The sequence below is a fragment of the Capra hircus genome, chromosome 13, assembly GCF_001704415.2.
Source record: "Capra hircus breed San Clemente chromosome 13, ASM170441v1, whole genome shotgun sequence".
NCBI lineage: Eukaryota > Metazoa > Chordata > Mammalia > Artiodactyla > Bovidae > Capra > Capra hircus.
In genome coordinates, this window is record NC_030820.1 from 12,009,564 (window position 1) to 12,136,791 (window position 127,228).

Here is a 127,228-nt window from a genome sequence, read left to right on the forward strand (position 1 = left end):
TTAAGGAGAGCTTTCTATTTCTTGGCAATGGCAAAACACCGCCATCTGGGGCTTGTCTATGTCACTGAAAAGAGGATTCCTCCTGTCGTAACTGGAGCATGGTGAGGGCAGCTTGGAATCTGCATGTGGGCTCAGATCTTACTTAAATCACCAGTTTTATCGGAGTAGCAAGTCTCCAGGCAACAAAACTCACTAAATGCGTTTGCTCAAAACCAGAAACAACATTGGCTTGGGCTGAGAGGGGTCCTCCTGCTGGTGACTCAGCAGACCAAGGGGCATCTGTGAAGACAGGTCACCCCGCGGCCACTTCCACCGCGGCTGTCACTGGCTGCACTTAGTTGCTCAGTCCTGTCCGACTCTTTGTGACATCATGGACTGCAGGGCGTGAGACTCCTCTGTCCGTGGGATTCTCCAGGCCAGAATACTGGAGTGGGTTGCCATGCCCTCCTCCAGGGGATCTTCCCGACCCAGGGATCAAACCCAGGTCTCCCGCATTGCCTGTGGGTTCTTTACCATCTGAGCCACCAGGGACAGGCACCCCCTTCTCAGGCTGTTTTTGAGGAGCCTCCATACTGTTGTCCGTAGAGGCTATACCATCCTGCATTCCCACTGTGTGTGAGGGTTCCAAATCCCCACACCCCTGCCAACACTTGCTTTTTGTGGTGGTGGTGGTGGTGGTTTTGATAATAGCCATTCCAATAGGTGTGAGATAGTCTCTCGCTGTGGTTCTGTTTAAGATACTTTGTTAATGTGGACCCTTTTCTGAAGTCTTTAGTGAATTTGTTGCCATCCTGCTTCTGCTGTATGTTTCGGTTTTTTGGCTGTGAGGCACATGTGATCTTATAGCTCCCTGACCAGGGAACAAACCTGCACCCCCTGTATCAGAAAGCAAAGTCTTAACCACGGGACTGCCAGGAAGTCCCTTGCTTTGCAGCCACGTATGATGGACATATTTTTGTTCTTTTGACATGGTGGCTTATTCCTGTGGCTTCACGATATGTTTTGATAACCTGCAAATCCAGTTCAGAAGAAATAGATTGTGAACATTCCCATTTTTCACAAGTTTTTGAGATAAAATCCAGTATCTTGATACCAAAAGGGCCCAGTCAGTAACTGTTATCGGCAGTAAATATTCTCCTACTTGTCTGAAAGTCTGAGCCCCCTGTCACCCCACTGCTCACTTCAGGGTCTTCGATGCTGAGATCCCACAAATAAAGAGTTTTGCTTTTCAGTCGCCATGTCGCCTTTTATTAATTGAGGAAGGTTTATAAAGCTTAAAGGAAATCAACTCTGAATAGTCAATGGAAGGCCTGATGCTGAAGCTGAAGCTCCAGTACTTTGACCATCTGATGAGAAGAGCCAGCCCTTTGGAAAAGACCCTGATGCTGGGAAAAGCTGAAGGCAAGAGGAGAACGGGGCGACAGAAAATGAGATGGTTGGATGGCATCACCGACTCAATGGACACAAGTTTGAGCAAGCTCTGGGAGGTGGTGAAGGACAGAAAAGCCTGGCGTGCTGCAGTCCATGGGGTTGCAAAGAGTCAGTCTTGACTTAGCAACTGAACAACAAGAATAAAGCTTGGCAGAGTGCTGCTGGTAATTCATAAAGTCCATCCACTCATTGCACTAAAGAATTTATTTGTGCAAAATAAGTCTTCCTTCCTTGGTTTAGCACGATCTCAATTGCTTTTTAAGGATTGTTGGTGAAACTGGAGAGAAAGTGCCAGTGCCAGATTCCATTTCACTTAAGCAAAGAAAATCAGATTAAAATAATGAATGACACTCCAGGAACTGTGAGGCTTCCTGGGGCAGTGAGTGACTGTCCACAGGGCCTTAGCCTGAGACCCCCTCTGTGACATAAATAGGGATGCATTTCATCGCAGCTAAGCGTCAGGAAATATGCTTTTAATTATCACTTAAGATGTAACCTGTCAGAGGTCTTAGTATCACTTGTTTTTAATGAGAATTGATTTTCAGATTGCATTACCCCGAAAGCCAAGGATAATGGAAACCCCTGGTTCTTTCCTGAGACCTTTAGTCACCACATGTTCCTCCGTCGATCTCGCCGGCATCGCCAGCCCCTAGACATCTGATCTGCCCACATGGGGCCCGGGCAGAGGGGCCAGCTTGTTAGCCTTAAAGTGATTCTGATGAATGAGATTCTACAAAGCTGAGCCTGGCTCACGCGTTTTGCTGCAAAATGAGTGAGCCCCAGGGAAAACTAAAGAGGGGTTGAATTTTTCACTGTGGTCCACAGGCTGGCCTCGTGGATGCAAGATGCTGGGCAGAAATCATGTATTGATGGGGAAACCGTTCATCTGAGTGAGGCCTACCTCTGCGTAGACCTTCCCACTGGTATCCTAACCTTTTCTGAAATGGCTGAGCAATCCCTGAAAGGCACACCAGGAGTGGATGTGCAGAAAGGCAGCAAGAGGAAGGAAGAGATACCTGGTTATCTGGTTCCCAAACTTAAGTCATGCTCATACCATATACCACCATCCTGTTTTTCTTGCCATAAACTGGTACTGTCTTTAAAATGATTTACTTAATATTTTCCCTTAAGTTGACTCAGAAAAATTTATGGACTTACTTTGCGAAGAACATCAATATTGAAAACAGATTAGTCTTCTGCGTTTGTCAACAGAACTTTTTCAGTTATAGAAGGATATTATTGCCTGCTGTTGGTTTTCCTTGTGATGGTTGCCTGTGATTTCTTTGTTAACATGGATATCTGAGAGGTGTTAATGGCAGAGTAATGTGATCTAGTTTCTTCTCTTTTTCATTGCCAGAATCAAAAAGATTGGAAGAGAATTGGATGGGGAATAACTTTCTCACCCTTCAACACTGCATTATTGCTTTATGTGTATAAGACCTAAAAGAACGGTGGCATGTGTCCGTCTGGGAAATGATGGTAGAATGCATTCATGATTATGTGCAGATCAGATTGGAAGATGATGTGGAGGGAAACTGGAGGCAGGGGGAAAGAAAGGAGCCAAGAAAAAGCAAAAGCATGCAGGCCCTGGCTTCTTTCCACTAGTAGAGAAACACAGTGATGAAAAGGAAAATGATCAGATTTAAAGTCAGTCTTACCCACAGTCCCTCTGTGTTCTTTCACGCAATCCATGTGTATTAATCACCTCCCGTGTACCAGTCACTGTGCCGTGTACTCCAGAACCATGAGAACAAAACCCGATGTCATGCAGGACTCAGTTTCGCAGGAAACAGACAGGTGTGTGCAGAGCTGTGGCAGCTACTAGGAAGCCACCTGCCTCAGATTCTGGGGACCTGCGACAGCAATGGCGAGAAGGAGGTCCCTGGTGTGTCACCCTGTTGTAGTATTCTAACATCGAGGGCAACAGAAAGTAATCCCAGCCAAACCAGCGCATTTGGGAAAATAGAACACAATGTCACGGCGGTTTGGGCCTCCTGACTTTCTGGGTCAGTGGGAAGGTGTTGTTCCTGCTGCACTATGGTCTGCTGACTGTAGAAGGGGGAGTATCGGTGCTGGACACCAGGTGCCAGTGGCCATTACATTTCCAAAGCTCAGAAGCAGTGGTGGCTCAGGCATCTGCAGAGACGTGGATGGACTTAGACACTGTCATGAAGAATGAAGGAAGTCAGGAAGACAGAAACAAATTTGTATATCAACGCACATATATGGAAACTAAAAAAATGGTATAGATGAACCTATCTGCAAAGCAGAAATAGAGACACAGAGACCAAACGAATGGACAACAACAGGGGAGGGTGGGACGAACTGGGAGACTGGGACTGACACATACTGGATGTCGTTCAGTTGCTCAGTCGTGTCTGACTCTTCGCGACCCCATGAACCGCAGCATGCCAGGCCTCCCTGTCCATCACCAACTCCCGGAGTCCACCCAAACTCATGTCCATTGACTCGGTGATGCCATCCAGCCATCTCATCCTCTGTCATCCCCTTCTCTTCCTGCCTTCAATCTTTCCCAGCATCAGGGTCTTGTCCAGTGAGTCAGCTCTTTGCATCAGGTGACCAAAGTATTGGAGCTTCAGCTTCAGCATCAGTCCTTCCAATGAACACCCAGGACTGATCTCCTTTAGGATGGACTGGTTGGATCTCCTTGCAGTCCAAGGGACTCTCAAGAGTCTTCTCCAGCACCACAGTTCAAAAGCATCAATTATTCAGCCTTCAGTCTTTTGACAAAATGTGGTCCACTGGAGAAGGGATTGGCAAACTATTTCAGTATTCTTGCCTTGGGAACGCCATGAACAGTATGAAAAGGCAAAAGGATATGCCACTATAGACACTATGTATAAAACAGGTAACTAATGAGAACATACGGTGTAGTGCAGGGAACTCTGCTCGACACTTTGTGGCGATCTCCATGGGAAGGACACCCAAAAGAGAGGGCAGATATAGGGAATATACGTACACATATATCAATAGCTAATTCACTTCACTGAGCAGCAGAAACTAACACAATATTGTAAAGCAACTGTACTCCAGTTTAAAAAAGAAAAAGTCGAACTTGCTGCTGCTGCTGCTAAGTCGCTTCAGTCGTGTCCGACTCTGTGCGACCCCATAGACAGCAGCCCACCAGGCTCCCCCATCCCTGGGATTCTCCAGGCAAGAACACCGGAGTGGGTTGCCATTTCCTTCTCCAGTGCATGAAAGTGAAAAGTGAAAGGGAAGTCGCTCAGTCGTGTCTGACTCTTCGTGACCCCATGGACTGCAGCTCACCAGGCTCCTCCATCCATGGGATTTTCCAGGCAAGAGTACTGGAGTGGGGTGCCATCGCCTTAGGACTCACCAAAAGTTTCGCTGAACAGCCTGCCCGGTGTGATTCCTGCAGATGTCCCCTGGGTGGGTATTAGTGGCTCCCGTTGGGCTCATCCTGTCCTTCAGGTGACTCTTTCTGAGCCAGGCTTGCTGACCGTGGTGTTTGAGCAGGTGGCCACCAGCCTGGTTCTACTCTTCCTGGGTTGGACCAAGGTAAGAATTCGGGGGACATTCCTGGCAGTCCTGTGGGGTGCTGTTCACAGGAGTGGCGAGGTCAGGGGCCAGGGTCAGGTTTTGGTCTGGCCGACTCTAGGCTCTTCAAGCACTGATGACAGTTATCCAACCTGCCTCTCACACCTGAGCCATTTCTCTGGTCCTCCAGGGGAACAGAACCTGGCCCTCTGCTTGCATCTTAAAGTAGCTTTGGCCAAACACTTATTGGGCAGAAAATAAACCTCAGCAGAGTCCCCTTGAGGCTGGGAGGATTTTACAGATTCATGACTTAGCTCTGTGATCTCCACTGCCTTGAAAAATTGAGAGTTGATTTCAATCAACTGTCCCCACAGTATCCCTCCTCCCTTTGCCCTATATAATTGTGTTTATGTGCTCACTCATGTTCGACTCTTTGCGACCCCATGAACTGTAGCCTGCCGGGCTCCCTTGTCCATGGGGATTCTCCAGGCAAGAACACTGGAGTGGGTTGCCATGCCCTCCTCCAGGGGATCTTCCCAACCCAGGAATCAAACCGGGGTCTCCTGCATTCCAGGCTGACTCTTTACCATCTGAGCTACCAGGGAAGCCCGTATAATTGTCAACCATATGCTAATAATTGTTTTCCTTCATGTTTCTTAATATTGAGGAGAAGCACAAGTGGGTCTCCAGTGTTCAGGAGCTGCCCAAGCTAAGTTCACAGCTCTGCGGGAAAAGCCAGGTCAGCTTGATGCTCATTTCCTGGCTCTTGACCAAGGCTTGCTTAGAGTTCTGACCACTTCATAAGGTACATTCCGCCCCCAGGTGACTCAGTGCTCCAGTCCAATGCAAGAGACGAAGAAGATGTGGGTTTGATCCCTGGGTTGGGAAGATCCCTGGAGTAGGAAATGGCAACCCACTCCAACATTCTTGCCTGGGAAGTTCCATGGACAAAGGAGACTGGCGGGCTACAGTCCATGGGGTTGTAAAGAGTCAGATATGACTGAGCATGTACGCATCCCTCTTAACAAACAGGGTCAAACCTTAATAGTGTTGCCAGCTTGTAGAACTCTTAAAACATTAATTGCATCCAAGGTTAAGGAAATCTAGTGGACCCTGTGTCCAAGACCTGCCTCAAGGTTTTCTAGCTTTGGTGCACAAGACAGGAACCCAAGCTTCCTCATTCTTTCCTGAAGACTTTCTTCCCATGGTTAATTGCCTAGAATGTTGTCTGGTTACCTTTTCCATGAATGGCATGGATCTAGGAACGTAGAGACTAAGTAATAACAAAATACAATGGACTGAATTCTGTCTGCACAGATTTCCAATGCTGAAGCCCTCACCTCCAGCCTTTGAAGTAAAGAAGGATTTAATGTCATGAGGCTGGAGACTTGATTTAATTGGATTAATGCCCTAGAGAGCTCTCTCTCGCTCTCTCTCCTTCATATGAAGACATAGCAAGGAGGCGGCAGTCTGCAAGCTAGGAAGTGGGTGTTCACTAGGGTCCAAATCGGCCAGCACCTCCATCTGGGAGTCCCAGCCTCCAGAACTCAGAGAAATAAGTGCCTGCTGGTTAAGCCCCTTAGTCTACTGTAGTTTGTAATGATGGCCAGAGCTGACAAAGACACCATACAACAAAATCAGGAAGTCTCAGGGCTGCATATGAGAAATAAGCAGGGGTTTCATGGAGGCATTACAACTATAAGAACAGAGGCTTCCCTGGTGGCTCAGGGGTAAAGAATCCCACTCCAATATTCTTACCTGGGAAATCTCATGGACAGGGGAGCCTGGCAGGCTACAGTCCATGGGGGTCTCAAAAGAATCAGACACGACTCAGCGACTAAATCACCACCACCATAAGAACAAAACCGAGATAGGGGCTCAGTGTCGTTGCTTACACGATAGAAAGGGTGAGGTCAGGGGCAAGTTCAGCGTGGGTGGCAGGGGTCCTATCCATTCCACTCTTGTCAATTACAGCGTCAGACGGGATTGGTTTCAGCCGCCGATTAGGAGACAAAGGGTCAGCTCAGGCCTGTTACCGCAGTCTTGTGCTCTCCCGCTGGCAGGAGCCGCCTCTTGAACAATGTGTGGGGATAAAGTGTCTGCCCTACAATTCAGGGCAGGAGTGCAGTCTTCACGCGCATCCTTAGAGAGGCACCTTCGAACTCTCTGCCATATAGTCCAGGACACTGCACACTTTTCACTCCCAGCAGAGCAGAAAGACAGAGACATGATGAGATTTCCCGCACACCCTGCCAAACCCGAGAGTCTCACGGCAACCAGGCAGGCTCATGGCATCAGAAGCCAAGTAAACACTTAGGAGAGAGCTGGCCACTCCTTACGTGTGTGTTAGTCGCTCAGTCGTGCCCAACTCTTTGCGACCCCATGAACTGTAGCCCACCAGGCTCCTCTGTCCATGGGATTCTCCAGGCAAGAATACTGGAGTGGATTGCCATTCCCTTCACCAGAGGATCTTCCCGACCTAGAGACTGAACTCTGGTCTCCTGAATTGCAGGCAGATTTTTTACCGTTTGAGCTATAGAGAAGTCCTAACCATCCTAAGGCCACTTCTTGGGTAAACCCAAGTCTTTGTTGTCTTATTTAGAAAAAGTAGTTCAGAACCGGTATTCTAACTTTGTTGTCATTGTTCAGTTGCTAAGTCGTGTCTGACTCTTTGCAACCCCATGAACTGCGGCATGCCAGGCTCCCATGTCCTTCCCTATCTCCCAGAGTTTGCTCAGATTCATGTTTATTGAGACAGTGATGATATTCTAACCATCTCATCCTCTGTCGTCCCCTTGTCCTCCCACCCGCAATCTTTCCCAGCATCAGGGTCTTTTCCGATGAGTTGGGGCTTTGCATCAGGTGGCCAAAATATTGGAGCTTCAGCATCATAATTTCAACGGGGGTTGCTTTGTAGAAAAATCCAGTTGCTTGGCTATTTATTGGATATGTAACTATCTTTTTTGAATATTTAGTATATGCCACCTACAGCCCCAGATTCTCTCTGTGCATCAGCTCCTTGACTCTTCCTAACCACTGGGAGGCATTCACTAAGATCTCCATTTTACACAGGAGGAAACTTTAGAGGATCTTTGTGGATCTTCCTGAGGCCATGTGGTCAGTTACAGCCCTGAAGGATCAGGTCTTTTGGTGCTCGCTGATTGCTCTTCTCAAATTATCACCTCGTCTTTCTTGAGGGTCAGAGAGACATTCATAGGAGAGGGACAGGATCCCTCCCACACTTTGTCACAACCAAAAAAATCCAATAATACAGGACTATGGAGACCCAATCCTTTTTCTCAATTTTGGCTAAAGAGCCCAAATCTTACTTTAGAGAATACACTTTCTGTTTTTTACTGATGGCTTACCTAAACTGTCAGAAGAAGTGGTGTTTCATTCCTTCTAGATAAACTCCTGGGGAAAAATCTCTTTTGAAAGCATTTTCCCCTTAAAGGACCCCAAAAAGATTTTTAGAATCAAAAAGAAATGGATCCTTTGTGGTCTTATTTTCCAAGGTGTTCTCTCTCTCTCTCTCTCTTTTTTTTTAACAGTGAATGTGTATTATTTTGCAATCAGATAATAGCTGTGCTTTGTTTGTGATTGAAAATGGAGGACTTCCAGCCCGAAGGCCAACGGGAGCACAGAGGGGCATTTTGCACCATGTCCTCTCAAATCTCTCTCCCATCCCACTCCTCCTCTTGGAGAACTTGTTTCATGGAATGTTCCTTTCAACGCTCTTCCAGTGAGGAGGTTAACGCAATGTCTCCCAAAGAACAAAGCACTTTTACACGCATTCTCTATTGCCAGCTACCCACAAGTGAAGCAAAGTCCTTCTCAACAGTTGGCAGCTTTAATAAAAGACTAGAAAGCTGAGTATATTTGCATTTATTTTATTTTGTGTATAGGCCATATCATGCAGCATGTAGGATCTTAGTTCCTTGACTAGGAATCAAACCTGTGCCCTCTGCATTGGAAGCTCGGAGCCTTAACCACTGGACCACCAGGGATGTTCCTTGCAATAATTTTAGAAGTAATTTTGGAGTGTTCTACTACTCACCTCACAAACCCACCTCAACCTAGTACCTTCCTCTTTCTTTGAAAAAAAAAATTATGTAAAATTGTTGAAGCAATGGTATGAACAGTGGTCCATTTTGATTACTTTGAATTACAATAAATTCTGGTCATTTTAAAAAGGTTTCTGTCTTTAGGATTTATCTTCTTGCCGTGAGAGAGGCCAGTAGGTGTCCTGGGTGTGTAGATGGGAAAAGGAGGTGATGGACACAGCACCGGCCTTGCGTCAACACAGTCCATCCTGCGATCAGTCACATGATCCCTGGAGTGTGTGAACCTGAGCGTGTCTTCAGATAAGAAATTAAATATCTGTGTGTATATATTGAATTTATATATATGCTGTATGGCTAATGTATAAACACTTTTGTGACATGAAGAAACATGGGAGCAGATATAAAGGATACATGTGGTGAATAGCAGGAGGAGAAGAAGGAAGGAAAAAAGGAGGGAAGAGAGAGGAATCAGTTAACCCTATCCCACCCTACAGAGAAGCTAGGTATTACTTTTGATAATTAAAACTAACATATTTTGGGCTCTGTATTCCATTTGTGCTTTTTCTCTTGCTTCCTTCTTCTGAAGAATCTTTTTGTTGGTACCCAACTCTCTTGTTGGTACCCAAGGCCCCTGTCCAGAGGGACCTGGGCTACCCTTTCACCTGCAGATATTCGCCAGTGATTGGCCGAGCTAAACGCCAAGTCACAGATATCTAGGAGCCTGTGGACCCCTGGGCCTCACCCCATCCCCAGCCGGCTGCGCCGCTGACCAGGATCCAGTACATCCTGGCGCCCATGGGACTTTCCACAGTCGTGGCCTGGCCTTGATGTCCAGCCGGCCTCCCCTCTTCGCTTTGGAGCCCCACGGGGTTTTGTTCTTCAGGTTGGAAAGTAAACCACTCAAGGCTGTTTTTTTTTTTTTTTAAATTGTGGTAAAGTACAGAGAACATAACATTTACCATTAATTTGTATGTTATCCTTTTAAAGTAGTTAGAGTCTCTCAGCCAACGTTACTGAAAAGTTTTACATCTGTGTCCACAAATGTTTTGTCTACAGGTCTCTCATTGGGCAATTTGTCAGGTTTTTCTATCAACGTTGCGCTCACTTTTTTTTTTTTTAATTGCAGCAAAAACCACGCAGCTCTTTGGGTGACGATATATTCGTGAGGGGTCAGCGGTTGTAACAAGTGTCCCGCGCTGGTGGGGGTGCTGATCGTGGGGGAGGCGATGGTACAGGCGGTAGCAAGTCTGTGGGGAATCCCTGAACCTTCTCTCCACTTGGCTGTGAACCTAAAATTGCTCTAAGCCTAGCCTATTAAAAAACACACGACATGCAATTGGCCACCTTAATCACCCTTAAGTGCGTAGTTCCGAGGCGTTGAATGCATGTACGTTGTTGTGGTGCCTATCTCCAGGGCTTTCTGTACGCATTAGGACACTCTGGACGATTAAACAGCAGTCTCCTTCCCCTCTTCCTCTTTCCCAGACCCTGGTAACCACCAAGCTACTTTCTCTTCATATGATTTTATTTTCATATAGGTGAACTCTATAGTATTTGTCTTCTGGCTGTTTTATTTCACTCGGCCTAGGTGGCTCAGAGGTTAAATCATCTGCCTCCAGTGCGGGAGACCTGGGTTCGATCCCTGGGTTGGGAAGATCCCCTGGAGAAGGAAATGGTAATCCACTCCAGTACCCTTGCCTGGAGAATCCCATCGACAGAGGAGCCTGGCGGGCTACAGTTCATGGGGTCACAAAGAGTCGGACACGACTGAGCCACTTCACTTTCACTTTCACTAAGGCCCTCAAGGTTCATCCGAGTTGCAGCCAGTGTTGGGATGTCCCTTTCAAAGGCTGAATCTTATTCTAGGAAACGGGCGGGCCACATTTTGCTCATCCATTTATCCATCAATGAACACTCGGGTGGCTTCCAGCTCTGGCTAATTGTAAATAATGCTTTAGAGTACTAATATCTCTTCAAGTCTCTGTTTTGATCCCTTTTTAGCACAAATTTTACTTTTCAGCAAATTTCAATATGATACAATGTTATCAACTATAGTCACCATTTTACACACTGGATCCTCAGACTTTATTCATCTTATAGCTGAAAATCTGTACCTTTACCAAACTTTCCCAGTTCCCTGCCTCCAGCCCCCAGCCACCCCTGCCCTGGCAACCACTTTTCTACTTTCTGTTTCTATGAAAACTTTTTTTTTCAATTCCACATGTAAATGATCCCATGCAGTATTTGTCTTTCTTTGCCTGGCTCATTTCACTTAGCTCTCCAGGTTTGACCATGTTGTTGTTGCAAATACAAGATTTCCTTCTTGTTCAGGGCAGAAGACTAATACTGTGTGTGTGTGTGTGTGAGAGAGAGAGAGAGAGAGAGAGAGAGAGAACCATATTTTCCTTATCCACTCACCTCTACAAACCCAGAAGTGGGATCTCTGGATAACTTGGTAGTTCTTCTACATTTGCCCATTTTTAAATGTATAATTCAGTGGTATTAGGTACAGTCACCTTGTTGCGCATAGATACTGAAGATTTGGGGATCAAGCACACAAGTACCCGTTTTACCCAGCAGGGAGGCCGCCCCATCTCCACGCTTAGAAAGAGAACCCTGGGATGTTTCTTAGGCGGGCTTCTCACTGGCCTCCCTTCCAGCCTCTGGTCACCCACTGTGGTTCCAGCGCAGCCCTTCTGGACTCTGGCCCTCTGCTCTCCCTCCGTCTTCAGTGAGCCCCTGCTGGGAGCCCAGCCGGGTCCCTCCTGGCCATGCACTCTCCCCCAACCCCCATCCGCCCCGCAGACCCCATTTGTCACCAGGCCAACGCTGAGCAGCCTGGCCTGAGCACAGTCAGCCTGTCGCTGTCCCTCTGGAAATCCAGAAAGCCCCTCCCTGGACCCCCAGCAGCCCACCTCGCCCACCCCTCCCCGCCCTCTGCTCTCCGTGTGATGCTGAAGTTTCCGGGCCAGGCGGGGAGCAGGCGGGGGTGGGGAAAGTGCCCGGGGTTTATCAGGGTTCATCTGACTGTCTCACAGCAGGCGCCGCGCTGCCAGCATCCGCGCGACTTGGGTTTCAACCGTTTGCTCCACTGGACACCTCGCCGCCCCCTCGCCTCCGCGCATAATAAGCCTCATTCTTTCCACAGCAGCGGCCCCCGGGACCTCCCGCGCGGGGACCCCGGCTCTGCGGGACCTGCTCGCGGCTCTTCTCGCCTTTCTGCAGTCCGTTCATCGGAAACCTGAGCCGTCGGGCCGAGGGGAGCCCAGCCTGGCTCCTGCCGGGGGTGAGAACGCCGCCGGGCCTCTCAGACTCTGTGGCCAAGGGCGGGTTGGCGGGTCTCAGCTTCCACCGTGACCCCAGAAGCAAGAAAGAACAGGCTTCCCTCTCTTGACCTTGCAGAGAGGGCTTGGGAACCTTTAGTCTAAATGTGAAAGTCCCACGGAGAAAAGGGGTTGCAGAGCTGGTGGGAAAACACAACAATTCTAAGTATTTTTCTTTGTTTTTGTTTTTTTCCCTTTGATATTTTTATTTATTCAATTTATTTTTAGTCAGTTATGACATTGTAATGGATCCTTGGACAGCAAGGGGATCAAACCAGTCCATCCTAAAGGAAATCAACTCTGAATATTCACTGGAAGGACTGATGCTGAAGCTGAAGCTCCAATAGTTGGGCCACCTGATGCGAAGATCCAACTCATTGGAAAAGGCCCTGATGCTGTGAAAGATTGAAGGCAAGAGGAGAAGGGGGCAACAGAGGATGAGATGGTTGGATGGCATCAGTGACTCAGCGGACATGAGTCTGAGCAAGCTCTGGGAGGTAGTGAAGGACAGGGAAGCTTGGCGTGCTGCAGTTCATGGGGTGGCAAGGAGTTGGGGATGACTTAGCGGCTGAACAACTTAACATTGTAGGTGAAAGAGAATACAACAAAAGGGTCTGCAAGTACAATCTGACATTCAAAATCCTTGATATCCATTACTTATCAGTCGCTTCAAAGCCCCCAGCAGCAGGGGTTTGTCATCCTGGCGCATCTTGGCTCAGTATCAGCTCCGACTAATAAACAGTAACTGCTGTTAACCAGAACAATGGAAGAGTTTTCATAATATAAAAACTGGATTCTGTGATTCAAAACTTGTATTATTTCCTTTGAGCATCAGTAGTTATATTTGGTACTTTTTTTTTTCTCTAGAATTAGGCACTGCTCCCTCAAAGGGACCGGCAGTTGGGAGCAGACCAGGGTAGGGTAGGGAGGGTCATTTAAGGACCTGTCCTGGATGAATCAGGGTGAAATCAGAGCACCAGGCACTCAGGCTTGACTGGAGTTTAACACTTGAACATGACTGCAAGTGGTCTTCTGCTTTGAAGAGCTTTAGTAAAACGTTAACCTAGAAGTGCGCTTTTTTTTTTTGGAGAGGGGGAGGGAAACAGATTTCATATTTTAGCTTTCCTATTTGATCACGTGCTCAGAAGTGCCCTTGACTCCAAAGATGTTAAACATGAAGATGCTGGTTTTTAATTGCATGTATGTTAGATAGCTTTCTATGTGAATATACATGACATAATACATTGCTCATTTTATTAAAACAGCTATAAACTGAGGTATTAATTAATATGCCCTTGGTGGCTGTTTTCTTTTTTTAGGTCTTTCCCCCCCCCCACCCCGATGTGGACCATTTTAAAAGTCTTTATTGAATTTCTTACAATATTGCTTGTTTCATGTTTTGGTTTTTTGGCTTCGAGGCATGTGGGATCTTAGCTTCCTGATCAGGGATTGAACCCTTACCCCCTGCACTGAAAGGCAAAGTCTCAAGCCACTGGAAGTCCTCTGATGGTCGTCGTCGTCGTCGTCTGCTGCTGCTGCTGCTGCTGCTGCTGCTGCTGCCACTAAGTCGCTTCAGTCGTGTCTGACTCTGTGTGACCCCAGAGACAGCAGCCCGGCAGGCTCCCCCATCCCTGGGATTCTCCAGGCAAGAACACTGGGGTGGCTTGCCATTTCCTTCTCCAGTGCATGAAAGTGAAAAGTGAAAGTGAAGTCGCTCAGTCGTGTCCGACTCTTCGTGTAGTAGTATCTAAAGAAAAGATAGCCATTTCTTAGTATCTATGTGTTTATTGTTATTAGAAAGCGGTAACATCCTGTACATGCAACTTCGAATTTCTGTGAATACATGAAATAAATTCATAAAAGTAAAATGAAAAAAAAATCCAGCTGTTGTGACCTGTCAAGATGCCTTTGGTTCTCTAATGAGTGGCAAGTTGCAGCCATACTTCTCCAGCCTTTCCCCACTGACTCGTCCTCCGGACTGTAGGACGGAGGTGCCTGGAGCAGAAACAGCTGTGGGTGGCGATGAGCACGGGCAAGCGGATCAAGCAGTGGTGATAGGACCTAAAGGCCCTCATGGGTCTCAGGCCGTGGGGTGGGGTGGGTGGGGGCAGGCAAAGGGCAGGGAAGCAAGAGGGGGCGGGGTGGAAAGAGAAGCCAGCGCTTGCCAGCAGGATCTGCGGAGAGCTGCATCCGATTGTGCATGGCCCACGTGATCCGCCCGATGAAGGATGTGCACGTGAGGCTGGGCAGGGACCTGGAGACTTCCTTCCCAGGTCTTTGACCTCCGGGCCAGGGGAATACTCCAGCAGAGCAGCTCCCACAGTCCACTCCTCCAGCCCACAGACCCTGATCTGAGTCTGTGTCGGCTCTTTGGTTTCTTCCTCTCTGCCTGTCAGCCTCCCTTAGCGCCTCCGTGGGCACGCTGCTGAGTGTCTGACAGAGAAAAGGGAGGCTCCCGTGCTTCCACCGCCTCAGCCTGCGTCTCTGTCGGCCAGGTGCGGCCAGAGGCTCGATAATCACGTCAAGGGCCGCATTGTCTGCGCCTCTCCCAAGGAAGACAAGTGACATTTAACAGCCACCGGATGTACACTTGAGTCCTGTCTCCATTTCTGTGAATTTAAGCGCCTGGGGGGTGGGTGGGATCCCCTTCTCCAGAGGGCTCTCCCTGCCCCAACTCCCCAGCAGTGTGTCTGTGTCCTTCCCACAGAGGGCAGTTTGTTTCAGGGAACTACTTGACTGTGAGATGTTTTCTAAGATGTCATTTCTAAAGAACAGAGAGAAAGATGAACTTGGAGCAACCCTGTATCTCCGGCCCATAGAATTCCTGGCCCACTTCAAGCCCAGACTGGGGGCAAAAAGCAGTCCAACATTCCATGAAAGGGACACTGGCTTTTAGAGAGAAAAAGCAATCTCGAAACCAGTGCATTCAGAGACATGTAAAAGAACCCCCCTTCCCCAGCCTTACTTCTTGCCCTGTGATGCTCAGCCGATACACACAGGTGGGATCCTGCCCCTGTGGTCCAGCATCCTGGCCATCTGTGGAAGCTGCTCCTGATGGGTCCAGAGCATCTCAGGATCATGAGAAGAGCAGAGTTCCTGCATCCAGGCTAAGCCCAGATATTAGCTCTGTGATGAGGGCTGGTCAGGTCATCTCCCTGAAATTTTAGTTCCTTTACACAGTTTACTTCCTTGCCTTTATAATGTTTTTATTATGAATGTTATTGTATAAAATACTCCTAGACGTTTCCCCCTTCTTTCCTCACCTGTTCTGTACAACCCAGATGAAATACCAGCACCTCTTCTACCCAGGGATCTTCTTTTTAAAACCCCTTCCCACCCACATTTTTTCCCTGAATCTTTTAAGGTGTTTGTAACTAATTACATACAAAGTTATCTCTAGGGCAGGCTAGGGAAGGCCCTCTATCCCCTCCATATGGTTAGTGCCCACTTCCATGAGTCCAGTGAATGAATAAGTGAATGGACTTGCTTTGAAGCATTTTCTCTTCTGGGAAATTTGCAGGAACAATTTAAAGTGTTATTGTCTTTCAATAATATACACAATTTTATCCTATATTTTCATCACAAGGTCTTAAAGTCTTATTCAGTTTTCTAGGCCAGGCCAATGACGAGATCAAAAGGATAAATAGTTATTTCCAACTTAGGAAGAACTTAGGAGAAAGTTTAGTTTCTAGGATATTCCTAGAATCCAGCCTTTTTCAAAAGCAAATACACTTCAGGTTGGAGCTAAGCCTTCAGACATACTGTTTCTGCTTTCCCCTGGAAAGTTTGTTTCTTTATAGCATTCCATAACAGGTAGACGGGTTGTGTTATCTTCAGGAGGAAGGGTCCTAGCGCCTGAGAAGACTTTGGGCAGGAAATGTCCCAGATGGAGCAGTGTGTGTCTACCATACAGACATTTATCCACACTCAAGTTATCTGCAATGCTGTATTTTCTACATCGCCCCATACATTTCAAACAAAGTATTCATTTCAAAAAACCACACACATTTAGGATGCATTTCGTACTTGCGCTACAATGAAGTGACTTAATTGATGCATTGATAAACTTAGGACCTGCGATTTTCATCTTTTCATAAGTAGACATTCCCAGCGAGCAATCAGGACATGGAGTCTTCACTTACACAAACACAGCTGTTGTTTTGAAAAAATAATATGATTAACAGAGAATTTTCAGAAAGAACTCTGTGTCAATAAAAATAAATGTTGAATTGGTCTAGGAAATGTACCAAACACACAAACACACACACACAAACACACACACGCACACATGCACACACATAGACATTTCCACCTTTATTTGCAACAATCAAAATTTTAAAATATTGTGCCAAAACTTCTTCCTTTCCTCCCAAATCTCAAATCTCTCTAATATATATACACTTTGAATATGGCTTCCCTGATGGCCCAGTTGATAAAGAATCTGCCTGCAATGCAGGAGATGTGGGTTCGATCCCTGGGTTGGGAAGCTCCCTTGGAGGAGGAAATGGCAACCCACTCCAGTATTCTTGCCTGGGAAATCCCATGGACAGAGGGGCCTGGTGGGCTACAGTCCATCAGGTTGAAAACAGTTAAATACGACTTAGTGACTCAACGACCAACCATTTTAAACATGGAAAGTTTGTTTTTACTCCTGAGTTTGAGCTGATGCCAGAATAACAGAAGGGAAGTGTTCTCAAGTCCATGTCGAGTCAGATGCTGAGACCAAGAAGTGAGACTGTGGAGGGGGGAGCGGAGACTATAAAGGACCAGTATGGGGACTTGCCTGGTGGTCCTGGGGTTAGGACTCCGCACGTCCACTGCAGGGCCACCGGTCAGGGAAAGCCACATGGCTTGGCCAAAAAAGAAGAAAAAAAAAATTTTAAAGTACAAGTACGACCTTGGGGAACGTCCACAGGTTGTAGGAGGAAAGACAAGTAGCAAATGAGACTAGGAAGAAATTCTAATCAGCTAAGAGAAACAATGGGATCCAACATTTTAAAAAAGAGGACGAGGTTGGCATGGTCACGCGGTGGAGGCTGGAGACACCCATCACAGGAACTGGACATCAGAAGCAGTAGCGTGACATGTATGTAAGACAAGGTGTAATGAATGTGGTGAAGACAGAAGCTAAATTTGATGACTTAAGCAACAGGCTAGGAGGTGAAAAAACGGGGGTTCAGGACTTCCTGGTGGTCCAGTGGTTAAGACCTCGTCTTCCAGCACAGCGGGTACAGGTCGGATACTTGGTCGGAGGGCTAAGATCCCACACGCCTCGGGGCCAAAAAACCAAAACACAAAACAGAAGTAATATTGTAATAAATTAAGTAAAGACTTTAAAAATGATCCCTGTAAAAAAAAAAAATCTTAATAAAAGAGAGTTTAAACACCGACCACTAGCACAAGCTTGACAGTGAAATAAAAGACCAGCAGGAAGCCCCGTGGAGCCTGGCCAGCGACGAGCACTGGAGGAGACTTCTGGAAGGGTATCCAAGAGGGAAGAACCTCTGGGGGTAAGAGTCTAGAGATTCTAGAAAGACAAGGAATCATTGAGACAAGTGCGCGGAGAGCGAGAAGAATGGAGCCCAGAAGAAGGAGATGGAGACGGAGACGTGATGAGACACAGTAAGAACGGAGGCAGCTCCCGCGCCAGTGTCCTTGGTGTAAAAGGAGGCGAATTTCTGTGGAGAGCTGAGGAGTGAGGTAGTCTAGAAAGTTGAAGCAGAACACAGGCGCCATGGAGGCCGATGCACTTCAAGGAAAACAGATTAAGTTTTGCTAAAGGCCAGCAGGAACCCGGCTGGTTGAAGGGACCTACGGCAGAACTCTGTGATTTCCCGATGCATCCATACCTGGGGGCACAAGTGAAGGATGCGGGGCTGGAGACAGACCCAGCCAGGGCGCAGGGAGAGAGGAGTCTGCAGGCCCGCCCAGCATCAACCACCGTGGGGTCTCAGTGACCCCCGAATCTACCGGGCACTGGTCGAAACTGACTGAAACTGAACGGAGCACGAAGATGACTTCAAGTCATAAGCTGTCCCCAGCTGCTTAACATTACAGAAAAGATATTTCCTGTGGGAGCCTCTGAATATACACTTGTTCCTTGCAGCTAAATACACTCCATCTTTGGAATGTCTTCCCCACCTCCTTCCTCCCTTCACAGCTAGGCCTCTGCAGAGTTCTCTGGTAGGATTTCCATGCCATCAGAAAATAAAGATCATGGGATCTGAGCACGTTACCTTGTTCAGCCCCTTCATTAGAGACAAAGCCGAAGCCAAAGCCGGGAGAGGTTGATTTCATCCCCTTGAGACACGGAGTTGGCCGGTTTTCTGTTTAGCACAGCCTCCCAGTGATGCCTCATTCCTTCTGCACGTCTGCTCTGGTTCTGGTTCAGAGTCCAGCATCTAAGCAGGATCTGGCAGGACCGCAGGAACTGGAGGCAGAAATGCCAGAACCACCATCGACAAATGCTCTGAGCCAGTGGGAGAAGTCCTGAGCAAGGGGATGGGCAGTTTGGGCAGGCGAATGACCCAAGAAGAAGGCGATAGAAGGGTTGGGATGCCCGCACCCCTGGAAGGTAAGGGACTGGCGCTTAAGGCACTTTTCTATGAATCTGACTGCTTTATAAAAGGTCAGAGATGGCTAATGTATATTGGCTGTTCCATATAGCAATTTGCCATTTCCACATGATTCTTCCAGTGTCAAGTCACTTGCTCGATGTACATATACTTCTATGGAATTCAGAAATGTCTACAAACAGTGTAGTTAGAATCAACAAGTTTTATTCTCTCTCGTCATTTCCCCTCAAAACAAATACACCAGGGTGTTGTTTGTTTTCAGATGTTATGCTTTTACAAATTTTTTGTGGAGGGAAAATGCTTCTTGAAGGTGAACTAGCTCGTGCCCTACTTGTTATTTTAAACTGAACAGAATAAATATTTAAAGTCACAATTCTAAGTGTTTGCTGAGCTGTGTTATTCTTTTTTTTGCTGTTTACTTTAGTTGGATCATGCATGAATGGTTCCAAGAGTCCTGTGGATTTAGTAATAACATTGTTTGTATACATTGGGGGAAGCTTGAAGGGAAGAAAAGGAATTCGCATCTTTAAAGAGTCAGCGGCTCAGTCGGCTCAGGTTGCTCTATCAAGAATACCATAGGGGCTTCCCTAGTGGTGGAAGATCCTCCTGCCGATACAGATGACACGGGTCTGATCCCTGATCTGGGGAGATCCCACATGCCTCGGAGCAACTAAGCCTGTGCACCACAACTTCTGAGCCTGGGCTCTAGAGCTCTCAAGCTGCAGCTTCTGAAGCCCACACGCATCAGACCCTGTGCTCCGCAACAAGGGAAACCACCACGGTGAGAAGCCTGCACACCACCGTGAAGGGAGACCCCGCTTGCCACAACTAGAGAAAGCCTGCTCGCAGCAACGAGGAACATGCATAGCCAAAACAAACAAATAAATCTTAAAAAAAAAATGCCATAGACAATGTGGCTTCTACAACTGATGTTTATTTCTCCCAATTTTGGAGGCTGGGAAATCCAAGATCAAGGTGCCAGCTGACTTGGTGTCTGATGAGAGCCCAATTCTCAATTTTAGAAGGTGTTCCTTCTAGTGCTCACAGGGTGGAGAATAGAAAAATCATCTCATGTCTCTTCTTAGAAGGGCACTAATCCCATCACAAAGGGCTTCCCTGGTGGCTCTGGTGAAAAATCTGTCTGCAATGCAAGAGACTCAGGTTCGATCCCTGGGTGAGGAAGATCCCCTGGAGAAGGAAATGGCAACCCACTCCAGTATCCTTGGCTGCAGAATCCCATGGACAGGGGAGCCTGGTGGGCTACAGTCTATGGGATCACAAGAGTCGGGCTCGACTGAGTGACTAAACCACCAACCACCAATCGCATCACAAGGGCCCCATCCTCACACTCTCATCCCTTCCCCAGGGTCCTACCTCCTAGTGCCATCACCTTAGGGGTTTGATTTAGGCTTCAGCACATGAATTTGGAGGGACACAGACTTTCTGCCCATAGCATTCAGCACAGCCAAGATATAAATGTAAAGAAAATGAAACCTGTCCCTAGTCCACCTGCAGGGACACATGATTCAACTAAAGATCTAATGTTTCATCTGATAGAAACAGAGGTGATCTCTCCCTTTCCAGAGACCAGCACCACGCTCCCCAGGGTGACGGAGGTTCAGGAAGGGTTGTCCTCCCAACACATATGCCCTGCATCCTAAACCAGTAAACCAGCAAAAAGGCAAACAGAAGATAAAGCATCTAATATGAGGACAGAACTTCAGTCCATTTTATTCAGGGAATGTGAAACTACATCTGGAGACCCTTAAAGAGAACACATGGAGATGCCTCTCTTTTTCAGACGAGGGAGGGGATTAGGAACCCAGGGGTGGAGACTTTCTAGAGCCCAGCCTAGCAACAGTTAGGACCTGTTGACATTAGTGATGTCGTAACTTGAGGTGTAAACCCTCATTATTGCAACGGACTTCTCAAGCTCATTGAACTGCTCATTGAGTATCCCTGACCCCACCTTATTTTTAAATACTCAAGGAAAATAAATGATTGTCCAGATGACAACATTGTGTCAAAGCTAATGAATGGATTCTGGAGACTCAGCCTGGCCCTGCTCTAGGTCTCGTACGATGTAGGGGAAATCGCCCACCTGCCCCTGCCTCCATGTACCCACCAGAACAGAATCCCTCCTTGCTATTGCATTTACAATAAGTCCTCTACATACAGACCTTCAAGTTGTGAGCTTGTGTGCTTTTAAAGATTTATACGTGCTTCTGTATGCCAGCTGTACTACTGTGCTTTTCAAGGTACTATACTATAAGATTAAAAATGTCTCATTTCTTAAAAAATTATTTTTAAAATTAATTTTATTGGAGTATAGTTTCTTTATTTTTTGTGTTTGTTTTTTATGCATTATTTGCATGAAAAGCATTATAAATCTATTACAGTACAGTCCCATACAGCCGACTGTGTTTGTTGGGTACCTGGGCTAACTTTGTTGGAGTCACCTGGGCTGATGAACAAACTGGACTTACAAATGCGCTCTCAGAATGGAACTCGTTCGTGTACAGGGGACTTACGTTTATTTGAAAAGATCTTGCTCTTTACCACCCACGTGACCAACAGAAAATATGACATTTTTTCAATCAAGTTTTTAAAAAAAAAAAAACCTGAAGTATGACTTTGGTGTGGAGTTTGGGGCCCACAAATCTCATAGTCTCTGGCTGAAACAGAAAATGTCCTGGTACATACTTTTGCAAAAAAAAAAAAAAAAAATACAATGGAAGAGAAGGAGAAAGAAAAGTGGGATGTGTCTAAAGTAAAAACGTTAAAATGAAAGTTCAACCTAATACTTTTACAAAATGGATTTTTTTCCCCCCTGAATAGGAGAGTAAGGGAAGTAGCTAGTCCCGTAGGAATAGCTTCTCGTCTTGTCTGCAGCTGGGGCCACGCCTGGAACACACAGCCTGGAACACAACCCCACGGCCGCAGGGTCGTCTGCCCAGCTGGGGCCGAGGTCTACGGAACAGGAAGGACCCTGCAGAGCCCGCCCAGGCCCCTGCCGGCCCGCCTCCCGCTCCTCCTCTCCCTCTGAAATATGGAATCAGCTGTCAGCGGCCTGGACTGGTGCGCTCACACCACGGGCACAATAGGCAGCTGTGTTGAGTCAAAAATAACATAGCTGCCAGCTCTGGTCTGGTGGGTTCCCAGAGTGGAGCGGCACGGAGACTCTGAGACAGAACCGACCACCGCCCCCAGCCCCCAGCCCCTGGCTCAGTCCCGGCACTACCTTCACCTCCTGCAGTCGCCTGGTCCACAGAAACACTGGCAGGTCAATTTGCTGCTCCCATTCAGGAGGGCCAAGATGATAAGCAATTTTCTCAACTCTGATTTCTCTCCTAGTGCTCCGGCTTCCACATGGCATGGAAGTTCTAGAGTCACTCCGTCCTGGACGGAACCTCCATGAAACCAGCACAAAAGCCTTTATTCTATTCAGTCTGCCCTTAAAATATTCCATTTCTCTGACCCAAGTCTTTCCTCCCCCACTGTTGGCTGTTCTGGCCCTCTGTGTCCACGTGCGCTCCGACTGCTGTGAGGGTCAGACTTACAGGACAACCTCTGTGGTCCAGAGAAGACCAAGCGGAGCACAAGCTGGGGGCAAGAAAAGAGGTCCCGAGGCCACTGCCCGCCTCCCATCACCTTGATGACGCAGCAGGCTTCACAGCTCCCGCAAGGAGGGTGACGTCACTGACTTCTGATATCACCCCCGACCCCTGACTGTAACCCGTCCTGACGGAATCAGATCTGTCCCCAGCCTCTCGCTCATACTGACTTCCGGCCTCTGGGTCTGGGATGTGGGCCCCATTGTCCATGCTTCCTGCTGAGAGTTTGATCCCTGTAGGTCGGCTCTGTGCTGATCCAATCCCTCCCCATCACAGTTCTGCAAGAGCCTGCCTCATCACGTCCTGGGGACCTCGAGTGAACCAGGCTGGAAGCAGGACCAGGCTGGAAGAGCCAAATGGAAGATTCATCGTACAGCTGGACGGCACTCCAGCTCCGAGACAGGCCAGTGAAATACTCCCACGTGGGCCGCCCTGCGTATTATCAGCTTTCCGGAATAAATAGAATCTCACCAGCAAAAGACAAGGGGTTTACAGAGCCTGTTAGAAGAATGTTGGTATCTGGAATGCAGCGTTTCTATTTTGAACTGATTTTTAAAAAAAATGAAAACAAATTTTCAAGGGCGAGACATCACGGCAGAAGAAAATCCTCTGCTAAAGCCAGGCCGAGTGGTTTACAATGATCCAGTCTGCATGCTGTGTGCAATACCAGGGGGTGGGGGTGGGGGGCTGAGGCCAGGGAAAGGCTCCCCTGAGGCAGAGGTTGGCTGCATGTCTGGAGGACAGAGCCAGGCTAGGAAGAGAGATCCCTAAGCATTAGTATGAGGCGCAGAGCAGAGTGCCCGAACTTGGCCATTTCCACAAAGAAAACAGACCCGACCTTCCTTCATCAGTCACCTTAAGGTCGGCGGTGAGATGGACAGGCCAGCTGGGACAAGACAGAGACTTTCTTTTAGCTGTGACTGGCCCCGTGGTGCCACCATCTTTTGCTGCTGGAGATGAGGGAGGGGGAGGAGAGGGGGAAAAATCGCCTCCTCCCTTCAAGGTCCTGATCCCACTCTCTTTTCAAGCAGACGGCAGACCTCCCTGCCACTAGGGCTGAGGTCAGGGCGGTGGCTACCAGACTGAACCAGCCAAGAACCAGACCACGCGGTCCCCTGCCATGCACTCTTGCATGCGGCTGCTGCTGTCAGAGTCCCCGGGAGGGGCCCGGGCCGAAGGCGGTCTCGGAGTCAAAAGGATGGGCCGCCAGGTAGCCCTGGTACTCCCCGTCGAGCAGGCCGGCAGCGTTGTTCCGGGCAAACCAGCAGTCCACCTGCTCCTCCCCGTTGTAGATCCTCCTCTGCTTCCAGACCACCGGGACCTGGCGACCTTTAACCTCAAGGACGGCCTCAGACCTCTCTCCTGCCTCGGGAACCGGAGGATGCGCAGGGCGCTTGCTGAGCCCTGTGAGTCTGGCCTCCTGGTTCAGGAATTGACCTGAGAGGGCACAAAAGACATCAGGTCTAGGTCAAGCGCAAGCAATGCAGTTGAACAACGTCTAACTTCGATTCGGGTGCTGGTGACCCACATATGCCCAGGTGGGACCCACAGGAAGGGGAGTATGACATCATTGTCAAGGTGATGCCTGCGATCCTGGGCTGGACGCCCCCAGAGGCACCTGTATCAGTGTCTGGAGGGGTGTAGGGAGGGGAGACCTACAGCCTCCACTTCTGGAAGCCAACACAGGAAAGATGCTCTGCCTGCAAACAGAGATTCCCCAGGGGGTATCCCTGGTGGTCCAGCAGCTCCGAGTTCCCAATGCAGGGAGCCTGGGTTCGATCCCTGGTCAGGGAACTAGATCCCAAATGCTGCCATTAAGACCTGGTGCAGCTAAGTAAATATTTAAATAAAAAAACCAGGCGCTTCCCTGGTGGCTCAGTGGTAAGGAATCTGCCTGCCAATGCAGGAGACATTGGTTTAATCCCGGATCCAGGAAGATCCCGCATACCTCAGACCAAGTAAGCCCGTGCTCCACAACCACTGAGCCTGTGCTCTAAAGCCCGGGAGCCGCATCTCCTGCAGCCCACTCGCCCTGCCGCCTGTGCTCGGCCACAAGGGAGACCATTGCGATCAGAAGCCTGAGCAACTAAAGAGGAGCCCAAGCAGCAACGAAGACCCAATGCAGCCAAAAATGAACATTCAGAAGTTACAAAATAAAAACACAGATACCCAGTCTCCTACTGAGGCAGGAGGACGAGATGGGGGTGGATAAACAGAGGAGGGTCCAGCCTTCCCTGTCCTTCTCCCGCCCGGGGACCTCGTCCGTGCATGCACTCAGTGGGTGTGGGAAGCAGCGTCAGAATTCTCCAGGTCAAGCCAGGACATCACAAAGGCCGAGGGACCCGAGCTCTGCGTCCACGAGAGGAGCTCGCACTTGTCAGGCAGGCTGCACTGAGACTTCCAGCGCGAGGGCCAGGAAATCCTGCTTTCTAAACCCAGCCCTGGCAGTGGCTCCCTCCTTACTTGCGGTCAAAGGGCCCACATGCAATGGCACGCGGAGGGAAGCCAGGCAGAGCGGGCCCACTGGGTGCCGAGCTGCGGGCTGCCCTGTGTTTGCATGGTCTCCCTGAGAGTAAAGGGCCAGAGAGGGATGGAGAGAAGGATGTCCCACTTCTTTGCTCCCTCTCCCTGAAGGGGAGCGAAAATTAGTAACGTTCATTCCCACTCGAGAAAGCAGTCATGAAGCAAGAGATACACTTTTCACACTGATTTGAAAAGATACGTGCACCCCAAAGTTCACAGCAGTACCATTTGCAACTGCCAAGATAGAGAAGCGACTTGAGTATCCGTCACCTGATGAATGGATAAAGAAGATGTGGTGTGTACACAATGGAATACGACTCAGCCGTGAAAAAGAACAAAATTTTGCCATTTGTAGCAACTCTGTCCATGGAATTCTCCAGGCGAGACTACTGGAGTGGGAAGCCACTGCCTTCTCCAGGGGATCTTCCCAATCCAGGGACTGAACCCAGGTCTCCTACATTGCAGGCAGATTCTTTACCGTCTGAGCCACCAGGCAAGTCACAAAAAAATTGTTAGAAAGAAAAAAAGAGAGAGAAAGAAATAGACTTTTCATAAGCTACATAATGGAGAAGGCAATGGCACCGCACTCCAGTGCTCTTGCCTGGAAAATCCCATGGATGCAGGAATCTGGTGGGCTGCAGTCCATGGGGTCACTAAGAGTCGGACACGACTGAGCGACTTCACTTTCACTTTTCACTCTCATGCACTGGAGAAGGAAATGGCAACCCACTCCAGTGTTCTTGCCTGGAGAATCCCAGGGATGGGGGAGCCTGGTGGGCTGCCGCCTACGGGGTCGCACAGAGTCGGACACGACTGAAGAGACTTAGCAGCAAGCTACGTAAAGACCACATTCCTGGACTTCCCCAGTGCTCCAGCAGTTAAACATCCCCCTGCCAACGCAGGCAACACGGGTTTGATCCGTGGTCTGGGAAGATCCCACATGCCTCGGTGCAACCAAGTCCATGCACCACAACCACTGAAGCCCACGCGCCCAGGGCCTGTGCTCCACAACGAGGGAAGTCCGCACAGTGAGAAGCCTGAGCGTCGCCGCAACTAGAGAAAAGCCCACAGACCCAGCAGAGCCAAAACAAAAATGTGGAAAGGAGACCACACTTCTGGGGAACTTCTCAGCCATGCAAGGCACGGGCAGCATCAGGTTCACCGTGGGAAACTGAACTCTGTGCTGTGACGGGCATGGGAATCAGCCACCTACCTAGCAGGCCGTGGCAGTTGCCAGAGAGGCCCTGGCCGTCGGCGATGTAGAAGCCCAGGTGGTTGCGCTGGTAAGGGGCTGGCTTTTTGTAGAGGTGGAGGAGGACGACAAAGGCCACGGTGCCCCGGATGGTGACGGTGACGTTGGCATTGGCGGACACGGACACCTCCAGACCCCGGCGCCCCACGACCACACTCTGGTTGCAGGGGAGGACCAGCCTGTCCCCACCATCCACGATGACCCTGCTGGGGGTGATCTCCAGGTAAGATCTCTCCGGCTTGTTGACGAGGATGGTGATGGTACGGAAGTACGTGCGCTGTTTCTTGTGGCCGTTTGGAGGAGCAGGGGCCCCAATCAACTCTCCGTTCACCGTCACACCTCAAAGGCGAAGGGGAAGAGAGCAGAGGTTAGACAAACTGCCCCCACTGCCACATGAAGGATCTCATTAGAATTTCTGTCTGCCCTTGTGTTTCTGGAACCGAGAACGTCTGCTCTCACGCAGGGACCACTCTGCGTAGTGAACAAATGAATGACTGTGTGAAGGCGTACGTGATGTGTGACCAGTGTCCTGGGTAGAAGCAGCTGATGTAGGTTTCCGGAAAAGATACACACGACTATATATAAAACAGATAATCAACAGGACCTACTGTAGAGCACAGGGACTCTGCTCAATAATCTGTAATGACCCATATGGGAAAAGGAGCCCAAAGTAGGCTGGGCACCAAAGAATCGATGCTTTTGAACTGTGGTGCTGGAGAAGACTCTTGAGAGTCCCTTGGACTGCAAGGAGATCCAACCAGTAGTCAGAAAGCAAATCAACCCTGAATATTCATTGGAGGGACTGCTGCTAAAGCTGAAGCTCCGATACTTTGGCCACCTGATGGGAAGAGCCGACTCATTGGAAAAGGCCCTGATGCTGGGAAAGATTGAGGGCAGAAGGAGAAGGGGATGACAGAGGACGAGATGGTTGGATAGCATCACGGACTCAATGAACATGAGTTTGAGCAAGATCCGGGAATAATGAAGGACAGGGAAGCCTGGCGTGCTGCACTCCATGGGGTTGCAAGGAGTCAGACAAGACTTAGCAGCTGAACAACAACATATGGGAAAAGCATCAAAAAAAAAGAGTGGATATATGAATATGTAGAACTGATTCATTTTGCTGTACACTTGAAACTAAAACAGCATTGTAAATCAACTATACTCTGATAAAAATTTAAAAGTGAAAAAAAAGTTAAAAAATAGAAAATAAAAGGGGGTTGACATATTTGTCTGCTTTTGTTCTAAAAACTCTCATGTGGCCCTGACACAGTATTTCTGATCCACTAGTTTCCACTACTCCTGATTTGAAGACCCCGGGACACCATGAGCAGTGGGGTAAAATGCAAAGACTCGGTTCAGTTCAGTTCACTCAGCCATGTCCGACTCTTTGCGACTGTATGGACTGCAGCACGCCAGGCCTCCCTGTCCATCACCAACTCCCAGAGTTTACTCACACTCATGTTCATTGAGTCGGTGATTCCCTCCAACCATCTCATCCTCTCTTGTCCCCTTCTCCTCCTGCCCTCAATCTTTCTTTCCCAGCATCAGGGTCTTTTCACATGACTCAATTCTTCCCATCAGGTAGCCAAAGTATTGGAGTTTCAGCTTCAGCATCAGTCCTTCCAATGAATATTCAGGACTCATTTCCTTTAGAATGGACTGGTTTGATCTCCTTGCCATCCAAGGGACTCTCAAGAGTCTTCTCCAACAACACAGTTGAAAAGCATCAATTCTTCGCTGCTCAGCTTTCTTTATAGTCCAACTCTTGCATCCATACATAACTACTGGAAAAACCATAGCTTTGACTAGACGGACCTTTGTTGGCAAAATAATGTCTCTGCTTTTTAATATATTGTCTTGGTTGGTTGTAGCTTTTCTTCCAAGGAGCAAGTATCTTTTAATTTCATGGCTGCAGTCACCATCTGCAATGATTTGGAAGCCCCCAAAAACAAAGTTTGTCACTGTTTCCACTGTTTCCCCATCTATTTGCCATAAAGCGATGGGACCAGATGCCATGATACCATGAGGAGTGGGGTAAAATGCAACGATTAGGACTTATTTATTTCTAGTCCGCAAATGCAAGATCTTCTACTTTCCAGGCAGAACTCACCAGAGCCTGCATGATCAGAGACCAGCCTCAGGATGTGCCCGGGTTCTCCGTCGATGTTGAAACAGACGGTGAGATTGCTCAAGGGGAAATCCACAACAAAGTGGGGGTCTCCATCCGCTGCCAGGCCAGGGCAAGAACGGGAGAGAAAAAGAAAGAAGAGACGTTTATTGGGCACCTTCCTGTGTAAGCACTCTTTTCCTATTTTCTCTTGTGTTGTTGACTTAATCCTGTCAACGGCAGGTCCTCCGTGTCCACACAAGGAAGATGCCTGGGAGATGAAGCGATGCAGGGGCTACACAGGTAGCTTGTGGAAAGTAAATATCTGAATGCAGGTCCCTAAATTCAAATCCAATGCTCCTGTGACAACACTGCAGTCAGCTGAGCTGCAGAGGTAAGCGGGGCTTCACCCTACACCCCCACGACAACTGAGCCCACATTCTTCAGTTCCCTCTGTGGCTGCTCCTAACCCCTTCTGTCACGCTTAGGCCAGCCTAGTTAAGTGATATGGATGAGAACTTCCTGCCCTGTCTCTGGAGAGCCCCGGCCCTAGAGACATTCCCGGCGCCAGTCGGACACAGCCCTCGCGTGAGTGGCAATGACTGAGCCCAGTTTAGAGCTGGTGACAAGTGAAGGACACAGAGTCAGCAGGAGGCCAGCCAGCAGCGACCATGGCAGCTCATCCTCTGGGTCCCACTGACTGTCCTGCTCTCAAAATTCTGTCCACAGATAAGACCCCAAAGCGTGGCTGACCCCCGCTCCTCGCCTGTTCCCCTCGTCTTCACCTCTGCTAAAGACGGATGGCCTTGCCTCTCACCGTACAGACAAAATATTTCCCGAGAGCCTACACCAGCTCTCTTTTCCCACAAGACTGGAAGGTTCGTTTCTCTCTATACACCAAGCACAGCATGTTTCCGAATCCCCCTCTGCTTCGTGTGTACACGCATATGCGTGCACAGGACTGATTTTCCTGTCTATGCACACGTTGCACCATTTGTATACGGTGAGGGGTGGTGGACCAGGAGTTCAGTGTTTTCAAGCTGTGAGCCAGTTAAGGGTCTTGGAGGAACTGCTGAGAAACCCCTTCTGTCCCCAGCCTGACTCAGAGGGGCCTCTGGAAGAATCTGGTTGATCTCATTGTAAACTGCCTCAAGCATCCAGTGAAGGACAATGTAATTAAGATATACAAGGTACTGGTCTTTTGTAGATGAGAAAATGACAACCACTGAAGATGAAAGTGCGTATTTTTGGCGCTCTGTGGGCACACATATAACTGCGTGGCAGTTCTCGGAGAGCGTCTTGTGCTCACTCCACATCATTTGTACTCAATCTACCAAATTCCTTTACAAGGGAAGATGCTGCTTGCTCCAAAAAAAGAGAGGAGCGGTCTGGAAGTCATTACTCCGCTCAGTATCCAAGAGGAAAGTTTTCTTGCATTCCATAATGCGTGTGTGCTCAAAGGAATGACACCCTACCCACTGGGGACGATGTGTTTCCTCTACCCAGAGCTAATCTCCAGAATGTCCCTGGCTACGTGAACCCGCATGCCCAGCACATCATCAGCAAGGCAGTAAGGACGGCTTACAAAGGCAGATGTGTACATCTGAGGAATAAAACGCAAGGCTTGGGTCATTATTCCATCTAGATTTTTATTATAATCCCAGGAAGCTGGCCAAGAGAAATTTTATGGTATCGTTATCTGTTCTTCCCTTCTAAAGCCAAGGATTACGAAAATAATAGAATAGTAATGTTTACAAAGTGTGCACTGTGGCAGATAACTGTAACACCAGAAGCCGGAAGCGAGCATGCTTCAGATCTCTAAAGACAAATGTCTTTTCAAGTCAATCATGGTGAACATGTGCCTCTGTCCAATCGATCCTTCTACCAGGGCTCCTGCTAGGGTCCTAAGGGCTCTGTTGTCTGTGGAGTTTAGGTGATGGTATAATGACAGTCGGGGTTTTGAGAACTGCCCCCACGCTGCAGACTTGAGCTAAATAAATGTAGGTCCTCACATCTTGTTCTATGAGCTGATCTAACCGGCTTCAGGGAATTTCTGGTCATCTTAGTCCTAAATATCTCAACTCTCAATCACACACAAGCATATTTCTTTCCTTTACCTGATGTTTTGGAGATTTTAATCCTTGGGTTGTATGGTTTCTTGACCGCAGGTCCTAGAGAGGAGAAAGAAGAGACTCACCATTGTTATTTATTAAAGAGGAGGAAGTGAGAGGTATAGAGAGTTGAGATGAGTCAAATACAGCTTTCAGATACATTTGTGACAATTTAAAAACATTTGTTTTACAGGAGGAGCTTGGCTTCCCAACACAAAATGAAGGTGTAACATAGGAGGGGTAACTATTTTATTCCTTATAAATTAAATAATATTCTTGGCTGTGATTTCTGTGTATATGATAGGAAAAAATACAGAAAATATTCTATAGTTGTGGGGGAGAGGGAAAGCAGAATTGTTTAATGGGAACAGAGTTTTAGATTTGCAAGATGAAAAAGTTCTGGAGATCTGTTTCACAATGATGTGAATATACTTGACACTACGGAGCTGTACACTTAAAAATGGTTACAATGCAGAGGACAGAATGGTGGGTACCAAGAGGGAGCGGGTCGGGGGAGGGATGGAGTGGGAGGCTGGGGTCAGCAGATATAAGCATTTACAAATAAAATGGATAAACAACAAGGCCCTAACATATAGCACAGAGAACTATATTCAATATCCTATGATAAACCATAACGGAAAAGACTAAAAATAAACAATGTGCAACTGAACTGAACTGAACTGATATATGTATGACCGAATCACTTTGCTGTTCAGCAGAAAGCAACAACATATTGTAAATCAACTATGCTTCAATTTTAAAAAAAGAATGGAAAAATGGTTATGCTGGTAAATTTTATTTAACTTTTTTTTTTTTATAAAATAGCACTTTACAACAACCAAAAGGATACAAAAATGTAAAAGAAAAAGATATCATGGCAATCCAAGTCTAGAGCCGTGAGTGTAAACACAATTCACAAAGCAGCGGCAAAAATAAATATTAAAAAATAACCCAAAAGTAAATTACTTCCTGTCAATAAAATAAAGTTAATATATTGTTTCAAGCTGTCTGCATTAACAAGCTTATGCTCCTCTCACGCTTGTGCTTCATTGATCTCTGCACCCAGAAAATGAAGATCATAGGATCTGAATGTTTTTAAGTGCCCCCTTCCCTAACTGAGCCCTCATAAGCAGGACATGGACAGAATCAGGTCAACCACAGGGGAGAAGTGGCAGCTCAACCTGGATGCCTGCTTTGGGAGCCTTAAACTGTCACAGACCCTCAAAAAATCTTAAAATTAAAAAATCATCGGAGCTTTAAACAAAACGAGGAAATTGTCCTGAGTACTAACTGATGCTTCAGGAAAATTTTATATCTAATGAGCCTTTGCTCAATCAGTTGGTTATTCCTCATCTGTCTTCTTGGCCCTATGAGTCCTGTGTCATTTATGAGTTTGCTATCTCCTGAAGCTGCAGAAATTTGAGTTACTAACATCAAATCAAGATGTTACGCAGAAAAGCCATTTTCCCTGGATGTGGCACAGATCTTGTAGCCTGAACTCATAGCACCACGCAACTGACTTATTCTTCATCCTTTTCACCAGAATGAATATTTTCCTAGTTTGCCAAGACAAGCTCCACTCTTTCTAAAAACTCGATGTAGCATTTTTCACCTCTACTTTAGGGTCTGGACTTTTCGCTAAATTTCTAGTTCTGCACTCCTCATGGGAGAGGGTATCTAACATGTGCAGAACCCTCATTCTGTACTTAAGATGCTGCACATTAATCCTTGCAACAGCCCTTCAGGAAAGACACCACTATCTGCATTTTACAGGTGAGAGAACAGAAGCTCAGAGAGGTTCAGAAGCCTGTCCCAGGCCACAGCTGGCGAGGAGATGCCACGAGCTGAAACAGTCTGGATCCTAAGGTTGTGCTCTCTCCACCAGGCCCAGGTGATTCTCAGAGTTTAGATCTGAGGATCGCGCGAGGCCTGGGTTCATGTCAGTTCCCTCACCTTAGGACATGTGAACCTGGCAGGAAGCTAATAAAAACATCACATATGAAAAAAGTGCTGTTTTCCACAAGCAGATATTACTGAGAATATAACCCTTTGCTTTGGTTGAATTACTTTTCCTGCCTTTTTCCCATTCTTTTTTTTTTTTTTTTTTGGCTGCACCTCGAGGCATGTGGGAATCTTAGTTTCCTGACCAGGGATTGAATCTGTGCTCTTCGCATTGGAAAGCAGATTTTTAATCACTGGAGCACCAAGGAAGTCCCTCTCATTCTTGTTTCTACTAATTTCCCCTGAAAAATAGCATGGGGACAGATAATAAAAAATTTCTGTTTCAACTCTGAATTCTCTTATACAGAACTTAATTTATTCTATATAATTCAAATAATATCTATAATAAAATAAAATTTCATTTATTTCATTGTAAACAAAATCATTAAAAATACAACTTTAATAAAAACATGAGCAGTAAAATTCATAAAATATACAAGACATGGGCTATGATAAACCTAGACAGCATATTAAAAAGCAGACATCACTTTGTTGAAAAAGGTCTGTATAATCAAAGCTATGGTTTTTCCAGTAGTCATGTATAGATGAGAGAGTTGGACCATAAAGAAGGCTGAGCGCCAAAGAATTGATGCTTTCAATTGTGGTGTTGGAGAAGACTCTTGAGAGTCCCCTGGACAGCAAAGAGATCAAACCAGTCAATCCTAAAGGAAATCAACCCTGAACATTCATTGGAAGGACTGATGCTGAAGCTCCAATACTTTGGCCACCTGATGCGAAGAGCTGACTCATTGGAAAAGACCCTGATGCTGGGAAAGATTGAGGGCAGGAGGAGAAGGGGGTGACAGAGGATGAGATGGTTGGATGGCATCACCGACTCAATGAACATGAGTTTGAGCAAACTCTGGGAGATAGTGAAGGACAGGGAAGCCTGGCACGGTGCAGTCTACGGGCTCACAAAGAGCTGGGCACAACTGAGTGACTGAACAATAAAATACAATATATAGTAAAATTTCATTTTATTTTACCTATAAAATTTTATCATATAAATTTTATTTTTATTTATATAAAATCAAGCATATGCATCAAATGACATAACTGAAGTGTTTAAAAATATAGAAAAGTGGGCTTCCCTGGTGGTCCACTGGATAAAAATTAGACTTGAAATGCAGGGGAAACCGCTTTGAGCCCTGACTTGGAAGGATCCCACAAGCCGTGCAGCAACTAAGTTCGTGTGCCAAACTACTGAGCCTGTGCTCCAGAGCCCAGGAGCCGCAACAACTGAGCCCACGTGCAGCAAGTACTAAAGCCTGTGTGCCCCAGAGCCTGCGCTCCACAAGAGAAACCACTGCGAACAAGCCTGCACGCCTCGGCTAGAGAGGAGCCCCCCCCCCCCAACTGGAGAAAACCCACGTGCAGCAATGAAGACCCAGCACAGCCAGAAAAATAAAATGAATAAATCTTTAAAAAATATATAGAAAGGCACTTATAAATGAACATTTGTTTACTTGTCTGTTCATTCCTGTGGCTCGTGGTAGGCACTCAATATTGATGATTTATCAATAGACTGACTTTACTTTCTTGAACTTCTCTATAGCGATCCACGGTTTATAATAACAATACAAACACAAGCTAACCCACTGTTAGCTAGGAGCTGCAGGAATAGAACATTGTTTATAAAAATTATGATACAAGAAAATAAGAGATGACCTTGGCCTGAAAAAGCAGCCAGAAAGGGCTGTGTGGGTCCCCACACTGAACCACGTATACGCTCACCTGGCTGCAGGTGTGTGCCTCGCAGGCTCTGCATCACCGTTTCGGGTCCAGTGGCCACGGATGCGCTGGACATGCCGTAGGCGGCCTCTGGGGTCTCTGTCCGCGGTGCTGACTTCAGCGTCATGGATGTGAAAGGGATGAGGAAGCGGTGGTTCACGGCCAGCGCCTGGGCCTCCTGCCTTAGCCGCTCCCTTTCCGGCTCCTCGAAGCTCTGCAGCCAGGCACTCAGCAGCTCCTTCAGGGTCAGGTAGCTCCAGAGACGTTCCAGGTGGTTGGGCTCCTCCTGGCCACGCCCCCTGGGCCTGGGGCTCTGCGGGACGTCGATCCCCACCTTCCGGGGCTCCACGGGCACGTCCTTCTTGAGCACCACAAACTTCTTACTGTTGCTGGCCGTGACCTCCACGTGCAGCCGGTCCATTGCCCTGTCCACCAGCTTCCCTGCGATTACGATCTCCGAGCCGTTGAAGTAGTTGGGGAACAGGGTCCTGGTGGCACGCTCCACCAAGCCGGGAGGATAATCCACACGGATGTCGGAGAGGAGCGGGGTCCTGATCTCATCGTAGAACCTGGGGAGGAGGAATGGAGGGGAGAATCAGGGCCTGCCCGGGCGGCAAGCAGGACAGGGCTTAGAGGAAACCATGGGCTGCTGGGGAGGCAGTTCTGATCTTAGAAGCAGCCAAGTCCAACATTCCACCCAGAATATCTCAGGCAGGAGGCCGTGCAGCAGAGGCTTGAATACCACTGGTGATGGGGAACTCACTGCCCCACAAGCTCCCTCGTCTCTTGTCCACTGATCTGAGGAGAACCAGGGAGCTCCTGGCAGTAAATCACCATTTTCCTTCCTGCAAGCTCCCCCCGCTGGTCTCACTTTTGCTTCCGGAGTAACACAGTGTGAATGAGGGTAATCCACCTTCAGTATTTCGATGCTGGAAGACACCGACCTTCAGACGGGTATAGACACTGCTGCATATTCCGTGAATATGCATACTCCTTCTTACCTAGCCTAATTAATCTTAACAAGTCTTCACAGAATATAATTTCAAGAATCCCTAACAGTCCTGCCAATACTTCACGTGGTTTTTCTCGTTAAATTCTATCATCCGGCCAGAATCCTCCTGTCACAGGTGAGAAGGCTGAGGCATAGAGGGTCTTAAGGCCTAAAGTCATAAGGCAGGGCCAGAATGTGAACCCAGATCAGCCTGATTTTAAGACGCATAGATCAGATTTGGGCTCCAGCCTCATGTCCAGGCCTGCTGAGCCTGCCCTCCCCACCCCAAGGACACAGGCAGACTTGGGGTCCAGCCTCACATCCAGGCCTCCCGCTGAGCCCGCCCCTGCCCTCCCCTCGCCCTGAGGACACAGGCAGACCACAGACCCGATGAGCTGGGCTCGGGCGTCGTGCTCTTCGTGGACTCGCCGCGTGAGCCCGCAGTTCTCCAGGGACAGCTTCTCCAGCAGCTTGAAGTCCACGTCGGCTCCGATGCCCACGGTGAAGATGCAGATCCGGCCCCGGGTGGCCTCCCGGGTGTTGTTGAGGATCTTAAGGGTGTGGGTCTCCCCGACGGTGGGCTTCCCGTCCGTCAGGAAGACCACGAGGGACACGCTACGGTCCTCGATGTCGTTGTGGGCCACATAGTCGTTGAGCAGCTGGATGCCCCTCTGCAGGGCCCCGTTGATGTCCGTGCCTGCGGGACACAGAACACGATGCTGGAGGCTCACTGCCTCCCTCACCTGGACACATCTTCACACCCCTCCCATGCACCTGCAGGAGTGACAGGTGGGGAGAGCAGCCCCCTGCACTCTCTCCAGGTCACACAGGCAGCCTAGAAACTCCGCAGATGCATAGGAATGGTGCAGAGTTATATAACCTCGTCCTGAAGGTGTCTGATGGGTGTCCCAGGTGGCTCAGTGGGTAAAGAATCCACCTGCACACTCTTTACAATAACCGGGACATGGAAGCAACCTAGATGTCCATCAGCAGACAAATGGATAAGAAAGCTGTGGTACATATACACCACGGAATATTACTCGGCCATTAAAAAGAATGCATTTGAATCAGTTCTAATGAGATGGATGAAACTGGAGCCTATTATACAGAGTGAAGTAAGAAAGAAAAACAGCAATACAGTATATTAACGCATATATATGGAATTTAGAAAGATGGTAACGATGACCCTATACATGAAACAGCAAAAGAGACACAGATGTAAAGAACAGACTTTTGGACTCTGTGGGAGAAGGCGAGGGTGGGATGATTTGAGAGAGTGGCACTGAAGCATGTATATTATAATATGTGAAACAGATCACCAGTCCAGGTTCGAGGCATGAGACAGGGTGCTCAGGGCTGGTGCACTGAGATGACCCTGAGGGGTGGGACAGGGAGGGAGGTGGGAGGGGGGTTCAGGATGGGGAACTCATGTATACCCATGGCTGATTCATGTCGGTGTATGGCAAAACCACTACAATATTGTAGAGTAATTAGCCTCCAATTAAAAAAAAAAAAAGAATGCAGGAGACATGGGTTCGATCCCTGAGTCAGGAAGATCCCCTGAAGGAGGAAATGGCAGCCCACTCCAGTATTCTTGCCTGGAGAATTCCATGGACAGAGGAGACTGGTGGGCTACAGTCCACGGGATCACAGAGTGCACACGAGGGCCTCTGATGGGGGCCTCAGCTTAGGTGTCTCCATTCCCTTAGCATGACCAATCTGCACCTCTTTTGGAGAATCGCTTTGAAAGGGCAGGAGGCTGTTGGGTGCAGGGACTTGGAGAAAGAAGCACCCCGGAGGGAAGCAGGGAGCACCGAGCGTGGAGGTGGGAATGTGGAGACCTTCGCGGGGATGCCCCGTGTGGCCTGGGGCTGGAGGACGAGGATTAGAGAGCTCACTCTTTTTTTTTTTTTTATTGCTGGTATCGCCTTTCCGGCTTCCTGCCTCTTCAGGGTCTCCCTTGTTCATAAGGACCCCACCAAGCGAAGGCTGTCCAGTTTACACCTCCCACCACCCCTGCCATTTCTAATTCAGACACGCTTGTCACTAGCAGCTCTGATTAAAGTCAGGGGACACTGTCTGCCGTGGATGCTGGACAGGTATTATGCTTGGGGTAGGGTGAGATGGGTGGCGGGTGGAAGTTAAATCTACCAGCCAATACGAGGCTTCTAGATTCTAAGAGTTTCATTCTGACAGCTGACGTGAACATCCATTTCCTTTTTCTGACCCCAGTGGTTATTTTTTTAAGTGCCCTTCTTGACAAACCAAATATTTCACTCATTTTAAGTACACAGTTAATGATTTTTAGTAAATGTATAAAGCTGTGTACCCATTACCACCATCCTGCCACCTGACTGGCGTGCTTTTTAATCTCCCTGCAAAATCTACTGTATTTGATTGAACCAGAAAATTTCCCCCGTTGCTTCACATCCTGCAGAATTTCTGGCTGAAAATATAGATGTCTGTGGCTGTGCAAACACATCACTAATTCGTTCTAAGATGCACACATGGTCCACACGGAAGGGGAACTTACAGCTGAGACAGCACGCAGCACTTCCCTGGGTTCACCCGCTTGCCTCTCTGAAAGCCTCACCTAGCTTCATTGCCTCTGAAGGTGTGGACATGGACCAGAAGGCAGGTGTTTATTTCCTCTTTGATCCAGAACTTAAGCGATGATGCCAAATCTCTCATTGCACTTTAAAGCCAGGGACAGCCCCAGGCAAAGGATGTGCTTAGCTTTTCTCACGCCAGGCACAGCAGGGCTTGGCATCGAATCTCTGTTAAGTTGAGGCATCTCCTGCACACTTAACAATGGGGGTGGGCAGCGGGGGCTGGGACTTCCCCGGTGGTCCAGAGGCTAAGTCTCCAGGCCCCCAAGGCAGGAGGCCCGCTTTAATCTCTGGTCAGCGATTTAGATCCCACATGCCAACACTAAGAGTTGGCATACCACAACTAAACAATGCCTCGTGATGTAAGTGAGTCCTGGTGCAGCCAAATAAAAACAAAAAATGAAAAAACAACGGGAGAGTTCCCAAGGAGAGTTGAGAGAGTCCCAACCATTCCACTGAGAGCTCCCCCAGGGATATTAAAGGACCACAGTGCACCAGCAAGAGGGTCTGTTTGGGTAAAAATGGCCGTGTGTGTGTGTGCTTAGTCGCTCAGTCGTGTTCAACTCTTTGCAAAACCTGCCAGTCTGTCCATGGGGATTCTCAGGCAAGAATGCTGGAGTGGGTTGCCATGCCCTCCCCGGGGTGGGGAGGGGGTCTTCCCAACCCAGGGACCGAACCCAGGTCTCCCACATTGCAGGCGGATCCTTTACCAGCTGAGCCACCAGGGAAGCCCCCACACGGCCATCTCGGACAGCTAGAGAAGACTTCCTGTGTGCGGCCACTGTTCTAAGCACTTTAAATATCTTAACTCATCCTAAAAAAAGTCCATTATATCCTCATTCTACAGATGAAGATAAGGAGGTAGAGTTAAATGCCTCATAGCTGGTGGGGTGGATTCAAATCCAGGCAGTCTGGCTTCAGAATCCATGCTCATCTCCTGATGAGGAGAGATTAATTTTCTGTTCCTCTGCAGAGGTTGGGTCAATGAACAGCTGAGACCAAAAAAAATAAAAATAAAAAAGGAAACCAGTGTGGTTTCTAAGGTTTAGATTCCAAAAGGGCATAACACGCATTATCTGTTTTCTAAAGCTTTATCCTGCTCCCCTCTACACACACATAGCATTCTAATAGTAAGAAGCATCTGAATAAACTCATTTTAATGCATATTCTTTAAGTAGATACTGTATGTCAGGAGCTATGCCAAGTTGTTGCTCAGTCACTAAGTCGTGTCCAACTCTTTGCAATCCCATGGACTGCAGCACACCAGGCTTCCCTGTCCTTCACCATCTCCTGAAGTTTGCTCAAACTCATGTCCTTTGAGTCAGTGATGCCATCCACCATATGATCCTATTGTTCCCTTCTCCTCCCACCTTCAATCTTTCCCAGCATCAGGGTCTTTTCCATTGATTTGGCTCCAGGAACTACAGGCTAGACAAAGATGAAGGGAAGTCTCTTTCCTCAGAGACTTCCCAACTTCCTTCCGAGGATGATCACTAAAATATTAACTCTAAACTTTCATTTCTCGCTTCAAACAGTAAAACAATTCCTAGATCACACTGTTGTGGAAACTGTTAGGAAATCCCATTGTATCCATAAATCAAAATTCCATTCACACAAGATCAAGTTCCAAAGTTCATCTGGGAAACCAGAGCTGTGCCTTGGACGGAAAATAACCAACATATGAGTGATGAGAAACTCAGATGGAAGAGGATGGACAGAACTGGGTGTTTTATGTCTCCAGATCGCAAAAGCAGAATCACCTGAATCCCCCAGGAGACAGTGTCTCTCCGGGCCTTTAGGAAGGATGGTGAAGGTCCAGTAAACATGCCAATACTGAGCTTCCACCAGGCGCCCACTGTCCTCAGGACAAGTTGACAGCGGGAGTAAGATCTGGGTCCAGGGTTGACGGCATTGACAGCCAGCACAGCTGTTAACACACTGTCCTGGGTCTCAGATCATCTCAGAGCTCTTTCTGGCCTTTCCCCTCATCTGCGTCCTTACCTAGGGACTACCCCCAGATGAGGGTGCCAAGGCTCCATCACCTTTCCACCTAGAGCATCTCCCAGGCCACCTGTAGTCCAGGAGGACCAACAGCTCAGGGGGGAGGCTCCATCCGCTGCCTTAAGGTTCTCACACTCAAACACACAAAACACTGAATCAGCCATTTGGCTTTCACTCCTGGCCCTGAAAACCGATTTACAAAAAGAGCTGCATTGTTTGGGATCTGTGAGATAAACCAGGAAAGGCTCCAAAACCTATCAGGTATTTCCCCTGTAACTTATTTGACCATCTTAGTTCAGTGCCCAGAAAAGGAGAAGCAAGCTCCTGGGGAAAGTGCCCACCTGTTATCTCCTTTCCTGTGAGCAGCGTCAACTTTCAAATCCCTGTACCGCGTCTCAGCAAACAGGCAAAGCAGGACGTACTCACCTCCGCTCGGCGACATGTGGTGGATGTAGACTTTGCCATCTCTGATGCTGTTGGGGGTAACTGACACCAAATGGTCCTTCCACACTTTGATCCGGTTGGAAAACCCAACGATATTGAAATGGTCCTGGGGTCGCAGGTCATGCAGAATTGTGAAAAGGGCATCCTTGGTCTAGGCAAACACAAAAGCAAGGCCAGTCATGTCCCACTGCATGAGTCTACACATGCCCTGGCTTGGAAACTGCACGCTGGGGACAGTCCCAGGGTTATAATAGAGTGCCCACTCTGTAAAGGGACTTGGATAAATGTCAATATCACCTAGCCAGGGGGGGAAAAAAAAAAAAAAACGGCTCAGTGGGAAAGAATTTGCCTGCAATGCAGGAGACTTGAGTTTGATCCCTGGATTAGGAAGATCCCCTGGAAGAAGAAACGGCAACCCACTCCAGTATTCTTGCTTTGAGAATCCCATGGACAGAGGAGCCTGGCGGACTACGATTCACTGGGTCACAAATGAGTCGGACAAGACTGGGCAGCTAAACAACAACATGCTACAACTTCATATAAGACACGAATGTTTTTCGTATACGAAATGTTCCGTCTGCTCTGATCCACATACATCAAGCCTCAAGTCTCTAGAACTTCATGACTGCTGTTCTCGAGAACTGGAGTGTCCTTCCCAGCTGCCTTATGCCCCTGTTTCATCTGACAAGCCCTTAGTCATTCTTCAAAACCCAGCCAATGTGCTATATTCTGTATTTGAAACATTTTCTAGCTCCTCTAAAGAGAGCGGACCTTCTCTCCTCTGGGCTAGCACTGCCCTCAACGTACTTATAGAGTAACGTGCATCACTCGTCACGACTGCAGTCTGCTCTCTGTCTCTTTCCCTTCCTCCAGTGAAGGCAGGTTCCATCTTTTTTTTTTTTTTTTTTTTGGCTGTACTGGGTCTTCGTTGTGGCGCTTGGGCTTTCTCTAGTTGAGGAGCAAGGACCTGGTTGCCCTGAAGCACGTGGGATCCCAGTTCCCTGAACAGGGACTGAACATGTGCCCCTTGCATTGGCAGGTGGACTCTTATCCACTGGACCACCAGGGACGTCCCTCTGTCTATTTTGTTATCTCCCAGAGCAGAGAACTCCTGACACGCACTAGAGAGAAGTTCAGAGGATGAAAGAACATGAGGATGATTCGTGAATTACAGAGGAAGGGTACGAATCAGAACTACCACTGGGTTTTAAGAGAGAATGAAGCAGCGTGGGCTGGAGTGACGTGAGAAGGCATTTCAGAGAACAGAGGGGATCTGAGGATGAGGCCGGAAGGACCTGGGTAACTTGAAATACAAGGGAGGACATCCTGGAAAGAAGCCAAGAAGGTCATATGTTACCACACGTAACACAGATTGCTAGTGGGAATTTGCTGTATCCAACACAGGGAACCCAAAGCCGGTCCCCTGGGACAACTGAGAAGGGTGATGGGGTGGGAGGTGGGCTCAAGAGGGAGGGGACGTGCTTCCGGCCGATCCATGTGGATGCACAGCAGAAACCATCACAACATTGCAATCACCGTCCGATTAAAAACAAAATAAAATTTAAATAAATATTTTAAAACCATTACCATTACTTTGCCAACAAAGGTCCATCTAGTCAAGGCTATGGCTTTTCCAGTAGTCATGTATGGATGTGAGAGTTGGACTGTGAAGAAGGCCGAGCGCCGAAGAATTGATGCTTTTGAACTGTGGTGTTGGAGAAGACTCTTGAGAGTCCCTTGGACTGCAAGGAGATCCAACCAGTCCATCCTAACGGAAATCAGTCCTGGGTGTTCTTTGGAAGGACTGATGCTGAAGCTGAAACTCCAGTACTTGGGCCACCTCATGCAAAGAGTTGACTCATTGGAAAAGACCCTGATGCTGGGAGGGACTGGGGGCAGGAGGAGAAGGGGATGACAGAGGATGAGATGGCTGGATGGCATCACCGACTCGATGGACGTGAGTCTGAGTGAACTCCAGGAGTTGGTGATGGACAGGGAGGCCTGCCGTGCTGCGATTCATGGGGTCGCAGAGAGTCGGACACGACTGAGCGACTGAACTGAACTGAGCACTGTACACCTTAAACTTACAGCGCTGTGTATCAACTGTACCTCAGTACAACTCGGGGGACATCAAGGGACAAAAAAAACCAGCCCCCTTCTCTGAGATGCTCTTTCACGTGACACACACACATCTTTTCTGGCACTCATGACACGGCAGTGTTGTTATTTCTCCCAGCCCTTCCCCTTGCCAGGACCTCTGCGTCTGCCGTTCCCTGTGATGATGCTCTGTCCCACAGTCGGCATGCCTGCTGCCCCCTCCTCGTCCTTCGGTTCTGGGTTCACTCACTCCTCTGCCCTTTCAAGCCGGTACCCTGGCCCCTGCCTTCCCAGCGCTGATAGAGAGAATGCGATGACATATTTGTGCATTTACTGGACGGTCCAACTCAGCCCCGTGTCTCCGAGTGTAGGAGCTTTTTCTGTTCCGTCACTCTTGGGTCATACCCAGCTGGGCCTGCCCGCATGGCAGATTCTTGAAACAGGCTTGCAGAAAAAAGTGAGTGCTGGGAATACTGTCCATCTGTGACACCAGACTCCTCAAAACAGCTGTCCCCTTGTTTCCTCCCTGCCCTCCCAACACAACAGTTGGCACATTGTGGGCTGTCAGTAAATAGCTGCTGAATGAGCAATTGAGAGAAAAAGAGGGAGAGAGAGAGAGGGAGAATTCTACTAAGTGAATACGAAGGGAGGAGAGACACAGCCCCCACCCTTGAGAAGCTAAGACAGAACATTGAGAAGGGTGATATGCACGAAACACGGCTGAATGACGGACAGCATTAAAGCAAGAATGAACAGATCAGATAGCGACAATGAACAGATGCGGGTGGAGGGCCCTGAGCGCGCTGCTGACGGAACTCCGGGAAGCTGGCCCCACCTTGACCCCTCACCCTTCCACCCGCTCAGAGCCAGCACGACCCCAGCGAGAGCAAAGACGGGCTCAGCATCGCTCCCCATCCGACAGGCTGGACCTCTGGGAAGCCTGAAGGTCCACAGCTGGGCGGTGACAGACAGGACCGGCAAGCCGAGGCAGTCCCGGGGACAGCACAGTCGGGGGCCCGCTGCTAAGGCAGCCACTTGGACATGTTCCCGCTGCTGGGGCTCAGAGCTGGCAGGGCCCCCCAGGGTTCAGGCTGGGGCATGGGGAATCTCCTCAGAAGGCTGCTGTTTGTTTAGCGGCTGTCATCCCTAGGGATCCTTAAATAGCGAGCTCAAGCCCTCGAGAGGGGCTGGCCTGGCTTCTTGGCTGCTGTTTCCCCCCCCTCGTAAAGGATTCTCTGCTTTAGGAGCAGTCCTTCAAGTCTCTCCACCCTCCTCCCCTGAGCTCAGCAATGAAGGGCTTCTGATGACCGTGTAAGGCCACAGCTCTGACTTGTCCTCAGGAGCACTGGGGCAGGCAGGCAGGCCCACGGGCTCCCGGGAGTTCCACTTCCAGTTGCCTCGGGACCTTTGCACTGGTCTCCAGGTCCTTATTCCAAGGGGCGGGGGCGGACACTGCCTGGAGCCACCGCCGCCCATTAACCCTTCCTGAGCTCGGACCCGCGCGGTCTGGGGAGCTCTGCGTTCTGCAGAAGGCTGAAAAGGCAGGAGGAAGGTGTTTGCCAAGACAGAAGAGAGAATGTGAGGTGGCTTCAGCTGGTGTTTCTGCACCCTGCGTTTATATGCTACAGACAGACAGAAACCTAGGCAGGCTTTTCCCAAGAGTACACCCTAAAGACCAAGGTAAGCACATTCTAGAAAGATCAGAGGAAGCCCAGAAAGATAAGAATGGATGGTGCAAGCTGGTTCAAAGGCCTGAGCTACCCTGGAGGCACTGACTGGTCATATCCACTCCTTGGTGACCCCAAAGGGCACTTGGCAAACACCAGCCTCTACATGTCACCAGAAGGGCTCCTTACGATGTTCCAAGTTGTGTCTGAACTGAAGGAAGGTACGAAAGGTACACAAATACAATGGAGAGAGGAAAAGGAAATACTTCTCATTATTCAGATAGTAAAGAAGCACCCTGGCCTGCAGGAAGCATTCAGACAAGATTCCCTTTAATCCGAGCCTTGTAGAAACAAAGAGAATAGGGATGACTGGCTCCTTGAAACAGTTCCGTAGTGAGGAATCCTTCTGCTTGTAGGTACCTCCCTTGGGTTAAAAGGAGGGGGGAAAAGTATTTCCTCTGAAAACAATGTCTTAGAAGTTAATTCCAGCTCTGCCTCTGGTTTATTATTAAGTAAGCCTTTTCATCTCTGTCCACTTAAGTTCTTTCAGAAGCAAGGAGAATGTAAATAAACAAAGAGGAGCTCTTGGTTTCAGATTCTCTGTTCATCCAACTTGGCTGGTGATGGTCCCTCTTGGTCTAGCGGGTCTTCAGGGAAGGGAACTGTGCACCCTTTCCTGGTGGTGTCTGTCAGGGAAGGGGCAGGGCTGGGCCCCGGGAGGTGCAGCCCCTTTTACATGCTTACTGTCCCCTTGTTAGGGCTGCTCCCGGGGCGGGGAGTTTCTGAGAACTGCTCTGTCTGGCGGGCTTAGAGCCCCTGTGTTAAGCCAGCCTACAGACAAGATGGACCTTCCTTTCCCTTCCCTACAAAACTGAGCCCGAGCAGCTGCAGGCTCTTGGCTCAGCCCTCGAGGGGGTGAGTGTTCCAACTACACACGCTTTGAACCACTCACTCTGAGACGTTCCCCAAGGAGAGAAGACCCTTAGGGTGACCCATCAGTGGAACCCATGGAAAACCCAGCTGCCCACCCACTCCATCGGGGTCCCTGCTGCCTCTCCTCAAATCTTTCTGTGTCCCCGCCGAACCACCCGCACCAGCAACCAAGTCTGACACAAAAGGTTTTTGTACCCCAGTCCCTGGGTCGTTACGAGCCCATGACATCATAGAGGAAGTCCAAGGTCAAGGGTCTTAGACACCAGACATGCCAAACTTTCAGCAGAACGGCCCTGCTGTGCTCCAAAGCAGTCCTCGCGCTCACCCCATTCTAAAATGTTTGCTGAGGAGCTGACATTTTCCCTTTCCACACATTGCTTCTGGATGAACCCAAGAGAAAATCCTCTGTGAGTCCTCTCATCAAAAGCAAAAGAAAGCTAAGAACTTCTAAAAGTCCAGCTCGAGCCAAGACAGAATTGTGCCCAACAGAGAAGTACCCTAGAACGCCCTCAGTTTCTGAGAGGTAATACGGGGATGTGGAATACACCCATCGGCAACTGGACACAAGCGGGCCTTCTCCCTTCTCAGGCGGGTGGAGACAAGGGGCCCGGGCGCGGACCACAAAGAGGTGTGTGACTGGCCTCCCGTGCGGTGCAGTCCCTCTTGCGGCCAGCAGGGGGAGCGCTCTACCCCCAGGACTGCCAATGGAGTCCCGCTACGGGAAGGACAGACAGAAAGAGTCTGCGATCCCATCAAAGTTTGCAACGTCAGGCCCTCCTTGCAACCTCAAACTACCCATCTAAGCCGTCACTGAGAAGGATGGAGATGTCCAGCACCTCGGCCTCTCTCTGCGCCCTCCACAGACATTCACCCACGTCACCCTGCAGGCACCGTTGCGGCTAAAACCAGAGCAGCCATTCTGAGCGGGCCCTGGGCGCCGATGATGCTTCAGTGGGAGCATTCCAAGACCGTGGCATTTCAAGGGCACAAACATGGATTCCATAAAAGGCAACACAACTGTGCTTGGACACGCTACAGGTTTGAAGTTTTTTGAAATCATATCCAGACTGACCCACCAAGTAATTTTTTTTTTTAATTCCATCTTTACCAGCAAGGCAATAAATTGAGTGAGAAAGACCATTTCTCCATAATGTATTCATGTCTATATCATTGTTTTCCAGAAAAATCTAGCAACAGATTGGTTTCAAAGAACCTCAAACATTAAAAAATATCACCCTACCGATGACAAAGTAAGCACAGTTCAAGAGGTTATACAGACTCATAAAGAAAAACATGGATTGCACAAAGCCTGGTGCCCACTGTCGCCTGTGTCATGAATGACTCCCAAAGTGAACCACATTATATAATTTATTCAAAAATAAAAAATGAAACCTGTAATACAAGAAACATAAAACATCAAAAGGTGTCTATGTTCAATACAAGGAGCTGGTTGCAAAAAACAAAAACTATTTTTCTACTGGCCAAAGGGTTCTTTTTAGAGAAACAGCAGAAATTCAGAAGCTTTCTTTACATCATTGGAAAATTGGGGCTAGAAGTCATCAGATCTTCCAATATTTTAAAACAGTTTGCATGCACCCTTATAGAAGAAAGTGAAGACGAACTTAAGAGCCTCTTGATGAAAGTGAAAGAGGAGAGTGAAAAAGCTGACTTAAAACTCAGCATTCAAAACATAAAGATCATGGCATCCCGTCCCATCACTTTGTGGCAATTGGATGGGGAAACAATGGAAACAGTAACAGATTTGGGGGGGTGGGGCTCCAAAATCACTGTAGATTGTGACTGCAGCCATGAAATTAAAAGACACTTGCTTCATGAAAAAAAAAAAGCTATGACCAACCTAGACAGCATATTAAAAAGTAGAGACATTACTTTGCCGACAAAGGTCCATCCAGTCAAAGCTATGGTTTTTCCAGTAGTCATGTATGGATGTCAGAGTTGGACTATAAAGAAAGCTGAGCGCCAAAGAATTGATGCTTTTGAACTGTGGTGTTGGAGACGACTCTTGAGAGTCCCTTGGATGGCAAGATCAAACAAGTCCATCCTAAAGGAAATCAGTCCTGAATATTCATTGGAAGGACTGATGCTGAAGCTGAAACTTCAATACTTTGGCCACCTGATGCGATGAACTGATTCCTTAGAAAAGACCCTGATGCTGGGAAAGACTGAAGACAGGAGGAGAAGGGGAGGACAGAGGATGAGATGATTGGATTGTTGGATGTCCACCGACTCTATGGACATGAGTTTGAGCAGGCTCCAGGAGTTGGTGATGGACAGGGAGGCCTGGTGTGCTGCAGTCCATGGGGTTGCAAAGAGTCGGACACGACTGAGCAACTGAACTGAACTGAACTGTGCGTGTGTGTGTGCTAAGTTGCTTCAATTGTGTCCAGCTCTTTGTGATCCCACGGACTGTAACCTACCAGGCTCCTCTGTCCATGGGATTCTTCAGGCAAGAATACTGGAGTGGGTTGCCATGCCCTTCTCTGGGGGATCTTCCCGACCCAGGGATCGAACCTGTGTTTCTTACATCTTCTGCATTTGCAGGAGGGTTCTTTACCACTACTGCCAGCTGGTAAGCCCTAAAACAGTTTGCTGCTGCTGCTGCTGCTAAGTCACTTCAGTCGTGTCCGACTGTGTGACCCCAGAGACGGCAGCCCACCAGGCTCCCCCATCCCTGGGATTCTCCAGGAAAGAACAATGGAGTGGGTTGCCATTTCCTTCTCCAGTGCATGAAAGTGAAAAGTGAAAGTGAAGTCGCTCAGTTGTGTCCGACTCCTAGCGACACCATGGACTGCAGCCTCCCAGGCTCCTCCATCCATGGGATTTTCCAGGCAAGAGTACTGGAGTGGGGTGCCACTGCCTTCTCCCCTTAAACAGTTTAGTAAATACTAAACAGTAACTTGAAATTTCACCTAGAAGGAAATAGAAAGTAATAGTATTTATTAGGTCTCTACACTGTTCAAACTGTCACAAAGAGCATTATTTTTGAAATTAAACAAAATCATAGGGCTCCTGTATTTTAAAATACATTATTATAAGCTATTATAATTTTATTTATTGTTTGAATTCTAATTTCAAATGCTCCTTCAATGCAGTACTGTGCTAGATTATTACTCTAGTTCTGATCACCCAATCTGTGCAAAACTAATATTAACTGGGTGCTGCTTCATAGCGAGAGAAAAGCACTGCTCTAGTACAAATTCAGATCTAAATGCCAGCATTGGGACTTTCCTGGCAGTGCAGTGGTTAAGACTGCACTTCCACTGCCAGGGACTCAGGTTCTATCCCTGGTCGGGGAACTAGGATCCCACATGCTGTGTGGAGAGTCCAAAATAAATAAATAAAATACTGTAGATTTCAGTGGCACACACACAAAAATGCAAGTAATACTTTAGGACTGGTTCCAAAAGAGAATAATTTCTAACTAAATTTTGGCTAAATAAAAAAGTCTGAATATATTTAGACATTAGAGCATCTTTTGCAATATAAACATAAGTATATTTTATTAGTCTTTGTGTTTGGATTAATGTTAATTCTAACTAGAGAAGCAAAGTCTCTCTCATATGAAGGCTCTGGTTATTGTTACAATCTATCACCAAATGTTTTGACTTTGCTCTGACAAATGTACCAAGTATTTATCTAATAATGTCATGGTACATGTTTGTAAAAAGTTCTTTGCCAACAATGTTTCTTTGATTCTTTATCATGTATTAAGGACATCTATTTCTCTTGCTTGCACACACAGCTCTTCAGCATGGGAGGATCACACAGGAAAATAGAGGGGCTTCCTTGGCGGTCTGGAGGTTAGGGGTCCACCTCTAACCTCCTTATTATAAAAATATTAAAAATATATTCTCCTGCTTTCACTGCAGGAGACATAGGTTCGTTCCCTACTAAGATCCCGCATGCCGAGGGATGGCCAAAACAAGAATGTTCTCGGTCTCCCTTCTTGCCCCATCCACTGAATTAATTTCTGAAAGACTCAATCACTCTCCCCTCCCCTAGGAAGCCCTGGTTGCCCCTGCTCCACCCTGAAAAATCTGACCAGCACCCGTTTCTCTGTGACCGGATCCTACATTCACTTCTATGACAGGGAGCACCTTGCTTACAGTTTCCTCCATGACTTGTTCTTTTTCTCTGGACCGCTTGGGAAAAAAGGTTCTGTCTTGCTTATCTTTGTATCCCCACACCTTGTACCTCTCCCACAGTGCATAATCAATGTGACGTTCAATTTTGGAGAATTGGAAGTCCGGAGTCAAAGCCCAGATGCCAGCCTGGGCGAGCATGGGGTCCTAAGCAAGAGAGCGAGGTGGCTGTGACGTCAGGCCCGGGCAGCTCTTAGGAACTACACCCCCTTTGCAGCTTCCAGCAGCCACCAAACAGCTGCAGTCCAACAATAACACTCGCAGGCACTCTGATAACCGCTTCCACATTTCTCATCTCAGTCAATCCTCTTTGACCGACAGAGGTTATCTCCTTTTGACTTGTAGCCTAAACTTCTAGCCCTTTACAGAGAAAGGTGGCTGATGGCAATGCCCACTGGAGAAACTTAAGGGCAAGGTCAGGACACCTGGAAGGGCAAGTAAGGCTCTTGGTTATGGGAGGCCCATGCTTCCAGACGCCTTCTGCCAGGCCTGCACTCTGAACAGACAATGCAAGAGAACTCAAAGCTCTGTGTTGTTCATTTTCTCCTCCCACGATCACCACACAGTGCCTTCATTTAGAGATCCGCAAAACTCACTTTTATTTTCACCTGCGCTGGTTCGCTGCTGTGTGTGGGCTTTCTCCAGCTGCAGCCAGAGGGGGCTGCTCTCTGGTTGAGGTGCACGGGCTGCTTGCTGCTGTGGTTTCTCCTGTTGCAGGGCTCAGGCTCTAGAGCTTGGCTCAACAGTTGTGGCTCATGGGCTCAGCTGCTCCACAACATGTGGGTTCCTCCCCGACCAGGGATCGAACCCGTGTCCCCTGCATTGGCAGGCAGATTCTTTACCACCGAGCCACCAGGGAAATTCCCCTCAAAAGTTTTTAAACATGACCTCATTTGGCTCAGTCTTCACTGTTTCAACATTTTTTTAAAATGTGCTCAGTTGTGTCCGACTCTTTGTGACCCACGGACTATAGCCCGCCAGGCTCCTCTATCCATGGGGATTCTCCAAGCCAGAATACTGGAGTGGATAGCTGTTCCCCTCTCCAGGGGATCCTCCCAACCCAGGGATCAAACCCAGGTCTCCTGCATTGCTGGCGGATTCTTTACCAGCTGAGCCACGAGGGAAGCCCAAGAATACGGGAGTGGGTAGCCTATCCCTTCTCCAAGGGATCTTCCCAACCCAGGAATCGAACCAGGGTCTCCTACATTGCAGGTGGATTCTTTACCAGCTACCAGGGAAGCCCTTTTTAAAAACGGGTACCTCCAAAGTATTTAAAATTTTCTTTATGATTTTGTTGAAGAGCAAAAAAATTTTTTGAAACAAAATGTCCAAGTTTTCATGAGTGGCCCAGGGTAAAAATATTTTGCCCTTTGTCCATCATTTCTTTTCTCATTTTTCTGAGTTTGAGCCAAGACACCAGATTCCCCTGCTGCCTTCTGTCCATGGCCCCAAGGCCCAGACTTTTGTTTTGCAATGTATTTCTAAGATGCATGCTTGCTAGAGGTATGGTTTGGACAAGGGCAGCTCAGGGGATGAGAATAAATAGTATTTATCAACTGAAACAGTATTTCTAGCCAGCACCAATTAGCCGTCACTATAGGCCAGGAGCCCACCAGCCATGGCCTGGCGGCCAAATCCAGGCTGCTCCCTGCTTTTAATAAGTGTTGTTTTATGGGAACAGGACACACCCATGTCTCTGCACGTTGCAGCAGCCGCCTTTGTGCTACAACAGCAGGGTTGAGTCATCACGACAGAGACCTTCCAGGCTGCAAAGCTTAACATATTCACTGACCTGTCATTTTTTAGAAAATGTTTGCTGACCCCTGTCCTGGAAAACTGCAAAGAGGGAAGCTGGACACTGTGTTATGAACTGAAGCTATGCTTTCAGAGGCAGGAGGATCCAAACCTTATATCGTCCATTTTTCATCTGCAAGACAGCCACACAGTGCCTGCTCCTGAGGCTCTACAAGTTTCTTAGACGAGATCTCCTTTGGCATGTGTGCTTGCCTCCCTCCTTTTCTGCAGCCCTGCCTGCATTTGTGCAGGGAGTTCTCTCTCCCAACCATGTCACCAGCGGTGTGCAGCATTTAAGAGATCTCCTCACTTGGCTTAAGAACAGGTACTATAGCGACTTCCCTGGTGGTCCAGTGGCTACGACTCTGTGCTCCCAATGCAGAGGGCTCGAGTTTGATCCCTGGTCAGGGAACTAGACCCCACAGGCCACAACTAAGAGTTCACACGCTGCAACTAAAGATCCCATGTGCCACAGCTAAGATTCAGCACAGCCAAATCAACAAATAAAAGGAACAGGTACAATAAAGAAAATAAACAATAAGGACAGGGAACTACACTGGATATTTCATAATACCCTTAAAGGCAAAAGAATCTGAGGAAAGATATACATGTGTATATGTGCATTTGTGCACGCACGTGTGCTCAGTAACTCAGTCGTGTCCAGCTCTTTGCAACCCCATGGGTTGTAGTTCACCAGGCTCCTCTGTCCATGGGATTCTCCAGGCAAGAATACTGGAGTGGGTTGCCATTCCCTTCTCCAGTGTACGTGTGGAGGTGTGTGTATAACTGAACTACTTTGCTGTACATTTGAAACTAACACAACGTTGCAAATGAACTATAATTTATAAAAAGAAGACAGGAAGAGGACAGGTAAAGCTTAAAAGCTTGAGAGCTGGTCTGAGGTTATATCTGATAATGCAGTGAAGAGCTTCAGAGTGGGGTGGACTGAGCTCGACTCCAAACTTTTCTACTTGAAACTTGATGTATTTCAGTGCACTATTATCACCTTTCTGCCCCTCACCATCTCATCTGTGAAGCAGGGATAACCATGACTATTCCGCTGGCTGGCAGCTGAAATGAACAGATGTTTGCAAAACGCTTAGAGTGCGGGGTATGCGCTGGTCACTCAGGGGCTAAAGCTACCATGCCTTTAAAAGTTACATTTCATAATTTATGGGCTCGTGGGTTTTTCGGCAAAAATCATTACCAGGTACAGTGCTAGGAGCTGGAAATGTGTACTTTAATGATCAAAACCAAGTTGGTTCCCAAATTCATGGAGCTCATGGACTACTTGCCTGTAAGGTTACACATCCAGTTCAGTTCAGTTCAGTCGCTCAGTCGCAAATAGCACTTGGAAGCCCAATCTTGCACAGGGAAGTAGAAAGTGAGGTTTTCGAGGGTGAAGTAAGCCCACGAAGGAAGTACAAATGAAATTCAGATGCTGGTTCTCTAATCCACTAGCTCACATTTGCCCTCATTTTAGTTTGAGAATTACAGATAAGAAACACTGCGCTTGAACTGGGAGATTGGGGTTGGTAGATGCAAGCTATTACATTTAGAATGGATAAACAACAAGGTCCTACTGTATAGCACAGGGAACTATAGTCAATATCCTGTGATAAACCATGATGAAAAGAATATAAGAAAGGTCTGCATGTGTGTAACCGAGTTGCTTTGCCGTAGAGCAGAGACTGGCACAACACTGTAAATCACCTATGCTTCAGTATAAAAGGAATCCCTATGCTTGTTCTTTAGCCTCTAAAACTGTTGACTAAATTAAGCAGAAAAAGGATGCCAAGCTTCCAAAGCCACACTGGAGTTGAGGATTGGCACTGAATGGCACCGGTTACAGGAACAAACCCGGGAAGAGGGCCGCAGAAAGTTGCATCACTGAAGACATCTGGAAACTGATATATTAGCCACTGCTTGGCCACCAAGGCGGGTCCCTTAGCCAACAGCAAATGCTAGGGCAAAAGTGATAGAAATTATACTGAATGTCCCAAGTGCTCAGTCGTGTCTGACTCTTTGAAACCCTATGGACTGTAGCCCGCCAGGCTCCTCTGTCCGTGGGATTTCCCAGGCAAGAATACTGGAGTGGGTTGCCATTTCCTACCCCAGGGGATCTTCCCAATCCAATGATTGAACCTGCACTCTTGTGTCTCCTGCATTACAGGTGGATTCTTTACCTGCTGAGCCATCGGAGAAATTATAGAGATTAGGGGAAAGAGAAAATAATGTCTAGACCCTGTCAATGGAAACTGTATTTAATAGACATCTATTAGCTGGGGGAAATTTCAATAACCTCAGATATGCAGATGACACCCCCCCTCAATGGCAGAAAACAAAGAGGAAATAAAGTGCCTCTTGATAAAAGTGAAAGAGGAGAGTGAAAAAGTTGGCTTAAAACTCAACATTCAAAAAACTAAGATCATGGCATCCAGTCCATCACTTCATGGCAAATAGATGGGGAAACAATGGAAACAGTGACAGATTTTATTTTCTTGGGCTGACGGTGACTGAAGCCATGAAATTAAAAGACGCTTGTTCCTTGGAAGAAAACCTATGACAAACCTGGGCAGCGTATTAAAAAGCAGAGACATCACTTAAAGGTCCATCTAGTCAAAGCTATGGTTTTCCAGTAGTCATGTATGGATATGAGAGTTGGACCATAAAGAAGGCTGAGCGCCAAAGAATTGATGCTTTCAAATTGTGGTGTTGGAGAAGACTCTTGAGAGTCCCTTGGACGGCAAGGAGATCAAACCAGTCAATCCTAAAGGAAATCAACCCTGAATATTCATTGGAAAGACTGACGCTGAAGGTGAAGTTTCAATACTTTGGCCACCTGATGCAAAGAACTGAGTCGTTGGAAAAGACCCTGATGCTGGGAAAGATTGAAGGCGGGAAGAGAAGGGGACAACAGAGGATGAGATGGTTGGATGGCATTACCGAGTCAACGGATAGGAGTTTGAGCAAGCTCTGGGAGCTGGTGATGGACAGGGAGGCCTGGCGTGCCATGGGGTCACAAAGAGTCAGAAGTGACTGAGAGGCTGAACAGCAAGAAGCCTTCACACTCCAAAGGACACATATGTTTGCCCCCTGCTCACCATGTTTTTGTTTCTCTTCAGATCCCCTGTCTCACTAAGTTTTACAAACTCAAGCTGGGAGGCAGAAACCCTGCCTGACTCAGCAGAAGAGAAAGTGGAGAGAACACAGAGCCGAGTCCGGCATTGATGACTGTAGCGTAGGCTGAAGCTGCCCCCAGGCTGGTGAAGTCCTGGCTTCCAGGCTCACATTCCTACCAGGATCAGGACAGAACCAGAAGATGCCAAAAGCCCACAGCTTTGGTTGCTCCCGGGTACTGACAGACCCTTGGGTAAGGACACATTTTCAGGGGACTTCCCAGATAGTCCAGTGGTAAAGAATCTGCCTTCCAATGTAGGGGATGCTGGTTCAACCCCTGCTCGGGGAACTAAGATCCCACATGCCATGGGGCAAGCAAGGCCCTGTGTCACAGCTAAGATCTGATGCAACCAAATACATTTTTTTAATTGAAAAAAAAAAACCACATTTTCAACTCAAATGATCCTTACAATTCCTTATAGATCAATTGTTCAAGTACTTACTCAGTAGCAACTATGTGCCTGAGATTCTGATAACTACAGTGAAACATCTCAGGCCCATCCCGAAAGGAGCCAAGAACATTTGGATAAGAACGCAAGAAAGACACTTCGTGGTCTTCACAGCATTCAAGGGACCCATTCCAAATGTCTGGTGTTGCCAAGCCCGTAGACACATCACCAAAGCCTTTTGCTTGGGGCAAATTTTCCTCTTCACCAGGGAACGTGATACTGTGTACAGACTCCACTGAGAGCCAGCTAAGCTGCTCACTCAGGGCTGTGGCCTTAGAGAAGCTGAGAGCTGCTTAAAGACTCGGTGGTTTTCAAAACCACTTAAGGTAGCCACAGGCTTTAGAAATTTCCTGGAGGCTTCTGATGTGTTTGGCTGGTCTAAGGCGGTTCTCCTTGGAAAGAGGCCATGCGGTGGTTTAAAAGCCAGCAAGACTGCAGGCCAGATGCTCAGCGCCTAGCAAGGAATGGAGTTTCCTACCCAGGAATGAAGCCCCACTGCAGTGTTCTTGCCTGGAAAATGCCATGGACAGAGGAGCCTGGTAGGCTACAGTCCACGGGGTGGCAAAGAGTCAGACACGACTTAGTGACTAAACAACACCGAATCCAAGAACGAAGGGAGAGGGGAGGATAACAAATAGGGTGACATCTATCCTTCCTCTGCTCTTGGCAAGGAAATCCCTCCTCCTGAGATGCAGCCTTTGCCATGGAGTCTTGAAACGTCAAGGCACTGACCTTGTAGGCACCTGCACGCCTATCACTGCACACGAGGAGGCTGCCTCATCACTGTGTTACTCGCCCTGAGACCCCATAGTATCTTGGTTTGATTCATGGCCTTCAGGGTCAGACCTGGCTTGAAAGCCTGGCCCTGCCATGTACTAGCTGTTATCTGCTCCTGCAAAGCGCCAGTCTCTCCATCAGTAAAATGGGGATGACAGCTAAATTATTATAAAGATTAAATATCCCTTAATTCAACAATCCATGTAATACCCTTAGCGAAACGCCTCAGCATGCTGAAGATGCTCTAGGGACCTCCCTGGTGGTTCAGTGGAGGAGCATCTGCCCGCCAGTGCAGGGGACACAGCTGTGGTCCCTGCTCCAGGAAGACAGCCCAGGCTGCAGAGCAACGGAGCCCACGGGCCACAGCTGCTGAGCCTGTGCTCTCCAACAAGAGGAGCCGCTGCAATGAGAAGCCCGCACACCACAGCAAAACGCAGCCTCCATCACCGCAACTAGAGAAAGCCTGAGCGCAGCAACGAAGACCCAGCACAGGCAAGAAGAACAGGAGACGAAGGAGTCGGCGGGCTGATACAAGAACGCAATGCTGAAGAACAACGAGAATCTGGCTTACAGGGTATCCTCCTCTAATACCAGTTAGAAATTGTACTTACCTATCCTTCAAAAAAAAAAAAAAAAAAAAGGCTAAAGCAAATCCTTGCATCAGATTTTGGAATGCAGCTTTCACTATTTTGGGGTAGGGCAAAATCAGACATCATGGAAAAAAGATCAGTATGTTATACTGGGAATTCCTCGGTGGTCCAGTGGTTAAGACTCTGGGCTTCCAATTCAGGGGGCCCAGGTTCAATCTGCGGCTGGAGAACTAAGGTCTGAACAACCATGCAGCACATTGAAACAAAGAACATATATATACATACATGACACGTTAAAAAACGTGTGCACTAAATATTTACATATGAATGGCCAAAGTAACTACAAAGTGATAACTGAGAGAAAATATTTGCAATGGTTTACGAGCTAAGATCAAGTTCAATTCTATGCGGAGGGGCCACTTAAAGGGGAAAACAGGGGACACGGGGTCTCTAGGAGGTATGAGATGCTATTTTACTCATTAGACCACATGCTTATTGTTAATTGATAAAAACGGATTATGAATTAAGAAAGAAAATCTAAGAGGCCTAATTTTTTGTTGAACATTGAGATATTTGTTGGTATGGCAACCTGCAGTTCTTTCTGTTTTCCATTCTGTAAGTTGGAAATAGAAATGCAAATTTGTGACATTTCCGATACCAGAGTAAGACAAGGAATAGCCTTTTCCTGTGGTTTGTGAAAAAAAATGTAGATGGCTACATTTGGGTGATAACTTAATTTTTCAGCATAGATTACGTGTCCCCGTAATGTACCCCATCCCTAGAATGCCAAGGTTCTTCCTAAGCACTGTGAGAATATGAGTCCTGAACTGTGCTGTGCTATACTTAGTCACTCAGTCGTATCCAACTCTGTGACCCCATGGACTGTAGCCCACCAGGCTCCTCTGTCCATCGGGATTCTCCAGGTGAGAACACTGGGGTGGGTTGTCATGCCCCCCTCCAGGGGATCTTCCCAACCCAGGGATCGAACCCAGGTCTTCCACATTGCAGGTGAATTCTTTTACTGTCTGAGCCACCAGGAAAGCCCAAGAATACTGGAATGGGTAGCCTATTCCTGGATCTTCCCAACCCAGGAATAGAACCGGGGTCTCCTGCATTGCAGGAGGATTCTTTACCAGCTAAGCTACCAGGGAGTCCTGAATTATTGAGATACAAGTCTTTGGTTCTAACCACAGGCCAAGGGGCTGCCAATGACTTTATTCTGTTATTCTCAATGGACACCATCACTGAACAGAATTATTCCATCCACAATGGTGCTCTTCAGTGGCCTCCTCATTGTATTCTTATCTCACTCACATTATCCCCCAGTTCCCCTTATTTCAAGGTGTTTCTGCAGCCCTCTGCTCTCCTAAAACCCCCATGCTGAAATGACAGTTCATGTCAGTGGCTTCCCTGAATCTGTTCAGGAATGTTCCCCACAGGCAGGAACAGATGAATGGTAAAGCGGACATCTCACATCAGTTGAATCCTGTTCACTGAGAATATCACTATCCTCAACAAACGTGAAAGAGGAAAAAGTAGCCCGGACTCACCTGGCGGAGTTTGGTTCCCACCATGGAAGCACTGCTGTCAAGCACAAACACCACGTTCTTAGGTAAAGGCGGAAGGTCTTTGGGGGCAAAATAGTGCACAAAATAGCCGTCTAGAACCTGGTGGAGGGAAGAGAAAGTAAAATTGATAGTGCCTAGATTAGGCAGCAAAACAAACCAAAATGGAGATTCCATGGAACGTCTAAAAGTCACAGACAGCATGAAACGGTCTCGGGCCAGATGCCGCATCCAGAGCAGAAGCATCCGTGGTCCTGACCCTCCAGCTACTTGCTAACTTAATTGGGATAAGGGCAAAAGCATTCCTTAAAAATATATCGATTACACTGACTCCACTTAAATCATTCATCTCCTCTCGACCCTTGTCCCTTGAGAATCCTGCTTCCTGCATCATCTGTTTCTTTTCCTAAGCATCTTTCATGTTCCGACATAAAGACTGCCTACATGCTGGATGCACATTAATACATTTTGATAATCCTACCCTGTCTCTGGAGAAATATGACCTACAGGAAATTGAGTCATGGGCCAGTTTCTCTAAATTTAAAAGATGAACTAAGTTCTAATTTCATCTAAAGCACCTCAGGGAAAATTAGGTTATAGGTTTCATTTGCCTCTAGATTACTGAAGCAGGAAATAGATATCCCCAGCCTCTAGCAAGGGAACATCACTGGTGGTCTCAGAGACACATTGGGGTTAAAACAGATTTCCTAAGAATCGGGAGTTCTCACTCTCTCAGGTGAGTACTGAAATCCCTGATTCTGGGTCTAACTAAAAGTGTCATGCAACTGATGAGAAACAGCAACAACAAACCCGTTACCTGGATGTCCCCAATGCTCTGTTCCCTATTGACATCATATCTAACGATGAAATCTCCCAAAATGCCATTCTGGGCGATCTTGGCTTGCTGGACCACACTAGGCTTAAAAACAACTTTGGCAAAAGTTTCATTTTGGTTGATGACAGTAGAAGGAGGTGGCCCAGAATCATCTGTAGGCAAGATAGAAACATAACAAATGACTGAACATATAACTCTTTCTGAAAAGAAACAAGATCTATTTTGCATGGACACAGAAAGTTAGCCTTTATTTTATTTCAGGTTTGCATTTCAGATGAACTCCCAAAACTCTGTACTGGTAATAAATCTCAGTGCATGAGATATGTTAGCTTGCATTTCATCTCTATGTCTTCTTCTAAATCCTTTCTTGCAAGAATTTTAAAAACACACAAAAGGAGAGAAAATAGTAAAGTGAACTCTCATGGAACCATCATCTGACCCAACAATTGTCAACATTTCACCAGTCTTATTTTATCTGTTTTTATGGATCCTCTCACCATTTGTTTTTAATCCTTTGAATGTGCCACATGGCATGTGGGATCTTAGTTTCCTGACCAGGGATGGAACCTGTACCCTCTGTATTGGGAACACAGAGTCTTAAGTCAGTGGACTACCAGGAAAATCTCCCTCTCACCATTTTTGTTTTTGCTAGAATTTTAAAACAAATCTGAGGCATCATATTTCATCTATAAATGCTTCTTTGTGCGTGAGTGCATTTGTGAAGTGCATAAATATTTCAGCCGTGTCCGACTCTTTGCGACCCAATGGACTGTAGCCCACCAGGCTCCTCTGTCCATGGGATTCTCCAGGCAAGAATACTGGAGTGGGCTGCCATTTCCTCCTCCAGGGGATCTTCCTGACCCAGGGACTGAACCCGCACCTCTTAAGTCTCCTGCATTGGCAGATGGGTTCTTTACCACGAGGGCCACCTGGGAAGCCCAAAATATTTTTTATGTATCTCTACAAGAACTTTTTTCAGCGTAACCACAAAACTGGCATGACAAGTAACAAAATCAATGCTTTGTGCTTTAATATCATCAAATACTCAGCTTGTATTTAAAGTTTCCTGATTCTCTGGAAAATGTCCTAGAATGGCAGCTTTTTTTGACTCAGGATCATAACAAAGTCCCCACATCACCTTTGACTGACATTTCTGAAATCTCTCTTAATCCACAAATGCCCCCTCTCTCTACCCTTTTACTAATGCTACATATACATCTTGTGAAACGCTGGTTCTCTCTTCCATGGAGTTTCTCACATTCCGTATGTCATGATGGTTTTCCTGTCCTGTCTTTTGGTCGCCTGCTCTCCTGGTCCCCAACTACGGCTTGAACGTAGCGTCACAGGGAGCAGAAAACGTACCAATGCCCAGGCCAAGCGCTCATTTAACTGTTCTGGGACACAGCTGGGGGGTTTCGGGTCTTCTCAATTCCCGCCGTGATCTAATGCTCAGTCAAGCTTGAGGCTCCCAGCTCAGGCCCCTGCACCTCCTTGTGTTCGGTGGGCAGAGCTAGAGGCGGGTTAGATTCAGGTTCAGTGCTGTGGACAAGAGTATGTCCTAGTGATGCTGAGTCCTTACTTCCTTATCCCATCAGGTAGTACGCGACATCTAGTTGTCTGCTTCTAGTTTCAGTAAGAAGGCAATGCACCCCACTCCAGTACTCTTGCCTGGAAAATCCCATGGACGAAGGAGCCTGGTGGGCTGCAGTCCATGGGGTCGCTGAGGGTCGGACACGACTGGGCGACTTCACTTTCACTTTTCACTCTCACGCATTGGAGAAGGAAATGGCAACCCACTGCAGTGTTCTTGCCTGGAGAATCCCAGGGACAGGGGAGCCTGGTGGGCTGCCGTGTGTAGGGTCACACAGGGTTGGACACGACTGAAGCAACTTAGCAGCAGCAGTTTCAATAAGAGCGCTGGGCGGTTCTGATCACCCAGGAGGAAGTTCCTCATCAGTCTCTCCCTTAGCAGATTTATCAGTCACTGATGATGTTTGTTCACTGTTTCATCAGAGTCGCAGAAGGGCGGTTTCTGAGGCTCTCACTCCTTCCACACGCAGCTCTTCCATAAGGAGCGTGTCTCCTCCGTCAGTCATTTGGTTCTCGTAATGTGCTGCTTGTCCAGAAGGTTTATGACTCTAAAAAAACATCACCCAAAGCCTTCCCCAGCACGAAACTTAGGATGTAAATTAAAATTCCAGAAAGAGGAAGAGATAAATGATTTTTTTCTGTGATTTAAGTAAAATGAGTGAGATGATATATTAAGCAAAGAACAATCTCGTTTACTCTAACTTTCATGTCCTTCAGTAAGACACACTATGGAGAATTATTTCACAGACTACCCACCTCTGTAAATCCAATCAATACTGTGTCTATATGTTGAGCAACTAGCTTTTTGAAATTTGCATGCATTATGAAGAACAGGAAAACGAGGAATTCCTAAACATCAGTATGTGGAGACTTTTAATCCAGATAGTGAATCAAAGGCTGGCTTGAAATTGCTGCAAAGCATCAGATTCTCTTTTTAAATCTATTCAAGTTGATACCATGGAGTAAGCTGACCAACAATTTTCCATCCTTAATTAGCAAAACAAAAAAGGAAATGAAGCATCATTTGCCCATAGTAATTTGTGTCTAAGAATAAACTTCCTTCTGCTAAGGGCTTATTAGACAAAAGTCAAAGGAACTTTAAACATTTCCCTCACCAAAAGAGACAATTAATTTTAAGAGACCATTTAGGTGTAACCTTACCAGGAACCACAAGGCAGAACTGACTCTTCTATTATTTATACTTACCAAGGGCAGGAATTTCAGGACTGATAGACAGGTAGCAATCAGGGAAGTCTGTTCTTGCAGAAAGTCAGTTGTAGGTAAGAGAATACCTCCAACAGACCTGCTCGTGTGAAAAAGGTGCTGGGAAAATCTCCAGGGGACCATGCAGAGTGCCAGCCTGTGTCCTCTAGAGTCGTCTCTCACTGATGATTACTGCTCAAGCACTAAGAGTGAGAGGTATGAAAATACCCTAGCTGAGGACTTGAGATCACAGGTGAGTCACAAGGACCTGCGCTTGAAACTGGATCCACCTGTTATCTATGAGATTTGGGGCAGGCTACTGAGCCCTAGTTATCTCATCTGTAAAATGGATTAGTGGTCTACCAAACACACTCTTGGGAGAAGGCAATGGCACCTCACTCCAGTGCTCTTGCCTGGAAAATCCCATGGATGGAGGAGCCTAGTGGGCTGCAGTCCATGGGGTCGCTAAGAGTCAGACACGACGGAGCGACGTCACTTTCACTTTTCACTTTCATGCATTGGAGAAGGAAATGGCAGCCCACTTGAGCGTTCTTGCCTGGAGAATCTCAGGGACGGGGGAGCCTTGTGGGCTGCCGTCTATGGGGTCGCACAGAGTCGGACACGACTGAAGCAACTTGGCAGGCAGCAAACACACTCTTGACATGGTTGTGATGTGATGTACTTAGCACCATTCTGATTCATAGGGAGCAATCATGCTTGCTAATGTTATCATCAACCAGAAACAGGTACAAAATAGAAGTGCCTGTGAATTAGACGTGAAACAATACATCGTGTCAAACTTGGGACACTCTGTGCGAGGAAGAGGAAAGAACTGCTACTGGCAACATGGTTGAATCAGAGTCATTCTGAGTGAAAACATAAGATACAGAAGAAAGTAGTCACTATTTCCATTTACACGAAGCTCCGGAGCAGGGAAACTCACAGCAATCGAAAGAGCGTACTGGGGCCCCTCTCCGCGTGTGTGAGCCTCGCCAACCCCTCCCGCAGGAGACTGTCGCAGCCGGCCAGCCCCTGCTTCTTGGTGACCCAAAGGCTGTGATCAAGAATGCTGCTATGTCAGAGGAGATGCGACAGGACTCAGTGGGGTGTGCTACTCAGGCACTGGGTGATATAACATGCAGAAGGGCATCGCGGCCCGTGTTAAGAAGGAGTGTGGCAAGAAGCACAACCCCACCCGGTGCTGCATCGTGGGAAGGAACAAGTTATGTGACACATGACGCCAAACACTCCATGCACTTCTCCCCGGGCCAAGCGCCCGTTCCGTCCAAATCTGGTTAAAAGCATGGACCATGCCGCACACCCAGCGATCCATCCAAAAAGCAGGACTGCAGCCTCAACTCCGAATTCCAGAGACTGAAGTCTTCAGCCTTGCCTAAGGGAACCCCTCCACCTTTGAACCTTTATTGTGTTTTGTAGAGGGCATTCTCTGTACTAGGTTGCTGTGATTACAAAGCAATGAGCAAAACAGCTTACATTTGTATTTATTTTCTATTTCACACCTGTCTGCCCCATGTTTTTTCTTTTCAAAATCCATTCCTTTAAAGAAAGAAATCTGTTGGAGAAAAAAAAAGAAAGAGCATACTGTTTCCTTTGGGGAGGGTAAACACTGACCTGGAAAGAGGATAAAGGGACATTTTGGGGTGCTGAAAATACTCTACAGCCTGACTTGAAAGTAACTGCTGGGTGTGTGTGTATATATATATGTATATATGTAAAACTTCCTTAAGCTACAAACATAAGGTTTATATACTTGATTGTATGCATACCCCAATTTTTTAAAAAATTTAAACTTGTTGAAAGTTGCATGAATAAGTAACTCCCAGGATGGAACATAGTATTATTTGTCAAGTGGACTTCTGTCTTAGGGTAAATCTTTTTCTGTGGGCATTTATACATTCACGGTAATACTTGGTGGCATTACACAGTGTAATAGCTGGCAGAACCAGGTCCAGGGACAGAGGTCCAGGGAAACAATTTCTTGTGCAGCGTCCCTAAGTATGCATGCTCAGTTGTATCCGACTTTGTAAGCCCATGGACTGTAGCCGCCAGACTCCTCAGTCCATGGAATTTTCCAGGCAAGAATACTGGAGTGAGCTGCCATTTCCTTCTCCAGGGAATCTTCCTGACCAGAACCAGGTCTCCTGCACTGCAGGCAGTCTGCGGCTTGGCAGGCAGATTCTTTACCAACTGAGCCACCAGGGAAGCCCTCTGCGCCCCTCAGCTCTGAGAAAGGTGTCCTGTTGGCAGAGGTACTTTCACACTCGTCTCTCTAGCAGTGCTCCAGCAAGCCCCAGATGAGTTCATCATCCGCCAGGTGACACAGACCAGCTCTACTGTGGCTTTGGACCAGCAGCCATCACCTGGGAACTTGCTAGAAACACAAGTTCTTGGGCTCGTCCCAGAACCCTGGAGTCAGAAACGCTGCAGGTGGGACCCAGGGGTCCGTGTTTTCACAAGGCTTCCCAGGTGATTCTGGTTCCTGCACAGACAATGGCAGTGTGCCTTTGACGTATGTGAGTGGGCGGCACTAGATTCTCTCTAGCCTTCCAAGTTGACACAAATGAGATTTTACTCTCTTTACACTGTCAAGGGGAACAAGCCAGTCAATCCTAAAGGAAACCAAACCTGAATACTCACTGGAAGGACCAATGTTGAAGCTGAAGCTCCAATACTTTGGCCACCTGATACAAAGAGCCAACTCATTAGAAAAGACCCTGATGCTGGGAAACACTGAAGGCAGAAGAAGGGGGCGACAGAGGATGAGATAGTTAGATGGCATCACTGACTCGATGCACATGAGTTTGAGCAAGCTCCAGGAGACGTGAAGGACAGGGAAGCCTGGCGTGCACAGTCCATGGGGTGGCAAAGAGTCGGACACGACTGAACAACGCTGTCAGGACGTACCTACCATTTCATGTTCCAAGTCTTTCTTGTTGAAATGGTCTTTACAATTACCCTGAATTAATACCATTCATAGTTGAATGAAAGCACCAAGGATTAAAAAGTATAATTTCTCTCTTCATAATCAATTTGACTAGCCTCTTTGATATAAGCCATGAGAAAGGATAGTGTATTATTATTTTAGTTTCCTACTGACCTCTGATGTTTGCTGTGCGTGATGAAAATTCATGAGATTCCTCTAAATGGGCTTCTTTTATGTGCTCAAAGAGTGGGTTGATTCCCAACCGGGTTGTTCACCAAGAAGCCCAGTTCCTGAGGTTGACCTCCACCCACTAAGTATCAGACAGTCAATGTGACTCAAAGAATTTTCCACTACCTATCAAAAAATAAAATAAAATAAAGGTCCACTGGGAAAAATTCCAGAGAAGTATTTCTAGAACATAAAATCCTCTTTTTATTAGAGAAAGAAAAAAAATCAATGAGGCTGCCCCTAATGACTGACCAAGATCGAAAAGCAGAATAGTACTATTTAGCTTTTCTTGCGTGTGAACAGGGGTCCTGCTGCCTGCTGCAAAATCGGAAGCACAATGAGCTAATTTATTAGCAGGGCCCTCAGCAGTCACGGGATGTGTCCTAAACATAATGAAGAGTGCAAGGGAACAGGTTGGGAGCAGACCAAGAGAATGAGAATCTGACCTACTTTTCTAAGGAGAACCCACATACCCTGGCTTGCCCTGCTTCACACCCACTTGGTCAGGGCTAGCAGTGAACTTCATGATTCCTCTGAACTGGAGGAAGCTGTGTCTTCTCCTGCCATCTCCCTGTTTTCACCCAAGCAAGAGTGGTCTCCTGCAAGATGACCTTCAAGGGCATAGGACTGCCTCTAGGGCAACCCCTGAAGACGCACCGACTGGTCTGTCTCCACCCACTCTGCCCTGCTTCTCAGATCATCAGCATCCCCACAAGGCCTTCTTCCTGTCTGAAGTCCCATATTTTTTAACTGGAAAATATGTGCTTTTTAGAACCCATACAATATCAAGTGAAGTGGGCTCCAGGGTTTGATAAGACTTGAAAGACTGACTTAACATCTCTGAGCCTTAGTTCCATGTCTTTTAAATCCACATCATAGAATCATGGTCAGAATTAAATGACATCACATCTAAAAGGAACTAAGGATGGTGCTGTTGCCAAGTCGTGTCAGACTCTTTGCGACCCCCTGGACTGTAGCCTGCCAGGCTCCTCTGTCCATGGGGTTTCCCAGGCAAGAGTACTGGAGTGAGTTGCCATTCCCTCCTCCAGGGTATCTTCCTGACTCACAGATCGAACCCGTGGCTCCTGCACTGCAGGTGAATTCTTTATTGTCTGAGCCACCAAGGAAGTCTCACCAGACACACAATAAATGCTCAATACGTACTAGCCCCCAGCTTCTTTCCCTCAAGAAGCACCTTGTTATTCTGTCTAGGATGAAAGGCAACTCATGAGAAAAAAAAGACATTTTGTTAACATATAGTTTACATTTTCCAGTAAGTAGCAGGTTTCTCTGCACCACTGAAAACTTAGTAAAAACACATATTCATTATTGGGAGGGAAAAAAGGCACATCGTGTAGAACATTCATAACAGGGAATCCAACAATGTCTGGCTCAGTTGGTAAAGAATCTGCCTGCAATGCAGGAGACCCTGGGTTCGATTCCTGGGTCTGGAAGATCCCCTGGAGAAGGGATAGGCTTCCCACTCCAGTATTCTTAGGCTTCCCTTGTGGCTCAACTGGTAAAGAATCTGCCTGCAAGGTGGGAGATCTGGGTTTGACCCCTGAGTTGGAAAGATCCTCTGGAGAAAAGAAAAGCCGCCCGCTCCAGTATTCTGGCCTGGAAAATTCCATGGACACAGACACGACTGAGCGACCTTCACTTTCGCTTCACATACAGGTAACAACTCTTCCTCAAGAGTTCCCTGAAATTATATACAGAGTTTGGCATGAAACTGTACATGTATACTTTTCTCTGGACAGATGTCTGTAGCTTTCACCAGATTCTCCAAGGAGCCTCTTAAGGTTAAGAACCACACACACAAGTGCTATGAAGTACTCCTATCCTTGGGACTTCCCTGGCGGTCCAGGGACGAAGACTCCCAGTACATGGGGCCTGGGGTTCGAGTCCTGGTCGGGGAACTGGATCCCACATGCCACAGCTAATAGTCTGAGAGCTGCAGCTAAAGCTTCCATGTGCCACAACTAAAACCTAGCACAGCCACATAAACAAATAAATAATTTTTAAAAATTCCTATTTTCCCCATCGATTCTATCTTGTATGATAAGACATTGTTTATTTTGCATAAAGGGTGAAAAGTACAGGATGTTATTTACAGACAAACATTCCCCTCCTAGACAACCTCATGGGGGGAAAGGAAAGCCAGTTGCTATGTACAGTGTCTAAAGGTGAAAGAATTTAAGAGCAAAGAACACAGTCAAGGTCATCAGCTGAACGCTACTCCCCTTTCGGTCAACTGATGGGGGATTTCCTGGCCTCTGTTTCCTGTGGGCCTTGGGTTTGCCCACTGTCAGGGAAAAGCAGCCAACACCTGGTGATTTTACAAAAGCATTTCCAAGCACTGTCTCATTTCCCCTTGGAAAAGAGGTTAAACTGCCTGTGTTTGTTTATGTCACCTGCTCACCTGGGCTCCAGTGGGGAGATTTCTTCAACAGAGGGAATGAATAATTGGGCAACTACCCTCCTGTCATCGACAAAAAGACAAATTCAGGCCAATCGACGGAGTGTTAACAGAAAAAGTGATGGGGATATAATTACACCATGGCGACTATGGTTAATAATACAGTAGTGCATATTTACGAGTTGCTAAGGGAGCCGATCTTAAAAGTTCTCATCTAACACATACACACAAATTCTGTAACTGTATATGGTGAGGGATGTCACCTAGGTTCACTGCGATCATCATTTTGCATCAGATACAAATATCAAATCAGACATAGAAAACAAACTTATGGTTACCAAAAAGGAAAGGGGAGAGGGATAAATCAAGCGTTCGAGATGAACATGCTGCTGCTGCTGCTGCTGCTAAGTCACTTCAGTTGTGTTCGACTCTGTGTGACCCCAAAGACAGCAGCCCACCAGGCTCCCCCGTCCCTGGGATTCTTCAGGCAAGAACACCAGAGTGGGTTGCCATTTAAAATGGGGTGTCTCCGATGGCTCAACAGTAAAGAATTTGCTGGCAATGCAGGAGATGTGAGTTTGATCCCTGGTTCAGGAAGCTTCCCCTGGAGGAGGAAATAGCAACCCACTCCAGTATTCTTGCCTGGGAAATCCCACAGACAGAGGAGCCTGGCAGGCTGCAGTCCAGAGGGTTACAAAAGAGTTGAATGCAACTTAATGACTAAATAGAAACAATATATATAAAATAAACAATCAAAAAGATCTCTACTTAATATTCTATAATAAACTATATGGAAAAGAATCTGGAAAAGAACGTGTGTGCGTGCTAAGTCACTTCAGTCATGTCCGACTCTTTGTGACCCCATGGACCGGAGCCCGCCGGCTCCTCTGTCCATGGCAAGAATACTGGAGTTGGTTGCCATGTCCTCCTCCAGGGGATCTTCCCGACTCGGGGATCAAGCCCATATCTCCTATGGTTCCCGCATGACAGGTGGATTCTTTACCACTGAGCCACTGGGCAAGTCCCTGAGAAAGAACAGATATGTGTATATGTAAACTGAATCACTTTGTCGTACACCTGAAACTAACAGAGTTGCAAATCAAATACATGTCAATTAAAGAAAAACACTGTTGTCAATTTTTAAAAACTGCCCACTCTAAGTTCTTCCAGGGCTGTGACGATGGCGGTGGACATCTGTAGCACAGAGCAGGAACACGGTGAGGACTCGCTGTGAGCTCTTAGAATGTTTAACGTGGACACGGCTCAACACGTCGGCACATACTCGGGCAGGTGGACAGAGGGACCCTTCAAGAGGGTCATCTTGGAAGTGTTTTGATGGGTGTGGCAGTGCTCTAGCTGAAACAGGGCACATGCTTCCACCTCTGGTTTCAGTCACACCTGTGGCAGACAGTGCCATTTGCCCAGACAACATCCCACCTTGTATAGCAAACTAATACAGCGGGGAAAAGAAAGAAGCAGAGTGAGGTTTCCTGAAGAAGAGGAGGATGCTCACCAGTATTAAGTGAAAGAGAGAAGGTCACCCTCCCGGGTGGCTCCGAGCCATCCTGTTCACAGCCGACCCCCACCCAGCTACAGCCGACGACCAAACAGATGAGACAGCGTGGGTCCCCTCCTATTAGCATTAAAAACAAAACAAAACAGATCCTACTGTGGAGCCAAATGATTCATACATCAGTGATTTCTGCACCGAACAATGTTGGAAACCCTTGCATAACAGCCAGATTGCTTCCTGGCAAAGGTGCAGAGGCCACGCGGGGCCATACCCTTCCAGCTGCAGCCTGGAGACTGGGTCCCGGGGAGGGAAACACACCAGCGGGGAACCGGAGCTGGGGGTGAACCGTTAGTCACAATGCAGGCTTTAATAGTGCAGGGTGGCCAGATTTAGCAAAGAAAAAGGATGCCCTGTCACATCTGAATTTCAGATACACCAGCAGTGACTTTCTAGGATAAGCATATCTCAGATACTGTATGGGACACATTGTTTACCTGGAGTTTCAAATTTAAACCCAGCATCCCCTCTTTTATCTGACAATTCTGGAAAAGGGAGGGATCTACATTCTTGTAACGAGTCTTCTGGAACCAAACTCTGCCTCCGAATCCCTCCTTCACAACAGAATAAGAGCCACACCCAAGATCTGGAGAACTTAACCAACTTAAACCAGGAAGGGGGTGACAGAGGATGAGGTGGTTGGATGGCATCACTGACTCAAGGAACATGAGTTTGAGCAATCTCCAAGAGGTAGTGGAGGACAGAGAAGCTTGGCATGCTACATACAGTCAGTCCAGGGGGTCGCAAAGAGTCGGACACAACTTAGCAACTGAGCAACAACAAACCAGGAAGGTGCTGAAAACCCTGTGGCATCTTCATTGCTGACAGTTATTTATTCTTAAATTCTTTTAACAAATACTTACTGAGCACCCATTCTATGGCAGGCACCATGCTAGGTGCCTCCATTTCAATCCTGAGAGCCATCACAGCAAACGGCAGGGTCAGGAGGTTAACAGACCAAGCAAAGGGAAAGAAAAATTTGATTTTTAAACAGATTCAACCAACTCCTCACTGGTATCTACGGATACACAAGACACTATAGACACATACAAGTCTAGCCGGCAGTCAAAGGTGACTTGAGCTTGCAGGACTCAAGACTGGTCATTAATTTATCCTCAAAGACCCTGGCAGAGTCAACAATCTCATCTTCCAACATCAAAGGTAATGAAACTGTATTTTGAGTGGTTCTTTTCTTTCTAATGACGCTTTCTTGGTTCTTAGGATTATTTTATGGGAAGCTGACCTAGGAGTGATACAATTAAAAAGCAAGCTGTAGGCTGAGTTCCTGGGCAGATAAAGGATAAAGAGCACACACTGCTTGCAGATTACTCGGTGGGGGCTGGGAGTGGTGGGGGAGGGGGGGGGGCGTGGGTATGGGTTCTAAAAACCTAAAGCATCATTTTTTTTCCCCAAAAAAGATACAAGTGAACTTACATACAAACCAGAAATATACCCACAGACATGGAAAACAAATTCAGGGTTACCAAAGGGGGAAAGGTGGGGTAAGAAGAAATAAAAGAAGAAATAAATTAGGAGTCTGGGATTAACATATACTACCATATACTGGCTTCCCTGGTGGCTCAGACAGTAAAAAATTTGCCAGCAATACAGGAGACCCCAGTTTGATCCCTGGGCCAGGAAGATCTCCTGGAGAAGGGAATGGCAACCCATTCCAGTGTTATTTCCTGGAGAATTCAATGGACAGAGGAGCCTGGCTGGCTAAAGTCCGTGGGGTCACAAAGAGTCAGACACAACTGAGCGGCTAAGCACACACAGTACGTAAGGGAAAAGGATCTGAAAAAATAGATACACGTGTGCGTGTAACTGAGTCGCTTTGTTGTGCACCGGAGTGACACAACATGGTAAATTAACTATACTCCAACTTTTTAAAATGGTTAAAAATTAATGAATAACAGTAATTCATCTAAAAAAGCTGCTTCTGTAGGTCAGGATCCTAACAGAGTTCATGTCCATACATTCTGCTGGGAGGTCCAAAGTAAGGCTCCTAACATTTACCAACTGTCAAAACCACCTGGGGTGCTTTGAAAAATGCAGCTGTCTGAAGAGAGACAGAAAAGTGGATTAGTGGTTGCCTGGGGCTGAGGTTGGAACAGGGAGTGACTGCAAAGAGGCACAAACATCTTTTCGGGGTGATAGGAATGTTCTAGACTTGGATTGGGCTGATGGTTGCGCAACTTTGCAAGTGCACAAAAATCACTGAGTTACAAGACTTAAAATGAGTCAATTTTATGCTCAGCCTCAATAAAACTGCTTTTTTAAAAAAGCAAAGAACAGGACTTCCCTGGTGGTCCAGTGGTTAAGAATTTGCCTGCCAATGCAGGGAACAAGGGTGCAATCTCTGGTCTGGGAAGATCCCACATGCCCCGGAACGACTAAGCCGGTGAGCCGCAGCTATTGAAAACCGCATGCCTAAAGCCCATGCTCCACAACAAGAGAAGCCACAGCAACGAGAAACCCGGACACCACCACTAGACCCCATTCACCGCAACCACAGAAAGCCAGACACAGCCATGCAGATCTAGCAAAGCCGAAAGTAAATAAGTAAAAATTTTAAAAAGAAATAGGCAAAGAATATAAAGGATAGACTATGCAAGTCACAGAGCCACATCTGTTTAGTGGCAGGAAAAATTCTGAGCATTATTCTTGAGCATTACAAATAAATAAATTAAAAGCATTCATAAAATTTTCAGTTTCTCGTAGAATAGACTCAGAATATCACACCTCAAAATACAGTTATCAAGGCCTCAACCCAGGTAAATTCTAATTCAAGTGTTTGAGTGAGGATTCAGTCATCTGTTTTGTTTTTTTTTAACCTCTCCAGGAGACTCTAGGGTATAGCCAGATTTGAGCATCACTGATATAAAGCTAAAGGAGGTGAAAAAGGCAAGGTACCTTATTTCTAATATTGTTTATCTCATTTTATTTTACTCTGAGCCATCAGGGATCTGATCATAAAAGAAAATTTTATGGCCCCAACCAGTTTTTTGTTTTGCTTTGGTTTTTTGGTGTGTTTTTTTTTTTTTTTTTTTTTTTTTTTTGAATCATGGAAAGCGCAGTGATTCAGGTGCCATAGGACCACAAGAAGTTTGAGATTTTAACCTAGAGAGTGAAGTAACCAGCTTTAAACCAATCACATAGGTGGAATATTTATCCAGGTTATAACTTAAGATTGTCAGACATCCAGGGATGTTCCAGAAAAGAATTAATTTGAAATACTCCTGTTCCATTGAGCCTCCAAATCATCAAGTTACTGAGGGAGCAGGAAGCAGGGTGACGGAAGAGAGAGAGAGTGTGGTCTTGCACGGAACACCAATTTGTAACCTGTTTGAACCACACACACAAGTTAACTGCTTTAATAATCCAGAAAGTAGAATCCAGAAAGTAGACTTGCAAATTACGTCTCACAGCATTGGCTTTCACACTGAGACAAAGTTCATTCATTTATGGTTCAACAGCCATGGGCCCAACACATCAGACAAGGAAACTGAGGCAAAAGCAGGTTCCACAGCTTTTAGGCTTTCTCTTCTTTTTATGGACCTAGGGGGAGACATGGAATCTGAATTCACACCTTAAGTATTTTACAAAAGCTCCCAGGGAGGGCTGTCCTAGAAGTCTGGTGTGCACAAGCTGAGTCTAGTAGCTAGCACACGGTCATTCTCATCTAGAACTGCTTCCCTAACGATATCAGCGGGTCCAGTGGATAGAGATTTGCTCAGAGAGCATCCAGAAGTCTGACCTCAGAGGCCCGCGCTGGCTCCAGTCCACGTTCACACGCTCGAAGCCCACGTCCTGGTCTCAGTTCTATTCTAGCTGCGTCTCTGCCCGGGTGCTTTCAGAACACACGCAACAACATCCAGGCACAATCACAGCATCCTGTGCCTCTGGCTCCTTCCTGCAGCGGCTGTTTTGCAGGAACAGAGGCAGCTGAGCTCTGGACCGACTGAGGAGCAAAAAGGGCCCCAGTCCACCGCACCTGGCCCAGGGAACGGCCTGTGAGATCTCTTACTCTCTAAGGCCAGAAATCTGGTCTGGTGCAAAGAGCCAGGAAAACAATTTTCTTAAAAATAAACAAATTCCCAGGAGATCAATGGTCTGGAAACATTCCTCAGAGATTCCCACAGGCCCTGCTGATAAGCAGTGAGCAACTTAACAAACAGCCATCAGGATTCAGACCAACCCCTTACAGGACGACCCACACACCACCACACAGACACATCTCGGAAGTCATGGTGGTTCTGAACCCGGCAGGACGCAAGGCACTTCATTTCTACAGCAGGATGACCATCCTTCCCATGTGGGATAATTTCCTGATCAATTATGATTAGGAAAAAATGAAATTTTAAAACATTCTTTGTTATTAGTTTAGGTGTATATTTTTTTCGTTTCTTTTTTTCCCTTTTCTTCTCTACTTTGCAGACACCTAATTAGCTATCTACTCTTTAAAAGGCATAGTGTTTAATACCGTACAGAGGGACTTTCCTGGTGGTCCAGTGGCTAAGACTCCATGCTTCCAATATAGGGGGCCTTGGTTCCATCCCCGGTCTGGGAACTAAGATCCCACATGCCACAATTAAGACTGGATGAAGCTAAATAAATAAATGATAAATATTTTTTTAAAAAACCATTACAAGGCGACAAAGGTTATCTGACAAAGTCCTGTTTCAAAATCATTTATGATCTAATAGGAGAGATAAGATTTGCAGAGGAAAAACTAAACAGAAGGTAACTGTAATAATGACGATGATTAAGATTTTACTCGGCACGAAAGCTTCTCAATGACCCTGAGAGACGGTTATAATCCTTATTTACAGATGTGTAAGCTGAGTCTCACAGGGCCTAAGTCATTTTTTTCAAGGATATTAACTCTTAACTGATCACAAATCCATCAACCCTACCTATGGTGACCTCAATGATCTAAGAATGATGTCTTTTATCTCATATCATTTCTGAATGTCGGGTCTCTTGACAATATCTTTAAATTTTTGATGAGATCTGGACAGACTGCAAACTCATTGCTTGGAGCTAACTTCTAACGAAGACCTGCATCCATGCTCCAGTCTTTGAGAGCAAACTACCTCTCTCATCCAGAATCGTTCACTGAACTGCGTGCTGGGGGCACAACTAGGTTCCATACCGTTTACTCTTCCCACCAATAGCTCCAGGTCTTCACTATTTTCACCTCAAGTAAGATAAACGACATTCTCTCATTCCTTGTGTCAACTCATTTCTCTTGAAACAAGAGAAACTTGCAAACTCATCCTTAAATATCTTGGGCAACTCTGCACCCTCCTTGCAGTCACAGAGGTTGAACTCAGGTTCTGCGTTTTCTGTGATCTCTTATCACTCAGCCTTTCCCTGACCTCAGCATCACAGGTAACCAAAGTCTTGTCATTTTAACCCTGGTGCAATTTGGGGGGCACATCTGTTTCGTTATCCAACTTGACATTAGACCTTACAGATATATTTAGGATAAGGCGGAATGGAAGTGAATATTAAACTATTAGTTGACATTAATATAGCAATTAAATTAGATCGAATTTTTCATGATCATCTCAGCAAAGAGTGCTACTTAAAAAATTAAAATATGAGGGGACTTCCCTGGTGGTCCAGTGGTTAAGAACCCGCCTGCCAATCCAGAGGACATGGGTTCAATGCCTGGACCCGGAATGAAGATTCTACATTCCCTGGGGCAACTAAACCCTCAAGGAGCAACTACTGAAGTCCGCTCACCCTAGAGTTTACCATCTACAAGAGAAATCCAAGTACCACAACTAGATAAAGCCCACACGAAGCAATGAAGACCTAGCACAGTCCAAAATTAATTAATTAGTTAACTTTAAAAAAATTAAAATTAAGAAAAACTCAAATTAAGAGATCCTGCTGATGAACACAAATGTCTGTGTCTAAATCAAATTTCCAGTACATATTTTTCTCTAATTTTAGAAAGAATACAGCACATTATTTAGATGTTTATGTTAATGTTAAATGTTTGATTTGATAACACAGTATTTAAAAATAAGGTAAAATAAAACAGTATTAGAAAATGACCTGTCATCCCTCACCCATAAACGATGATTTTATATGACTTCCTGGCCTTTGGCCAGCTTCACAGTTACCATATTTAACATTAAAGTGTACACACAAATGTGTCTCTTTTTTCCTTATCATATGACGAATTGTTTTTACAACCCCAATTTACTAATCACATCCATGTACTTGAATATTTAGGATGAAGGAATGCTTTTGCTACTACAAACATTATCAAACACGTTCGTATATATAACCATCCCAACATTTTAGATGTCTCACCAAGGGTAGATTCCCAGAAATGACACAACCGTGAGAGATGATTAGAACATTGTAAAATCTCCTGATAGAGCATGGCTTTAAAAAAAGGCATTATTGGGACCTTACTGGTGGTCCAATGGTAAAGTATCTGCCTTGCAATGCAGAGGACATGTGTTTGCTCCCTGGTCAGGGAACTAAGATCCCACATGCCTCGGGACAACTAGAGAGTCTGTGTGCCACTGCAAAAGATCCCCTGAACTGTAATCAAGACCCGATGCAGCCAAAGAAATAAATTGTCTTTGAAAATGCACAGGGCACTGTCTCTGCTTGGCTGCTATCCTTCAGACCCTTGCTTCACCTTGGGCCTGGACGGCAGGGGCACAATCTGCTTTAACGCCGGGATACCTGAGCGCACCCGCCAGCACCTCTCACCTGGGCCCCGGCCACTGCCCCTCTGCCGGCTGTTCTGCAGCCCCAGCACCTCCAGCTCCGCGATGCCTGACCTTTCCAGCACGGTCACCTCCACTGTCAGCCGCCCCACCAGCTGCTGGGGTCGCACGCTGACCACGTGCTCGTACTTCCCCAGCCGTCTCTGCAGGAGCTCCTCGTAACTCAGGAGGAAGGCAGCCTTGTCCTTGCTGGGAAGCACCACAGAAGCTCTGAACGTCTCCGTCCCCTTCTCCCTGGAAGGAAGAGAAAAGGTGATGGGGGATTGGAGAAAGCCAGGTGCCCTTAAGTCCAAGACGGTCCCAGCCAAGCGCTCTGAGTGAGAACCCTCAGCATTCCCTACCAGCAAGCCACCAGCCACTGCAGCCGTCCCCACGATGCACCCTGAGGGGCTTCAGGATGGAGGGAAATAGGAGCCTGACCTATAGTTAGCTATAGGTTATAGTTCTAGGTACTTAAGGTGCATACCTAAGGACTCATTTCAATGAGCCCAGACTCTCGTACCTTCCCATACGCAGAAAAGCACTAAAACCATTCACCTGAGACATCTGGATTTTTTTCTGATTAGCAGTCATGTTCTGATGTTCGACTACATTTATTTTTTCGGTAGAACCTCCTTCGTATCCTAGTCCTCCCTTACCTCTCTGGAACAGTCCCTCAGAGCTGCCTGAGAGATGGTCTCCAGGGCTATAGTCCTCAAAAATGCCTCCAAGAAAACATAATCCTCAACTTCCAGGTTGTGCGTAACTTTTTCAGTCGACATTAGAAAGAAAAACTAGAATTTAGCTTTGGGAAGAGAAGCAAACGCCTGCACTAGAGGAAGGTTATATGGGTCCTAGGAATCCTGAAGAGCAGAGAGTTCAGAGACCACGGAACCCTTCTATTTCTTTCTCCCTGACGCAGACCCGAGGGGGCAAAGGGGAAGAGGGCTGACACAGGTGACCTCAAGGAAAAACACACAGGGCCTTCCCCGGTGGCCCAGTGGTTAATACTCCGCACTGCCAACGCAGGGCTGCCAGTTTGATCCCTGGTCCAGCAACTGAGATCCCACATACCACACGAGGCGTGGCCAAAATAAATCTGTGATCCAACTAAACATAACATGGCATGATTCTGAACAATTTGTGAAGTGTAAAAAACAATAATAATAATCCTCATAAAGCCCACACCATTTTCTCTAGATCCTGTGATCGTTTTTCTTCAAAAGGAACAGATAATTTTTTCAACTGGTCTAGCAGAGAAGGAAACAAATCTCAGTATACTAGGTGGCTCTGCAGTTAATGTTATTTACAGTCATTCAAAGTGAATTGACTTATTGGTCTTCAATGTTTGGATTCAGTTTACAGACAAAGAATTCAAATACCATGACAGATCTGAATTTAAATGTTGATAATTCTGACAACGCAAAAGTAAATGATTGAGTAGGAAAAGAAAAGGTCGGGTGACATGCAGGAGAGAGAATACTACCATTGAAGATAACAGGGCTCATCCAGGATGGTATAATTCTGCTTATACTGAAGAAGAAAAAGAAATAATACAAAAATTTGGAATGCAGAGAGGAAGTGGGAGGATTATAAATCTGCTGAATCCTCTTTCTTCACAGCAGAGAATCAACAATAAACATCTGATTTTTATCAAGAAAATTTTAAAAAGCAAGACTATAGTCAAAGTTATGGTTTTTCCAATAGTCATGTACAGATGTGAAAGTTGGACCATAAAGAAGGCTGAGTGTCGAAGGATTGATGCTTTCAAATTGTGCTGGGGAAGACTTTTGAGAGTCGCTCAGAGAGCAGGGAGATCAAAACAGACAATACTAAAGGAAATATTCATTGGAAAGACTGATGCTGAAGACAAAGCTCCAATACTTTGGCCACCTGATGAGAAGAGCTGACTCACTGGAAAAGACCCTGAAGCTGGCAAAGACTGAGAGCAAGAGGAGAAGGGCGCAACAGAGGATGAGACAGCTGAACGGCACTAGTGACTCAATTAACATGAGTCTGAGCAAACTCTGGGAGATAGTGAAGGACAGGGAAGCCTGGTGTGCTGAAGTTCATGGGGTCACGAAGAGTTGGACATGACTTAAGTGACTGAACAAGAGCAACAACCATGATATTTAGAATAAGGGAGGTAACTACCATAAAACTACAAAAATATCAGAAGTGGATCTTTCTAGGACGTGAGAACTGCGGAATGGGGGTGAGTGGACTTTTGATCATAAACCCTTAGCTACTGTATTGTTAACCAGTTATATTATAGATTATTAATATGGTAAAAATAAAAAGATAAATCCTTGAAACAGGGTGAAAACAAGATGAGAAGTCAAAGAGGTAGAAAACCTGACACTTGGCTGTAGTGGACTTTTAATTCCTGAATTCAGTGGTGAAGTGAAGTGATATGTGTCACTCAGTCGTGTCTGACTCTTTGCGACCCCTTGGACTGCAGCCCACCAGGCTCCTCCGTCCATGGGGTTTTCCAGGCAAGAGTACTGGAGTGGGGTGCCATTTCCTTCTCCAGGGGGTCTTCCCCACCCAGGGACTGGAGCCCGGGTCTCCTGCATTGTAGGCAGACGCTTTACCGTCTGAGCCACAAGTGAATTCAGTGGTACTTACCCATTATCTTCTACGGTTTTATTCCTCTTCTCTTTTACCTTATCACCATTTCTCTTTTCTCTCTCTGTAATTTCTCCCTGATACACAGTGTCTCCAATAAGCCTGAAACACAAGAGACAGCTGTGTTGACTTAAGAGAATGAACTTACAGACGTCGGGGGGGAGAGATGGGAGGAGGAGGTTAGGGAGTTTGGAGGGGACATGTACATGCTGCTGTATTAAAACTGGATAACCAACAAGGACCTAGTGTATAGCACCGGGGACTCTGCTCAACGTTATGTTGCAGCCTGGATGTGAGGAAAGTTTGGGGGAGAATGGATACATGCATATGTATGGCTGAGTCCCTTCACTTCTCCTGAAACTATCACAGCATTGTTAACCAGCTATACCACAATACAAAATAAAATCTTTAATTGAAAAGAAAAAAAGAGAGACAGCTGTGCTGCCAGCTAGCCAAGACAAACTCAAGCATGGATCTCATAACCATGACAACCCTAGAAAATATTTTTGTTTGCCTCTTGGATATGCACTGGGAATGCATTCCAGACTAGGGCACTACCCTTGCATCACTCATTTCGTTCTGGGGCAAATTTCAACAGGTCCACGTGTTAAGAGCCAACCCATGGCGTCTGTGATTCTCCAGGAGGAACACAAAAGACCTGCTCAAACAAACTTCCAAGAAGATGCACCAACTGGAATCCTGCCCAGACCTAACATTAAACCCACACACCTATTTTGCATCTCTTTACCTCTTAGTTCAGGTGAAAAGAAGAAATATATGGTATCTAGTTATCAAAGGCTTATCATGCTGGCTGGTCCTTCAGATGTCAGCTTCAACACTGACTCCCCTGAGCCACCTCCCCAACTCCCCGACCTAAAAGAGCCCCTCAATCCTACTTGTCGTCTCTATGGCACTCACTACTGTTTGAAGGCAATCTCATTATTCATCTGTTTGCTTATTTGAAGGCAATCTCATTATTCATCTGTTTGCTTATTTGTTTCTCCCCAGAGGAATTTCTAGAGCAGAGTAACACTCATCTTTTTCAAAGAAGTAGACCAGTCACCTTGATGTGTGCCTGGCTCGGGGTGGGGAGCCATCTGTTGGAGGGAAAGAAAAAGGAAATGAAGGGAAGGAAAGAAGAGAGGAATGGGACGAAAGAAGAGACAATAAAAAGGAGGAAAGGGGAAATGGGGATGCAAAGAAGAAGGCAGAGGGGAGGGCATCCACCTTCTTTCCCAGGGACAGTCCTTTGGGTTGAGAATGTATATATTCTCAGGGTCAGAGGCTGTGGTCCTCACAGCATCTCAGGCTCCCCCTGACCACTCTACAGAGAAATCTTCATTCCAGGGTTCACCTACACAGTGAAGTTGGTGATGAAAGCTGCAGCTGGAATCTGCATCTGAAACGTGACTTCCTGGTCCCCAGACCCTCTGTTGAGCATCCTACACGCAACTGTGGTGAAGGCGTAACGGGAGATGATGGTAGACTTCACCGAGAACTCCGTCATCAAGGGTTTGGCTTTCTGTCGGAATCAAAACACACAGTATGCTGGGCACTGGAAACTATCAGAACGCTGTAAATCAACTGTACTTTCAATTTTTAAAAAACACAGTATTTTCCACACACATAGCCCACAAAAGCATGATTCAACCATTTGGGGTTAGGGGTGGTCTTTATTTTCTGTAAGAGAAAATCATCTTCAATTTGGGAGTCCTTGAACTTGTGATTGTGTTCTTTCTTTGTCTTGTTCTGAGTTCCTGTGATCTTCCCCTTCACTTGTAAGAAAACCACAGCTGAACAAGTATGTAACAGAGAAACAACCTGCTTAGTCCAGCTTTAAGAAATGAACCCAGCAGGGACGGATAAATTAGAGACTGGGATTAACACATACATGAAAATGAAAGTGAAAGGCGCTCAGCCGTGTCCGACTCTTTGTGACCCCATGGACGATACAGTCCATGAAACTCTCCAGGGCAGAATACTGAAGTGGGTAGCCTTTCCCTTCTCCAGGGGGACCTTCCCAACCCACGGATTGAATCCAGGTCTCCTGCATTGTAGGCAGATTCTTCACCAGCTGAGCGAAACCCAACACATACACACTCTTATGCAAAAAATAGGGATTCCCAGGTGGCACTAGTGGTAAAAACCTGCCTGCCAATGCAGGAGACCTGGGTTTGATCCCGGGGTCGGGAAGATTCTCTTGGAGGGAGGGCATGCAACCCACTCCGGTATTTTTGCCTAGAGAATCCCATGGCCAGAGGAGCCTGAAGGGTCGGACACGACTGAGCGACTTAGCACACACACACACACGTATAAAAGAGACAATCAACAAGGACCTACTGTATAGCACAGGGAACTCTACTCAGTCCCCTCTAATAATCTATATGGGAAAAGAATCTGAGAAAGAATGGATATATGCGTGGGTATAACTGAATCACTTTGCTGTACACCTGTAACTAACACAACATTGTAAATCTACTTCAAAAAATTTTTTTTAACTGTTAAAAAAAAAACCAGACCCACGCAAGTTTTCCAATTTAACAGAGTTAATTTTGCTTAAAGAATTTAATAAATTATTGGGATGTTATAAGTATGTGAAGCACATAACACTTTTATAAATTTTTAGATTGCATTTCTAGGATCACTGAATTGATCACAAGATCAGAGCATGCCTAAAGAAATTCTCATACTTCCAAATTAATTTCAATATCCACTGAGAGAAACTATACTGTGGGGTTTTTCCATCCAGATGACAATCCCACTATTATCCAATAAGAATCAACACTGAGCTCAAGAAAGTATTTGGGGAATTAGAACCCCCAAAAAGGAAAGTGTATGCTAACTACATTTATCCCTAAAGCTTCTGATAAAGGGCAGTAGCTAGAAAGTGCAAATTTAAAAGCTGGTTAAAACTATTCACTGTTCTCTGTGCATCCATAATATGTGTATATGCTTCTGTCTCATTGTATTGTAATTTCAGCAAAGTGTCTTCATCACAAGCATTGAGCCAAGCCAGAGTAGGGGCGGGGTTGAAGACAGTTTTGGAGACTATTCATCCGGTGGCTGAACTTCAAGTAGGAAAAAAAAAAAAAAAACCTAACTGCATTTGGAAGATTTTCACCTAAAAAGAAAAGAAGTTCTCTCATTTGGTCTGAGAAGGAATTATTTCAAAACAATGGTTCTCAAGATGTGGTCGACAGATCAGCAACAACAGTATCACTCAGAAACTTTTGTTAAAAATGCAGAAACTTTAACACATATACGTGGAATCTATAAAAACGGTACTGATGATCTATCTGCAGGGCAGGAATGGAGACGCAGACACAGAGAAGAGACTTGTAGACACAGTGGGTAAAGAGGAAAGTGGGACGAACTGAGAGATTAGCACTGACCTATATACTGTACCGGGCTTCCCTGGTGGCTCAGCTGTCAAGAATCCGCCTGCCAATGCAGGAGACTCAGGAGAAGCAAGTTTGATCCCTGGGTTGGGAAGATCCCTTGGAGGAGGAAATGGCGGTCGACTCCAGTATTCTTGCCTGGAAAATCCCCATGGACAGAAGAGCCTGGTGGGCTACAGTCCACAGGGTCCCAAAGAGTCGGACACGACTGAAGCGACTTAGCCTGCACATATACGCTGCCAGGCATGAAACAGACAGCGAGCGGGAAGCAGCTGAATAGCGCAGGATGCTCAGTATGGTACTCTGTGATGACTAGAGGGGTGGGAGGGGAGGGTGGGAGGGAGTCTCAAGAGGGAGGGGATACATGTATACATACAGCTGATTCACGTTCTTGTACAACAGAAACTAACACTGTAAAGCAACTATCCTCTGATTAAAATATAAAATATTTTAGAAGAAGAAATGTAGTTTCTCGGACTCCATCCCAAACTCACAGAGCAAGAATCTCAGGGAGCCAGGCCAGCAATCTATGTTTCAACATGCCCTCTAAGGGACTCTGATGTTTGAGAAACACTTTTTAAAATTAATATCACTAGATGACACTTCATGTATTTCTGCTATAGCCCTATAATATCCGGAGAAGGCAATGGCACCCCACTCCAGTACTCTTGCCTGGAAAATCTCATGGATGGAGGAGCCTGGAAGGCTGCAGTCCATGGGGTCGTTGAGGGTCGGACACGACTGAGCGACTTCACTCACTTTATAATATCTCTAAATTGAGAGGGCTTCCCAGGTTGCTCCGTAGTAAAGAAACTGCCTGTCAAGAATGAGACACAGGTTTGACCACTGGGTTGGGAAGATCCCCTGGAGAAGGAAATGGTGACCCACTCCAGTATTCTTGCCTGGGAAATCCCATGGATGGAGGAGCCTGGTGGGCTATATATAGTCCATGGGGTTGCAAAGAGTTGGACACGACCTAGCAACTAAATAACAATATAAATAGAGAGGGCTTGAATAAATCACCAAAGTTATGTCTTCTTTTGAGATCCAAGAATATAAAGCAAAGCCAAAAGTAAGGAATAAAGCTTTGGATTTTAGGAAATTATTCCTGAAATCAGGAAAAACTGACGACAAAATATTCTTTATGTACATCTGGTCTCTTTAGGACAAAACCTGTTGCATGACGCTATGGTGTCTGGAGAGAATTTGACACACAGTAAAAACTGCACACCCTCTTCGTCTCTTTAGATGTTTGAGTTTACAACTCTGCTTTCGTTGGGAGTTGCCCTTCAGCTGCATTTAGATATTGGGTTAATTATTCCAAACTCTACGCTCTGTCTGATCATGACACATTTTACTGGTTTTGTTTCGGGAACTAGACTTCTGCATATTAGAAACACTCCTGAAATGAAGAAGTTATAGTGTAAGCTGCAAAGACAAACATGAAGAAAAAGAAACTCAAGTTCAATCCCGTCGCTTAACCAATGTAAGATCAGGATAAGGTACTTGCCTCCAGTCACACAGCGGGAGCTAAGAAATCCAGAGTAAAAAGAAATGAGCTATCAAGCCATAATAAGACACGGAAGAACCATACAATGCATATTCCTAATGAAAGAAGTCCATATGAAAAGGCTGCATACTGTATGACTCCACCCCTACAACGTTCTGGAAAGGGCAAAAGTACGATTGTTGCAGGGAGGGGCAGTCTGTGAACCGTCGAGCCCAGGATTTCTAGGGCAGTGAAAATACTCAGTTTTGTTGTTGTTGTTTAGTCGCTTAGTCATGTCCCAACTCTTTGTGACCCCGTGGATTATAGCCCACCAGTCTCCTCTGTCCATGGAACTCCCCAGGCAAGAATACTGGAATGGGGAGCCACTCCCTTCTCCAGGGAATCTTCCCAAGCCAGGGATCGAACCCTGGTCTCCTTCATTGCAGGTGGATTCTTTACCATCTGAGCCACCAGGGAATATCAAATTCATGTCCATGAGTCAGCGATGCTATCTAACCATCTCATCCTCTGCCGCCCCCTTCTCCTTTGATATGATAATGATGGATGCATGCCAAGTCGTTTCAGTAGTGTCCGACTCTGTTCGACCCTATCGACTGTAGACCGCCAGGCTCCTCTGTCCATGGGATACTCCAGGCAAGAATACCAGAGTGGGTTGCCATGCCCTCCTCCAGGGGATCCTCCCAACCCGGGGATTGAACCTACATGTCCCTCGTCTCCTGCATGGGCAGGTGGGTTCTTTACCACTAGAGCCAGTTGGGAAGCTCCGATAACGATGGATACATGTCATTAAACACTTGTTCAATCCCATAGAATGTACACCACCAAGAGTGAACCCTAAGGTAAACTATAAACTTTGAGTGATTATGATGGGCCAATACAGGTTCATCTTTGGTTAAAAATGGCCCATTCTAGAGAATGATGTTGCCAATAGCAGAGGTGATGCCTGTGTCAGGGTAATATATAGGAAACCTGCACTTTTCTCTCAACTTCGGTTTAAACCTGAAGCTGCTCTAAAAAATAAAGTCAAAGTCTTAATGATACTTTAAACAAAACCCAGCGTAAGAATCGGGAGTCCCTAGCTTCCAATCCTGCCTCTTCTGTTAAAGGATTGCAGAAGCTGGCCGGTCAAGGCTTTCACAGCGATCACTGTTAGCCAGTAAAATACAAAGCTGCCCAAACATCCTAAGTACAACGCTGATTTAAAAGTTACCTGTGAACCTCAGAGTTATCACCCCATCAAATCACGAACACTCCACACAAAGCAGGGAGCTGAATGCTTTCTACACTAGTGTCATCTGACATTTCCCCCCAGTTTTTTCTTATCAATTTATCACTTCTTTACACAAAAGTTGAGTACTAACATAGAAAAATATCTTAAGTTTACATCTTTGATAAACAGAGAGGACAGTTCTAGCATTCTGAACAAAGCTGAGCTTCTTTTGTAGAGGGTCTCTGCCCTGTACTGTTTCTGATGTAATGAAAGATCGGCTACACTCGGTACCCTTGAGACTATCTTTGATGTCACTCTGATTTGGTCTCATTTATGAGATAATGATCAGTTAGAATTTCACTGCGACTAAAATGTGACAACGCACAGTTCATGGCTCATGGCCCCTGTTACTGGTTTCCCACAGGAGGCTGTGTTATTGACACGAACACCCCTTGTCTGGCCGTGATGGCACTGTCTGCTGAAAATCTATTAACATCAATTATGCACTCCTGTATCCCCATCCCCGAAAGCTTTCCCTCCCTTCCCGTGCCCCTCTTGGACTGCAAACACATGGAAAGAGGGCTTGTGACTTTTTTTTTCATGCACAGCTCTCAGCATGGAGTCAAAATCAAAACCAATTGTAAAACTGAGTTTTCTGAATCTCGACCAATTAAAGAAAAATATATATCCTCCCCAACAGGAAATGGTAATAAGTAGTATTTAGTTAAGTGCAACTCTACATTCTAGGATGGATTGGGAAGAAACATTAACATACAATCTGTTCTCTCAAGGTGCGGTGGGAAGAAAGTGCAAAAAAAGAGGGAGAAAACACAGGCAGATACAAGGAGGCATAAGTATTTATTTATCGGTTAGAAGACTTTCCACAGTCCAGAAGGAACAGAAAAACAGCGAAGACTGTAGGAGTAAGAAAAAGCTTTTTAAAGGGATAGAATTTGTATGGAGTGAAAGAGAACAAAACAAAATTCTAGAAACATAAGAGACACAGAAACAAGAATAAACCAGAGCCCATTCCTGGCATGAGAACAGAGCAGTTTAGTTAGAGGAGGGCGCGTGGGGTGAAGAATATTGGCCGGGGACATAAAATCGTGAGGTGATGAACCACCCCAAGGACGAGCACAGAACCTGGAATGGCAGAGGTTTACAAAAATGTGTCGTAGAAGAAAGGGTATAAAGCGGTGGCCTCAGCCTCTGCCAGAGCACAGTGCTGAAAACTCCAACATGCTTTCCATATTTGCATTCGACTCGGTATTTTGTTTAGGGACGTGGGCAGAAACCAAGCCTTCCTGCGACATAATTATTTCTTCATTATTTTTCCCTACAAAAGCTAAACAGATGGAAAAGTGTTATGAGGCAGGGAGGGTCTTAATTAGTCAGGGATCAGAGGTTTCCGTGTGACTCATGTGAGCCGTTCAAGATCAAGCCACACAGAAGACATCCCGAATCACCCACGATGCCAACTGGAAAGGTGACCGGGAGTGTCTGCCATGGGCAGTGCCAGAAGCCAGGCCACTTCCCAGAGGATTATCCTCCTGCTGTTTTATTCTGGGCTAACAATTGTTCCTCAGCCACTAGAATAAATCATCTCAGAGGTGGAAGAGAACCTCAGAAACCACCTCATCCGCTCCCCGACTCGATGGAGCTTGGCAGTTGGCTGGCTCCAAGTCCAGAGAGGAAACTGAGGTTGCTCAGCTGTTTTTGACTCTTTTCGACCCCATGGACTGTAGCCCATCAGGCTTCTCTGTCCATGGAATTCTGCAGGCAAGAATACTGGAGTGGGTTGCCATCTCCTTCTCCAGGGGATCTTCCCAGCCCAGGGATTGAATCTGGGTCTCCAGCACTGCAGGCAGACGCTTTACCATCTGAGCCACCGGGGAAGCCTCAAGTCCAGAGATCTTAACTATTAATAAACCTCAATGCTGCTTCTTCTTTTTTTAATGCTTCTTCTTATCTAGAAAAAGTTCATGCGGCTATCAATGAAGCAGAAGCCCTCCAGACATGGCACCTCCCTGAGGACTGTATTTACCACCTTGGGGAAATAATTGCCCCTCTGTAGACAGAGGGTGTCATCAGCTCTGAATTGCCTATTTACAGTAATACATTTTATGGCGTGATATTTCATTTTGTTTAGAGAGGAAACACAGCAGGCAATTATCACCTATATTCAGAAAAAGAAAATCCTATTATCTCTTAAGATAAACCATGATGGAACCCTCCTGGTGGTCTGGTGGTTAAGACTCTGAGCTTCCAATGCAGGGGATGTGGGTTCAGTCCCTGACCGGGGGACTAAGATCCTGCATGCCCGCGTGAGTCGTTTAAAAACATAGAGGACTCACTCACTTTTTTGTGGCCAAAAAAAAAAAAAAAAAAAATTTAAAGATGAACCAAGATGTTGGGAGTAGGGAGATACATACATTACTAGCTCTCAGTGAAGTAACAGTGCCAGCCCCATGCTACCTGCTGAACTGACTGTATTTTTTCTTTTCTATATCCTTTTTTCTTAGCACCAAGAAAAATAGTAATGTTTTAATACTTAGAAATACTACAGAAAAATTAAATTACTGAAAACTGGGATTGCAGTCAGCATACAAGTATTAATATATAGGTCATTTTTATAGATTATAAAGCGCTTGTTACTACATTTTATTAGCTGTGTATACTGACAGAGTTGCTGTTGTTTAGTCACTAAGTTGTGTCTGACTCTTTGCGACCCCCATTGACTATAGCCCACTAGGCTCCTCTGTCCATGGGATTCTCCAGGCAAGAATACTGGAGTGGGTTGCCATCTCCTTCTCCAGGGGATCTTGCTGGCCCAGGGATCAAACTCACATCGCCTGTACTGCAGGCAGATTCTTACCACTTAGCCATCAGGGAAGCCCTATATTGACATTACCTTCTAAAGAAAAAAAAGTGAATGTTTAGGCTGAGTGTAATTTTAAAGATTAACAAGACAGGGACTTCCCCGGTGGTCCAGTGGTTAAGAATCCACCTTCCAACACAGGGGATGTGGGTTCAGTCCCTGGTCAGGGAACTAAGATCCCACATGCCAAGGGGCAACTGAGCCTGGTGCACTGCAATAAAAAATCCCAGGTGCCAATACAGCCAAATAAATAAATATTAAAAAAAATGTAATACAGTAGAAGAGGTAGGTTTCTGCTGAGTATGTTATTGAGTTATGCTGGTGGCTGTAGGGGTGGGGTGGGTCCTTTGTATGTCCTTTCCATTTGTCTTCTGGGGTAGGAGTAGGGACTGTGTGCCTAATTCACAGGACATCAATTTTATGTTGTTATATTATGTTCTATATTCTTGATGCTCCGGCATCTGGGGATTTGACCTTGGAGAGGTTGCTCCGCCCCTCCCAGGGTCAGCTGATTCCTGGAGAGAGCAAACGTTGCCCTGTGAGCACAGCTTCAAGACAGAACCAGTCAGTAACAGCACCACCCCCATCCCAGCCGCCTACTTTGCCAAGCCCTTGCACACCAGCCAATATTCCCCCTGCCCCAAATCACCCCATGGTCAGACGCTGCAGCCCAGAGCCTGCCAAGATCATTTCAGCTATCCAGTCCTACAGTCTATGGGGTCACAAAGAGTTGGACACAATTGAGTGACTAAACCACCACCCCGTCCTATGGTTACTCGGCACACCTAACCTACTCATCAATTCCTTCCTGCAAAAACCCCAGTAAAGGCTCCTGGCCATGCTCTCCCCTCTGGCCCTGCTGCCCCGAGTGACCTGGTGCTTCTCCACGTGGCCCTGCATGCCACTCATCCCTGGGGACCTGTGAGTGTGAACCTCCTCCTTCGTGAAGGTCATTTCTGTATCTGTGTGTCTCACCACATCCGCTCAAAACAAATCTTGGCTGCAAATTTTAGAATCTCTGCTACAAAGGGGATGCCAAGAAGTGGCTCCACCATCGGGAGGTTAAAGTATGACAGCAAATTATTCTAGGAAAACCGGGCCAGTAGTTGTCAAGCACCAGGGAGACTCCGACAAAAAAATACTCCTGCTTTTCAAAAGGTAAACACTGTTGGTATCTGTGATAGCAGAGCGCTTCCTTAAAAGGGTATCTAATTAATTCAGAATAAAATCAAAGCATGTCCCGGAGGGTCCATGAGCTGCGAGTGATGGGAAGATCTCAGCTGTTGCCACCACATCCTCTTCATTAATCAGAGTAGAGAACGTTCAGATTAGTGTGGTACAGCTAGAACGTGAAATACAAGGAAACTTTGGGTAAACTAAGGCTACAGAGGCAGGCAGGAGCCAGATCACGGAGCGGGTGTGGGGTGGGGGGTGGGCTTAGACATCCTCAGAGTTAATCTGACAGGTGATACAAAATCACTGATTTTTTCTTTCATTTTAGCTGGACACTAAGTTGTGTCCAACTGTTTTGCAAGCCCATGGCCTGTAGCCTGCCAGGCTCCTCCGTCCATGGAATTTTCCAGGCAGGAATACTGGAGTGGGTTGTCATTTCCTCTTCCAGGGGATGTTCCTGACCCAGGGGATGAAACCCAAGTCTCCTGCATTGGCAGGCAGCTTCTTTACCACTGAGCCAAACCAGGGAAGCCACAAAGCCTCTGAAGACATTTGTAAAAGAGAGTGATGCGCCAGACCCATGCTGGAAAGATCATTCTGGTACTGTCTGGATGGGTAAATGAAGTCAACATTAACAAATTTATACGATACTTGTTAAAGAGAGGCTTTCAACATTCCTAGATTTCTAGAAAAATCTGAGATTATTTCATAAACAAAGTTAATAGACAAATGACAGATTTAGGGAAGAACTCTTCCAATTCAGAATACAGAGTATCCAAAACACACAGAGATCTCCCACATACTGATAAGTGCGTGCGTGCATTCTAAGTCATTTCAGTCATGTCCGACTCTTTGCGACTCTATGGACTGTAGCCTGCTAGGATCCTTCCTCTGTCCACAGGATTTCTCAGGCAAGAATATTGGAATGGGTTGCCATGTCCTCCTTCAGGGAATCTTCCCGACCCGGGATCGAACCTATTTCTCTTTGTCTCCTGCATTGGCAGATGGGTTCTTTACCACTAACACCACTTGGAAAGCCCATATTGACAATCAAGAGATAAAAATCACAAAAGAGGGATTCTTTGGTGGGTTAGCCATAAAGAATCCACCTACCAATGCAGGAGACGTGGGTTTTATTCCTGGGCAAGAAGATCCCCTGGAGAAGGAAATGGCAACCCATTCCAGTATTCTTATCTAGGAAATCCCATGGACAGAGGAACCTGGTGGGCTACAGTGTGTGCAGTCGCAGAGAATTGAACATGACTAAGCAACAAGAAAAATCTGAAAAGAAATCACAATTGAAAAATGGCTGCAGGACCTGAAAAACAATTCATGGAGGAACGCCTCTGTATGGAGAAAAGTCCAAACTCAGAAGTCAGGGGAATACACACTGAAGGACTGATATCACTGTATATTTCTGAGACTGACAAAACAAAGAGAGTAATTTCACTGTTGCTGGCGCAAATGTGCATCGCCATCACTGCGTATAGAACGGAATTAAGACAGAAAGGACTAGGAGTATTCAAAACCTAGTCTGACTACATCTATCACATTTTTTAAAAATGTATGTGCATTTTGATCCAGCAACCCTCCTACTGAAAGTAAAAGCATCCACTTACTAGAAAAAGCAAAAAGGTTTTTGCAGCAGCGTTTACAGAGGCCAAAAAATTGAAACCATACTGAAGGCTCAATGGTAGAATGCTTGATAAACTATGGTGTGCCAACGACATGGTATATTTTTCATCATCTAGAAGAAGGGACAGATTTAGGCCAGCTGAGGCACTGTTGAGAGAAAATAATAAGAAAGAAATACATTCAGATGAGAAGGCAGTTGGGTGTATTAGTGATGAGCACACTCAGAAGCCAGGCTGTTGGGACTCAAAACCCTTATTTAATCACCTCTTATGGAAAGTGTAATCCTGGATAAGTGACTGTTTTCTTGTCTGTAAAATGTGTCTGTATTTGGCTGAGCTAGAACACAAGAGATACTCAGGACAGCACCTGGCCTGTGGTCAGCATGCAGGGAACAGCAGCTGTATTTACATAGTCCCACTGTCTGACAGCAAATATGAAAAATCTCAAAATCTCAAAATGTATACAAGGGTCCCCACCTTCCTCTGCTGTTTTTTTTTTTTTTTTCCTCAGTGGTACTTATCTTCTCCATTCCTAACACATTTAACCATTTATTTATAGACTTTGCCTATCTCTGCCCCTCTTTAGAATTCAAGCTCTATGAAAGATAGTGTCTTTGCCTGTTTGCTCATTGCTGGATTCCCAATGTCTTGAACAGTGCTGGGCAGACAGTGAGGACTCAACAAAATCCTTGAATGAACGAATATGTGCATCTATGTCTTGCTGGGAGCAAGGGCTCCTCCCTTTTTTATGAATTTTTACTGAAGAATTGATGCTTTGAACTGTGGTGTTGGAGAAGACTCTTGAGAGTCCCTTGGACTGCAAGGAGATCCAACCAGTCCATCCTAAAGGAAATGAGTCCTGAATATTCATTGGAAGAACTGATGCTGAAGCTCCAATACTTTGGCCACCTGATGTGAAGAACTGACTCATTTGAAAAGACCCTGATGCTGGGAAAGATTGAAGGCAGGAGGAGAAGGGGACGACAGAGGATAAGATGGTTGGATGGCATCATCGACTTGATGAACATGAGTTTGAGCAAGTTCCAGGAGTTGGTGATGGACAGGGAAGCCTGGGGTGCTGCAGCCCATGGGGTTGCAGAGTCAGACACGACTGAGCGACTGAACGGAACTGCAGTATGGTTGGTTCACAATGATGTGCTAGTTTCTGCTGTTATACACATACATATATCCACTCCTTTTCAGATTCTATTCCCATACAGGTCATTACAGAGTACTGAGTAGAGTTCCCTGCGCTATACCGCAGCAGTCTCCAACCTTTTAGGCACCAGGAACCTGTTTCATGGCAGACAGTTCTTCCATGGACCAGGAGGCTGAGGGATGGTTTCAGGATGACTCAAGTGTGTTATATTTATTGTGCAGTTTATTTCTATTATTATTATATCGGCTCCACCTCAGATCATCAGACATTAGATCCCAGAGGTTGGTGACCCCCTCAGTATTCGGTACCCCTCTTGTGGTCAAACCAACCAGGTACCAGGTGTGTAGGTGTTGCGCCCCCCTCCTCCCCCGCCATTTATGTTCACATATTGAAGGAGTCTTTGGGCCTAGGAAAGAAAACAACAGTCTCAAAGGCCTTTGAATCATTTAACTTTGGAGAAAACAAAACCAAACTTTAGGTCCTGCCCTGATGCTCCAGGCCCGTTGCATCTATCTGGGACTTATCACCTCCTGTCCAGACACCTCCCACCCCCTACACCTGCCCAGAAGACTTATCACCCCTGCCCAACTACAAATGCCATCTCAACTAAGTGAAAGTGAAAGTGAAGTCGCTCAGTCGTATCCAACTCTTTGCGACCCCATGGACTGTAGCCTACCAGTCTCCTCTGTCCATGGGATTCTCCAGGCAAGAGTACTGGAGAGGGTTGCCATTTCCTTCTCCAGGAGATCTTCCCAACCCAGGGATCGAACCCAGGTCTCGCGCATTGCAGGCAGATGCTTTACCATCTGAGCCACCAATACCCAAAACATCCCACCTGATTAACGTTTCCATTATTGCTTCCACAAACCTCCATATAAATATGGAGCCTCCCTGATCCCTCCGGGCACTCAGCCTGGTCGTTAGGATGACTGTCGCCCCTCCTTGCCTGAATAAAGGTAACCTACTTCCGTTGAGGTCGTCTCTCCTCCTTTTCTGCCTCGGCCCGAACTATACCTTACGCATATGTCTGTCTATGATTATGTGAATATGCAGAAAAACAGAAAAAGACTGAGGGTAATACATTTGGGGCGGCAGGATTGGGAGGATGGGGGTGGACGGGGAGGAGGAAGCCAAGCAGAAAATGAGGAGAATACAAAGTCCCGGTCCAAATAAAGGTGGGAATGATTGTGACCTTGGTCATGAGCAATTCAGCAGGAATTCAGATACCAGCCAGGAGCAGGGGGTAAACGGCTTGGGCTTATGGCTTATCCCTGAGGGTGTGCAGAGGATTCCGTAGCCTCAGAGCCTGAAGGCGTGTCCCCACACTTGGATACATCACTGTACACATCGTGGGAAGGAACGACTGAGGTCATTTCAAATAAACACTTAGAATCCTGAACGTCTTCCCAAGTTCCATCTGGGAGCTTGCAGCATACACCGAGAGCCTGGCCCAACTTCTATCACACGAAGCTTCAATCTACAAGTGGGAATCCTCTGCTTGCTTTCACTGTTTGCTTCCTAACACCATCTTTATTTCTTGTGTAAGAACATTATTAAAAACAAGGAAAGGTTCACTTAGGTGTTAGCTTTTTTCTAAGAAGGTCTTTGAAAATTTCACACTTCGTCCTTATACTTTTACTGGAATAATCAGGTCTCTTTTCAGAAAAACATCTACTCAAAGAAAAAGTTTATCAAAGAAAGGTTTATAAAACCTATGCTGGGGACTTCGTGGTGGTCGACTGGATAAGACTCCATGCTTCCAATGCAAGGGGTGAGGGTTTGATCCCTGGTTGGAGAACTAAGATCCCCCATGTTGTGAAGACAAAAAAAAAAAAAAAAAGAGAGAACATGACAGTATCATCATAATAAACATTTTTTAAAAAGCTATGCTGTTTCACGTTCAATTTCTTCTACATGCAACTGTAAGGTTTGGAGTAGCTGCGAGCATAGCTATTACTTGGTTCCAAAGACACAGACTTGTGAAGGGTACAGACTTTTAAGAGAATTTATGTGACTATACGTACCAGCCTTTGCAACAGCCTGACTTGCCTTGGGATCCTGAGTCCAACCTGGAAGGAAGAAAGAGACATGAAATACGATTGTGAGGTCATTCTCATGTGAGTTAGTTACACGAAGAGGGTTAAGGCCCATGAAGACACACGAAGGGTTATCCACCACCTGAAAAGCAGTTTTGACTTTGAACCAGGAAGCACCCAGAACAAGATTAGAATTCATGCTTCTCAGACCTGGCTGGCTGCTTAACCCACAATGTCACACCACCTCCTCATCTGAGGGGTCTTACATCTATTAAGGGAGCAGATGAAATGACCAGAACAGAGTTCACTAGAATATCTGTATTCAGGGACTTCCCTGGCCATCCAGTGGGCAAGACTTCACCTTCCAATGCAGGGAGCTGGGGTTCAATCCCGGGTCGGGGAGCTGGGTTCCACATGCCTTGCAGCCAAAAAAGCAAAACATAAATCAGAAACAATACTGTAACAAATTCAACAAAGGCCTGAAAAATGGTCCACATCAAAAGAAAAATCTATTTAAAAAAAAAAGTACTTGTATTTGGTTTCCATTTATTTTTGGCCTGAAAATCAACTCTTCGCTGTTGTGTCTGTTACAATGAGTAAACATGTCCGCTTGCCTCTGATGGGTTCATTCATTCCGGTCAAAACCCCAGGAAGTTCTGAAGGCAAAACTGAACTTGCCTTGAACTTTCTTACTGTGTTTTTTCTGGATGATTTGCTATACTTTCCCACCGGCAGAGGAGGGGCACGGGGAAGTGATAGCATCCTTAGTTTTTAAAATCATCTAATAATTAACCAGCCCCTCCGGACTCATGCAGAAATCCTAGCTGGTTGCCAACCGTTTCTCAAGATAAATCACTGTTTAAAGAACAGAAGTGTGGACTCCACTGCTGTGAATAATAAGTTGGCCTTCCTGGAGGGCAGTATGACAATGTCGATCAAAACCTTGGAAAATATGCTTAGACTTTGCATAAACCTTTTTTAACAGCTTTGTAAGATATAACTTACAAACAATAAAATTCGCTCTTTTAACGTGCACAATTCAATTTTTTACAATATATTCACAGAGCTGGGCAAACCATCACCACAATCAATTTAGAACATTTTTATCCCCAAAGAAACCTTGCCTAACCTGTCACTTCCAAACTCCAGCTTTTCCGTGGCCCTCAGTTCAGTTCAGTTCAGTCGCTCAGTCGTGTCCGACTCTTTGTGACCCCATGAATCGCAGCACGCCAGGCCTCCCTGTCCATCACCATCTCTCTTTAAGTTTACTCAGACTTACGTCCATTGAGTCAGTGATGCCATCCAGCCATCTCATCCTCGGTCATCCCCTTCTCCTCCTGCCCCCAATCCCTCCCAGCATCAGAGTCCCCTCAAATGAGTCAATTCTTCGCATGAGGTGGCCAAAGTCCTGGAACTTCAGCTTCAGCATCATTCCTTCCAAAGAACACCCAGCATTGATCTCCTTCAGAATGGACTGGTTGGATCTCCTTGCAGTCCAAGGGACTCTCAAGAGTCTTCTCCAACACCACAGTTCAAAAGCATCAATTCTTCGGTGCTCAGCCTTCTTCATAGTCCAACTCTCACATCCATACATGACCACAGGAAAAACCATAGCCTTGACTAGACAGCTGTTTGTAGGCAATGTAATGTCTCTACTTTTCAATATGCTATCTAGGTTGGTCATAACTTTTCTTCCAAGGAGTAAGCGTCTTTTAATTTCATGGCTGCAATCACCATCTGCAGTGATGTTGGAGCCCCCAAAAATAAAGTCTGATACTGTTTCCACTGTTTCCCCATCTATTTCCCACGAAGTAATGGGACCAGATGCCATGATCTTCATTTTCTGAATGTTGAGCTTTAAGCCAACCCTTTCACGCTCCTCTTTCACTTTCATCAAGAGGCTTTTTAGTTCCTCTTCAGTTTCTGCCAGAAAGGTGGTATCATCTGCATATCTGAGGTTATTGATATCTCTCCCGGCAATCTTGATTCCAGCTTGTGTTTCTTCCAGTCCGGCGTTTCTCATGATGTACTCTGCATATAAGTTAAATAAGGCCCTAGGCACCCGTTAATCTACTTTGTCTCTATGGATTTACTCATCCTGGGGATTTCGAATAAATAGAATCATACTATTGTACTATTGTGGTCATTTTTTACTGGCCCTTTCCACTTAGCATAATCTTGTGTATTTATTAGCACTTCATTCTTTTTTATGTCTGAATAATAGTCTATTGTGTGGATACATCACATTGTGTTTATCCACTTCCCAGTTGTCGGACTCTAACGTTATTTCCACCTTTTGGCTATTATTTATACTGTGGAACTTGCATGGATATTCACATAGATGTCTCTGTGGAATAAGTGGAATAAGTGGAATTCCTGGGTCATATGGTAAATTTAACTTTTGAGAAATAGATACACCAGTTTGCAAAGTAGCTGTAACATTTTACATTCCCACCAGTATGCACATCTTTTAATTTAGAAATCATACTTTCAGAAATGTATCAATTTGCGGGGGGGATGTCAATACAAAAAAAATGAAAGCACGAAAAGACTTCTTTGCAACTTTTGAAACAATTGTTGATGGCTGGAAATAGCCTAGCATATTATTTAAACATGGTTTGGTTAAATATATTACGATACAGTGATTCATCAGAATACGGCTATTAAAAATAATGGTATGGGCCTATATTTATTTACGACAAATGTTAGTTTTACTGGACTTCTGAGCTGTTCACTAAATATTTCTCTAGTTGCCTGCTGGAAGGATTGCATTTCCTGGCCCTTGGTGGGAAGACAGCCACATGACTGGTTCTGGCCAATAACTTACGAATGTAAGCGGCCTTGTCACTTCTCCACCAAGGACTCGATGGAAGGTATGAGATTCTCCAGAACTGCCTTTTCTCACCTGCACGGTAAGTAGTAACATTTGAGAGGTTGCTGCCCCATCAAGCCTAAGGTCTCACTTGCTCCACTGACACCCCAAGATGGACGTCATACAAGCAAGAAAAAAACGTTCATCTAATTTATGGTTGCCAGGTAGTGGGGAGAAGGATGCAGGGAAGGGATGGTTAGGGCCTTTGGGATGGACATATACACACTGCTGTATTTAAAATGGAGAACCAGCAAGGACCTACTGTATAGCACAGGGGACTCTGCTCAATGTCATGTGGCAGCCTGGATGGGACGGGGTTCTTGGGGAGGATAGATACATGTATATGTATGGCTGAGTCCCTTTGCTGTCCACCTGAAACTATTACAACATTGTTCATTGGCTATGCTGCTGCTGCTGCTAAGTCGTTTCAGTTGTGTCCGACTCTGTGAGACCCCATAGACAGTAGCCCACCAGGCTCCCCCATCCCTGGGGTTCTCCAGGTGAGAACACTGGAGTGGGTTGCCATTTCCTTCTCCAATGCATGAAAGTGAAAAGTGAAAGGGAAGTCGCTCAGTCGTGTCTGACTCTTCGCGACCCCATGGACTGCAGCCTCCCAGGCTCCTCCATCCATGGGATTTTCCAGGCAAGAGTACTGGAGTGGGGTGGCATTGCCTTCTCCGTAATCGGCTATACCCCAATATAAAACAAAAAGTTTTTTAAAAAAGAAATGTTTGTCATTTAAATTATTGCAGTTTGGGGGTTCTTACCCCAGTTTCAGCCTGGCCTGTCCTCACTGATACAGTCAGACACACTTTGAATGATTAAATCAGGTAACAAAATGCTATCTTTACTGATCTCATTTTTTAAGTATAAGTGTCTGTATGTGCAGAATGCACCCAAAATTTTAATGGCAATTACCTCTGGATGTCTGAATTTTTTTTCTTTAAACTCTTCTGTAGTACCTTAGTTTTGTATCACTTGCAAACAGAAAAAACAATAAAGATATTTTCATTCTGTAAACTAAAAAACTGGTTTAATCATGATCCTCCTCTGATCCCTTCTGAAAATAGATATGTGCTACTGTAAACTACAATTGTAAGCCATCGTAGAGTCTCCTATTCTGCAGAACATGGAATAGGAAGAGTTAGCATAGGATTTCAGTTGACATGTGCTCTGACGCCAAATGAGAACCAGTCACTAGGAGGCTGCTGCTTTCTACTTCTAAAATGAGGTGGAATGATTTGAACGGTCCGAAGGAAACTAGAATCAGTGTCCTGGGCAAGGTGTCCGACAGTTCTGCAGGTTCGTCTCAGGCCTCTCCCTTCCTAAAATTGTGGAATCGGCTGGGGGCCACTTAAAATAACTAATCATGGTCAGAAGGGAAGCCTGGCCCTGCTCAGGTATTATGTTCGCTGGTTGATCTAAACTATTCTCTTTGAAGTCTCCTCCTTTGAAGAATAGGTTTTCCAAGAAAATAAACAAGTATTCAGGAGAACAAGAGAAGTTGGTTTTTCATTTTTGAGGTGGCTATCTGATATCTCAGGCGATCACCATGGCAACACTTGAGTCCAGATTTAGACACAGACCAAACCAGAATCAAAACTTCCTGGTGCACAGAGATTCCTGGTGCCAGCTAGGATTAGAAGTGGAAATGACACTAATGTCATCTTCATTGTTTTTAGTTAGGAGTTCCTGACCCCTTTTATTGTTTGAGAGCTTTCCTGTTCCCCTATAAGAACCTGGAAGTGGGGGTTAAGGACAGGTAACCGAATCCAGCTTAAAGGCAAGGAGTGTTCTGAATAAATAACCTCAGAGCATGGGCCCCAAATCACAGATTTATGAGATGGCTCAGATAGGAATTTCTACTCCTTCCAAGCTGAGCTTACTTCTCCAGCGCCAGAACAGATGTGCAGACCACAGTATTTAATAAGAAGTATCAGTCACAATCTTTGCCATGAAGGACCGACCATACTACCTAATGTCAAAGAAAATACACTCAGTAAAACTTACCAGATGAGGTAATTTTTATAAGTTACAAAGAAAATGGGAAAAAAAGAAGAGTTCACTACACTCTCAAGTGACCACGAGAGGCTCTACGATGGAGGGATGGCTTGAAGTCGGTGTGTAGAATGTTGGTTGGAGTGGAATAAAGGGGGAAGACAAATTTAAAGAGAATCAGGTTCAACATGAGAACCATGCGAGAAATCACTCATTATCTGCCTCTTCAACTCACATGGACCAAGCAGCATTTACCACCAGAACGAGCGTGGGTGGCTGAAGACTGCCTTTGCACCAAGAATATAGCAATAACCCCATCAGAGCTGGGGGACTGGAATCCCCATCTATCCCACCATCAGACGGTCCAACTGCAGGTGAAAAACAGCTTAATGTTCATCATCTGGATAAAAGAGATGGTATTTTCCCCCCAGGATCAATCACAGGGTTGGATCAGGACCAGGAGGGAAGAGAAAGCATTCCAGAAAGTCCACAGATGGGGAAGAGCGTGGGAAGGGAGGAGAGGAGTGAGGGGTATTCGAAATACACACCGTATACACATTCCCTTTAGGGATGGGTGCTTTCATGACCTGGGTTCACTGAACGAGAGACAGAAAGGCCGGATTCAAGCCCTCATTCCTTCCGAGCTCTGCCACCAGCTCTGTCGCCCTAGGTTCCATCACAGAGCCAGGAGTGGCTGCACTGAGGCCAGTCTCAGCCACACACCATCAAATGGCTGAAGACATGAGCTCCTTATCTACCCATTGGCCTGCATCTCCCAAGGACATTCTGAAGCCAAGACCAGGAACTCAGCTGCCTCAGAGACCTGGCCAGGACCTGACACCGACCCCAGGGTGACATGCTGGACGGCATGGGAGATGCCACCCATCACCTGGGCTGAGGACACTCAGTCTTCGAAGAGCCTCATTCTGGGAATTCTCTATCACTGACACAAAAGTCTTCTTTCGGAGAAATGGGGCTGCACGTTGTTCAGCTACGTGCCACGTGCCATGTGAGCTACCCATAACCTCAGCAATGGGAGAAGAAACTTTATCTGGGGTTGGGTGGGGGGTTGGGTGGGTTGAAATTTCAAACAATTTCCAGGCAGCCGGGAAAACAGTAACAAAACCCAAACCAACCAGCCTTAGGTGAATCACCCTGTTGCTTTCAATCTGTGAGAAACAAGGGACACGGACCTGGCTTGTGGGAAGATAATGAAGAGGTCGGGGACCCTCCCAGCAGGAAACAAAAAAAAGCTCAGGTCTCCATCCGATGGCTCCATCTTCCTAAACCGACCATCTGTTCCTTAGATACTGAAAGCTTGCAGGGGACTTCCCTGGTGGTCCAGGAGTTAAGACCTCCAATGCAGGAGGTGTGGGTTCAATCCCTCGTTGGGGAGCTGAGATCCCACGTGCCTCGTTGCCAAAAAACCAAAACATAAAACAGAAGCAATATGGTAATAAAGTCAATAAAAAATTAAAAAGAGAAAGCTTGCAGGACTTTCAGCTGGACCTCTGACAGCATGTGGGCAGGGCTCCTTTACCTTAGAGCATCCAGGACTTTGGGGGAGTGTGTGTTAGAAACACAAGGTCACACAGGACTCATCATTCAGCTCTTAGGACTCCCCCCTCTTCTCCTCAATCCCACCCCCAGAGAAACCAGACACGGCTAGTTCAGAAGTGAGCCAATCTCTGGAATCTCTCCCACAATATCCTTCTTCCCCATCCAGCCTTACAACTCCACTGAAACAATCACAGCCGTGCACATAAAGGAGATATGATTGAGTGGTCTGGGGCTCACAAGATCTTGCCTTGACTTTACTTTTTGAAGAATTAAAAAAATTGTCTTGATTTTCTGTTTTCCCAAATGCAAAGTGGTAGATTACAAAAGTTAAAAGTGCAGAAATGCTCAGTTCAGGCACTTACAAACAGATCACCACAATGAATGTGTTACTGGAAGCAGAGGCTCAACACTATCTGTGTGCCAGGAGATAAAAGTTAAAAGTCATCCTTAAACAGACCACATCAAGTTGTAAATATGAAAGTGGTGCCGTCTTTGGAGGAGTCACTGAAAGCACAGCTTGGCAGTCAGGGCACTTGGGTTCTAATTCAGGCTCTGAAATATCCCCTTGGGCGCATCACTGCCCCTGGGGGGATTTCCAAGGTTCTTCTCCTTGGAGAGGAAGCTTGCTGAGGCTTTCCTTGCAGTGGTAGGGATTCAACCAGGCTGTTCATAAATAATAAAAATGGCTCATGAGACCTGAGTCTTACTATATGTAAGTGCTTTATCTGACAGAGTGGGTTGATTATTTTTTATTTAATAGTTTATTATTACTTAGAAGCTGATGAAAGGTAAGCATCAGGATCCCCCACTTGCACAGTCCCTTAACAATGATGATGGGTTTCCTTAGTGGCTCAGTAGTAAAGAATCCGCCTGCCAGTGCAGAAGATACAGGATCGATCCCTGGTCCAGGAAAATCCCACATGCCACAGGGCAACTAAGCCGCTTCGCCACTGCTACTGAGCCTGTTCTCTGCGGCCCGTGCTCTGCAAGAGAAGCCGCCACAGTGAGAAGCCCTCGCACCAAGCTAGGGAAAAGCCTGAGCAGCAGTGAAGACCTGGAGGAGCCGAAAATAAATAAATAAATTGCAAAAAAAAAAAAAAAAAAAGTCTGAGAAAAAACAGTTATTCTAAAAGTATGTTGCTTGTCAGTCTGTCAAAATGTGTCGTTTGTTGTGATTTATCATTCTAAATAACTGTTCAAGGGCACTCAAAGCCAGTGTACTGGGACAACCCTGACGGATGGGATGGGGAGGGAGGTGGGAGGGGGTTCAGGATGGGGGACACAAGTACACCCATGGCTGCTTCATGTCAGTGGATGGCAAAAACCACTGCAATACTGTAAAGTAATTAGCCTCCAATTAAAATAAATAAATTAATTAAAAAAATAAATAAATAACTTCATTTTAGCACAGAATATTGTCAAGAAGTCTTTTCCAATTATGTAAACTTGATTCCCCTCTCAAAAATTTAGATCCACCCCTGCCTATGAGGTAGGAACCATGAACAATGCTAGCTTCCAGATGATGAAAGAGACCCAGAGATGTTAAGTTACTTGCCCAAGTACACACAGCCAGTAGGCCAGTGGGATCCAGATTTGAACCCAGGCAGCCTGGTTCCACTTGGAATGTTGTTAACTATATACTTTATTACTTCTTATAATTTTTATATAGAGCTCCTAGAAAACTCTCCGTGAAACTCAATACCTGGTAGCTACTATTACTCTGTAAATTAAAAACTGTTTTTGCAATAATGGGGATGCAGTTCCATCCTTATTTAAAGAAAGCATATCAATTTGAAAGCACACTGATTTTATATAAGACATTTGCTTTTTTAAAACATGCAGTTACTTTTATTTTAAAAAATTATTTATTTACGGTTGCACCGGGTCTTCATTGCTGCACAAGGTTCCTCCTCTAGTTTCAGCAAGCGGGGCGACTCTAGTTGTGGTATGCAGGCTTCTCATTGTGTTGGCTTCCCTTGTGGTAGAGCACGGGCTCTAGCGAGTGTGGGCTTCACTAGTTTCAGAACATGGGCTCAGTATTTGTAACTTTCGGGCTGTGGAGCACAGGCTCAGTAGCTGTGGCCCAAAGCACGTGGGATCTTCCCGGATCAGGGGTGGAACCCTCATCTCCAGCATCGGCAGGCAGATCCTTTACCACTGAGTCACCAGGGAAGACCAAGACTTCCTTTTTAATCTTAATTTCCTGAAAGATGCTTTCAAAGCTGTATCAGTCTCAATGTGGTCCATGCATTGCCCACATCAGGACCATCGGGGTCCCACCCAAACCTAGTGGATGGAAATTGATGGGAGTAAGGCTCAGGAATCTGAATTCTTAAAGAGCCCCTGAGTGTCTTTCTGCAAGATGAAGTTTCAAAACCACTGCAGACAGTGGGTTTATTACACTACGGGTAATACTGTTTATAGATGAGGTGTGGGGGAAGAAGCATCTTGAATCCAGCATATATTAGTAATATTTTCAGTTAAAGACAAGTAATAGGAATTACAACGCAGGCTACCAGGCAAATTCAGGTACCTTAAAATTCACAAGCTCACTGACATCTAAAAATTGTTTGTGCTCAGTTGCTCAGTCATGTCTGACTCTGCAATCCCATGGACTGTAGCTCAACAGGCTCCTCTGTCCATGCTGATTCTCCAGGCAAGAATACTGGAATGGGTTGCCATTCCTACCATTTCCTACTCCAGGGGACCTTCCCAATTCAGGGATGGAACCCGAGTCTCCCGCATCTCCTACTTTGGCAGGCAGATTCTTTACCATCAAGCCGCCTGGAAAGCTCTGAAAGCGGTTCACCAAATGCCACATGTGGAATTAAAATATGACAAATGAACCTGTCTATATGAAACACCAACAGAGTCAGGGACATAGAGAATAGACTGATGGTTGCCAAGGAGGAGGGGGGTGGGAGAGGGTTGGACTGGGAGTTTGGGGTTAGCAGATGCCAACTATTAGCTACAGAATGGATACACACGGGTCTTACTGTATAGCACAAGGGAACTATATTCAACACCCTGTAACAAACCATAATGCAAAAGAATATGGAAGAAGAATACGGGACTTCCTTGCGAGTCCCGAGGTTAAGACCGTGTTGCCAATGCAGGGGGTGTGGGTTCGATCCCCTGGTTGGGGAGCTAAGATCCTTGCGGTGTGGCCAAAAGATTAAAAAAAAAAAAGAAAAAGTAAAACACAAATAAGTCACAGTACAGTGACCCAATCAAATTATATAATAATAAAGAATGTACATATATATAACTGAATCACTTTGCTATACAGCAGAAACTAATACAACTGTATTGTAATTCAACTAAAATTCAATAAAAGCAAATTGTAAAAAATGGTACACATATAATTTTGAAGGCCATAATTATTGAGACCGCAACATTAACTGCATTGCCAAGGCATTGTTCAAAGTATATTAATTAATCTTCAGAATCCTTTAATTAAGTAATCTAGTCACCCCCATCCTCGAGATGGGTAAATAGAGGCTCGTAGATGTGAATTAGGGCTTCCCAGGTGGCGTTAGTGATAAAGAAACTGCCTGACAATGCAGGAGACACAGGTTCGATCCCTGGGTCGGAGGGCATGGCAACTCACTCCACTATGCAAACCTGAAGAATCCCATGGACTGAGAAGCCTGGTGGTCTATGGTGCATAGGGTTGCAGAGTCAGACATGACTGAAGCGACTTAGCACTCACACAGATGTGAACTAACTCTCCAATAAGTGCAGAGACAGGATTCGAACACAGAAGTCTGGTTCTAGAGGCTGTGCTCTCAATTCCACATCTTATACACACAAAATTTTATTTTAAGAGGGTAGGGATAAAAAGGTAAAATCACAAATTTTCACAAAACTTTATATTCAGAGTTTTTTCCTGACTTAGTCATTTTCCAGAAGAATAAACGGTGTCATGGGCTGACGACAGCAAGAACTCACTAACATGGGCCAAACCCGTGTTCTTACAAGCAGGAAAGTTCAGTGTTAAGCCTACTTGGACTTGCAGATGTCAGAGCTTTAATCCCTCCTCTTAGCTCATAAACAGAATCTTTGTTTCAGTGCTTCCCACATCTTCTCCCTCCGCCCTCTAAAAAGTTTTTGGATCTTTACCCTAAATTCCTTCCCTCAGCACTTCAGTGGCGCCAACATCAAGTGCTGACCATCCCCAGCACTTTTAGATGTATTACCTACCCAACCCTCACTACTCCGTTCTTTCCCACTTTGTACAAAATTGGAGATTGAAGCACTCAGGACTGTGCTCAGCATCACAGAGGTGAAAAGCGCCTGAATCTGGAATTGAGCCCCGGTAGCGGGCATCAAGCCCCCGTCCTTAACCAAAACATCTGCCATTTCATATACCACAGTATACGAGGTCCTTTACACAAACTAGCAGCTGGATCCTTACAAGTATGCTCAAGAGTAGGTGTGTGCCCTGCTGTGAGGGACAGGAAAGGGAGGCAGAGAGACGCATAGGGGTGCTCGTCCAGGCCACACAGTAGTAAAGAGCAAAGGGGAGACCAGCCTCACTCTCTGGATGCCAAGCTTGCACATTCCTCCTCCACCACACAGCCTCCTGGAATTTTTATGGGTTATTCCTCATGGCAGTCCTACAAGAGAAGAATCGTTCCATTTTGTAGATAAGCACATCCTTAAGGCAGAGTTGACGTGAAAGTAACTATGGGATGTTTAGGCAGATTCTGTTTTCCAGATCTGCCTTCAAACCAAGGCTCTGGGAAAGGGGTCAGAAAGTATACCTGCTTATCTCTTCCTCTCATCCTGCAAAAGCATGCTTTCGGCTAAACAATTTAAATACATGTGAGCAAACAGCACCGGAGATGCAGAAATGCACCGCCTTCGTTAATCAGGACAGAGCCCTTTCTCCCGATAAGGTCTGTGCATTGATATCTGTGGGAACCTGTTTGATATTCTTTCAAGAGCCTTCCTATCCATAAGACATTGTATTGAGAGTTCATATTTGCAGGTTTCATTCACTTGTGAGGTTAAGCCATTTAAAAAATCCTGACAGATACACAGAGTATTAACCAGGGGAACTGAGACCCTTTGGTTCTTCCTCCTCCGCCCATCATTTGGCCACCTTTAAGCTGCTAAAGCAATAAGAGATGAAAACTCTGTTCTCCCGGTTTTCAGATGAGAAAAGCGGAGGCTTCCACGAGTTTAGAACATTTCCTAGACGTGCTCTCTCTCTAGAACAACTGGAAGCCAACAGCAACCTGCCAAGACTACCCCACAGGCGCATCTGAAAGAACCTTGCAGTTAGCTTAGGGTTCTGGCTCAGAAATGAACAAAACCAGCAGAAACCCGCCCAGGTAACAGGAGCCGAAGAGGTTTGGTTCCGCAGGACTTTGAAGTGCAGACACAATTCTGCAAGAAACTTTGTCAGCCAGACTCTCTCCTCGAGGGAACAGTAGATGGGGAAGCTCCCAAGCAGAACACTGGGGACGAAGAAGTGAAGGGGGGACGATGTGCCAGGACATGGGGGTGATCCCACCCTCCCTCGCGTCAAGTAGCCTGTCCCGCAGCCACGCGCCCGAAGGCGGCGGTGGTAAGAGACTGCAGCCGGCGCCCGGGGCCCGCCGGGGGCCCCCTAGAACTCCACTTACTTGATCCGATGTGTCTCCCCAGCTCCTCGCCTCTTCCAGCAACCCGGCGCAGAGCGGCAGCGCAAAGTACAGCCCGAGCAGCGGGAGCATGGTGAGGCCGGGCGGCTGCACCAAGACGCTGCGGGACGCGCGGATACAGCGCAGGACTCAGGGCAGCGCTCCGGACTGCGGACTCGCGCTGCCCTGCCTCGCGCCCCGCCCCGCCCCCTGAGCCCCCCCGACCCCGCCCCTTAGCCCCTCCGGCCCCGCCCCCACGCCTACTCGGGTCCCGCCCCCCGCTCCTTCCGGCCCCGCCCCCGCGCCGCGCCCCGCCCCCTGAACCCTCCGGCCGCCCCTTAGCCTCTTCTGCCCCGTCCCCACGCCTATTTGGTCCCGCCCCCCGCTCCTTCCGGCCCCGCCCCCGCGCCCCTCCGGCCCCTGCCCCCCTCCTGCTCTGCCCGCAGCGCCCCGCCGCTGCTCCTCACCCCTCGTGGGTTCAGACTCCTCACTCCCGCGAGGTCCGCCCCCGGTCCGCTGCATCCACAACGGGTGCCCCCAGCCCAGAGCGCACGGTTCGCGCCCCATCGCTCGCCGCCTTCCCGCCAGTACCTTCAGCAACCCCCCTCCTGCCCCGCCCCTCCCTCGCCTTCTCCAACCTGCGCCGGGGGCACCTGCTACCACCTGCATGCCCCTCTCCCGCTCCTTCGTGAACTCGCGCCATTCCTGTCTCAGGAGGACACTGTAAGGGCCAACCTGACCCTCCATATACAGTCCGCCCCTTCACCTGCTATACAGACCTCGCTCCCGCGCTGCATGTATACCGCCCGCCCACTTCCAATACATACCACCTCCCACCCGGTATATACCACCACCATTCCCACACCTGCCGCCTGAAGGCATCAGGAGACCTTCTTCTGGGAAAATAGTGCGTTCCCCTTGACATCCAGCACTGATGCCTACAAGCCCAGTTGAGGGAATGCCAAGTGGTCTAACGCGGAAAGTACCAGCAACGTGGTCCCCTTTTATATGGCTCTGGCATAAGGGAACGGAAAGGAGGAAGCTAGAGTTGGCACCACGCCGTAGTACTTCCGTTTTTTTGGTTATTAATCATAAAAATGAATGTCACTGTTATCATAGTTACAGACTATTGGTCATATTTCTGTCCTGTCATAGGAAGAACTGTTAATAATCTGCCAACCATTCACCCACCCACCTTTTAGAGTCTGGGCTCCATCTTTGTACCTGGCAGACGCGCAGTGATCTGGAGCTGCTAGTTTCCAAAAGGCAATCACCTCAAAGACACTTAAAAATGTTTTTTGTCGTGATCCTGCTGCTGCAAAGTTGCTTCAGTCGTGTCCTACTCTGTGCAACCCCATAGACGGCAGCCCCCAGGCTCCCCCATCGCTGGGATTCTCCAGGCAAGAACACTGGAGTGGGTTGCCATTTTCTTCTCCAATGCATGAAAGTGAAAAGTGAAAGTGAAGTCCCTCAGTCATGTCTGACTCTTCCAGACTCCATGGACTGCAGCCTACCAGACTCCTTCGTCTATGGGATTTTCCAGGCAAGAGTACTGGAGTGGTAAAAATCTTCTCCTTGTCGTGATAAAAATCACATAAAATTAAAAGTACTATTTTAACCCTATTTACCTGTGCAATTTGGTGACACTAAGTACGTTCACATTATCATGCAACTTTTACCATCATGCATCTCCTGAATTTTTCACCTCAAGACATTTTTTTATGTCTCTGTAAAAATTCCCTCTAAATTAATACACTGAGTAATAAGTTGGCATCTATCTCAGTGGCCAAAAACAGGGAAATGGTTAACTCAAAAGACAGAACATCCATCCTGTGGAATATTACACAGCTGTTAAAAAAACAACCATAAAGTGCATGGAAACAGAAAAAATGTTTACAGCATAATTTAAAGGAAAAATCAGATCACATAACCATATCAAAAGTATGAGTTTAATTGGGTAAAAATACATATGAGTGGACATCAGGACTAGGGAAGAATGAGAACAGTGGGTGTGTTAGCTTATGGCAGTATCTCTTTTTAAATATCTTGTTTCCTCTTGTTGAAATGTTGATTGTTAAAGACATTAAGGGGCGCGGGGAGTGTTGTTTTGGTGAAATAAATGGAAGGAAAATCATTGTCATTAGCAATTAAACGTGTAATAGCCTTTCCACAGGCTAATTAAAAAAACATGCCTCCACCATGGAGTGACTGTAGCTGGTCCAACAAGGTTTCCGCAACAAAAGCACCGATAAAGGAGAGCTTTGAAGTAAGTCAGAGGGTTTTTATTCTTGGTTCTTTACTAACCGTGAGTTACAGATGCATCCTGGGCACACTTAGAAACTTAGCAGCATGCAAAGTATGTGCAGTCCCCTCCTCGTTTTAAAACTAAGGGGGAGAAAAATACTAGAACAAAATAAAAAGGAGGAGAGCCCCAAATCTTGTAGAATGTTGGCCCCACCACCTCCTTGCCTCCAGAAGGAAACACCTGCTTAAAAACTGAAAGTTGAATTTGGACAAAACTGGTTTATTTGAAAGTAAACAATAACAGCTACTGTTATTTCAATCCGTCAATTCTCCAGCAACACTGGGGACCTTGTCTTGGTCTTTCTCTCCTCCCCTCTCTTACTCAACTCTTGTTTTGTTTTGTTTTTTTTTGACTTTATATCTGCCCTTTGTCCCATTGTGTCCCAACTGATTTCTGCATAGGCCAAGTCGTTGGGAAATGAGTTTTCTTTTCTCCATCTGCTAGGACTCTCCAATTCTACTCTAGGTGGTGGTGCTGGTTCATTGTTACATTTGTTTTATGGCACCTTTGACCTAAGGGATAAGAACTTCCTTGAGGACCCCAAGTTTTCTTCCACAAATTGTAACATTGTGCTCAATGCGTGCCTAGCCTTTAAGGAGCATTTGATGAATGGAATTAGGGGACAGGAGGCCTGGTGGGGCAGGGAGCTAGCTGTGCTGGAGGAAGACTGCTGGGCTGTATTCTGAACTTGGTCCCTTTCTAGCTACACAACTTGAGAGTTTCTGAACTTCCCAGTATTTACCGAACTTCCTAAGCTTCTGAGTGACGTCAGAGAGTTTGTGTGACCAGATGGTCTTTAAACCTAGGCAGGTGTCATACAAATAAAATCCAGTGAAAGTTTTCCAAAAATCTCTGTAAGCATAGGCGATTATTTCTATTAGCCTTATCAGTCAGGATGAATAAATTAATGATCCCCCTTCAAAGGAGCCGAGCTATCCCCACACATATGTCCTTTGATGCCAGGCGTTACTGGTTTTACTGTGTGAAACCACTGAGCTCAGAGAACCTCAAAGCTGGAAAAGACCTAAAACCCAGTCCCGATTTTTCTGATGAGACCTGTAAGGGGTTTGTAGGGCCCATTCTCCAGTTAGACACAGAGCTCCAGTCAGGACCCATGTGTTCACAGACAGGGTCTGTGTGCAGGGCTCAGTAACAAGGGTGTCTTAGTACAACAGTGAAGAGGCTCTGCTGGTCAGGGAGGCCCCTGTGCCGGCTCTTGCCAGGAAGTAGCTCCCGTGTGTGACTGAAGCATGGGGCAAGGGATCCAGGATTTTAGAATTAGGCTCATTGGAGTTAGGGGCTTTCCCCTGGTCCCCCATGTGAGACCACCAGTGGATAGGCCTGGCCAGCGTAGCTAGGGCAGAGAGACTGAAGGCAGGCTCTGCCGCTGGTTTCTTTTCTTCTCCCTCGAATTTACCCTTGGTCGCCTTCTGGTCCCTCTATCTAGCTGCTCTGATATTCAAGCTCCTCCTCCACGCCTCCCCCCGGAGGCCCTCTTACCCAAGCTTCCCTCTGAACACCTGCAAGGCCGTTTTGTTCTGTTCCGGGCCAGCCCTTTCCCACCTCCTCTGCCTCACCTTTTTGTCTGCTTATATGACCTTGTGTTTCTCCTGAACACTTGACAACTTTGCGTACTCACGACAGTGTCTTTTTTCTAGTGACCTTTTTTTCTTTTTAATCAAAAAGATAGGAGGAGAAAATGGATTCCTTTTGGCTTTGCCTCCACAATTTCTCAGGGCCCCTTGGTATCTTGGGAGTCATGTGGTTGTTCTTCAGTTGCTAAGTCATGTCTGATTCTTTGCAACCCCATGGACGGCAGCCCGCCAGGCTTCTCTGTCCTTCCCTGTCTCCCAGAGTTGGTTAAAGCCAATTTTCACCTAGTTTACAGATGGTGACTTTTACCCAGAGAGATTTATGAGAGAGGAAGCAGAGAATCAGTTTTCCTATTTCTTTTGATTGATGATCTGCTAAATATGTCAATACTCACGAAGTGTAGCACAACATATTCTATTTGAATTTTCTGCTTACACATTTGAGACCCTAGACTTGATTTGCTAGTGGGCAAGGATTGTCTCAAGCTCATTTTTATATCCCCTGGAATAAAAAATATCCCCTGGAATCTCTATTCCAGTCTGCCTGGAATAGAGTCGACATGCAGTGTGTTTGATGGATTGGAAGAATGTGTATCTGTGTCATGAACCCCTGTGCTAGCTGTATGCCATGATATAACAGGAGTTTTAGACATGATCCTGGAAGAATTTAACCATTTAGATATGAAGCTGGAACTAACAGTGTAGTTTGAGCTCAAGGGTGAGATGCTAAGTGGAGAGGAGGGTGAGATTGTAACTGTGGTCTAGGATAATTAGAGAAGGCTTCGGGGAGGAAGAAAAAATTATTCTTTTCATGAATCAGACTTGAAAGCCAGATGGAGAAGACGGGGTGTTCAGGAGACAGAAGAAGGAGAGGGTGCAAGTGTGGAAAAGGCTTTAGACATCGTGGAAAATTCACAAAATGCTGAGGGAAAGGTCCAAGTTTGGGGAGTTACCTGTAGAATGTTCTTGAGCGAGCAGTCTCCGAGTGCAGATCTGCTAACTTTTCCCATCGAGCTAACTTTTTAAAAGAAGTCCTTTCCTTCAAGGTTTTTGTCACTCCCATCAGTGATGGTGTCTCTCTGGGTCCTTGGGGGGAAGTGTGAGAAGAGTATGTTCTCGGGGGGCCATATATATATTGGGAGAATGAGGTGAGTGGAGGAGGTGGTGAACTAGAGCCTCAAGAAGGTGTTGAGAGGAAAACATGCCCAGTTGATTCCAAAATTCTGCCTGTACCCCCCACAAACGTGGTACCGTTATGTCTAGGTGGTATAAAAATTACTACTATTTCAGTGACCCATACTCACTGCTGTTATTAATACTATAGAGTGAGTAGTTAAATATGCTTTTTTGAACAAGTCTTTCCCATTAATAAAACTTTAAAAAGTAATTTTTGCTTGATAAATGTAAGTGATCTAACCAAATATAAGCAAAGAGTACAGCTGCAAATCAAATAAACTTGAAATTTCAATGCAGCCATGTAAAAGTGAGCAAGCAGTGATAAATCAAGTAAGTTGTCCTTAATAAACCATTAGAGTTAAATGAAGGGGCTTGTTGCCAGATGCCGTCTTGATCGGTCGGTTACCTTGTTTAGGCTTCTGATGGAAATGTTTACACAGCCACGAAATTCTCAGTGTAAATTGGGCTCAATAAACATTTCATATGATGCACGCATGCATTTGAGAAGAACACATATACTTCTTAAACTTTCATTGTATTGAAGTCTAGTTGATTCACAGTGTGTTAGTTCCTACTACACAGCAAAGTGAGTCAGTCAGCTGTGTTCTTTCTCACGTCCTTTTCCGTTTTGGTTTGTTACAGGATATTGAGCATAGCTCCTGGCGCTGTAGAGCGAGATCAGTTCATTTTTAACTTAGTGCTCTCAAGGTGTGTGTGATGGGGAAGGAAAACTACCAGCTCAGTGTCTTCTAAAACTCAGACTGGGGGTCAGCAGTGGCTGAGTTTCATCTCATGTACTCACCTTCATCTTTCTGAGTTTTGTTCTCTTTAAAAAAAATTTTTTTATTGGCGTATAGTTGATTTACAATGTTGTGTTCGTTTCTGCTGAGTGATTCAGTTATACGTATATTCTTGTTTTAGATTATTTTCCCATATCGGTCATTACACACTATTGAGTAGAGTTCCCTGTGCTGCACAGCAGGTCCCTGTTGGTTGTCTATTTGATGTATAGTAGTGTATGGGTGTTCAAGCTGGTTTTAGGAAAGGTGGAGGAACCAGAGATCAAATTGCCAACATCCGCTGGATCATGGAAAAAGCAGGAGAGTTCCAGAAGAACATCTATTTCTGCTTTATTGACTATGCCAAAGCCTTTGATTGTGTGGATAACAATAAACTGTGGAAAATTCTGAAAGAGATGGGCATACCAGAACACCTGACCTGCCTCTTGAGAAACCTATATGCAGGTCAGGAAGCAACAGTTAGAACTGGACATGGAACAACAGACTGGTTCCAAATAGGAAAAGGAGTACATCAAGGCTGTATATTGTCACCCTGCTTATTTAACTTATTTGCAGAGTACATCATGACAGACGCTGGGCTGGAAGAAGCACAAGCTGGAATTAAGATTGCTGGGAGAAATATCAACAACCTCAGATATGCAGATGACACCACTCTTATAGCAGAAAGTGAAGAAGAACAAAAAAGCTTCTTGATGAAAGTGAAAGAGGAGAGTGAAAAAGTTGGCTTAAAGCTCAACATTCATAAAACAAAGATCTTGGCATCTGGTCCCATCACTTCATGGGAAATAGATGAAGAAACAGTGGAAACAGTGTCAGACTTTATTTTTGGGGGCTCCAAAATCACTGCAGATAGTGACTGCAGCCATGTCATTAAAAGACGCTTACTCCTTGGAAGGAAAGTTATGACCAACCTAGATAGCATATTGAGAAGCAGAGACATTACTTTGCCGACTAAGGTCCATCTAGTCAAGGCTATGGTTTTTCCTGTGGTCATGTATGGATGTGAGAGTTGGACTGTGAAGAAGGCTGAGCGCCGAAGAATTGATGCTTTTGAACTGTGGTGCTGGAGAAGACTCTTGCGAGTCCCTTGGACTGCAAGGAGATCCAACCAGTCCATCCTAAAGGAAATCAGTCTGGGTGTTCATTGGAAGGACTGATGCTGGGGCTGAAACTCCAGTACTTTGGCCACCTCATTCGAAGAGTTGACTCATTGGAAAAGACCCTGATGCTGGGAGGGATTGGGGGCAGGAGGAGAAGGGGCTGACAGAGGATGAGATGGCTGGATGGCATCACCGACTCGATGCACATGAGTTTGGGTGAACTCCGGGAGTTGGTGATGGACAGGGAGGCCTGGCGTGCTGCGATTCATGGGGTCGCAGAGAGTTGGACAAGACTGAGCGACTGAACTGAACTGAACTGAAGTGTATGGGTATCTTAATTCCAAACTTCTATTTTATCCCTGTTGATAACCGTAACTTTGTTTTCCCAAAATCTGTGAATCTTTTTCTGTTTTGTAAATAAGTTCATTTATATCATTTTTTAACCTTTGGAAAATGTTAAGGATTATAGGTAGTCATACATTTTTTTAATATTCCTGAGTCATTCAGAGGCACAGTGAGCATGAGTTTTGCCTTATTTCCTGAAATGCACACACACACACACACACACACACACACAAATCAAAGCCAGCTTCTCACTCTTCAGCATTAGCTGTAGATGCTGTCTGTCCTTTCCTGCGTTTGCATTAACGAGTATATCAAAGACATGCAAATGGTTCTGCAGAAATATTTGTCGGTTGAACAATGGTCTGTACCTGTAGAAGTGTTCACTAAACATTGAACAAGCTCAGTGAAAACTTAGGAATTACTCTTATCTTTTGGAAAAGACCTGGATGCTAGGAAAGATTGAGGGCAGGAGGAGAAGGGGGCAACAGAGGATGAGATGGTTGGATGGCATCACCAACTCAAATGGACATGAGTTTGAGCAAACTCTGGAAGATAGTGAAGGACAGGGAAGCCTGGCCTGCTGCAGTCCTTGGGATCTCAAAGAGTCAGACACGACTGAGCGACTGAACAACAACAACTTGTCTTTTGGAAGGACGCCTAGAACCACAAGAGGTGTCCTGCTGTTCTGGGATTTAGCCTGACCACAGAAGATTTGCAACAGCACAGAGGCTTTGCTGATGCTGTGACAGGGATGAAGGGTCACTCTGCCTTGGTGCCCAACTGGGAGGGCCCCGCCTGGCTTTATCTTTGTCTTGAGGCATGGAGGATGGAGAAGCCCACAAAGCTTGGAGTTCATCCACAGCATGTGTTTTCTCCCTGACGACCTGCCAGATCCTTTCCAGACAGAGCTTGGGAGGTGTCCAGAGACCTTCACTGAAAGCTGTCGGTGTCTCTTTGGAAGGGTTTTGACTCGAGCTAAACAGTGTTGGTTTTGTGGTTGATGCTGAGAGATAGATCACGCTCCCCGAAATCAAGGCTTAACAGCAGAGCTGTCATCACGCTTTCTCCGCGGCTCACAGGCTCGCTGCCTGGCTGGCGAGGGAGAAACTTTCTCGTCTGTGTAACACGTGCCACAGGTATGACTCTCCCAGGTGCACACTTGCTGATCCAGATATGCAATCCTGTCCCCGTATCTCAGGGTTACCTCCATACTGAGTTCCCACCCCCCTGTGTAGCATGGACTTCACTCTTGCCTGTTCACGAGAAACCATGCATTGCTGTTGTTTAGACACTAAGTTGTGTCCGACTCTTTTGTGACCCCCTTGGACGGTAGCCCACCAGGTTCCTCTGTCCATGGGATTTCCCAGGCATGAATACTGGAGTTGGTTGCCATTTCCTTCTCCAGGGGATCTTCCCGACCAAAGGAAAGGTCTGCTGCATTGCAGGCAGATTCTTTACCTCTGAGCCACCAGGGACGCCCACCTCTGACCGTAGTCACCACCTTTATTTTTGATCTTCCTTATCAAAAATGAACAAAATCATTCTTTCTTGGCTTTCTCTTATCAATAAGGCATGACGTCATATCTAATAGAGAACACTGTTGGCCAATGGAGTCCTACTATACAGGGTCATTTCTCAGCTCTGCCACTGATTATGTCATTTGTCTTTCTAGCGGAGTATCTTAAAAAAAAAAAAATATATATATATATATATATATATATATATATAGTCACGCTTTTACCATCATTTAAATGAAATGCCAGTGTCATGCTAAGACTCATGATTCTATCCTGAGTCTTGCTAAGATAACTTTGTAACTGAATACAAGAGGTACAGCCAGCTTGCCTCACTTAATGCAACCACTTGCCTTGTGATGCTGAGTGTTGTACACGCCATGGCTTCCTTCTTCCTCAGGGCAGTCTCTAACACACCGATAAAAAGGTGACTTCAGGATGGCCAGGTCCTTCGCCAGGTGACAGAGTTGGAAATGGTGGCGCTAAGAAGTCATAAATCCATGACTATCTGACCCTCAGAACAGCTCCATAGCTGGTATTTCCTCACAAGGCTTCTGTGCTCTTGTTGACTATTCCACCTTTGAAGTGAAAGTGAAAGTCGGTCAGCTGTGTCCTACTCTTTGCAACCCCATGGACTACACAGCCCGTGGAATTCTCCAGGCCAGAATACTGGTATGGGCAGCCGTTCCCTTCTCCAGGGGATCTTCCCAACCCAGGGATTGAAGCCAGGTCTCCCAAATTGCAGGCATATTCTTAACCAGCTGAGCCACAAGGGAAGCCATCTTTGCTACACTCTAAAATTTTACAGTCATGAAATACATCATTGAAAATGCCACCAATTATGTAGTATGATCTTGGAATGGACTCTCCTTTTTATTTTTATACTGCCACGATTTTACCATTTTTTCAATAGGAATACCATTGTATCCCCCTTGTACCAAGACTCCTGTTGAGATAATGTCATCACAACAGGGAAGTATCATTTGCTATGACATATTTGTATTACTGGAGAAGGAAATGGCAATCCACTCCAGTATTCTTGCCTTGAGAATCCTATGGACAGAGGGGTCCATGGGGTCACAAAAAGTCGGACACAACTGAGTGACTAATGCAGACATTTATATTATGCATCGATGATATTTATCCCTGACGGATGCTCCGTGAACATCTGGAATGGTTTCCTGTGGCTGCTGTGACAGATGACCACAAACTTAGTGGCTTTAACAATGCAAATGCAGTCTCTTAAAGCTCTGAGAGTCTGAAGTCTAAAAATGGGTGGACGGGGCTGTGTTTCTCCTGGGGCTGTGGGGGAGAATTGTTTCCTTGTCTTCTCCAGATTCCAAGGGTGCACGGGGCTGCCTTGGCTCATAGGCCCACATCCCTCCAGCCTCTGCTCCCAGCCTCACGCCTCCTCTCTGACCCTGACCTGTCATCCTCCACTTTGTCTTACAGGGATCCCAGGGATCACCTTGGGTCCACCCAGGTCCTCATCTCAAGATCAGTTAATCTCGTCTGCAAAATCCCTCTTGCCAGGTAAGTTATACATTCGCAGGTCCTGGGGATTCAGATCTGAAGATCTCTGGGGCTCTTATTTATCCTACCACACCGTCAGAAGGCTTCCTTGGCACCCTCCCTGGCGGCTCAGCAGTAAAGAATCCATCTGCCGATGCAGGCGACAGAGATTCGACCCCTGGGTCAGAAGATCCCCTGGAGAAGGAAATGGCAACCACTCCAGTATTCTTGCCTGGAGAATCTCATGGACAGAGACTGGCGAGCTCCAGTCCATGGGATCACAAAGAGCCGGACACAGCTGAGTGACTGAACAACAACAACCACCCAAAGCCTGTGCTTCTCACCTCCAAGTAGAGAGGAAAGGCTCTTTCTGCAGACACCCCAAGGTCAAGAATAAGACGGCACATAGTACCAGGCTGCAAAATGTGTGCTGCCCCCAGGCGGGTCTTAGGGAGACGCGTCCCCACCCCACCTCTGTGCCCCCTCAGCCGTCACCTCCTCCAGGGCCGATGCTGGAAAGACTGAGGTCAGGGACCTCTTTGGGGAAGGTTGCTGGCGGGGCCCTGGCACCTCCCCACCCCAAGAGGCTGGCTGAAGCCATCTACGAGGGGAGAGGGCAGACTGAGGGGTCAGCTATATGTGGTCCGTGCATGTGGGCACATTCTCAAGAGAGATGGGCGTCCCTTGGAGGCAGCTAGCTGGGTCACTTGCTTTCCATGCACGGAGGGACACTCAGCAGGACCCAGTGGAGGGACCACAAGGCAGGAGGCCAGCAGTTGAGCCAGTCACTGAGCATCTTCAGACAGACAGGCCTCTGCCAAGGTAACCCCAGCAGAGTGCACGCTGAGTCACTTCAGTACTCTTGACTCTTTGCAACCTCATGGACTGTAGCCCACCAGGCTCCCCTGTCCTTGGGCTTCTCCAGGCAAGAGGAGGCTGGAGTGGGTAGCCATTTACATTCCAGGGGATCTTCCCAACCCAGGGATTAAACCACAGTCTCTTACGTCTCCTGCATTGGCAGGCAAGTTCTTTACCATTAGCGCCACCTGGGAAGCCCCGGGAAAGCATGCCAGCAGCCTGTTCGGAAGGGGAACCAAACCAGCCCCTCCCAGGGTTCGCCCCCCACCCCCGCCTCAGTCAGGATACTGGGCATATAGAAGGTATTTTCGTGAATGCTGCTTGCTCGACTGGCTGATTATTTATAGTACGTACTTATCCACTGCTTCCGTTTCGTAAGTGCAGCTTCTGAGTGAGACTTAGAAATGAATCTGTCTTCTGTATTCATGAGTTGTATGCGTTGTATGTCGGAATCCGTAGTTTTAATGTGTGGTGAAGCCAGTGTTTTTGAAGGGAACGCTGCATAGTTGACTCTGGTGATATTAGGTGTGTGCCTATGCAATGCCACTAAAGTAGAGCTCCTGTGATTATTCTAGAAGGACACCGGAGTTCCTGTCTACCTACCACCTGGTCAAGGTTTTACTTTAAAATTCTTGGCCCCCAATTTTGCACAAGGACCATTTTGTCGTTGTCCTTTAGTCGCTAGGTCACGTCTGACTCTTTTGTGACCCATGGACAGGGGCCCACCAGGCTTTTCTGTCCATGAGATTTCCCAGGCAAGAATACGGGAAGGGTTGCCATTTCCTTCTCCAGGGGATCTTCCTGGGGATCGAGCTTGTGTCTCTTGTGTTGCAGGCAGATTCCTTACCGCTGGGCCAGCAAGGAAACCCACAAGGACCATTGCTGTTGTTCAGTCACTCAGTCGTGTTTGACTCACCTCACGTAACTCTTCACCATCTCCCAGAGCTTGTTCAAATTCATGTGCACTGAGTCGGTGATGCCATCCAACTATCCTGTCCTCTGTCATCCTCTTCTCTTCCTGCCTTCAATCTTCCCCAGCATCAGTTCAGTTTCAGTCACTTTCAATTCTTTGTGATCCCATGGACTGCAGCACACCAGGCTTCCCTGTCCATCACCAACTCCTAAAGCTTGTTCAAACTCATGTCTATCGAGTCAGTGATGCCATCCAGCCATCTCATCTTCTGTCGTCCCCTTCTCCTCTCGCTTTCAATCTTTCCCAGCATCAAGGTCTTTTCCAATGAGTCAGTTCTTCGCATCAGGTGGCCAAATTATTGGAGTTTCAGCCAAAGTACTGGAGTTTCAGCCAATGCCAAAGAATGTTCAAATTACCACACAATTGCACTCATCTCACACACTAGCAAGTGCTGCTCAAAATTCTCCAAGCCAGGCTTCAACAGTCCGTGAACCATGAACTTCCAGATGTTCAAGCTGGATTTAGAAAAGGCAGAGGAACCAGAGATCAAATTGCCAACATCCGCTGGATCATGAAGAAAGCAAAAGAGTTCCAGAAAAACATCTGCTTTTGCTTTATTGACTATGTCAAAGCCTTTGACTGTGTGGATCACAACAAACTGTGGAAAATTCTTAAAGAGATGGAAATACCAGACCACCTTACCTGCCTCCTGAGAAATCTGTATGCAGGTCAAGAAGCAACAGTTAGAACTGGACATGAAACAACAGACTGATTCCAAAAGGGGAAAGGAGAACGTCAAGGCTGTATATTGTCACCCTGCTTATTTAACTTATATGCAAAGTATATCATGTGAAATGCTGGGCTGGATGAAGCACAAGCTGGAATCAAGATTGCCAGGAGAAATATCAATAACCTCAGATATGCAGATGACACCACCCTTATGGCAGAAAGTGAAGAACTAAAGAGCCTCTTGATGAAAGTGAAAAAGTTGGCTTAAAGCTCAGAAAACTAAGATCTTGGCAACCGGTCCCATCACTTCATAGCAAATAGATGGGAAACAATGGAAACAGTGAGAGACTTTATTTTGGGAGGCTCCAAAATCACAGCAGATGGCAATTGCAGCCATGAAATTAAAAGACACTTGCTCCTTGGAAGTAAAGCTATGACCAACCTATACAGCATATTAAAAAGCAGAGACTATTACTTTGCCAACAAAGGTCCGTCTAGTCGAAGTTATGGTTTTTCCAGTAGTCATGTATGGATGTGAGAGTTGGACTATAAAGAAAGCTGAATGCTGAAGAATTGATGCTTTTGAACTGTGGTGTTGAAGAAGACTCTTGAGAGTCCCTTGAACTGCAAGGAGATCCATCCAGTCCATTCTAAAGGAGATCAGTCCTGAATATTCGTTGGAAGGACTGATGCTGAAGCTGAAACTCCTAGCATCAGGGTCTTTTCTTATAAGTCAGCACTTCACGTCAGGTGGCCAAAGTATTGGAGCTTCAGCTTCAGCATCAGTCCTTCCGATGAATATTCAGGATCGATTTCCTTTAGGATTGACTGGTTTGATCTCCTTGCAGTCCAAGGGACTCTCAAGAGTCTTCTCCAAGGATGGATATATCAGCTCAAAATAGGTGAGCACCTTGCGCCATCTAGTGGAGTTACACAAAAAACATTTCCAATGATTTGTTCAATCGTTCAGCGGCGTCTGACTCCTTAGGACTCCATGGACTGCAGCATTCCAGCCTTCCCTGTCTTCCACTGTCTCCTGGAGTTTGATCAAATTCATGGCCATCGAGTCGGTGATGCTCTCTAACCATCTAATCCTCTGCCACTCCCTTCTCCTTTTGCCTTCAATCTTTCCCAGCAGCAGGGGCTTTTCCAGTGATTTACTGACCTGGAATTGCAGACCCACACCATCTAAAAGCCACTTTGGATAGAGTTAGGAGTTACAGTAAAGGCAGAAACTTTGAATAAAACCAGAATCTTTCCCCCTCTAAGCAACAGCTCTAAAGTCATTCTTTCAGACTCTCCCAGCCTGGTGCCCCCCTTTCTTGATTCTGCACAGCAGCTTTGTATTGAAAATACTGCGCCCCCACCACGTGTCCTGGAAGAGACCACCCTACTTATAGGATCTCAGAGATCTCCTTCCTTCACTGTGTGATGCAGCGGCTTCTGGCAAAGTCAGCAGTGCTGCTGGGTGCCTAAGGGCAGCTGCAGGGCGTGATGGAAAATGCAGACTCCTGATGCCCGCTCACCTCTTGTCAGCTGCACACCTTTGCTGTTGACGTAAATGCTGTTTGAATGTGCTGTTCCATGCATGGTACAAGGGCCTCCCCAAATTTCTGCAAAGTCTATGTCTTATTCTATGGCAGCGTCTACTTTTCATCGTGCTGAACCCCCAGTCTCGGTTCTACCTTTCCTCTGCTGGTGTTTTGGTACCAAAACACAGCTTCCTCCTACTTCCTGGCATAGAAAGTGAAAGTGAAAGTATCAGTCACTCAGTGGTGCCCAGATCTCTGTGACTCTATGGACTGGGGCCCACTAATCTCCTTTGTCTGTGGAATCTTCCAGGCAAGAATACTGGAGTGGGTAGCCATTCCCTTCTCCAGGGGATCTCCCCAACCCAGGGACTGAACCCAGATCCCCTGCACTGCAGGCAGACGCTTCACCATCTGCGCCCTGAGAAAGGCTGCCTTTCCCAGCCCCGCGGAAATGAAGCCTGGCTGTGTTGCCTTCCTCTGGCCAGTGAACTGTGGACGGAAATGACATATGTCATTTCCAGACATAAACATCTAAACAATGTACTCTTCCTCACTTTTCCAGTCTCTCCACCACAGCCTCCCAGCAGGGTCGGTCTTGTTCATTTTCCTGCCACGGAGATTGGCTGCCTGCCCGGCTCCATCCAGCTTACATATTCTTTGCCTGGCTTCTGAATTTTCCCTCTGTTGTGCTTTGGTATCTACATAGAACTATAACCCCATAATGAACCTGGCCAGGGGGCTTCAAACTCGGATGCTGCCATACCCATTCCGTCTTCTCATTTCTGTGCAGCTCTTTTCCTAAATTATGTACAGCATTATGCTCTCATATGACCCAGTTTTCAAATCTTTAACAATCCTGACTACCGTCTAGTGGTTTATCTCTAATTTCTTAGAGTCCCTCATGCTATTTTGTTCAGAATTGAAGGCGATTTTCCAGGTAGAGTCCACACTGGAGAATGCCCTGACCCTTTACTGCAATTGACTTTTGCCTATCAAGATGTCTTTGAATTCTCAACCTGTCTTCCAAATATTAGTCACCCTTTCCAACAACTTGTCTGAAATTTTGTCCAGCATTTCATTCAAGTCTACTTCAAGCATATATCTGTTTGTTTCATTTTTTCAATCAGCGTTATTACTGAGGTATAGTGTATATACAGGAGAAGGAAATGGCAACCCACTCCAGTGTTCTTGCCCGGGAACTCTCATGGATGAAGGGGCCTGTTGGGCTACAGTCCATGGGGTTGCAAAGAGTCGGAAATGACTGAGAGAATAAAGAACAACAAGGTGTATACGACACAATTCACCAATTTTAAGTGTGTAGTTGGATAAATTTTGACAAATACATAGAGTTGTATAATCATACCACGGTCATGATATAGTCATGATATTTCCATTATGTCGTAAAGTTAGCACCCCCTTTGCTGCTAATCCCCTTCTACGTCAAGTTTCTTTTATTTGAACAGGCTCCATAAATTTTACAATTCTTTTTTCTCACCACAAAATCTATTCCTTCATGTTAACATGAATCTACTCATCAGAGCTTTTCTGCTTGGGTTTGTTGAAACAACAGGTTCCGTAATGAAGGCTTGGAAAGTTCATTCGTTTTCATTTTCCACCTTGTCCATGATAAGCACGTTAGAATTCATTTGTGCTTATAAGAATTCTGGGTCTCCAGTGTAGAAACATTGGGATAAAAAGAACTGAAGTTAGTTTGATCAAGCATAGTATAATCAGCGATCCTTTAGGCAGGGCAGGAAATGGCCTTTTGCCTTCCCCAAACTCACAAATCAAGGGGAGAGTTAGGCTGTGATACGTGATTGTGTTAATGGATTGTGTGTGTGTTACCAGCCCCTGGCTCTGGTGACAGGTGAGATGGCCCTTCAGTGCCTGGCCAGGCTTGGGCCCTTGCCTCTGGTTTGGCCGTCAGCCAATGCCAGCACTTCCCTGAAGGTAGCTTGGTCCCTCCTGCTTCCTGACCCTTGAGAAGGTCTTTCAGTTCAATTCAGTTCAGTCCCGCAGTCGTGTCCGACTCTTTGTGACCCCATGAATCGCAGCACGCCAGGCCTCCCTGTTCATCACCATCTCCCGGAGTTCACTCAGACTCACGTCTATTAAGTCCATGATGCCATCCAGCCATCTCATCCTGGGTCGTCCCCTTCTCCTCCTGCCCCCAATCCCTCCCAGCATCAGAGTCTTTTCCAATGAGTCAACTCTTCTCATGAGGTGCCCAAAGTACTGGTCTTTACAGCACTCATAACTTCCCGTGGTCTTCAGATCCCCCTTCTGCCTCCTGTGTACCCGCCTTCTAGGACTTCGGACCTCAGGCTGGCCTGCTTTGCCTTCTCTCGTCCATTCACCCCCTGAATCCCATTCTGATTCATCACCCCATGTGCCTCCCACCCTATTCTTGTCCTGCAGAATCTAGGGAGGCTTAGTCATCAAACCCTTTCCACACACATAGAACCTTGTCAGACTGCTCCCTTTTCTAGTTATTAAACCCTCTTTTGAATGGTTTCATTCACTCAGGCTTTTTTTTTTTTTTTTAATTTTTTCAAAATAAAATCAACCTCAAGGGGCTTCCCTGGTGGTCCAGTGGTTGAGACTTCATCCTCCAATCCTGGGGCTGCAGGTTCGATCCCTGGCCAGGGAACTAAGATTCCACATACCTCCAAAGATCAAAACATAAAACAGAGAGTATTGTAACAAATTCAGTAAAGACATTGAAAATGGTCCACATTGAAAAAAACTTTAATAAAATAAATAACTAAAAATAAAATCAACCTCAACTCCAAAACCTATAAAGCGTAACATCTAAATGTCTTCTTTATTGGAAATGGAGGGAACCCAGTGGGAATCATATACAAGCTGTTTCTCTGAAACTTCTTTTGGTTCCCTTGGCCCTTAGTGTGGGCCAAGACATGGTTAATTTAAATTAGTGCAGTGCAGGCTTATTACCACCACATTCCTTCCGGGTTTATTTCGCTCTTAACCCATTGCTCATGCTCCTCCTTCTGGTTGATGGTCCCATTCTAAGGAAAAGCCAAAGTAAATAAACCCCTAGTTGACATTTCCCTGCTTTTCCTGGCTGCAGGCCTAGTATTCTTCGCTTTTTCCCATGTGCTCCAGACATAGTTTTATTTTTATTTCATTTTATTTTTTAAACAAAGACTAATTTTTAGGGGAGTGGTGGGGGTAGTGCAGCCTGTGGGATCTTAGTTCAGTAACCAGGGATTGAACCCAAGCCTCCTGCATCGGAAGCACAGAGTCTTAACCAGTGAACCACTAGCGAAGTCCCTCAGACATAGTTTTAAAGGTGCATTTTGCTGTTGGGATCTCTTGATTTATTCCTACTGTATAGCACAGGGAACTCTACTCAGTACTCTGTAATAACTTTATGGGAAAAGAATCTGAAAAAGAATCAGATAACTGAATCATTCTGCTGTGTACCTCCAACTAACACAACATCATTGTGTGAGAGTTGGCCCATAAAGAAGGTTGAGCACCCAAGAACTGATGCTTTTGAACTGTGGTGTTGGAGAAGACTCTTGAGAAATCCTTGGCCTGCAAGGAGATCAAACCAGTCCGTCCTAAAGGAAATCAACTCTGAATGTTCATTGGAAGGACTTATGCTAAAGCTGAAGCTCCAATACTTTGGCCACCGGATGCCAAACTGGCTCATTGTAAAGACCCTGATGCTGAGAAAGATTGAAGGCAGGAGGAGAAGGGGACAACGGAAGATGAGATGGTTGGATGGCATCACTGACTCAATGGACGTGAGTTTAAGCAAACTCCAGGAGATGGTGAAGGACAGGGAAGCAAGGCGTGTTGCAGTCCTTGGGGTTGCAAAGAGTTGGACATGACTGAGCAACTGAACAACACAACATTGTAAATCAACTGCTGCTGCTGCTGCTAAGTTGCTTCAGTCGTGTCTGACTCTGTGCGACCCCATAGATGGCAGCCCACCAGGCTCCCCCGTCCCTGGGATTCTCCAGGCAAGAACACTGGAGTGGGTTGCCATTTCCTTCTCCAATGCATGAAAGTAAATCAACTATACTCCAATATAAAATTAAAAAAAATTTTTTAAGTATGATGCGTCACACACTCTAACTTTGTATTTTTGGCTCATGCAAGCTCTATCCAATTTCTAACATTTTTCTTCTGAAATTTATGTAATTTACAGTAGCCCACACTCTTGCTTGTTGTTGTTCAGTCGCTCAGTCGTGTATGACTCTTTGCGACCCCAGGGACTGCAGCAATCTTGATTCCAGCTTGTGCTTCATTCAGCCTGGCATTTCACATGATGTATTCTTCATATAAGTTAAATAAGCAGGGTGACAGTATTCAGCCTTGACATACTCCTTTCTCAATTTAGAACCAGTCTGTTATTCCAAGTCCAGTTCTAACTGTTGCTTCTTGACCTGGATACAGGTTTCTCAGGAGGCAGGTAAGGAGGTCTGGTATTCCCATCTCTTTAAGAATTTTTCACAGTTGTTGTGATCCACACAGTCAAAGGCTTTAGCATAGTCAATAAAGAAGCAATAGATGTTCTTCTGGAATTCTCTTGCTTTTTCTATGATCCAGTGGATGTTGGCAATTTAATCTCTGGTTCCTCTGCCTTTTCTAAATCCAGGTTGAACTCCGAAAGTTCTCAGTTCATGTACTGTTGAAGCCTTGCTTGGAGAATTTTGAGCATTATTTTGCTAGTGTGTGAGATGAGTGCAATTTTGTGGTAGTTTGAGCATTCTTTGGCATTGCCTTTCCTTTGGGATTGGAATGGAAACTGACCTTTCCCCGTCCTGTGACCACTGCTGAGTTTTCCAAATTTGCTGGCATATTGAGTGCAGCACTTTCCAAGCATCATCTTTTAGGATTTTAAAAAGCTCAACTGGAATTCCATCACCTCCACTAGCTTCGTTATGCTTAGTGATGCTTCTTAAGGCCAACCTGACTTCGCACTCCAGGATGTCTGGCTCTAGGTGAGTGTTCACACCATAGTGGTTGTCTGGGCCATTAAGATCTTTTTTGTATAGTTCTTCTGTGTATTCGTGCCACCTCTTCTTAATATCTTCTGCTTCTGTCCTTTATTGTGCCCATCTTTGCATAAAATGTTCCCTTGGTATCTCTAATTTTCTTGAAGAGATCTCTAGGCTTTCCCATTCTATTGTTTTCCTCTATTTCTTTGCATTATTCACTTAGGAAGGCTTTCTTATCTCTCCTTGCTGTTCTTTGAACTCTGCATTCAGATGGGTGTATCTTTTGAGAAGAAAAAAGACGTGACAGAATGATAGAGTAGCATCTTGAGAAATTTAAAAAAAATAATCCTTGAAGAACCTAATGCAAAATATCTTAACCTGACTATGATAAAGAAGGCATCTAAGTTCAAATACGTGTAGAAAGCAGGCCTGGTCCATATCACACCCATCTGAACCAGCAGGTAAGGGTCAGATACAGCTATTTGTAAGTTATATCACCTTTTGACTTTAGACTTTTAAAAGTATTCTCTTTCACAACAGTAAAACTAAAACTGGATTTTGTAACTGTGTGATATTATCATGACACCGTTATCTAAGCCGCCAAAACTTACACTCAGAGCCACAAACCCAAGTGTATTGATATTCCTGAGAATTCTCATTGGGCAATAAATGAGTTATTCTTTTATTTAAACATTATGAAATGTACTGAAACTTTTTTCTCTTAGATTTCCTACTGATTCTCACATCTATGGAAGTGAATATTCCTGCAGCATTTGTGGTAGCGATTTCCATGCTATAAATCCAGACCGTGTAAATACCAATGGAAGGTACCAGTGGATACCTTCCATTCACCAGTGACAGCCACCCAGCCCCAAGGCTAGTGGAAGGAGCCCAGGTGCAGGACCCCATGGCCTGCGTACACACCTGCCGTGGTAGGGAACCTGGCACTTCTGGATGGCAAGAGAGATCGGACGTGGTGGGTTTTTTTTAATGACCTTGGAATCTGGAGATAGGTCATCAGCATAAAAAGAGAAGCCTGGCTCAGGCTGCTCTTAGCTTGACTTGTCCTAAGGTTGTTCCAAATACCAGATTACAGTCATCAAGAGGAACTGATCCATGGAAGGGGCCAGAATTTTGGAACTCATACTTATGTTTGCAAAACACGCAGTAAGGTCTGAACAGTCATTATCTCAGCAAAGGATGCAAAGCTGTCATGGCACTTTTCCGTGAGGGCTGGGTTGAGGCACCCACTTGGCTGGGAGCTCCCCCAGCTCAGCCTGCACACAAGGGAGGGAAGGAGTGGGTTTCTCACTTCCAGCGTCCAGAAGATACATCTTCCCAGAAAGTATAGCACCGTGCAATTTCTAAGGCCAAGGGGGAAACCTGGGCAGAAAAACACAGGCAACTCTCAGTAACATGCTCTGTGATTGTATTCTACGTTCCAGGCGGGTTTTCTTTTGCTGTTTAGAACGGTAGCAGCGGTGACGCAAGCACAGGACAGCCGCTCGCTCTGTGCCAGCAGCGAACCTCGTCCTCTTGGTGCACTCTCCCTCCCTGCTGCACTGTGACATGATGGTATAGCCCCGTTTTTCCGGTGGAGAAACTGATTTACAGAGAGAGGAAATCTCCTGCTACAGTCACTAACCTAGTAAGAGATAGTCTCTTGATTTTGAAGATGGTGTCATGTCCCGCTGGGGCTTCCCACGTGGCTCAGCTTAAGAATCTGATGCAGGAGACTTGGGTTCGAGACCTGAGTCGGGAAAAACCCCCTCGAAGAGGAAATGGCAACCCACTCCAGTATTCCTGCCTGGGAAATCTCATGGACAGAGGAGCCTGGTGGGCTACGGTCCTTGGTGTCACCAAGAGTCGGACACGACTGAGCACATCATGTTCCATTATTGGAAACTAAATAGCTTGATGCAAGAATATTTTGAAAAGGACAACGTATGAAAGGAAAGAGTTATTACTTTTGGGGCAGATCACCTTCCAAGAGTGGTTCAAGTCAGTGTTGATACTTTAGGGTCAGTTATGTTCAAAGGCACGGTGGTGACTGTTGTATACAGCGCCAGGCACATAGTAGGCTATCTATAAAGACTGGGTTTTTTAGTTTAGTTTATTGAAATATAGTTGATTTACTGTGTTGGGTTACTTTCTGCTGTATAGCAGGGTGATTCAGTTATACATATATATATTCTTTTTCCTATTCTTCTCCATTATGACTTATCACAGGGTATTGGATATAGCTCCCTGTGCTCTACATGGGACCTTGATGTTTATCCATTCCATGGGCAATAGTTTGCATCTGCTGATCCCAAGCTCCCAGCCCATCCCTCCCCTCCTTTTCCCCTTGGCAACCACAGGTCTGTTTTCTATGTCTCTGAGTCAGTTCCTGTTTCGTAGACGAGTTCATCTGCGTCACAGTTCAGATCCCACATATGAGGGATATCGCATGGTATCTGTCTTTCTCCGTAAAGAGCAGTGGATGAAGGTGTGTGCTCTGCACTTGAGGACATGTGGCAGGGCGTGGAGCTGTGTGCCGCAGATATGCCCCAGTGACACGAGTGCTGGGTGTCAGCCAGAGGAATCCTGTTGGAGACAGAGCTGCAGTGGAGACGGCCTTTGAAAGGGGATGTGATGCTGATAGATGGACACTGGAGGAGAAGCTGGGAATTGCTGGCAAGGGAGCTGTGTCGGGGAAGCCCTTGGATGGACGGTCTGGAGCTGAGCAAATCGTCTGGCTTTGGTGGCTGTAGGGCTTCCCTGGTAGCTCAGCTGGTAAAGAATCCGCCTGCAGTGCAGGAGACCCCAGTTCGATTCCTGGGTCGGGAAGATCTGCTGGAGAAGGGATAGGCTACCCACACCAGTATTCCTGGGCTTCCCTTGTGGCTCAGCTGGTAAAGAATCCGCCTGCACTGCTGGAGATCTGGGTTCAGTCCCTGGGTTGGGGAAATCCCCTGGAGAAGGGAACAGCTACCCACTCCACTATTCTGGCCCGGAGAATTCCATGGGCTATATAGTACATGGGGTCGAAAAGCGTCGAACACGACTGAGTGACTTTCACTTTGTGGTGTGTGGGTCACCTGGAGATCAGGCTGAAGGTAGTGGGTTGACCACTGTGAAATCACTCTTGGCTGGATCTTCTATAGGAAGAGA

General features: G+C 46.4%; 1 protein-coding gene across 2 annotated transcripts; it reads right to left on the reverse strand.

The window, feature by feature from the left end:
* On the reverse strand, positions 19,095–104,928 carry ITIH5 (inter-alpha-trypsin inhibitor heavy chain family member 5). Of its 2 annotated transcripts, none has more exons than XM_018056962.1 (14): positions 104,730–104,928; positions 92,655–92,699; positions 79,027–79,190; positions 77,669–77,770; positions 75,045–75,295; positions 58,332–58,501; positions 57,500–57,616; positions 40,282–40,450; positions 35,633–35,942; positions 34,258–34,823; positions 30,529–30,582; positions 28,415–28,531; positions 26,263–26,640; positions 19,095–23,963 (listed from the first exon to the last, which is right to left on the reverse strand). In XM_018056962.1, exons 1-14 carry the CDS (start codon positions 104,817–104,819, stop codon positions 23,674–23,676), a joined length of 2,823 nt encoding a protein of 940 aa, XP_017912451.1. In that variant the 5' UTR covers positions 104,820–104,928; the 3' UTR covers positions 19,095–23,673. The 2 variants fall into 2 exon arrangements, with proteins under 2 accessions (XP_017912451.1, XP_017912452.1); XM_018056963.1 differs by lacking the exon at positions 104,730–104,928 and adding an exon at positions 103,636–103,698.

Bases quoted from the DNA above. Each gene is read 5' to 3' on its own strand.
- ITIH5 (XM_018056962.1), bottom strand. From the start codon at position 104,819: ATGCTCCCGCTGCTCGGGCTGTACTTTGCGCTGCCGCTCTGCGCCGGG. The intron at 40,451-57,499 runs GTGAGTCCGGGC...GTGTTTGCCTAG, and splicing joins TGGGAACCAAACTCCGCCAG to ACCAAGGATGCCCTTTTCAC. The intron at 23,964-26,262 runs GTAGGTGGCTGA...GTGCCCTCTCAG, and splicing joins CAACTGCCACGGCCTGCTAG to GTCAATTCCTGAACCAGGAG.